This window comes from Palaemon carinicauda, chromosome 21 (genome assembly GCF_036898095.1).
Source record: "Palaemon carinicauda isolate YSFRI2023 chromosome 21, ASM3689809v2, whole genome shotgun sequence".
Taxonomy (NCBI): Eukaryota; Metazoa; Arthropoda; class Malacostraca; order Decapoda; family Palaemonidae; genus Palaemon; species Palaemon carinicauda.
In genome coordinates this window covers 87137688-87281866 of record NC_090745.1, presented here as the reverse complement: position 1 = coordinate 87281866, position 144179 = coordinate 87137688, and the positions used below count along the sequence as shown (strand labels likewise).

Genomic DNA, 144179 nt, shown 5'->3' with positions numbered 1-144179 from the left:
GCCACCCTCGTGAACGGGAGCGTTGACCTCGTGATCTAGATCACGAAGATCTAGAACGCGAGCATCTGGACCTAGGTCTAGGCTTTGCTCGTGATTTTGTAGAACGCAATCGCAAGACTTGTTCTCGTGAAGAGGAATGCCTCCGAGGAGAGCATTGAGACCTGTGGTCTCGTGAGCACAAGGCTCTAGAGCGTGAACGCCTTCTAGAAGAGCGCTCCTATGATCCAAAAGATCTTCCTATCGTCGCGAATGGCAATCAGGGGAAGAAAATCCAGAAAGGTGGTGATGGCAGGAGCACTGGTCCCTGGAAGAGCTACACCCCTGCGGGTTCCTGTGGGGAGAATCAAAGGGTTGAAGGTTAGGGGACAACGAGGTCCCAGGATGGAGAGAGGGTTCGTCATCAGCATGGGGCCATTGGAGAAGTGAACGAAAATGATCACTTCCTCCACGCATGGAAGGCCCAGGAGAAGGCGACAGATGGACATCGCACAATTTCAGAGCGGGATTTGTCGACGCCTCCAGAAAAGGGTCCTTCCTAGCACCATGCTGAAGAAGACGCAGCAGCTCCCCCTTCAAAGGGGGTCCAGAAATCCCTAAGAATGACCACACCTGCAGCAGATCTGAAAGGGAGAATGGCTCACCAGTGGCTGGAGGAGAAGTTGCTCCTCTAGGGGAATCATCCCCGCCCCCAGTACCAAGGAGTTAATCGATCTGCGCTCCTACTCGATCATCCCTCATAAGAGCACGAGCAAGAAGCTTTTGAGAGAGATTTTGGGGTGCAAGAAGATGAACAACTCACTCTGCTTGTCCCTGAGGGAGAACGGTAGCACTTCGTCTTCTTCCTACACTGTCCAAATTTCTACCATTGGGAGGTAGACCACTCCCTACACTCTGCGCAGGGTGAACCCTGCTCACATCGATGCCCTCGGCAAGTAGGACACAGAGTGCGAGTCGGTCTCCAACAACAACATGAAGGTCCCGCACGCGGCACCCTTGTGCCCTGGAGGGGTTCGCATAATGAAGGTGATCGCAAGAGAAGACACGTACACCTGAAAAAAAAAAAAGCAACATTGAAAAAAGTCCAACGACAGTCAAGAGGAGAGCGGAAACGTCCGATCTCAACTGAGCCAAAAGAAAAATTGGCGTCTCTCACTGCTGGGAGAGTATATATAGAGGCAGATGGATACCCCCCAGCCGACCCACTCAAGCGGTTAGACAGGGTTGCCACCTCGTAATTAAAGTCTAATGGGTACCTCCAGCTGTCGCTAAAAGATAATCCACATAAATAACGGAAGGTTGTTAGTACGGGAACAAGTAGTGGTTGATTTGGATCATGGTTACGGTATGAAGACTCACAATCCTGAATGGATTGAATCTGGGATCCGTTGCTGTTGGAATTTTAGGTCTAAAGACACACCTAGGAACGAAGTCGAGTAGTATCTCTCTCCCCATCGCCTTGAATGGGAGACATTGTAGGCAAGACCATAGAGTTTGCCAACTCGTTTGGCCAAAGCCAACGCGAGCAGGAAAACTATCTTCAAAGTCAGGTGATGATCTGATGCTTGGCGTCATGGATTAAAGGGGGCATTCTTCAAGGACCATAGGACGCAAACCACTTTCCATGGAGGAGGGCTAACTTCCGACTGGGGACAGGTAAGTTCAAAACTCCGTATGAGGAGTGACAATACCAAAGAAGAGGAAATGTTAACGCCTTTTTACATAGAGGCAAGGCTCAAGGCCAACAGTAGCCTTTCACCACAGAAACCAAGAGTTTTTCCTCCCAAAAGCAACCAAGGAACTCTGCTATTGCTGGAAAGTAGCATCGAGGGGAGAGATACCCCCATCCACAAAACCCACCACAAAATAAAGAGTCCACTTAGACTGGTAAACAGCACCCTTCTCATCAGGCAGAATGGGGGAAAGACGTAAACGTCAATGTTGTCCCAATTTTGCTGGAATGCATCTGCCAGAGGGCCTGGGGATCCGGGATTGGTAAACAGTAGAGTGGAAGCCTGTTGTTCAGGAACATCGCGAACATGTCCACTGTCGGGAACCCAGCAAAGTTAGGAAATTGCTGGCTACTGGATGATTCAAAGACCACTTGGAGGCCACTATCCGAGTTGCTCTCCTCAGATGTCCGCGAGTACATTCCTTTGGTCCGGAATGAAGCGAGTTGATGGGGGATACAAAGATGTATTCTGCCCATCTTAGCATTTCCATTGCTCGATGGCAAAGGTGCTGCGAAAAGATACCACCTTTAATGTTCTATGTAACCCACCACCGTGGTGTTTTCGCTCATTAACACCACAGAGTGACACATCAGGAACGGAACTGACAAAACTGCTCTAGGGCTAAGAAGGCTGCCCTCTTCTCTAGGAGATTTATGTGACGGAACCCTTCGGATTTTGAAAAGAGCCCGGAGGCCATTTGGTGCAGCATGTGGAACCCCTACCCTTATTTTGATGCATCTGAAAGAAGCATCAATTACAGGGGAGGGACAAGGAGGTCGACCCCTCAGCGGAGATTCTCATCTGTCACCCACCACCATCTCAGGACCGTCTTCTGATCGGGTCTCATGGGGACCAGAGTATTGAGAGTCCTCTTGCTGAACCACCTGGATTTTGACTGCCGCTGAAGAGATTGGTTTCATAGGAGTCTGTTGCAGACTAGAGACCCAGAGTCAAACGGTGGGTGACCTATGAGACGTAACCTTTGTGGGCTTGGAATGCGTCTCGAAGAAAAAGACTTGCCACCTTCTTCCACTTATGGATACCATTGTCTAAGAGAAGACTTTCTGCAGGCTGGTGTCGATGACCATGTCTAGGAATATCAGTCTTCGATAAAGAAGCAGGGATTACTTCTCGAGATTTACCACAAACCTCAGATCGCAGCAAAATTTGAGGAGTTTGTCTCGGCGTTGAAGAAGGGAATCCACAGAGGTTGCTAGGATCAGCCAGTCATCCCGGAGTCTTAGGAGATGGATGTCGATCCTGTAGGCATAGGTTAACTGACACTAAGGTAAAAACTTGTGAAATCCTGAGGTGCTATTAAAAGGCCGAAGCACCGCACCTTGAACTGGTATTACCTATATGATCCTTAGATACCGTAGAAGTTTGGAGATTCTTTGATGAAAAATGTAGTCATGCAATGATGATGTAACACCTGAGACTGGATCTCAGAACAGAAGTTCGGATTCGCGTACATTATAGATATCCACCATCGCACCTCAACAGTTGGATGGTAAGTGATGCTGTGCATGCTCTTTGTAGCCAAACTGCGGATTCTTTGCCCCTGTAGTTGACCTCGGTCATTCGGAGGAGTTTGAGAACGAATCGTGTTCACGCGAGTCCTTGCAATAGAAAACTCTTCATTCAACTTGGATCACCTGTTCATAAGCCACAGACCCATGCAAGTCGATCCTCAATAATCCCGAGGGAGTTTGGCAAGGGGTCCTGTTTGATGCATCAATAGGATTTGCAACAGGGACTGAAGGAGTACTGTTGGTTGGACGAGTCATGTTGGTTGAATAAGAGATGAGTACTTCAAACTTGAAGGAGGGGATTACAGCCACTACAGGCTAAACCTAACTTGCAGACGAGAAAGGTGTTACCCCCATAGATAAAATCCGACCGATGCTTTGGACTTCGCATCCTACCTCTGGCTGAGCGAACTCAGGTTGAAGAAGAGCATCTTCGTCAGAGCCCTGACAAACAAAATGACAAATTCGAAGATAATTTGTATTTTTCCTAACCATACAAACCTTAGCTATTTACAAAGGGTTATTACTTTTAGCGTAGCTGAAATGGCGAGCCATTAGAATTTAACGAGGGTGTATTACCCCCGCGCTAGTTAGCGGGGGGGTAGGGGAGTGGTAGCTAGCTACCCCTCCTCCCCCTCACACACACGTGAATACTCACTTTTACTTAGAGGTAGGACTTGTCTTGGGGGACAGGGCTGGCGGGCAAATATGTGTAAATAGCTAAGGTTTGTATGGTTAGGAAAAATACAAATTATCTTCGAATTTGTCATTTGTTCCGTAACCGAAATACAAACCACGCTATTTACAAAGGGTGACTTATCCCTTAGGAAGGGTGGAAGGTCCCCAGCCATACTGGCTTTGGCTTTACCCGGGGACTCAGAATCCGAGTGAGTCGCACTCGAGAAAAGGAGTCCCTGCACCTCACAAGTTCCTTGCTCCGCAAGGAACCATGTGGCCTACGTAAGCTTGTGTGTGAAGGAAGAAGTGTGACCCGTCCTAGGCAGTTGACCTGGAGTTCCAGAAGGAACTCTGGGTTAGGACGTTCCCAATACCACCTCGTCAGGGTATGGGGGACGCGACAGTATTGACTCAATACTCGGAACACAAGGAAGCATGGTTTACCTGCAGAGGTTCGAGGTCAGCTATGCAGAGACCAGGATGCTGCTTCCCCGTAGAGGGGATGATGAAGAAAGAAGTAAGGGCCAGACATACTTCTTTCGTTCATGCAGACTAAAACCTGATAACAATGCCCTCAACCTTCTGCTAACTGTCCAAAAAGGAGCCTGAGGTTAGACCAGCTGTTGTGTAGCCACCACAGAGCGATAGAAAACGTATCGAGACTCCTGTGGGTCACGCCCTGCAGGAAGCGGGCTGCGAAGGTCATCAGACGCTTCCAGACTCCAGCTTGTAGCACCTGCGTCACAGAGTAGTATTACTCGAAGGCGAGGACGTTGCGATGTATCCAACATCGTGCTGTAGGGCGACGTGACAGGGGAGGGTCTGAAGACAGGTCGAGATGAATGTACTCGAGTCCGGGCTGAAGAGGTATACTGGTGACTCTCCCCCCATGTCCTCCTTGTGTTCCCAAATCGGCTGCAACTGAGGCCAAACTGCAGCTGTTCCCAGCGCTAACCTCTCGATTCCTTACTGGCAAGAAAGAGAAGGTCTTGGGACATCACACACAGAATGGAGACTCGAAATCTTGAATGAATCAGACCGAAGGATCGGGACCCTCAGATTCTGAGTCTAGCCAACAACTCAGGAGCGAGCCTGAATGTTGCCTTCCCCTCTTCCTTAGAAAGGGGGGAGTAGTAAGAGACCAAGAAGATTGCTTACACACTGGCCGTGGCCAGAGTGAGCAGAAGACCCAAGGCGGAATACAATCCGAGGCCTGTCGTAAAAGGGTCTTGAGAAGATCTCTTAAAGGACTAAAAGTCCGAGCCATGCTCCAAGTTGGAGGTCTTCCTCCGACTAGGGCAGGGACGATCGTAGCTTCGCATGAGCGAGGATAGATCCAGCGGGCAGGAAAAAGTTATTCCTTCAAGCCTGAAGGTCAGGGAAAGGCTGAGCGACAGGCTTCATTGCCGAGAGCGGAAAGGAGTTTCCTCCCGCCGAAAGGCAATAAGACCGTTATTGCTGGAGAAGAGGCCTCACGGAAAGAGGTATATCTCCCACGGCACCCACCACCTTAGACTCTTCACTTTGCCTAGGAGACCCCTGTGGATGACTATCGCAGATGACGCGACCTCCGTACCGCGACTGTAGCGGGTTGTCTCTTCTAGAGGAGGAAGCGTAGTGTCTCCAGGCATGAAGCCGAAGCGACGCCCCGGTTCGGGAGAGATATCGCAGTGTGGTTGCTTGAGTAGTCTGCGCCGTGGGAGAAGCTCTCCCGGGAGTTCCGTCAGGGGAAGCAGAGGGTCCAGAAACCGTTCTGCGCATAGTCCCAGTGGAGCTCTCCCATTGAAAGGTTGACAGACAACCTGGTTTTGTTGAGACCCATTGTCCGCAGACAAAAAGGAGGGAAGACGCAGGCGTCGAATTTGTCCCACCATCACCGGAATGCATCTTGCCAGAGTCTCGGGGTCTGAGACTGGGGGGAAGACTAGTGGAAGCTTGAGGTTCCAAGGTGTCGCGATCAGGTCCCCCAGACCAGCACTTGCTGGTTACCCAAGGTCAAAGACCCCTAGGTACACTCTCTCTATGAGGCTCTGCTCGGATAGTCGGAGAGAAACATTCCCCTGCCTGGAATGAGAGAGCCGATGGTGGAATTGAGAGAATCTCAATCATCCCGGTATCTCTACTGCAAGATGTGAAGGTGTGAAAATGCATCCCCTGCTGGTTAGAATGAAGTCGACGCGCAACGGGGCGACTTGGCAGGAGCTGTAGGATCTGAAGAGGGGCCAGACTAAGGCCCTTAAGCCTGCCTGAATGATGGAGAGGTATCCTTCAGGTCTTGACCATAGGCCTGGACCGGAACATGCCCCCCCCCCCCCTTTCCTTTGACGAGTCCGAGAACCGCATCAAGAATGTGGGGAAAGGACGAGAATATCCACTACCATCAAGAGGCTCCTTAGGTCAACACCCATTGCAGGTTTAATAGTTCCGCTGGTCCCATAGGGCCAGGGAGTCCGGTTAAACATTGCCTGAAGCCACCGGAACTTGGATCGCCCCACATGGAACTTATCCTGAGGCGACCGTTCGGACTATAGACGGGTCAATGAGGAAAGAAGAACTAGGAAACGTTCCAAGGTAGGGCTGAAAGCTCTGCTTGACTGAGAACAGGTACTGCGACTCTCCTCAGTCTTGCCACAATCAACCGAAAGGAAGGCTCAGAGGATGCGGTAACAGATTCTGGCGTCCCCAGGTGGTTATCCATCCAAGTACCGACGTTGCTTAACCTCGTTGGACGGACGAGAAGCGGGGTTTCCAATGTGGTAAGGCGGTTGACTCAATATCATGGCCAGATACTCCAGATGTTGAGGCAGAGGAAGAGAAGGCTCCAAGCAAAATACCATGAGCCCACACTCATGGTCAGCATCCGGAAGCTTGTCCCGGCGCTGAAGAAGGTCGAAACCCGAGCCTACCGGAGTTGACCAGCCCTCCAAACAGCAGAGGAGGCGGAAGCCTGCACCTGAGCGGCCAAGAGGAAGGCAGGGAGAGTTCTCTGGGGAAACAAACCTGCTATGCCACGGCGGGATAGCCACACTGCATCATAAGCAGGAATACTTGCAGTCTAGGCTGAATTCGACGAGCACCCTGGAAGATGGATGGAATGGAAACTGAAAGTACCCGTCCTTCCGATCCAGGGTTAAAGGAGTCCTGTCGCCTCGTTACCAGTCTGATCGATTCTGCTGGTCTACGCTGGCCGAAGTTTGTTCGACAAACTTGATCAGGGCTGAGAGGTCGACTATGGACATCCCCTCTCAGATCCTTCCTTACAAGAAAGGATCGACTGAGGGGGCCGGGGGTGAAGCCGTCGATGATCCTAAGGAAGACCTTCGCCTAAGGTATGGATCATTCTGCCCAAACGGGCAACTCTGCTGACGCTATGGCATAGAGGTTCAGAGACACTGAATTCGCTGACAGAGACGGCAGGCGCGATATCCTTGGCTACTCACAGAGATTGTGCGAGAATGGGCATCGGGAAGCTGTCATTCGGATGAGTAACCTTAAGCATCCTCCCAGCGAAAAAAAACCTGCAATCCTAGAGTTCGTGAACTCCTTTTAGGACTATGGCCCCCCCCGGGGGAGTCTCCCGTGCCATCTGTTCCTGACAGGAGGAAACTGCAATTGGACACCTTGTCCCAGTTGTCGTAGCCGATAACTTAGGCCGACGTGGTTGAAAGAAAAGGGCGCTGGAGCCCTGCAGAGTCTGGAAGAAAGCGCCTTGGAGGAGTGAAACCGGAAGTCGATTTACTCCGCACAGCAGCTGTCTAAGTCTCTGTCCTTGGGCACAGACAAAACTCTTCTCAAGGATGGAAGGGTGTCTGAGGTCGTCGACCTCCACAGATGAGACACCCGAAGGAAGCCTTCAGTCAGCGCGTCCAGATGGTACAACATCGAGCTTGTCCGCAAGTAGATACTTAACGACGAAAGGCCAAGGTGTCTGAGCTCGAGAGGAGGAAAGTACCCTTGATCTTCCTGTAGCTTCCTTGAACCAAACCTCGGGCCGTAACCAAGGAGGGAAAGAAACCTGGTAAGCTCCCAGAGGAAGAGGTAAGCAGTCACCCCTTGTCCGATGGAGAAATCTTGAACGGAAAGCCCCCCCGCCAAAAATCCTTCCAGGGCGGGAGAAGGAGAGAGTACTCGTGCAGGAGAGGGGACCCTCGAGACCGACCTCTTGGGAACCAACTTCGCCCTGGGGAAGTCACCACGAAGTCTACTCCTCTCTTTCTCTTCAGCGTAGGAGAGACAGCCGCTGGTTTGTTACCCTGGCTGGCGAGTGCTGGTTTCATAACCCTCATTAACGTCCGTGCCAGCGGACCAAACCATGTCTGCTGCTCCAAGGACACAGAGTCCGAAATCCTCGCTAAGGTGAAAGGGATCGGGCGATCCTTTGGAGTGGACCCGACGGTACCTGCCTGAAAAGAAGGTGGGTAAGAATGCTGTACTGACCTGTCTTCGTCCTGCACTACCAACCTGTGCTTGGATGGAGGTGATCCCGAGTGCCGTCTAGGAGCACGCGTCCCTGCTGCTACCACCGGCTGTGGAATTCGCCGCGAACTATGGTCGCGCGAGGGCGAACGGTCGCGCAAAGGCGAACGGTCGCGCAAGGGCGAATGGTCACGCGGGCGCACGGGCGCGCAGGCGAGCTGTCGCGCGGGCGCGCAGGCGAGCGGTCGCGCGGGCGCGCAGGCGAGCGGTCGCGCGGGCGCGCAGGCGAGCGATCGCGCGGGCGCGCAGGCGAGCGATCGCGCGGGCGCGCAGGCGAGCGATCGCGCGGGCGCGCAGGCGAGCGATCGCGCGGGCGCGCAGGCGAGTGGGCGTGAGGGTGGGCAGGTAAATGAACACGTGTCCGAGGCGACGAACGCAAGCGATGGCGTGACGGCGAGGGATCGTGCTGCCGCGTAGGTGAAGATGATCGCTGGCGATAATGACTGCGTGATGGTAAGCGATGGCGAGCAGCATGTGTAGGTGAATGATCGCGTGATAGGGTGCGATGGTGGTCAGCATCCGCAAGAGGGCGAGCGTTCAGGGTTGTGCGATGAGGAGCAGCATGCGTAAGCGGGCAATCGTGCAGGGTTGTGCGATGGCGAGCAGCATGCGCAGGTGAATGATCGCGTGAAAGGGTGCGATGGTGATCAGCATCCGCAGGAGGGCGATCGTTCAGGGTTGTGCGATGAGGAGCAGCATGCGCAGGTGACTGATCGCGTGAAAGGGTGCGATGGTGATCAGCATCCGCAGGAGGGCGATCGTTCAGGGTTGTGCAATGAGGAGCAGCATGCGTAAGCGGGCGATCGTGCAGGGTTGTGCGATGGCGAGCAGCATGCGCAGGTGAAAGATCGCGTGAAAGGGTGCGATGGTGATCAGCATCCGCAGGAGGGCGATCGTTCAGGGTTGTGCGATGAGGAGCAGCATGCGTAAGCGGGCGATCGTGCAGTGTTGTGCGATGGCGAGCAGCATGCGCAGGTGAAAGATCGCGTGAAAGGGTGCGATGGTGATCAGCATCCGCAGGAGGGCGATCGTTCAGGGTTGTGCGATGAGGAGCAGCATGCGTAAGCGGGTGATCGTGCAGGGTTGTGCGATGGCGAGCAGCATGCGCAGGTGAATGATCGCGTGAAAGGGTGCGATGGTGATCAGCATCCGCAGGAGGGCGATCGTTCAGGGTTGTGCGATGAGGAGCAGCATGCGTAAGCGGGCGATCGTGCAGGGTTGTGCGATGAGGAGCAGCATGCGTAAGCGGGCGATCATGCGCAGTTGAGGGTCGCGCGATGGCGATCAGCATCCGCAGTTGAGGGTCGCGCGATGGCGATCAGCATCCGCAGTTGAGGGTCGCGCGATGGCGATCAGCATCCGCAGTTGAGGGTCGCGCGATGGCGATCAGCATCCGCAGTTGAGGGTCGCGCGATGGCGATCAGCATGCGCAGGTGAGCTAGTAGCTGGCGAACCATGTTCCTTCAGAAGTGTTGGAGAACGTTGGCGTGACAGCTGTAACACACGTGGGCGATCCGGAGATCGCTGGCGAGCAGAAGGCTACGCGTGGAAGCCTGCGCAAAGAAGAAGAGTCCTTGACCCCGACCTGAACCGAAGTTCTAGATCGCGAGGGCGAACGTGGGCGCACAGGGCACGTAACAGGAACCGCAGGGAAGATCATCTTGAAAGCGCTGACGAACAGGAGAGCGCTGATGAGCAGAAGGGCGCGCAGGGAAACCCTGACACGCAAGGGAAGAACCCCTGTGGGGGCAACCCTTTGCCCCGAAGAGATCGTTGTCCGCCGGGAGACTGATGTCCGTCGGAACACCGCTGTCCGTCGGGCAGACCGTTGTCCGTCGGGAAGACCGTTGCCCGTCGGAAGACGAGATCAGACTGCTGTCCATCTGCACCAAGGCGGAAGATCGAGAAAAAAGGAGTTGTAGGCTGCAAACGGAGATCCAAAAGGGCGCCTCAAGCACCCTTATAGGGAGATGAGAGGCCCTTACGACGAGGCGGACGGAGGGCCTTACGGCGAGGGAGGCCAACAGCAACAGCAACAGAAGAAACCTCCGAAGAGGAGTCTCTATGAGTGTACTCTCTCGCGAACGAAAGAGAAACACTTCGAGGAAGAGACTGGTCAGCCAGTGACCTAAAAGGAGCAATCCTCCGAAGAGGAGCTCCTGCAGTTGCCCAGCCCCTTGAGCGAAACTGCAGGTGCGACCGCTCAGCACCAAGAGCATAGTCGCACGAAAAAAAGGCAAGAGAAGAACCCCCCAAAAGGGAAAAACTCAAGCCTGGACAGGAAAAACTTCCCTCGGAAGGAAAGTTATCCGCCCAAGGAGGCAAGCCTCCTGACTGTTCTTAAATGAACTGGAGAGCTGTTCGTCGACACGGGAGTACTACCAGTAGAAGGAGACACGCCCCTGACGAAAATACAAAGGGGGAGGCAGCAAAAGCCGAATCCCCAGGACTCGACCAGACAGCTCACACCGTTGCTATATTACAGAAACGAACTAGATCGGTAACTGTAAAAAAATAAAACAAATAATATTAGTACACATTCATTCCCCCGGGAAGGCTCCGAAGAGGAATCCCGAGGGAAAGGAACAAGAATTACACAACAGGCACGTGCCCTCACAACCACTTACACTCGCGGAAGGAGAGCTGTAACCAAAACAGAATTATAACAATTATAATTATGTAACTATGTAATTATGTAATTTAAAAATGAATGAACACTAAAGAAAGAACGAAAACCCCGAAAGGAATCGTTCTGCAAGCTGAAAAAACAAAAAACAACTACAATTAGATTCATAACTAATTGATACAAACGTACGACGTAGCAACCCCCCACACGGAAAGGAAGCTAGGCTACAAGGGCGTAGTAACACGTAGTAAAAAGGGTGAACGACCTCAAGAGAGAGAGAGAGAGAGAAAGACATAAGTCAAACTCGATCGCCACCCATAAAATACGCCGTGGTGGCCTAACTGCCGAGGCCTCCACGTAGATATCGTACACTACACACACACACATCTGAAAAGGAAACTTACTTATTTCTATACTCAAATATATATACAAACATGAAAACATGTTTACATATATATTGAGTAAAAGAAAAGTAAGCGATTAAGTAAAGACAAAACAGACAATGGCTGCCAAGCGAGGACCAAGACAGAGACGTCTGTCACAGTCCGAGCCAAAAGTTAAAGAGTATTCACGTGTGTGTGAGGGGGAGGAGGGGTAGCTAGCTACCACTCCCCTACCCCCCCGCTAACTAGCGCGGGGGTAATACACCCTCGTTAAATTCTAATGGCTCGCCATTTCAGCTACGCTAAAAGTAATAACCCTTTGTAAATAGCGTGGTTTGTATTTCGGTTATGGAACAAACCAAGGTTAAGCAGTGGATTGACTGTATATAACCTTCTCAGAGGAGAATCTCGAGGATGGAGGGCTGAAGTAGCTTGCGTAACCCCGAAAGAGCCTGGGCCAAAGGTGACAGGATGTTAGAGGAGAGGATTTCTCAAATCTACGTTTGCTATAGTCCATAAAAGTAAGTACAGTATGAGCTGATTTAATCCCGTAGAAAAAGAGAGAAGGAGTGATGAGGAGGTCACAAGGAATCGGAACCCAAAATTGTGATGTAATCTGACATGCTCTTTAACTCATGAAGAGAAGTTGGGGAAAATAATCAAGAAAGATTAATTTTCCTTCGAGTCCCGTTCCAAATCACAGGGAAAGGTGGCAGGAGAGGTGATCAGAAAACTTCTGTTGCGGCAACTGCTGTGTAGAACTATGTTCTACCAGCCAGGTGACGTCTGGTGGTGTACGGATGAGAGGGCATGCGAGACCAACATTGATTCTGTCACCCAATGATGATGTAGACTTGTAAGTTAACCATATACCAAAATAAGTGACCGAAAGTTTAGGAACAGGGAGCAGAGGAGGCGACCTAGTCGCTATGGCACATGGCATGTCAGCCCACTAGTAGTTGTAACCGATGAACGTTCGTAAACACTGACGAGAACCAGTGAGCTGATGAAGAAGTTTGTGCATACACATGCATGGGCCCTTTAAACATCTACATGACCTCTTGAGCCGTGACGATAGCCAAAGCTCATATGAAGAGGTTGCACTGGGAATCCGTTATCACTGAACTTGTATGAAAACAACTAGATCCAAGTGGCGAGTGAGGTATTAAGCACAAATGACACGTGTGCTGTGTTCTTCCCATTGATGGCGAATGCTGGGTTAGGTTCCAAGAAGGAAGTGTGTGCTAAACTCCCTCAACTACATTTCGAGGCAAACACTACCGAAGTAGCGCGACTCGTAGAAACCGTAGGTTGAAGTTCTGTCTGCTACTACCACCGAGAGCATACTGAAGTAACATACACCTCTATGCTATTGCAGACGTGAGACCCAGTGCTGGTGAGGTAGCGCTAGTTCTTGCTCTGGATAAAGTCTATCGTGTGTCACCTAGATGAGGAGACTCGCTAGGAGACTCGAAAAGTGATTGTTTAAGCAGTAGCACTTGAGATCTACTATATTGTAGATGACGAGAAGAGAAGAATACAGTAAGAGTTTCGCTGGGAAGAGCTGTGCGCTTGGTCGCAGTGAAAATCGTAGCCAGTAGTACTCTGCAATCCTCACCAGAGAAGTTCTCTGTCAAACAAAGTCGGTAATTACCACTCTAAGAGTCAAGGCTTCTGAGACTCGCCACTGGCTGTCGGCCGTTCCACACGCAAGCAGGAAGTGGTTTTTCAAAGGCGGAGAGCAACTTTACCTCAGAAGGGTAAGTCGCGAGCTGGGCAGCACAGTGGTTGCCATTCTAGGAGTTGTAACAAGCTGGCCTGCAGTGACATGTTGGAAACTCAGTCACGAGCTTGAGACTGGTCACAGGCACTAACCTGGTCCCAAGCTGGTCTGTGCTGCCTCATCTTTAGTTCTGAAGTGCAGAAGATAACAGGAGGGTGATCACGAGTAAATGAATCGTCACGCACTGGAAGCAGTTGCTGGAAGCCAGAAATCTGGAGCGAGCTGACAGGTGATCGCGAGCTAAAGGGTAATTGCAAGCTGTTGGGCAGCCATGAGTTGACAGGTGATCATGAGCTGACGAGAAATCGTGAGCTGACAGCAGGACTGGGTGAGGTGAGTCTATTAGACGAGATGAGTCAGCGCTAGGCGACACGAGGCAGCTGTGGTAGACGAGACAGATAGAAGAACAGGCTAATGGACGCTGGAAGCGTCAAGATTGCAGGGAGAGAGTAACATCATGCTCCAACGGGGCACACTCCAAGGGGTTAGAGAAAGGCATGAACGAGTCCATAACCCTATCTTACTCCCATGTGGCGAAGAATACTCTGGGGAGGACCAATCCCACTAATGGGAATTTTGTCCACCAAGAGTAATAGGAAAGCTTCAGACTTTGCCCTTCCGCTGCCAGCTGAGCAAGCTCAGAACGAGGGAAAGCACCGTCATCAGCATGATGATCAGGAACTGCCACAGGAGCAGGCGATGACGGTGACAGGGTATGTGCAGCAACTTCTACAGGAACAGGAACATGCTTTGGACCTTACTCTTCCTCCGCTGGCCACCATCGCAGTACAAGGGAGTGCGTCGTTGTCAGCTTTGAAGAAAACTACTCGGGAAAAAACAACACCCACGAACGGGAAAAGTGTCCCCTAAGATGCACAGGAACAGGCTTCTGACTTTGCACTCCTTACACCGGCTGCATTAGCCGAACGATGGAGCGCGGCGTCGTAAGCATCGTGTATAATCAGGGACGTATCTGTAGATAACCATAGATATCTGCAACCCTATTAAGACTTAACCCAGTCTAGGAAACTTGGGGGAAGGATAGGTGAGGAGCCGTTACATATCCTCTCCCCTCATGGTACCACCGTACTTCACTAAGATATAAAGAGAGGTGACGGCATGGAGTAGCTATACCCATGCACCATATGAGCATTCCTTAACAATCCCCAGAACAGAGGCGACGGCAAGGATGTCAGGCTCGGAAATAAATCTGGATTCAATCCGAGGGTTATCCCAACAAGGAAGTCTCTCTGGACAGAGACACACTAGGCCACTGCACCCTGAATCCCAGGAAAGGTTAGAAAGACTAAAAAAATACCACGCCATCAGAGACGGCGTAGCCAGTATAAAATAAATATAGGATGCCGCAGGTCGATCGAGAAATCTCAGAGGCTAGGAGGTAACAGCAGTGCAGGCAAGTTGGCACACCGACATGTTGAGATCACCCTTCGCTAAGGGGAGCTCCAATGGACTGTTCAGTCCTAGCATGGGAGATCACGAGCGAATGCAACATAGCAGACTAACAGATTCGCCGACAAGGGTTAGGCTAAGCTTAAAAGGTCGAAAAAACCTGGTGATCGAAGGCAGGCGGGCATATGGGCTCAGTAAACTAGTATAACTGAGGTAAAAACTCTCTAAGGGTAAAGTGGCCACTGCCAACAAATCCAGTAAGAAAGACCTGATCACCATCAGCTAGCCCATCTCCAACTAAAACTTTACCACACTCTAGGCTAGACTAGCCGGGACTGACATGCACTAAAACTAAAGTACAAAAATGCATGGTAAATGTATTCACAAAACAGAGCCCAAGGAATCGTAATGCTAAAATAAGGCTAGCTAACGTGATACTAGTGAAATAAGACTAAGTGAACATGAAATAAGAGGGCGGTCGGGTATGCCAGATGGCGCCTGATGGCTAGCTGGACTTGGAGCGCCTGGCTCCCTCATCGCCTAAAAAAGTTAAATAACCATTCCCCGAGGGGATCTAAAACAGCGACAGCAAATTTAAACTGTAAAGGAAGAGGGTACTCAACTTAGACGACGAAGAGGAATCCATCATGCGTGGAATTACTCCAAAAAAGCTGAAATAATCGCACTTGAAAAAACTACGTACTAAGTAGGAATGCTGCGAACAAAGGAATGACGTCATCTGTGACGTACGGTGGTACCAGGAAGGGAGAGGATATGCAATGGCTTCTCACCTATCCTTCCCCCTAGTTTCCTAGACTGGGTTAAGTCTATTAGGGGTGCAGATATCTATGGTTATTTACAGATACGTCCCTGATTATACATGATATCTTAGGATAGTCGTTCCGGGGGTTAGAACCCTGTGATACCTGACGGTATTTCTCTTGTCATATTACTCGCAGAAATATTATACAGTAGGAAGCTGTCGGAAGGACCTTCCATCAGGAGGACATGGCTATCTCATCCAAAAATAGATTTTTCCTACGTCAAAATCCGTTTTAATGCCATTGTTTACATTTAGGAGACAGATGGTGAGTTGTTGCACATGCATTACTAGCATTTGCTTTTCCAGGCTGTTGATTTTTGCAAGACATGATCATTACCTGGCTTTTTTAATCAATTACAAGCTTCAAATTATTAATACATGAATCCTCAGATATTGTTCAACAACAACCATTTTTTTCCACCCTCCCCTTCAGTCTCCGCTTCACTAACATCACATAGAGACATCTCCAAGAAAGAAGTACAATCTATTTTGAAATTTAGTGTAATTTTCTTTCAAATTTAGTGTAATTTTATCTACGTCGGCAATTGATTAGGATGAAAAAGTTCTCAGTTCAGTGTACAGTATAGCTATAGTTGCTCAAGTGAAAGTAAAAAAATAGTCACGAAATAATTACCCATGGGGCTTACGAGAGCAGCTCAACATGTACCGCTAGCCAGAACATAGAAGCAAAGATATAAGTAATACCTTGAGATACGAGTGTCCCAAAATACGAGAAATTTGAGATACGAGGAAAGTTTCAAGAAAATTTTTGTCCAGAGACACGAGAAAAAATTTGAGATACGAGGCAATTCCCTATGCGGCCGCCAGGTGACCGAGTGTGCGAGAGGCTTCTCACCAGGACAGCATCGCTTGGTCTTTCCTGTCGGATCTCCGTCGCGTGAAGTTTATCTCCGAGCATCGGCCGTAGTTTGTTTTTTTGGGGGGTTTTTAGCGTTAATCAGTGCAGAATTCAGTGAATAAGCAATTGGTCCAAAGCGAGTGCAAACAAGGGTAGTAAAAAGAAAAAAGTGTATGATGACAATTGAGATAAAGCATGAAATAATCGAAAAACATGAGAGTGGTGTAAGAGTGACTGAGCTGGCTCGCCAATATGAGAGGAGTATGTCGACAATATGTACCATCCTCAAGCAGAAGGATGCTATAAAGAGCACCTAGCCTTCCAAAGGAGTAACCATCCTTTCCAAGCTGCGCAGTGATATTCATGACGAGATGGAGAGGCTTCTTTTAATATGGAGAAAGGAGAAAAAGTTGATGGGTCTAGGGGTTCTGACCTGGGAAGGGGGATCCAGGGGCTTGGGGTTGTGACCTGGGAAGGGGGGGTCAGGGGCTAGGGGTTGCGACCTGGGAAGGGGTTCCAGGGGCTTGGGGTTGTGACCTGGGAAGGGGGTTCCGGGGCTAGGGGTTGTGACCTGGGAAGGGGGGTTCATGGGCTAGGGGTTGTGACCTGGGAAGGGGGGTACAGGGGCTTGGGGTTGTGACCTGGTTAGGGGGGTACAGGGGCTAGGGGTTGGGACCTGGGAAGGGGTGTCCAGGGGATAGTTGTTGTGACCTGGGAATTACTAAGTTAGGTTAGGTGGGTTTGCTAGGCTCTGTATCCTATTAAAAATCTCACATGTTGAATAATCAAGTTTTGTCCTGTTCTCAACCACTTACCTGAACGGTATATTTTTTTTCCAAATGGTTATCTTGTGCTTGTTTTGTGGCAAATCATTCGTTTATGACATTTCCACAACCCTCAAAAGACAGGTTTCCCACGTGTCCCCCGTAAATGTCTATATAAGTGGGTCCAAAATTTCCTCTGTCGCATAGCTAATTTCATTGAAGATTATAATGGGTCAAGTAAATTCGTTTTAGTTAGAAAAGTTATAAACAAATCTCCCTCAACTGTACAGATTCGGCTTTATATTTCCCTGGTCGATTACTAATGTAGGCCTAGGCCTATTTCAATTTAATTCTCAAATTTCCCATCCAGGTTTGTTTTTGTATTTCTACAATGCATGGAACACAAGATAGCGAGTAGGAAACATATATGGTTCATGTATTTGGCTCGAAAGAGTATCATATTTACCAAAGTTACATATAAACTGCTTCGGCAAGAGCACTACGAGGATATGGATACATATAGGCCTAGGCTTATGGTTCTGTATGAAGACGGTGTTTGTGTTAACATTTACCAATAAAAAAAAAAGTATCATACCATTACGGTACAGTTTTTAATTAAGGCTATGGTTAGACTTCGACAGGGAAAAATACAAAGCACTTATTAAAATGTAGGACACGCTGATAAGATTCCCTTACCAAATTGAGACATTGAGGCTACCGAGTCCTACCCAGATAGGAAAGTTATCCTACAATGTAAATTGTTAATAAAAATACATACTGCCCCGTGAGTAGTGATCATTCATACCTAGCCTTCATAACAACTGAAACAAACGACTTACCGTGATAAAAACTATAATAATCGAAAGATATAGCACGACACGCGAAAAACGTACGCACAAGTAATAACACTAACACAAACTGACAAACAACATTTGCGAGAGAAATTAGCGAGCAACTAAAGTTTTTTTTTTTCTAAAGGGCATTAATTTGCTAGATCTATTGCCTATGATTCTGTTTTAACTAAGTATGATTCACTTTTAATCTTTAATAATATGCACTATGTGGAATTTTATCATTAATCTTCATTAGATTAATATAGTTATAATTTTCATTACGAATTTACTAAATTGGCGAGAAAGTTCACGCAGGATATATTACCTTTTAACTTTCTCTGATCACAAATGCTGCCAGCATCACAAAATTATAAAATCATCTATAGCATCATTGTTACTCATATTTGTTTTACATTATACAATACAAATATAAATATTATGTAGGACTTCTATGAATGATACCAAATAACATGATGGCAATGTGTGATATGGAAAGCAAGATGGTATTGAATTGAGGATGATATTTGTAAATGAAGTTAAATTGATATGAATAACATGCAAATAATGAACAGTTGAGAAAAATTAGATTATAAGGAGAGAAAAACAAATATATTGATGAACACCCATGGAAAGACCCTCTTGTGTCGAGGCTAAACTACAACCAACCCCATCAGTTACATAAATGTACATGATCACCTACATATAAGGCAACAAAATATCAATTAATATAATGAAAAGGCATAAGTAGGTCAACTCCAAATCACACCAGACCCTTGAAAATATATAACACTACAGCATCAGATACCATCGTCGAACTGAAAAAAATCACATGAATCGCTTTATAGATTGTGTTGTTATAGCATATTAACAAGTAGTAGCAATGGAAGGATTTGTCACTAAATTGGAAAACTACCCATTGTCAAAGAAATAGAAGTTTTATTCGTGAAATTTGTATCTTATGGTCTAAAACCTGGAATGGTGAGGCCATTTAGCACAAAGATGCAACTGATAAATAAAAATCGTGGCAGTTGTATTAAAAGTAATGGTTAAAAGAGTTTGGAAAGCAAGATGGAAGGAAGAAAGGAATCAGAATGAAGGTAAAGTGGAAGGCTGAAATGTTATCAAAGGCACCAGCCACCCGTAGAGATGCTACCGCAAGAGTCATTGGGTCCTTTAACTGGCCAAACAGTATTTCATTGGACCCATCTCTCTGGTTACGGCTCATTTCATCTTTGCCGACACATACACACAATCCCCTCTTTCCTCACACACTTGACAACACAGAAAGTACCAAACAATTCTTCTCTCAAGGAGTTAACGGTTAACTAACTACTGCACTGTGGCTACTTTACTCTTGGTAGGCCTAGGTCTTCCAACTCTTCTGGTACCTTGTGGAGTCCAGCTGAACGTTTGGTGAACTATTGGGGAGTGCAAAGAGCATGCCCAAACTATCTCCATCTACCCCTCATCATGATCTCACCCAAATAGGGTACTCAAGTAATCTCTTGTGATTTAATTTCTAATCCTGTCCTGCCATTTAACTCCTAACATCCTTCAAGGATGACCTTCGATCAAAGGGATTGACCGGTGATGAAGTGTGGGACAGAGGTAAATGGAGAAAGCTAGTCAGAAACATAAAAGTGGGAAAAGATGCTGACAAAGAAGATCCTTCTGAGGGTTTTGTTGTCAAATCTACTAAATCTATTGGAGATTGTTTCATTGTCATACCATGACTCATGTCCATATAGTAACATCGATCTCACTAAACTGATTTGTAGTCTGATTGTTATATGTAATTTTAGGCAATTTAATTTCTAAATTTTACTCAACCTAGCCATTGTATGATTTAATTTTTTCAATCTTTCACTATACACTAACTCTAAAGACCCTGTATAAGCCATCATAGTTCCTAAATACTTAAATGATTCTACCTCATTAATTCTTTCTCCTTTCAATGACATTTCATCATCCATAGCATACTCCGTTCTCATCATCTGTCTTTCTTCTATCTTAAGCCCAACCTCCTGTGGTGTTCTGCTAACAAGGACAGCATCATCAGCATACTCTAGGTCTGCTAATTTCCTATTACCAATCCAGTCCAATCCTTTTCCACCATCTCTAACTGTTCTACACGTTACAAAATCCATGAGGAGGATAAACAACATAGGTGACAACACATTTCCTTGGAGTACGCCACTGTTCACTGGAAATTCCTTTGATAAGACTCCATTATCATTAACTTTGCACTTTCTATGCACATGCTCACACATTTAAGAAGAATTCCATAATAATGGAGGACTCTCAAAAATACTGGCCAGTGCACACTATCAAAGGCTTTTTCATATTTCACAAATGACATCAAAAGTGGATTTCTATATTCTGCGCATTGCTGTACAACTAACATAAATCCTGTCACCCAATGACGATGGCTTGGGCAAGCTCTTTGCACTCCCCAAGAGAAATTAGTTTACCAAAAATTCAGCTGGGCTCCACAAGGCAATAGAGGATGACTAGCAAAATCTAGCCGAGGCCTTTTGCGTTATAGGCGTAGGAGATGATGATGATGACGATATATTTGTTATGAAACATGTATGTGAGAAGTTTGAGGGTAAAACTTAAAAGTTGTATGTGGTATACAATGGACCTAAAAAAAAGTGTATAATATTACTAGAGCTGAAATGGGTATGGTATTGAAAATATATATGTGGTTTAGATCATAAATAGAAGAACAATTAAAAGTATCCACTGTATAATGGAAGTGAAGTGCATGTTTAAGTATGTAGGCAAAAGAGTGACTGTTTAGGTGTGAAAGAGGGCCCGCAATTGTCTCCATTGCCGTTCAATATTTTTATTGATGGTGTGGTGTGCGAGGTAAAAAAAAATAACAGTAGATTTAAGGGCAAGGTGGTAAAAAAGAAAACTACTTATGAATGGGCGTTCAGTGCTTGATGTTTTTATAAACTGTGGTGACAGGGCATAGTGAAGAGAAACTGTACAAGCAAATAAGAGTTTGAAAATGTGTGTAAGAGAAAAAAATTGAGGGAAACGAGCAACAAAAAAATAAATTTAATAGCGACAATTGGTAATTATGGCAGATTGATATATAGTCCAAAGCAACAAATCTATCCATGACTGGTTGACAGCATCAATGAAAGATGTGAATATTTAACTGCATGAGAAAGAAAAAATTAACTTAAGAGATACTTTCTTTCTTGTTACTCTAAGGAGTAGATGGCGTCCACACCTTAGGAAAAATTGAAAATAAGTGTCAATGTATTTTTATACAACTTTGAACACCTTTCATACACTGGTCTACTTACCTGCCCTTACCTAATATCATAAAAAAAATCCCTAAGTGTATACAATTTAAAATTCTGCATTTTATTTTACAATGTCTATCTAGGTCAAACTGCATGATTTCTGACTTTTGTTTTATTAGGTTTTTTCCTAATTAGCTATGAATTTTATCTTTTTCCAGTTACAGTTTTATCCTATTATTCATAAAGTTTAAGGTCAGTCCTGTTGAGAAAAGACAGTGCGGCACACTTTCAGTTCTTGGTTTAAGTACTATAAAATACAGGGGTGTACTGTAATGATAATGTTGATAATTATGATGATTACACTCTTATCCATTGATACAATTTGCTGCTTTGCACAGCCAAAGAATAAAGAACGAAACTGTAGCACCTGATTCTTAAACAAAAGTTGAGAGTTCATTCACTACTTATCTGCTTTTACTTAACATCTGTTCCCTTGGGTTGTCAAATTCAATAAAAAAATAACTAAGGTACACGGTGAGTATTAAACTGGAACTTGTAGGTGTAGTAAAATTACAATTGAATAACCTCTCCAGTGGTGTTCTTGAAAAGAGCTGTTCATATCTCCATAACATTCTTCAAGATACCTCTCATCCTATCTCTTCAGATTGAGGATTCTATTGTTCAGTGCTGTAATCAGCTTTTACATTTGAATCTTAATTAGGTTTCTGTATAGGGGTGGTATATCTGGATGTTGCAAACAAATCATGTTGGTTTTAATGCTCCCAAGATAAGTTTGCTCTCGCTTTTTTATCTCGTATTACTTTTATATTCAGAATAATGTTTGGAAATTTTGAAACTGGCCTCATCCCATTCATCAATAATTTGGGCTTTAGAATAAATGGGGTAGTAAGATCCAGCAAGAATAACATTTTAAAAACAGCTAAGTCTGCTTCCAAGAACCTGGGTGCGCTTTTCATGTGACATGTACTGCACTACTCTACTGAGAAGCTTCTTCAGTCTTAAGGACTTGTTTGTTCTTGTATGGAATTCTTTTCTTTATTTTTATGTTTAGAACAATTCTTTCCACATTAATATAATATATGAAAGACAGTAAAATATTTCCCATTTAATGAATGATAGTTTGCATTTGAAATTCACTCACTTCAACTTTGTCTTAAGATCACCTTCCTCCGTATTTTCATTTAAAGAAGCTAGATTAATTTAGAAATTGCTCTTCGGACATTCTTGAGTGTATTTTTCCTACACTCCTCTGCCATCCTCATTGAATGTGTCAGGATTCCCAATCAACAGATGCTGTACTGTATTTTAGTCCAAAAATCAGGGGTAACTTTCACAAGGGCAACTTCTCTATCTTCTTTATTATTTCCTGGGTCACCCAATCTGGTAAATAAAGAAAAAGGATTTTTTCTTTCAAGAATTAATAATTACCTATGTCAGTCATCAGGTGGTAGGCAATTTGACAACTGCTAGTGTACCAAGCTAGGGTGATAAGTATTCAGTATCACTAAAGATGAAATCTTAATAAGATTTAGCCTACTATTTCTAAACTTAAGGCTGGTCAAATGTTAATGTCTATCCTAAAATAATAAAAATTTCCCATTTTCTTTCTCTTCAAGCCTTGCCCTCTCTCGTTAAGCATTGAGATCATAATGCGATGCATGGCAACAACAAAGCTCAAGAATGCCTCAACATCCAAAAACTTTTGTCTCGAAATTGAAACATGTCCCACATTCTTAGACGATATGAAGTTCAGATTAGTATATAAATATTAAATTCTGTCATTAACTATATTTCCATGATTCTTACCGTTTCTAATGTTTAATCCAACATTCTTATGGAACTGGGGTAGTGAAGAATAAAACCAGTCAAGTTAATCCTCAGCCTAAATAAGTATGGCAATTTAGCCAAAACTCACCATAAGGAAACATAAGTTTCCTAGTTTCCCTCAATAACTCACAAATCCAGATAGAAATAAAAAAACCTAACTCCCATAAGGTTTAAAAACCAATACCAAATTCAAGTGATTTATTACTTATGAATTCCTTTTCATTACACATCCTCCATAAGCAATCCCAACCCCTTTAGTATATTCATTAAAATACCCAACACCTTTATATTTCTCATAGAAAAACTTTTTAATGCTATAACAAAACTGATTTTATCTGTAGCTATCACAGCCACCCATGCCAAATAATTCTTATGAGCAAACCAGGCTTCTTTAAAATAGTGATTGGCTAAAACTGACTTGATATGCTGCTGAACTGCTGCCCAAACTCTTTTCTCCTTTCCTGGGAAGCATCCATGAAAAGAAACATGTCTGGCATTCTAACTTCCAATAACAACCTGGAGCCAAGCAAAGAGAGTTGTACCTCTATTTCATTAGTTTCAGCTGGTTCTGAATCACTCATATATAGATGGTGTCCAAGTTAGAATTCCTGTTCCAATGACAATCAAGATGTAACTTTGGAATTCCTCATCTTCAGATAACCCATCAAAACAAAAGCCATCGTTCCTGGTAGCCTCATCAACATACAAACTGTTGCTATTATCATTCCAGAATATAGAATCCTTGAAGTTAGAATTAGAAAACCTCTCCACATTGACGAGGACTCTCAAACTTTTTCAACCTGAGCAACCACACCTGCTGAATCTGGATCATTCCTACGCTTGTGTTAGAAAACAGCCAGTCGTCTAGGTAAAACAGATACTGTATCTGATACCCAGACATTTCAAGATTGGAACCATCTTGCTGGTGAATTTTTGAGACGTCCTTACTGCTCCTAGGCCTCTATGAGTTTTCATTGAAAACTTAGTGAGAACAGAAAAACTGAGTGAGGGATGGAAGACTTCCCCTATCACTTACTTTTCTAGAAGTTTTGCAATCTCTAATTTAGAAATCTAGTATTTGGTCAAATTCTTTAACTTGGAAAAGGAAAGGGTTACTTTGTCAGATGTGGGTTGAAGGACTGAGAAATTTGATACCCCTCTCTCATCACCGATGTATCTACTATTTTTGGTGAAAATGTTCTCAAATTTAATAAAAACAGGACAACCTTCCCCCTACTGGGAAACCTGGGTATGGATCTTCACAGAGTTCTATAAGTTCAATGAGTTGTGTTGGAACTTCTACCAGCCCTTGGTTAGTCTAAAATCCAAAAGGCTTACCACTGTTTCAAACAGACTCCCTTGGAGGTGAAGTGGTAAAGTATTGAGGAAGAGTAAGGGATAGAACTGTAGGGGGAAAAGATAGCCGGATACTTACTCTACAATACTATCAATCATATTTTGTTCCAAAATGGGACCTAAGACAGAAGTAATTAGAATGTTTCTGTGTATGAAAAACCATCCTTACCATAGAAGAACATATATATTTTCTATGCTTAAATAACAAATTAGAAAATATTGTCGAACCCTCTATAATGCTATCTGAAATGGTTCTATCTAAATCAGTTAAGCAATTCAAAATTAAATCAAGATCTTGGTCACCAGCAAACTTCTCTTAGAGAAGATTGGAATGAACTCCACTATTTAATCAGCAAATGAGAATTTTCAATGCACTCCCCATACTACAATATTACCCATGCACAGCATCCCTTCAGTCAACATACTAAAAAAAAAATGTATTTAAAGTTTTCCTATTGTTGACATTCACCAAGAACTTTATCAAATTAGTTTGATCTGTGGCAATAATAAAGTTAGCAATTGATTACAGTAGTTTCATAAATTCATGACCGCTTATGATGCATAAAAGAATTTAACGATGAACGGGAAGCAGAATTATTACACTTCCCTTGTACAAAATGTATTCATTTTTTTTTCCACTTTGTAGCAATATTAGAACATTTAAGAATATTAATTTTAGTAGCTGTAGCTGCATTAGACAATGTTTAAAATAACCATTATCAGAACTTACCTGAATTTGCCTGTTTGATACATTTCCGCTACAAGCTTAAGCAATGTCTGAAATGATGCCTCCTCAATGTCTGCCTCGTCTCAATCAACATGTTTCACCTTCTGGGTCCTCTACTGGTACATCCTCCAGACCTGGAAAATCATCCTAGACTTTTTTTTTTTTTTACTAATACTGTACTGGTAACTTTTGTAATTGAATTAGGAAAAGAACTCGTTTCTGCAGATGCACAAGCCCAAACGTTAAGTGAAAAAACGAGATGTGATAATGGCTGAGCCTGCACCAAGCATACGATATTTCCCATTACAGTATTAATAACAGTATACAAAGAATACTTATGAACACTTACTTCAGTAGGGGTAAGTATTTTTTAATGTCATTTATCATCCCCATCTTCTATCTCGGAATCCTGTGGTTACATAGGTTTGACCAGTTCATAGAAATGAGTGTGATTTGGAGTACAAGGGCCTGAAGTAATTTGGGAGACAGAAGTGTAATAACGGTATCAGGTTTATACTGCCCTGTGTACCATCATAATACTTACCAACTGGTACGTTAGATCCACTAGGCAAAACTTGAAGAGTTGGCCTAGAATTTAAATCAGGGAAGGATAGGCTAGTATTCCTGTCCTTTTTCTATGGACACATTAACCTTTTCAGATAGCATGAACAAAGCAAATTTTGTAAAATACTTGAATCACATTACTGTACTGTCAACCACTAATTACACAGTAATAACCTAAGAGTTTATTATCATCCCCACTGCATTATTATTATTATTATTATTATTGTTACTAGCTAAGCTACAACCCTAGTTGGAAAAACAAGATGCTATAAGCCCGAGGGCTCCAACAACAGGGAAAAATAGCCCAGTGAGGAGAGGAAATAAGGAAATAAACAAAGGATACAAGAAGTAATGAACAATTAAAATATTTTAAAAATAATAACAACATTAAAACATATTTCATATATAAAATAAACCATAAAAAAGACTTGTCAGCCTGATCAATATAAAAGCATTTGCTGCAAGTTTGAACTTTTGAAGTTCCACTGATTCATAAGGACACACACATACACACACACACACACACACACACACACACACACACACACACACACACTCACTCTCTCTCTCTCTCTCTCTCTCTCTCTCTCTCTCTCTCTCTCTCTCCACAACTTGGTCACATCTGGAATAAAACTTCTAAAATACTGTGTATTATTGAACCTCATGATGAAGGCCTGACTATTAGAATTAATTGCATGCCTAGTATTATGAACAGGATGGAACTATCCAGGAAGATCTGAAGATAAAGGATGGTCAGAATTATAAAAAATCTTTAGCAACATGCATAATGAACTAATTGAACAACGGTGCCAGAGATTAACATCTACATCAGGAAAAAGAAATTTAATAGACCGTAGGTTCCTGTCCAACAAATTAAGATGAGAATCAGCAGCTGAAGACCAGACAGAACAATACTCAAAACAAGGTAGAATGAAAGAATTAAAACTTTTTCAGAATAAATCGATCACCGAAAATTTTAAATGACTTTCTTAATAAGCCAATATTTGGGCAATTGAAGAAGACCCAGACCTAATGTGTTTATCAAAAGTAAATTTGCTATCGAAAATCACACCTAAACTCTAAAAGAGTCATACAGTTAAAAAAATATTATCAATGCTGAGATCCAGATGTTGAGGAGCCACTGTCCTTAACCTACTTACAATCATACTTTGAGTTTTGTTAGGATTCAACTTCATACCCCATAATTTGGACCATGCAATAATTTTAGCTAGATCTCTATTAAGGGATTCAGCAACCCCAAATGGAATTGATGCAAAGAGAGTAGCATCATCAGTATATGCAACAAGCTTGTTTTCTACGCCAAGACACACATCATGTGTATATAGTATGAAAAGTAATGAACCAAGAACAATACCCTGAGGAACACCAGATATCACATTCCCTTATTCACTATGATGCCAATCAACAACTACTCTTTGCAATATATTACTTAAAAAATCAATAATGATGCTAAGAAATGACCCAACCACTCCCAACTGTTTGAGTTTGAAAACAAGGGCCTCATGATTAACACGGTCAAAGACAGCACTAAAATCAAGGCCAATCATACGAACTTCCTAACCGCAATCAAGGGATTTCTGTACAGCATTGGAGGTTGTAAGAAGGGCATCACATGCTCCAGGGCCTTTACGAAAGCCAAATTGCAAGCTAGGGAACAGATGATTACCTTCAGCAAACCTATTAAGATTTTTTGCCAAAAGGCATTTAAAAACATTAGATAATATAGGAGTTATGGAAATTGGGCGGTAATCAGTTGGACTTGAGCTACCACAAACACATTTACATAGTAGAGTAACATTACCAATTCTCCAACAAGTGCTAAAAGCCTCTCTTCTTGTTAACTTGCGCAAAATAACAGATAACCGAGTCTCCACTTAATTTTCCCTTGAATTAAAGTGAGTTTTTCTTTTGTAGTATGTTTGGAGTCTCTGACTTTTAAACTCAACACATCAATTTTTCATATAATGCTATCCTCTTTATGTGAAACAAAGCAAATACAGATATGTATCAACCAGCCATGAGTCTCTAAAATATTCAATATAAGAGTACTTATCAAAGCCAGTAGAAGACATACCAAATAAATATCAAGTTAATATCTGGATCCTGGATAGAACTAAGCAACTCTTTCCCAGTATAAAAAAGAAGACTGAAATGCTGTTGAAGTATTACATTATCTTTCACTGGGAAATTTTTCGAATTTTAAGATAGACGTCGATATTTAAACAGCTTCAAGAAGGAAACCATATGAAGCTCAGTTATAAGATTGATTGAAATAAAACATTATTAACCTTATGTAGCCCATTTAACACTAAAGTTGTAAGTTTCAACACATAATAAGAGCATAACATATGTTGACACTAGCCTAGTGTAACTAAACTACATTATATGATAACAGTACATTAGTAATAGTTATATTCAATTTTGTAATAACTGTCAATTTTGATCCACATTCATAAGACTAAAGAATTGATCATTGTAAGATCATGAAATATTCAAACAGTTCGCCTACATTTCACGATATAGGAACTCATAAAGTGATTTCATCTATAAACAACATACAATATGCATTATATAATTTGAATAGTACAGAACAAGATATGCTGTAAATTGTCTGATTAACTTTTCTTTTTATTTCATTAGTTGTACTAAAGACAGGAAACCATAAATTAAAAGTACTATTTATCGTAAAAAGAAATTTATTAAGGTTATAGGATCTGTTATAAAAATAAGCTATTATCAAGATGAATTTGAGAGTAATCTGGTACAAGAATCTGATCCCTTTTCTTTAGAATTCTCTAACTTTGCAATTCTTGACCCAAACTGAATGGCTCTCTTTGGTAGTCCAGCAGCTGTTGTTAGTCCTAGGTGTGATGCAGCAACTCGTAGTATAAGTTTCTCCCCTAAACCTCTGGGCATATCAAGGTTTGCTTTCATCCAGATTGGTAGGTTATTCAGATAAGAAACGACATCCTCATCCAAATATGGAAATCTTTAAAAAAATTACTTCAAATTAATTAATGTGAAAAGACATGGATCTAATTTTTCTGTAACATTGTCACCAAGTTATGCTTATTGCTGCATGACTTAAGCCTAGTACACACTATTATTCATGATGCGCTCAGTATCGAGTGGATGCGTTGAACAACTTTTTCAACACGAAACCGCACCACCAACGTGTTGATGGGCCAGCTGGATTTCTGTTGCAGTGCTCAGTGTTGTGTCAGTGTTCAACCGGGAATGATGTACGCTCTGCTCTCCAGCTACAATGACTAACTCGCTGTCTCCCATTGAATGGACAAGGATCAACATTTCATTTTATTTTAGTCATAATAATAGTAATACTTTTAATGATAAAATAATTTTATTGATTTTAATACTAATCTTATCAATAATAATAACAGTAGAGTCTCCTGGTAGAACAATTCATCTGCATACATCCTCCCTCAATGACGGCTCACTACAACTAGGCAACCAGCCCACGAAAACAAGTGAAGTGTTGCATTTAGTTTGGCAGCTAGGCACTTTTTTCAACACCACTACTGCACCACAAGGCTGATACATGAATCATAGTCTGTACTGGACCTTAGAAGTAGCCTAATACCTACATGTTGGCCTTAAAATTACAATGTCACAAGCATTATCTTACAACAATAGACATCTCATTAGTCAATTCCAATTTTGCTTGCTTGATAATATATGGTGTTAGTTATCAGGCAAATAGATATGGTATGGCATTTCCTTACATAGAATTTACTTGGATGAAACCATTCAACAGGGTACAAGTTAGGAGTCTGTGCTACTTATATTAACCCCTTCCTTATAGAGAAGGATGGGGGCTACTCAAGTATCTTCATGCAAGACTACTTCACCAGCCTGGGTATACAACCATTGCGCTCACACATACTGCCAATTTTCCTTTAAATCTCTGAACCTCTAGGATTTTGGTCTGAAGGGTTTTGGAGCAAAGCAAACAGTATTGGAGATACTTGGCAACTCACACCTAAAATTTGAGCACTGTCCATTGTTAGAAGAGATATGATGAAATAAGAAAAAATATAATTTATTGCTAGCTATCTAGATTCAGAAATTTAAATATACACATATGCATACATATTCTCTCTCTCTTTAAATAGATGATGAAAACTTTGTTTTAGGGAACAAGTGTAATCTCTCTAAAATAGATGAAAAAGTAATATGCATTTCTCTACTGAGAAAGTCTGTTTGGTAACAAACAATGATTATACTTCATTAAGCTTCTTGGAAAAGAAGGGGTTAATCTTGAGTCCTCTCAGATGTTTTTCATGTCAGTTACTGTCTCAAGTATACCTTGTAATCATTATTTACTTTATGCATTCATTATTATTGTATTATGATAATAATGAATAAACTGTCCCCTGAATACCTCAGAAGAATATAAAAGAATTTTGAGATGCATATCCTTTGTGACTGCTGAGTAAAACATGGATAATTTGAGTTCATACCAAGCATTTTCTTACAGTGATATAATATCCCATAAAAGGTCAGATTGACATTTATCTAGAACCTTGAACGAATTAATGTCCTTTCACCCATATCCCAACATCTCTACCATCCACCCAAAACACATATGTGTAATCTTAATTAGACATTTGTTTCCAAAACTTCACATTTAAAAACCAAATGAGGGGAGATACAAACATGTCACAACAAACCCTTGCCTTCCTTCCAGCTATTTTTAAGTGGCTTTTATACTACAAAAACTAAAAACTACTCCAGCAATGCATAATACTATATTTTAAGGTTAATTTTCAGTCTTTCTGTTACATTCTCATACAGTATAAATACAATACTTTCTAGTGAATTTAAATGACTTGCAAATTATATAAATAAAATACTCTCTAGTGTATTCAAATGACTTACAAATTATTACAAGTTAATTTTAAGAGTATAGCATTCCAGTTGTACAAACACTAAGTCTTCCCCTGCCCCTAAACTCTTTTCTTATCAACCCTTTATGAACTGAGGAGTAAGGATTTGTCTGTAGTAAAATGCAATCTGGTCTTACTTTTTACTTACTTTAGGGGCTGTTTTTCTAGTCCTATACAGCAGGGGAACCCTACTCTCTACAGGACCTCCACTGTCATTTTATCGTGTTCGTTCTAAAACATTCAACATTTCACACTACATATTGCTCGTTTATTGTTAAATCGTCCCTGTCAAAGCACTCACAGAACAAAAAAGTCTTCAGTTTCCTCTTGAAAGTCTTAATATCTTCAGTCTTTAGGATGTCTATTGTGGGAGCTTATTGTATAATCTCGGGGCCGCATATTTAAAGGCTCTGGAGCCTACAGTAGACATATATCTAGGTTCCAATAATTCAAAACCATCTGTAACTGTTCTCGTGTCAAAACGATTTGTTGGCTGTACAATATGCAGCAATTCTCTTAAATATTTTGACCGTCTGGTTCTAATAACTTATTGAGTTATTGTACATATTTTAAACTCAATTTGTCGCTTTAATAGGCAGCCAATGTAAATCAATTAGTGTAGGAGTGATCCTTTCTCGAGATGGGACACCTTTCATCAGTCTTGCTACTCTGTTTATTATGTTTTGTAATTTCTTAAGCTGTACTTTTGGTAAATTGTAGTAGATAGAGTTGCAATAGTTAATCCTGGTAAAAACAGTTTATCCCAAGTTTCTTAATAGGATGTCCATCCAGCTACTTCTTTATAAAAGCAATGTTTCTGAGACGATAACCAGCAGTTTTTACTTTGTTATCTATTTGGGCATTGAAAGATAGGTTACAGTCAAGAGATACGCCTAGATCACGAACTTTACAAGATATCAGAACAGAGTCATTATTTCATTATGTTTATTTGAATATCACCCAAGTTTCTTACGCTGTTTTTCCTTCCCACCACCATAAACTCAGTTTTATTTTTATTTAATCTTAGGTTTTGATTGTCATTCATTCTTAACACTGGTAAGAATTTGATTTAGAGTTTCAGTAGTGTCATCTATATCATTTATGGAGAAGTAAAATTGTGTATCATCTGCAAATAGTTTGAACTTCACACTGTCTTTGTAGTATTTTCGATAGACCAATGATATAGATACCGAATAAGATTGGGCCCAGTACATTTCCCTGAGGTACCCCTCTATTTAAAGGATCATATGATAAATAAAAAGTTTAAATTTGCACAATAATTTCTGTCAACTAAGAAGTAGTCCTTTAGATATTCGAAAGCCTGATCTTCAATACCTATGGACTGTAAATCATTTAGTAGCAGTTCATGCACACCTGTACCAAAAGCAGCACTAAGATCGAGTAATATCGAAATACCACATTCATTTTTATTCATCATTTCCACCATATTATTTACAACAGAATAGAAAGCTGTCTCTGTAGAGTATAATTTTCTGTAAGCATACTAGTTGTCTGGCAAAGCTTTTATTTCTTTTAAATTACTAATTCGTTGTTCAAGAATTACATATTCTAGCACTTTTGAAACAAATGAGATTTCAGATAGGTCGATACGAGCTAATTCCTGATAATCTAGAGCCCTTTTCAGAGCTGCCGTGACTATAGCCATTTTCTCAGATTTGGGAAACTTACACTTATCAATGCTTGTATTTTCTATTCTCATAATTATAGCAGCTAGACTAGAAAAGTTTCTTTCTCCAGTTACTTCAGATATTGGCATTGGATCAGTCGCACAGTTTGTTTTCTTTGCTCTCTTGATAATCCTGGTGATATAATCTTGTGTTATATTATTGAATCTCGTTAATTTTATGTGTATCTGACGTAGCATTAATCTGATGTTGAATATATGCAAATGACCTAGTTATATTTTTTATTTTGTATTTAAAGAATACTTGAAAATTATTTGCTAGTTCCTGGTCACTACCCCTCTGATAACATTTTTTCATTTACACTTCCCATTAGTGTATACAGTACCATTTATGAGATGATATAACTCATTTATGACTGTTTCTGCTTTGTTGATCTTTCTTATAGTAATCACTTTTTTTCCTTCTTAGTAGGTAATTATATTGGCACATTGCAGTTTTATATTCTACCCATGTAATTTTAGTTCTTAACCGATTCCACTTTTTTTCTTTACGTCTCTTTTCCCTCTTTTGCTCGTCTCCATCAAAACGAGGAGATTGGTCTTTAACAATTATAGTCTTTTCCATCAGTGGACACATGGTATCATATTCACTTTTACTCACCCTATTATACATTGTCATAAGACAGTCAACACACATAGCGCCCAACAAATGTCGGTTATCATGATCGCATGGAATGCTGACAGCATCATTTATTTTCTTTGTAACCTCTTCAATAAATACAGTACAGAAGAGAAGTTTGATTCATGTCTAAAATGACAAATTCGTAGGTAATTTGTATTTTTCCTAACTATACAAACCTTATCTATTTAATATGGGTAATTACTTTCGGCTTAGCTGAAATGACGAGCTATTAGAATTTTAACGAGGGTTTACTACCCCACCGCCAGTTAGCGGAGGGTAGGGAGGGTAGCTTGCTTTCAGCCCCCCCCCCCCTCAAACACCTGTGCTTGAGCTCACTTTGCATAGAGGTAGGACTTCAAGGGGGATAGGGCTGGCGGGCAAGTTTGATTAAATAGCTAAGGTTTGTATAGTTAGGAAAAATACAAATTACCTACAAATTTGTCATTTGTTCCGTAACTGAAATACAAACCACGTTATTTAATATGGGTGAGTCACCCCTTAGGAAGGGAGGTAAGTCCCCCAGCCAGTACTGGCTTTTGGCTTTGCCCGGGGACTCAGTATCTGAGTGTGTCAGCACTCAACAATAAGGAGTCACTGCACCTCGCTAGAACCTTGCAATGCAAGGGCTGCGGTCTACGTAAGCTGTGTGTGAAGGTATGAAATGTGACTCGTCCTAGGAAGTTGACCTGAAGTCCTTTAGATGGAAACTTTAGGCTAGGACTCTCCCAATACCACCTCGGTATGGGGACGTGACAGTATTAACTTAATACTAGGAGCACAAGGAAAAATGGTTTACCTGCAGTGGTTTGAAGTCAGCTGTGCAGAGAACCCAGGATGCTGCTTTCCCCAAGAGAGGGGAGGATGAAGAAAAGAATAAGGGCCAGACAAATCTTTTCATTCACGCAGACTAAGACCAGGTAACAATGCCCTCAACCTTCTGCTACTTGTCCATTAAGGAGCCTGAGGTTTTAAACCAGCTGTTATGCAGCCAACACAGGGCCGATAGAGAATGTATCGAGCCTCCTGTGTGTCACGTCTTGCAGGTAGTGGGCTGTGAAGGTCGCCTGATGCTTCCACACCCACGCTTGTAGAACCTGCGTCACTGAAAAGTTCTTCTTGAAGGCCAGGGACGGAGCTACACCCCTGACATCATGTGCTCTAGGGCGACGTGACGGAGGAGGGTCAGGATTCAGGGACAGATGGATCACCCTACGAATCCATGCCGAGATGGTATTCTTGGTGACCCTCCTCTTTGTTCTCCCAGTGCTCACAAAAAAAGCTTGCACTTGGGGATGAACTGCAGTCATTCTTTTGAGATATAGCCTCAGTATCCTTACTGGACACAGTAGGGGATGGTCTGGGTCATCTGTTACAGAACGAAGACTCGAAATCTGGAAAGAGTCGAACCGAGGTTCCGACCTTCCCGGATTCTGATTCTTAGCAACAAACTCAGGGACGAATCTGAACGTTACCTCCCCCCATCCCCTTGCATGGGCGATGTCATACAAGAGACCATGAAGTTTACTGACTCGCTTGGCCGAGGCCGAAGCTAGTAGGAACACCGTCTTCCAAGTTAGGTGGGGATCTGAAGCCTGGCGTAATGGTTCGTAGGGAGGTCTCTTAAGAGACATGAGAACTAGAACCACATTCCATGGAGGAGGTCTCACTTCCGACTGAGGGCAGTAAGTTCATAACTTCGTATGAGTAGGGAAAGTTCCAGCGAGGAAGAGATGTCCACTCCTTTGAGCCTGAAGGCTAGACTTAAGGCTGAGTGATAGCCTTTCACTGCCGAGACTGAAAGGCGCATTCTTCCCGCTAATACACGAAGAACTCCGCTATTGTTGGAATAGTGGTATCGAGTGGAGAGATACCCCTTCCACGACACCAACCACAGAAAACTCGCCACTTTGCCTGGTAGACCCCTGCGGATGACCTACGCAGGTGTCCAGACATCCTGTTCGCAACTTGTTTCGAAAATCCTCTCTCAGTGAGGAGATGCTGGATAGTCTCCAGGCGTGAAGTCGAAGCGAAGCTACGGCTTTGTGAAAGATGTTGGCGTGTGGTTGTTTGAGTAGCTCGAGTCACGGAGGGAGTTCTCTCGGAAGCTGTTCCAGAAGGTCTGGAAACCATTCCGCGTGATGCCATAGCGGAGCTATAAGGGTCATCGAGAGATTGACCGATATTCTGGTCTTGTTGAGCACCGTCCTCATCAGACAGACCGGGGGAAAGGCGTACACGTCGGTGTTGTCCCACCATTGTTGGAAGGCATCTTGACAGAGTGCCTTGGGATCCGGGACTGGGGAGCAGTACAGCGGGGCTTGAAGTTCAGCGCTGTAGCGAACAGACCCACAGTCGGGGAAACCCACAAAGTCAGGACTTTGTTGGCTACTAGATGATCTAAAGACCACTCGGTACTCACTATCTGAGACGCTCTGCTCAGACTGTCGGCGACCACAATCCTCTTGCCTGGAATGAAGCGAGCCGATAGTGGAATAAAGTGGACTTCGGTCCATCTCAGTATCTCTACTACGAGATGGGATAGCTGCTCTGAAAAGGTATCTCCTTGCTTGATGATGTAAGCCACTACTGTGGTGTTGTCGCTCATCACCACCACAGAGTGACCCGCCAGGTAATGTCGGAACTGTTTAAGGGCCAGGAATACGGCCTTCATTTCTAGCAGATTTATATGGAGGCACTTTTCTGATTCTGACCATAGGCCTGAGGTCATGTGGTACAGAACGTGAACCCCCCCCCCTTTCTTTGAGGCGTCCGAAAACAGTATTAAATCCGGGGAAAGGCCGAGATGATACACTCCTCTTCGTAGGTTCTCGTCTGTCACCTACCACTGGCGGACCGTCTGTTCCGCAGGACCCATAGGGATCCTGACGTCCGGGGAAATCGCAGCCTTGATTCCCCCGGGACCCAAGCCGCCACTGGAGATCTCTTCCTGAGGCAACTGTTGGGAACTAGACGAGCCAAGGATAAAAGGTGACCGAGGAGACGTAACCAGGATTGGGTTGGAAGCTCTTCTCGTCTGAGGACAGGGCTTGCGACCACTCTTAGCCTTGCTATCCTGTGGTCTGATGGGAAGGCTTAGTGGAGATTGGTGTCTATAATCAAGCCTTGGTGAACCAGTCTTTGATAGGGAAGCAGAGAGGACTTCTCGAGATTTACCATGATCCCCAGATCCTGGCAAAGTCCTAGAAGTTTGTTTGGGTGTCGAAGAAGGGATGACTCCGAGTCTGCTAGGATCCGGCAGTCATCCAGTTAAAGGAGGAGACGGATGCCGATCCTGTGTGCCCACGATGATATTAGGGTGAACACTTCTGGTGAAACCCTGTGGTGCTGTGGAGAGACCGAAACACAGCACCTTGAACTGGTACCCCTTGTGGTCTAGGCTGAGCACTAAGTACTTCCTTGAAGACGGACGGACTGGGATCTAGAAGTACCTGTCCTTCAGATCCAGTATACACCTGAAGTCATGCGGCTTCAATGCAAGACTGACCGTGTTTGCGGTCTCCATGCTGAACGGAGTTTGCTTTAATCTGGACCTCTGCCCTAAAGGCCCGCCCCCTTGCTGATCCCATGGCAAGGGAGCTAAATGACACCAGATTCGTCCTCAGGGGAGGTAGAGATGTTGTGAACGGGACACGATATCCCTGAATGATTACGGAAATCGTCCAGGAATCGGCCCCGAGTTGCTGCCACCTGTCTGTGCAACCTTGTAGGCATCCCCCCACTGGCGGACATGCAGGGGGATTGCCAATCCTAGTGTTTGCGGCCTCGGCTGCTCCCTCTGGGATTCTTCCCTGCCCTGGAGGACTTCTTGCCTTACTTGTCCTTGACCGGAAAGGGCTTAGACCCCACTGTCTTCGCTACCGTTGTCTTGGTGGGACGTAGTTGCTGGGGTGCTGGAGGTTTATAGGGCTTAAATGTCAAAGCCCTATATAGGAGGGAGTCTTGGTGACTTCCTCCACCTCTCAGCAGCCTACTTCACGTCCTTAGGCTCGAACAAGTTCGTTCCCATAACGGAAGAATGTCTGAGCCTGTAGATTTCGGTGCTAGGGACCTCCCGGTATTGTCTTGGAGTCCTTCGACTCCCTCCTGGGAGGTATGCAGGACTCCAACAACGGCGGTGGAAGGCTCTTCTCCACCCTTATTCGAGAAGACTTTACCGCGCGAGGTGGGGTTTCCCTCAATGGTGTGATGGGGGAACGTCTCACCACACGTGACTCTCCTGAGGACAGGAAATCTTCGTCCGAAGGGGAGGGAGAAAAGTCTGAGGGGGGAGGGTGCCTGCCTCGAAGACTTAAAAGGAGACAGCTTCGTCCTCGGAGAAGTTACCGCGTCCAAAACTCCTCTTTTCCTCTTCAGGGGAGTGGATACAGCCAAGGATTTGTGGCTCAACTCAGAGAGAACAGGCTTGAAAACATGGGCTACCGCTCTGATCAGAGCCCCAAACCAGGGCTTCCGGCTGACGGCTGCGCTATCAGACACTCCCTCTGGAGGGGAAGCAACCTGTAAGAAGAAAGATGATAAGGAAGAAATGTCCCTGGACCTTTCTGGAACCTTCCCCCCTACCAGCAAGCGCGCTGTTCTGTGCTTGCGGGGGGGAATGCGGTGATGGCGCCCTTACCGCGCGTTGCCCGGCAGCCTCGCGCGTTGCCCGGCAGCCTCGCGCGTTGGAAGATATTGGCGATTGCGTTGGGGAGCGCGCCGGCGCTCGCGCGATGGGGAATACCATGGGCTCGCGCGATGGGGAATACCATGGGCTCGCGTGATGGGGAATACCATGGGCTCGCGCGCGGGCGAGACTTCATAGAGTGCACAGGAATCAGATTGACGTGCAGGATCAGAATGAAGAGCCCGTGCGGGCCAGAATGTTGGTGCACGTGCGCATATGAGTTTGTTGAGGCGCGTGCGCGCGGAAAACCATCGGTGCGCGCGAAAGACTATTGGCGTGCGCGCAGAAGACCATCGGTACCTGCGCGCGGAAAAGATCGTCGGCGCTTGCGCGCGTAAGATCGTCGGCGCTTGCGCGCGTAAGAAGATCGTCGGCGCTTGCGCGCGTAAGAAGATCGTCGGCGCTTGCGCGCGTAAGAAGATCGTCGGCGCTTGCGCGCGTAAGAAGATCGTCGGCGCTTGCTCGCGTAAGAAGATCGTCGGCGCTTGCGCGCGTAAGAAGATCGTCGGCGCTTGCGCGCGTAAGAAGATCGTCGGCGCTTGCGCGCGTAAGAAGATCGTCGGCGCTTGCGCGCGTAAGAAGATCGTCGGCGCTTGCGCGCGTAAGAAGATCGTCGGCGCTTGCGCGCGTTAGAAGATTGGCGAGCGCGCACGCGGGAAACCATCGGTACCCGCCCACGGACGATCGTCGGCGCTTACGAGCGTAAGAAAATCATCGGCGCTTGCGCGCGTAAGAAGATCGTCGGCGCTTGCATGCGTAAGATCAATGGCGCTTGCGCGCGTAAGGAGATCGTCGGCGAGCGCGCGCGGGGATTTGTCCTTAAAAAAGGGCGGGCATCCCCCGATGAGGACCGTAAGCAGGTCTGCTTTAGAGTCCAGGACCAAAGTCCTTCGGTGCAGCGCAAGATTGAGCTGGTAGATCGGTAGGTCAGCTGGCAGGACGATTATCACTGGAAGTTCTGCTTGATCCTCCGAGGTGGGGTCTCTATGAGAGACCTCTCCCGCGAACAAACGAGCGAGGTGCCCTTCGTAGAAAAGACTTGGAGACACTCGTGGAGACGCCCCATACGGCCATTGGATCAGCAAGCTGACCTTATCAGGAACGATCCTCCGAAGAGGAGTCTCTATGAGTGGCCTCTCTCACGAACGAGAGAGGTGACACTTCGTAGGAGAGACCTGTGACGCCCCTTAGGGCCGTTGGATCAGCAAGCTGATCTTATCAGGAACGATCCTCCGAAGAGGAGTCTCCATGAGTGGCCTCTCTCGCAAACGAGAGAGGTGACACTTCGTAGAAGAGACCTGTGACGCCCCTTAGGGCCGTTGGATCAGCAAGCTGACCTTATCAGGAACGATCCTCTGAAGAGGAGTCTCTATGAGTGGCCTCTCTCGCGAACGAGAGAGGTGAACACTTCGTAGAAGAGACTTGGCAAGACTGTGCTCCACCCCTGAAGGAAGAGAAACTCAGCAAGGGGGGAGAAAAGTCTGGGCGATGGGCAGCAACCGTAGTTGAAGACGATAAAATTATTAAGGTATGGGAAGTTCTCCCTCTGAAGGGAGAAAACCTCATACCTGGGGAGGAAACTTCCCTCGGAAGGGAAGATGTCCAACCCCTGGAGGCGAACCTCCTTTAGCGTTCTAAGATGATCTGAAGTGCTGGCACGTTGTCACGGGAGTACTTCTAAGAGAAGGGATAACGCCCATGATGACGTCCTCTGAGGGACGGCAGCGACAGCAGATTCCCCAGTCATGAACAGGACAGCTCGGCAGCGACAGCAGACTCCTCAGTCGTGAACAGGACAGCTCTGCTTCGTTGGCACACTTTAGTCGAACGAAGAAGAACTGCATAGTTAACTGGGAAAATAAAATTAAATAATTATTTTAACAGAAATCCCCCAGGGAGGAACTCCGAAGAGGAACCCCGAGGGAATAACATAAAATAAGAATTAAGTATGCGGCCTCCTTCCCCAGATGGCATCCACGGGAGAAGGGGGGCAGAGTAACTGTAATAAAAACAGAATTATAATCATCTAAATCATCTAAGAATATACACTAATAGTGAGAACCACTGACCCCCGAAGGGAAGTGTTCCCCACGGAGAAGCTGAAAAGTTAAAATACAATTAGATTTCACTAAAAATAATTGAGACAAACAACGAAAAAGCAACCTAACCCGCAACGGGAAAGGAGCTATCGTAACAGTACGTAGTTGTAGTAAGGGTGAATGACCTCGAGTAGAGAGAGACCGTAGTCAATCTAAAAAAAGGCCACCTTCCCTTCGCTGCGAATCCAATTTTCTCGTAGGAAAAGAGGCAAAGCAAAGATAATAGATGAATGAAGAGAGTCCAGGCGATGACGATTCCCCTCCGGCGGCCGAGTTAACGGATATAAGCCGACGGGAAGCCCGATGGACCAGAGGGGGAGAGGTCGTTCCCCACGAAGTGGAACTGTGGTGGCCTTGCACAAGCAAGTGTCGTTGTCGTACATCACACACACAGCACAAACACTGAATAGAAAACTTACCACATTTCTATATACAAATATATACATAAACATTAAGAATGTTTATATCTATATTATAAGTATAAGAAAAAGTAAGTAAAAAGACAAAAAGCATTAATGGCTGTCAAAGAGGCGAGGGTGATAGCGGACACGTCCGACTACCACCCGAGCCGAGAGCAAACTGAGCTAAATCACAGGTGTGTGTGAGGGGGGGGGAGGGTAGCAAGCTACCTAAGTAGCGGTGGGGTAGTAAACCCTCGTTAAAATTCTAATGGCTCGTCATTTCAGCTACGCCGAAAGTAATTACCCATATTAAATAGCGTGGTTTGTATTTCAGTTACGGAACAAGTTTATTTTCTTCACCACTGCGAGTTTCTGTAGAGGTAGTCTAAACGTAATAAGTTTGTGCACTGGAGAGATAGTACATTTCTCTTCTACATTTATATCAGATACAATGTTATTCATTCCATCACTTAAACTAGGTCCAACGTGTGCCCAGTCAAATTAGCAGCAAAATAAACATTATTCACCAATTGATAGGATTCCAATAACTCACTAAATGCTGAAGCATCATCCATCCACATATTGAAGTCTCCACAAACACCTAATGTTAATAATCTCAACGAGTACACTGAATTCTTCAAAGATGATCCTAGTATTTGTTCTTGGAGGTTTGTAACCTGTTACAATGGATATTTTGTTGTTTTTGTGCATAAAGCTTACTTCTATGCATTCAAAGCTTGTTACACTAGTTCTTTTCAATATCTTGAGAGTTGTGTAACCCTTATAAATGAAGAGCCCAACACCCCCACCAGAACTCCCCTCATTCGGAACATGAAAGAAGGCGTGTGTGGGGGGTGTCATTTCAGCAATCTTAGCCTTGTCAAAGTTACTTAACCATGTTCCAGATAATGCTAGCATGTCAAAATATTTCCCATTTATCAATTCTCAGTTATCACCAACAGACTGTATATTTACATAGCCACGGTTTATGACATCCTTGGTATCCATGATCAGTATTTTTTGCTAGTCTTTTCAATTACAAGTCATAAGCTTTGAAATTTCTTGAATTCACTGTGTGGTTATTTGGTGTGTTTAACTTTGTGCAGTTTATACTTTTTAATTGCAGTAAATTACATTCTTGGGTGGAATGCTTTTTTAACATTTCCCTGCAGACTTTATCATCAGTCATAAAATTACAATCGTTTTCAGTGTCCATACCTCTGACAGTGGTAGCAGGTGATGAGGTGGTACCTATCACGTATGTTATAAGTACACAATCGCAACATAACTTTTTCACTATTTTCATGAATGGCCTTCCAATCTTCATCATCACATTTCAACAACTAGTGGGCAGTCGCACCTGCAGTGCTTTTCTTGAATACCAGACTTATCTTCTCTTCTATGTTTTGGATAAGGTTTAGGCAACAATCTTTTCATCAGCAAAGTTTACATCATTTCCATTTGAAATTGACCTCGTATTAAGAATTGGAATGTCTTTATGTGCATGTTCGACCTCATTTTTTCTGTCAATGGTTTTAGTTGATGCATTAGTTGAATTAATTACCAGTAGATTCTTTTCCTTAACTTTGTCAGCATATGTCATTTTCTCTGGCTTTGGGTTCATTAGTGTTTGAAGTGTCAACTTAATTAATTCCATATTCATCGCTAGATTATCAATTTTCTCAGCGAGACCAGTGGTCTGGTCAGAATTTGCTATGTGTGGGCTAAGCTCTGCAATTTGGTTTCCCAATTCAGCTATTTTCTCATCACATTCATCTAGAATTCTAGATAAAGGTCTTTCATTTTCAATTCCTTCTCCAATTTAGGTATAATTGTCTTGCTATTCTGGCCTCATCTACACACACACACACACATATATATGTATACATATATATATCATACACATACCAAGCATTTCCCCCAATTTGGGGGGTAACCGACATCAAACAAATGAAACAGAAAAGGGAACCACTCCTCTCTACGTTCCTCCCAGCCTGACAAGGGGCTGAACTGAGTTCGGCTGGTACTGCTAGGGGTGCCACAGCCCACCCTCCCCCGTTATCCACCACAGATGAAGCTTCATAACGCTGAATCCCCTACTGCTCCTGCCTCTGCGGTCTTCCAAGGCACCGGAGGAACCAGCAGAGCCTACCGCAACTGCGTCATAATCGCTCACCATTCATTTCTATTTCTAGCACTCTCTCTTGCCTCTCTCACATCTATCCTCCTATCACCCAGGGCTTCCTTCACTCCATCCATCCACCCAAACCTTGGCCTTCCTCTTGTACTTCTCCCATCAACTCTTGCATTCATCACCTTCTTTAGCAGACAGCCATTTTCCATTCTCTCAACATGGCCAAACCACCTCAACACATTCATATCCACTCTAATTGCTAACTCATTTCTTACACCCGTTCTCACTCTCACCACTTCGTTCCTAACCCTATCTACTCGAGATACACCAGCCATACTCCTTAGACACTTCCTCTCAAACACATTCAATTTCTGTCTCTCCATCACTTTCATTCCCCACAACTCCAATCCATACATCACAGTTGGTACAATCACTTTCTCAGATAGAACTCTCTTTACATTCATGGCCAACCCTCTATTTTTTACTACTCCCTTAACTGCCCCCAACACTTTGCATCCTTCAATCACTCTCTGACGTACATCTGCTTCCACTCCACCATTTGCTGCAACAACAGACCCCAAGTACTTAAACTGATCTACCGCCTCAAGTAACTCTCCATTCAACATGACATTCAACCTTGCACCACCTTCCCTTTTCGTACATCTCATAACCTTACTCTTACCCACATTAACACTCAACTTCCTTCTCTCACACACCCTTCCAAATTCTATCACTAATCGGTCAACTTCTCTTCTGTGTCTGCAACCAGTACAGTATCATCCGCAAACAACAACAGATTTACCTCCCATTCATGGTCATTCTCGTCTACCAGTTTCAATCCTTTCGAGCATTCACCTCTCTCACCACTCTATCAACATACAAGTTAAACAACCACGGCGACATCACACATCCCCGTCTCAGCCCCTCTCTCTCCAGAAACCAATCGCTCACTTCATTTCCTATCTTAACACATGCTTTACTACCTTTGTAGAAACTTTTCACTGCTTGGAACAACCTTCCACCAACTCCATATAACCTCATCACATTCCACATTGCTTCCCTATCAACTCCATCATAAGCTTTCTTCAGATCCTTTTGCTAAATATTTCTTGCATATCTGCCTAACCGTAAAAATCTGATCCATACATCCTGTGTTGTTACATAACATAATTCAAGAAATGACAAATACAACCATAATCAATCTGTAAAATACCCAAGTAAAGGGTTTTCTACGTGCAGGTACAGTATCATAAAATATGTGCATGTAAATTGTATAATCATTAATTACCTCGGTGCACGACCATGATCTGCTAATATTCTATTGTCACGGCCTAGATTTCTGGTGTGAATCCGAGAAATTTCTAGATCAATTTCCTCTAAAAGAGCAGGCCATCCCCCAGCATTATATCGACCACGATGACGAGCATATCCACCCAATTGTTCATCAGCTCCCATTCCACATAAAAGGACCTTTGGTAGAAAAAAAGTAGTAGTTATATTTTCATCAAACAGAGAACACACAAAAAACAACAGATATTTCAACGGTTCCATTTATGCAGTTGCTGAAAATACTAGAAAACCCAACAGTAATTTACGTGGTCTATGTTGCACAGAATAGAACCTATGGTAACATTAAAAGATTTTACCCTTCAGTAAACACTAACCATTCTAGTTCTTGGGACACAGGACTGTAAAAAGCGACACACACTATGATACCATGTATGGCACAAATAATACTTTGATTTTGAATGCAAGTGAGATGATAGGATTATAAATTGGAAGTACATAGTTGGTTTAGCTAAAAAAGATGATGCGTGGACCAGGTACTTATCATGAAACAGCTGTGTGAAAAGTTTAAGAGCAATGAGGGGATAGAGCTGTTGTTAAAACACATGGAGCTTAATGACATTGGTTGAGATGCAATGTAATGTATAGAATGTTGAAGATATTATCATCATTACTATAATTATCATCATTACATACTAAACTGCAACACTAAATGCTTCAAGCTCAGAGATCAGAGATCAATGGAGTCACCAGATGACAGGTAATAATGTTATTTTTATAATAAAATAAATTTTTGAATATACTTACCCAGTGATTATATAAGCTGCAACTCTGTTGCTCGACAGAAAACTCTACGTAAAAAATCCGCCAGCGATCGCTATGCAGGTAGGGGGTGTACTTCAACAGCGCCATCTGTCGTGCAGGTACTCAGTACTCAATGTAAACACAGAACTCAATTTTCTCCTCGGTCCACTGGGTCTCTATTGGGGAGGAAGGGAGGGTCCTTTAATATATAATCACCGGGTAAGTATATTCAAAAATTTATTTTATTATAAAAATAACATTTTTCAATATTAAACTTAGCCGGTGATTATATAAGCTGAATCACACCCAGGGGGGTGGGTAGAGACCAGCAATAATTGTTTACATTATTATGAGCTAAGGATTTTTTATTTCATTTTAGCAGTTATTCAAAATAACAAACATAAAATAAATAAGTACCTGGTAAGGAAGTCGACTTAAACAATTACTCTGCCTTTTTAAGTACGTCTTCCTTACGGAGCCTCGCGATCCTCTTAGGATGCTGAGCGACCCCTAGGAGCTGAAGTATCAAGGGTTGCAACCCCTACAACAGGACCTCATCAAAACCTCTAATCTAGGCGCTTCTCAAGAAATGACTTTGACCACCCGCCAAATCAAGTAGGATGCGAAAGGCTTCTTAGCCTTCCGGACAACCCAAAAACAATAATAAAACATTTCAAGAGAAAGATTAAAAAGGTTATGGAATTAGGGAATTGTAGTGGTTGAGCCCTCACCCACTACTGCACTCGTTGCTACGAATGGTCCCAGAGTGTAGCAGTTCTCGTAAAGAGACTGGACATTCTTAAGATAAAAAAGACGCGAACACTGACTTGCTTTTCCAATAGGTTGCGTCGATTATACTTTGCAGAGATCTATTTTGTTTAAAGGCCACGAAAGTTGCGACAGCTCTAACTTCGTGTGTCCTTACCTTCAGCAAAGCTTGGTCTTCCTCATTCAGATGGGAATGAGCTTCTCGTATTAACAGTCTGATAAAATAGGATAAAGCATTCTTTGACATAGGCAAAGATGGTTTCTTAACTGAACACCATAAAGCTTCAGACGGGCCTCGTAAAGGTTTAGTTCGTTTTAAATAGAACTTAAGAGCTCTTACAGGTTATAAGACTCTTTCTAGTTCATTTCCAACCATACGATAAGTTTGGAATATCGAACGATATTGGCCAAGGCCGAGAAGGCAGCTCGTTTTTGGCTAGAAAACCAAGTTGTAGAACATGTAGCCGTTTCGGATGAGAATCCGATGTTCTTGCTGAAGGCATGAATCTCACTGACTCTTTTAGCTGTGGCTAAGCATACCAGGAAAAGAGTCTTTAAGGTGAGATCTTTCAGGGAGGCTGATTGTAGCGGTTCGAACCTGTCTGACATAAGGAATCTTAGTACCACGTCTAAATTCCAACCAGGTGTAACCAAACGACGCTCCTTCGTGGTCTCAAAAGACTTAAGGAGGTCCTGTAGATCTTTATTGTTGGAAAGATCTAAGCCTCTGTGACGGAAGACTGATGCCAACATGCTTCTGTAACCCTTGATAGTGGGAGCTGAAAGAGATCGTTCTTTCCTCAGATATAAGAGGAAGTCGGCTATTTGAGTTACAGAGGTACTGGTCGAGGAAACGGATACTGACTTGCACCAGTTTCGGAAGATTTCCCACTTCGATTGGTAGACTCTAAGGGTGGATGTTCTCCTTGCTCTAGCAATCGCTCTGGCTGCCTCCTTCGAAAAGCCTCTAGCTCTCGAGAGTCTTTCGATAGTCTGAAGGCAGTCAGACGAAGAGCGTGGAGGCCTTGGTGTACCTTCTTTACGTGTGGCTGACGTAGAAGGTCCACCCTTAGGGGAAGTGTTCTGGGAACGTCTACTAGCCATCGAAGTACCTCGGTGAACCATTCTCTCGCGGGCCAGAGGGAAGCAACTAGCGTCAACCTTGTCCCTTCGTGAGAGGCGAACTTCTGCAGTACCTTGTTGACAATCTTGAACGGAGGGAATGCATATAGATCTAGATGTGACCAATCTAGGAGAAAGGCATCTATATGAACTGCTACTGGGTCCGGGATTGGTGAGCAAAATATTGGGAGCCTCTTGGTCATCGAGGTTGCGAAGAGATCTATGGTTGGCTGGCCTCAGGTGGCCCAAAGTCTCTTGCATACATCCTTGTGGAGGGTCCATTCTGTTGGAATTATTTGTCCCTTCCGACTGAGACAATCTGCCATGACATTCAAGTTGCCTTGGATGAACCTCGTTACTAGTGATATGTCTAGACCTTTTGACCAGGTGAGGAGGTCCCTTGCGATCTCGTACAACGTCAGAGAGTAGGTCCCTCCTTGCTTGGAGATGTACGCCAAAGCCGTGGTGTTGTCCGAGTTCACCTCCACCACTTTGCCTTGAAGGAGAGACCTGAAGCTTTTCCAGGCCAGACGTACTGCCAGTAGCTCCTTGCAGTTGAAATGCATTGTCCTTTGACTCGAGTTCCATAATCCCGAGCATTCCCGACCGTCTAATGTCGCACACCAGCCTACGTCCGATGCGTCCGAGAAGAGAACGTGGTTGGGAGTCTGAACAGTTAGGGGAAGACCCTCTCTTAGGTTGATATAGTCCTTTCACCAAGTCAGACAAGACTCTATCTTTTCGGAAACCGGGATCGAGACCGCTTCTAGCGTCTTGTCCTTTCCAGTGAAAAGCTAGATGGTATAGAAGAGGACGGAGGTGTAGTCTTCCTAGTGACACAAATTGATCCACGGATGACAGCGTCCCTACCAGACTCATCCACAGCCTGACTGAGCAGCGTTCTTCTTCAGCATCTTCTGGATGGATAGCAGGGCTGGGGGCTGATCGTCTTGTTCAGCAACGTCCTCATCAGAGGGTTCCTCATCCGAAACTGATGAGGAAACGGCAACGGAGTGGGCAACGTCTGACTCGCTGAATCCCGTCGCACTGGTGGATGCGTGACGGAGCCGGACGCAATATCATGGAACTGCTGCACAGTCTGTGAACTGTCAACAACCATGGGTGCGCGAGGAAGTACAGCGTCAACCCGAAACTGTCTAGACCGTCTGGGTTGTGCAGTCAACACCCTACCGGGTTGCTTAGGTTGACGCACTGCGTCACAATAAGTCACCTCTGCTGGTTGTTGAACGTCCTGAACGTCAACAACCACCTCCGAGCGTCGCTTAACGTCAACGTGCGGCTGGCAACCCACACTGGGTCGCATCGGTGGAGGAACCACCTCAACTGGCAGACGCGAGTAGGTTACCTCAGCGTCAACAGGGCGCACAACCGACCGGTTGGAAGGTTGTTGGCCAGAAGGAGGAACCACCTCAACTGGCGGACGCGAGTAGGTACCTCAGCGTCAACAGGGCGCACAACCGACCGGTTGGAAGGTTGTTGGCCAGAAGGTTCTTCTCCGCATTTAAGTTCTCTATCAAGGACGCAAGCTTGGACTGCATGTCTTGCAGCAAAGCCCATTTAGGGTCTACGGGAGCAGGTGTGGCAACAGACGGGGTTAGCGACTGAGGCGGAACCGTTTACCATCCCTGAAAGCCTTGTTATGTGTGACATAATAGTACAGCAAAACTTCAAAGGCTCGACAAAAGCTGAGAAGTTGACCTGTAAACAACTTGGAGCGTCTCCTGGCTAGGCGCCAGGGAGAGTCTACCAGAATTGAGAAGTCTATCTGGGCAGAGGCATGAACTCCCAAGCCGAGAACTTCTCTCGTGTCATATCAGACTCTCGCTCTATAAACCAGTTAAAAAGAAGGGAAATCAAAGGCTGTATCCCCCAAACTCCTCCTGGTGAAAAAACCAGTCGCCTAGCCAACGTAACGCTCTCTAGGAGAGCGAGAGAGCACTAGCTTAAAAACAACGGCTTCGAAGTAGCTAGGCCTAGTGTAAGTTCTGACGTTTAGGCGAACGAGGAGCAGCAGTTACAAGATCCGGACGAAGATCCTTAAAAAAAATCATCATGATTTAATTAAAGTCCATAGGAGGCTAAGCAGCTTAAGGCTCCTCTCCATCTGACAGAGTCCTCAAGGGAATATCAGTAGGAGGGAGAACAGCAACTTCCTCATCTACAGGAACCTTGTCCGATAAAAGCCGAGTCTCTCACTGGTGCATTAGTAGCGGACCAGAACGCAACGTCATGTAACTGCTTGACAGTCTGTGAACTGTCAACAACTGAACTGTCAACCACAACAGGTGCGTGAGGACGTACAGCGTCCACTCGAGACTGCTTTGACTGTCTAGACTGAGCAGTCAAAACAACTCTAGAATGCGGAGGTTGACGCACCGCGTCAAAACAAAACAACTTAGACTGTTGTTGTACCTCGTGAACGTCAACGGAAGGTTCCGTGCGTCGCTGAACGTCAACATGCGGCTGGCAGGGTACACTGGAACGCATGGGTGGCGGGACTCTCTCAGCTGGAGTGCGGCAGAAGGTCGCCTCAGCGTCCACAGGACGCACAACCGTGGTTGGTTGTAGGCTAGAGGTTGGTGCAGTGTCAACCTTCTCCGCACGAAAGTCCTGCATCAATGACGTTAACTGAGACTGCATGGTCTGCAGCAAAGACCACTTAGGGTCTACAGGAGCAGGTGCGGCAACAGAGGGTGTGACTGCCTGATGCGGTACCGCTTTGCCTCTCTTAGGAGGTGAGCAGTCGTCGGAAGACTGCAGCGAGTCCGAACTGACCCAGTGGCTACAACTGGGCTGTTGGACTTGCGCGGAAGGGACCGACTTGCGCTTAATAAGCCGCGAGACCTTGGTCCATGGTTTCTTACGAGAAACCTCTTCCGCAGACGAGGAATAAATGGGCTCTCTCGTCTTTGTGTGGATGGGGCGATCTTGGGTAGATACGCCCGAAACCACGGAGGGAAACGTCTGTTCGTTGATCAAGGCCTCTCGAACCCATAAGTCGTTCGACATTACTTCTCCCCTGGGCTTGGGAGCTTGCAAGAGGTCCCGGACTAGGTGAACGACAGGCACGAACAGACGAACCCTCGGACGCAACACTGTAACACTTTGCGCATATCACTTTATCGATTTTCTGTTTTGCACTTATTTCACTGAAATAGAAACTTTTACTGATTTCTACCTGAAACACGCAATTCTACCCTTCATTAAAAGGTAGTAATTGCGAAATCAGTCGTATAATGCAGCTCATTAATACCAGCAAAAAACAGAAAACATATATTAAGATAAAAAATTCAGTGGCTGGGAAAGAGACTAAACACTAGTTCATATAAACTACGTTTTCAATCTCTCACCGCACATAGCCTGGGGACGAGAATAAAAACCTAAAAACGTTTTACCTTCCTCCCCGTACAGAGACTAGGGACGAGAGTAACACGAGAACAACGTTACCCGCTTGAACGGAACGTTTTCTCTCCTCTCTCTCCCTCCGTCTCTATCTCTCTCTCTCTTTCTCTCTTGATTTCGCACCTAAGAGAAGAGCCCAATTATACTGTATATCGTCAAAAAAAAACATGTTATTTGACTAAAGGAAAAAACTGAAAGGTTTTCCAAATAAAAAGTTCCTTTAAATTAGAATTTAAAACATTTAAGCTAAGAAAGAATGAACAAAACGTCAGAATCGATTTACTCTTACTGCAAAGTGAAACCGTGATACACTCTCTCTCTATCGTAACGATAGAGCGCATGTTGAACGTCCTGAACATCAACAACTGCGTAGCCTAAAAAACTAAACGTTAGTTCATCTTTGAAAACAGTACGAAGACTATCAAAGAAATTCTTTCATAAAACATTACATTTAAAAAGTTTTAAATTCTTTAAAGGCTAAATACGATATAACGGGCTCAACGTTGATTAACTTCGGTTCCAAGTTAGGACCGCCTACTATCAGGAAAGGTCGCATATAAACAAAACATTAAAATTTATTTTTATATGTTTATAATAAATGGAAAGTTAATCGAAGAGGCCTAATAAAGGCGGAGAGATATAAAATATATAGATCTATAACGTGATAAGAAAAATTACTAAAAACCTAAACACACTTCCGTCTAAGGGAAGGGTCGGCCATTTAAAAGTGAAAGAAAGTCCATACTCTCTTTGTCACCATAATTAAATATATCCAAAACGAGTTCAAGTTTTGAGATGAAGATAAAACACCTGCATAGCGAAAGCTCAAAACTAGAATAGTGTACTTCACCAAATAGTTGTGAAAACAAATCCAGTTAGTAACAGCGAATTAGTAGGTCTTGCCGGTAGCCCGACAGAGAGAAAATTGAGTTCTGTGTTTACATTGAGTACTGAGTACCTGCACGACAGATGGCGCTGTTGAAGTACACCCCCTACCTGCATAGCGATCGCTGGCGGATTTTTTACGTAGAGTTTTCTGTCGAGCAACAGAGTTGCAGCTTATATAATCACCGGCTAAGTTTAATATTGAAAAATAATAATAATAATAATAACAATAATAATAATAAAAATATATCATCATCATCATCTGTAGCTAGTCCACCGTAGGACAAAGGCTTCAGATTTGATCTTCCACTCATGTCTTCATGGTCTTTCTATGACAGTCTATACCCGCAGATTTCTTACTTCATACATTGATGAAATTGAAGAAAACCAAATATAAAGAACTTTTCACTACACATTTTTACACAACTAATCATGTAAATCTTACTCACACGTGCAGGAGAAGTGTAAGGAGTTCCTGAAATAGACCCCTGACCTCGTCCACCAAACCATAATGCACAACCAATGCTGTCATCTAAAACAGACATCAATGGAGCCACCAGATGACAAATGTGACTCTCTCTTTCTTTTGCCAACTCATCACTAGTTACATTTATCTGCAAAGAAATACTGTTAATGCAAATTAAAAAGCCAATTAGAAATATCCATATGTACAAGCAAAAACTGTGTAATGCACTGCTATCTTATGTTAAAAAAATATCTAAAAAGTACACCTATACGTATAACCTTAAAATGGAAATTTACTTTACCAATCGGCTGCAAAATTGGAAAAATTACATTACAATTCAACAGTATATCTCAGTATATCTATTCAAGCAAGGAGGTTATTGTTTCATACATTCAAAAAGTTATTGACATCTCATACCTTTGGCTTTCATGTGAAGGGTATGTAACTTAATATATTTTCAATTCCTACACATAAATAAAACAAACTGCCAAAAGGACACTTTTCCCATCATCAAACAGCACTTACCTCTACAAAGTTCCATTTTCTGTTGGGTCTCATTTCTTGCAGCTGTTTCCAACATTCTCTTCCTGTTATTCTATCAGGTACATTATAATCCAGTGGAACATCACTATGAATTCCCAACTTTGAATTTTTGTCTCTTTTCTTCCTTTCCTTTTCATCTTCTGAATGTTTCTTTGCAAATGCAACATTAAGCAGATCTACACTTTCCATTGCATCAACACAGGAATCTAAAATTAGTGCTATCATAGCAGAATCTAGGCCACCAGAAAACAACACTGCAATTTTTGAGTGATTACACTCAACTGATCTTGTACAATTTTGACATTTTTGTGGGCATTTGTTGACTCTTCTTTGTATAGAACAACACAACACATTCAATAAATTATCTATCTCGGTCTTCATTGCTGAATACAATTGTTCTGTATCACCCTTCCCTAAACTACAGGGTAAAGTTCTTAAAAAATCTATAGTCCTCTCATCAACAATGGTAGTGTTTAGAGGGGTCGACACAGGTGACAATATATTACGTTGCTTTACATGAATAAAGGATTCTAGATCATATAAACTTTCTGCAACTCTATGACTCCAAGGAATGAGATTTACGTACATATCAGATAACACTTTTAAAGAATTTAGATCTATATAGTAAATACCTAATGCTGGTATTTCTTCAACATTTTCTTTTCGATGAGAAATTGAGGTAATCATAAATATAGGGCAGACTTCCTGTGGCTTCTGCCAAAGCAGGCTATGCCTACCAAACATATCCCTGCCAAAGTATAATCGTTTTTCTTCTTTTCTAAAGTATACAAATGACCATGGTCCTTTAATTTTGCTGAAGAATAGGATAATATCATCTTCCTCCTTGGAGCCCAAAGCATCTGATATATATTTAGTGTCACTTATTTCTTTGCAAACCTGAAAAAAAAAAAATCTTTAGATGTAAACAATTCCAAACAAGCTTTACATTTCATGCATCCAAACTATCACTTTTAATAACAAAGCTTTTGACTCCTTGCAAGTTATTACAGTCAGGCCCCACTCTTCGTGAGGTTTAGGTAACAGACAGGCTCGAAAAGCATCAATTCGTGTATCTTTGGTGCCCTATGGTGGGATAATTCCTAACCTAACCTAACAACTCACTGCCCATTGCTTAGGCTCGGATAATTAACATTCTGTACTAAGTAGTGCCTAATATTGTCTTTACAAGGGTACAAGTAAGTGTTCGCTGTTTTCGTTCCACCGACTCAACTACTTTGACAACTCACCGCACACGTAGCCTACATTTATATACTGTACATAATTGTAAAGTACAGTACGTAGTTAATAAATTTGAACAGTCTGTAGTGTAACACGTACTATTCAGTACAATATGTATACAATTTAACCCTCTGGTGATCCGATGAAGTACATGTAATGACACATGAAAATATTCATTGTCCTCAGTGACCCGATGACGCGAATTGCTGCGTTGTACGTAACATTTTTTGGGGAAATTTGGCGTGAATATGTGTCAAAGAAACTCCCACCACAAGAGGGCAGATGGTTGAAGGACATGTAGAGCCTAAAAGAAACGGATAATAGCAGAGCATGCGTGGCAGGCCTTTGGTGATTTCCAATGTGATCAATTTTTTCAATTTACACTCTCATATACAATTTTCTAGGTGGGTTTGGCATATGCAAATAACTGCAATAGATGTACCTAAAACATGATTAGAAAGCCCAATCTTTGTAATTTTATATGAATTATAAAACAATATAAAAGTATTAATGCTTCTACTATACATAAAGTGTTATCGTAGAAATATCTACAACAAAATTGGAAAACTTACTCTGGTAAAGTGTTCAATTGTTTCCCAAAAATATATATATTCTTTAAATATTCATTTTATTGGAAATTTAATTGGCTTTACAATGCTGTCTATAATTTTTCCTTATCTTTATGCATTACGGCATAACAATAAAAATCATCAACATAAGTAGGTCAGAAAATCTGAAATTTTTGCTCCGAAAAAAAAGCTATTATTGACTCATTTACACCTCACTTACTAACACATTTATTGAAAAGAGGTTGCATCCACATGAAAGATCTACATTTCTACAAAATTTGCAGATGAGAAAAAATCCTCCAACATAATTATTGTATTTTTCATGAATTTCTAAGAAATACATTTACAATTTTTTTTTTTTAAATTTCACGTTCTACATTTTTGGGCATTCCAGTTAAATTTTTTATCAAATTAGTACAAAGTTCAATCTTTTGTCAATAAAATGCAACAAACCAGAAGCCTTAATCTGTTATAGTTTAAACACACCTATTAAAAAAAAAAAACTTTTATTCGCAAACATCATTTTTCGTCTAAGGCCATATGTGCTGTACCTCACCCTGACTTTTATAAGGGCATAAGCGCCAAAGGGTTAAGATTAACTAAGTGTACATATTTCATACAATGAGCACTAACCATTTTCATACAAAGTTGTATGCAGTAATCTTGAAACATGCCACAATTCCTGAAGCATCATTTCTTGCGCAAAAATCAGACATCTACAATAACTTGGTAATAATATTTATTTCCTCTTCTACTCCAATTGGTTAAAAATTGAAAGATAATGATAAAAATATACTTAGTAACGTTTCAATCATTGTGTAAAAGCATACAGCCACAATAACAACTGAAAAAAAAAAAACACCTGCTTTGTGAAAAACAATCGAATCAGATATCGGGTGTTTTGCTTGTATTTCAATCATTGTATGATAGTACACAAAGTAGTATAAGACTGAAAATTTTACATTATATCCTCAAGAAAACATACTACCAAATATAAACTAACAAGCTGTAAATGAAGGCAAGAAAACAAACAATATTCATAGCTGCTATTCTGTTTGGAATCAAGGAAAGCTGTGTCCAAAACTGGAGGAAACAGACACGAAATATGTAGGAACCTATGAATGTGCAAATCGAATAAGCAATTAAATGTAAATGCCGAATTTATAAGATAACTTTACAGAGTGTCTAGAAACGAATATAGTTTTGTCATACTGTAACACCATATGAATAATGTTCTAAGCTTTATAATCAAGCACCATGCAGCTAAAAACTATAAATCATCGTTCATTGCAACATGAATGAAACTCCAGTTAATTTCTCATGTGATTCAACTCAACAGTAAATAAAATATGAGAGAAGTATTTCAAATAAAACTATTGAAATTAGTATGCTAATTGGAAAATAATAGATTAAGTGATATTTGTTTCTTTTAAGACATGAAATATCCTTCGCTTCGGGTAGCATGCCCTAATGAGCTGATTTGGAAAGTATAAATGTAAAAATGGAAAGTATTATAATTCACTATGTTTTATTTACAAATACAATACTAAAATGTGAATACTATATGCAATATTATTGGATACAGTTAAGTAAAACACCAATTTAATCAAAATTTGGTTATTTCAAATAGGGCTATAACTTTTTACCACAGTAAACGGATATACAGTGTACAGCGAGAGCTCAGATTGATTGATTTATTTGAGGTTTTCTGGCATCCTGACATCTAAGGTCAGCTCGGACAAACTGGGCGAAGAAGGAGGGAAGTGGCGCAAAGCAAGCCCACTGCAAAGGAGCACTGGCTATTTGAAATCATTGTGCCGCAAGATTTTTTATCATGAATATTTTATTCTTTATTTTATAAGTAGTACTGTGGTTCTCTGTGTCTCATATAAGTGAAATTTGCGAAGTATAAACTCGAGTACATAGCAGGCTGACTTTGATATTATCAGACAGTTTAAGCAAACCTCTGACTCAGAATACTGAAGTCTCATGGGGCTGACCAGACATAATTCTTTCCAGTAATAAAATTTATACCTTATTCAATGGATTGCAATTCATCAATGACCTTAGATATCAAAATGCCAGAAACTCCTAATCAACCAATCAGTCATCAATAACTGAAGCTGTGTAAAGCAAAAAATTATTATATTCTGAGTAAGTTTAGATAATTCATTTATTTTCAAAAGTATACACATGCATAATGCTGAGCCATATGCTCTTATGAAGATGGGAATATGAGGGAAAGAAACTAGATATACCTATCTTACAAACTTGTGCTACCCCAAACCCAAGATACAGCACTTAAATTAGCGCATCACCCAGCTACCATTGGACCTAATGGCTAGCAATCTTCATAAGCTAACCACAATTCCTTCAAGGAAAGTTTGGCAATAAATACTGGTATGCCACTGAATAACTAGGTAATGTTAGCTGATAATGTGAATTGTCTAAAGATAAGGACTATCTTTGTCATCCCCACTACAATCAACTAGCGTAGTCTTCCCTGAATTTTTCCCAGAACTAAGAGTAAGTTTCATTTAGTGCTTTGGACTGTTAACTTGATTGGCAGCTATTGAAGCAAACTTCACGAGAAGTAGCGTGAGAGATATATCTGTGTGACTATGCAATCTACAGGAGGGCCTATTTCTGATGTAAAGATGAGAATGTAGAGGCAAGTCAGAGGTGTGAAACAATCTGTTAAATTACATTTGAATTTAGCCCACAGATCTCAGTGGCAGAAGATGGAGAAGAAGACGCAGTCGCAGGACCAGCTGGCAGGGCAGCTGACTAGCTCTCCAAAATAACAACGTCGACAACGTACTGTACAAGGGGTTGACATCCGATGTTGACACTAATAAGATTAGACGAGCGATACCGCAATAAAAAGCGAGGTCAATCGCTACCGCCGAGCGAGAGGCAGGGCGGTGAGTCGACAACTCTTGAGGAGGCGATTCATGAATCGCTGGACGCTTCAGACTAGTGTTAGCCCACAGGGTCACTACCTGGTGGGCCAGAAAGTCAATAGTGTGGGTGAAAGAGAGAAGGAAGGTCTCCTAAGCCATCTTGGTATGACAGTGTGGAAAAATACATAAGAAAAATACAAATTATGTCTAAATTTATTACTTACTCCATTTTTTATTTTTTGTTTTAATTGTAATTTTAATCCTGTTTAATTTGTTTATCTTCAGTCTCTCACTGAAAATTTTTCTTTTTATTACAGAGTGACGATGCCCTGCATCTTTGGTGAAGATGAAGAGCGGCAACGACCATTCACCATCCAAGCCAAAACCAAAGTGAGCTCAACCACATGTGTATGATCATAGTGGGGAGGGTAGTGAACTACCCCTCCCTCCCCCGCTAACTAGCGGGATGGGTAGTTAACCTTCGCTAAAATTTAATGGCTCGTCCTTTCAGCCTCACCGAAAGTAAAACCCCTAATAGCATAGGTTTGTATTCCAGTAACGGAACAGTGTGTCAATTATAATATACAAACGATCCTTTCTCTAAAGACCAAGGATTTCAAGGATACTTTTTATAAGTCATGAATCTTTTTTTGATTTTCTGATTATTTCAATACATTCACAAGACACTTTTCCTAAATGATTTGAGTTTCAGAATAGTTTTGAAATTGTCCTTGTCCTTGGCAGGAAAGATTTGATTTTCAGTAAGCCTACAGATTTTTCTAGTTCTGAAATACAACACACAAAGCTTTCGAGTTCCTTTGAAGCAGCCAATAAGAAGCTTCTGAAAATGTAGTTGCTTAACATAAACATAGTTAATACTAATGATCTTGGTACCCCCAACCAGCTCTAACATTAAAAAAATAGATTACCAAGACACACAAATGCTTTGTGTCATTCGAATAAGACTCATTTTCAAATGCTTAGCCGTAAGAACCCGTGATTACTGAATTGGGATCACTTCAATTAAATATAGTTCCTAGAATTAGGGCACTATTAACCAATTTGAGATACAGCTAATACCAGTAACCGCCCCCCCCCCATTTTTTTTTCTCCTCGGATCTGGACAAGTTGCATGGATGACCAAATTTGCCTAGAAAAAAAAAAACGGAAACCTTGTAAAACCATGATGTCTGGCATCTCTGAAAATGGTTTGTAAATTTTCTTTTTTAGCTAATTTTGAACACCTAACCCCTGATTCTAATATATCAGCTACCTGTTAATATCTTCATTTAAAAAAAAATTCAAGCCTATATACAGTAATTCAAAATTACTTTGTAAGTCTTTCCCTCTTCATCCCTTCTCCAATTACCTAGCTATTTATGCAAACATATAAAACATGTAACATTTCGATGATATTTTTGTAATAAATTTGCTTTTAACATGAGAAAAATTACCTCATATCCAGCAAGAATATCTCCATTCCAAAGCAAGAGATTTCCCTGTGGGTCTTCAAATGGTTGCGGTGATGGCTGTTCTCCCTGAAGCCACAATACTGATCCTTGGAACATCAATCTTATCTGAAATAAAAGGGACAAATTTGGAGATAATTTGCATTTTCCCTAACTAACACAAACCTGGAGCTATTTATTGGATATTACTTCTGGCAATAGACGAGAATGACCATGAATGGGAAGTAAATTAGTTGTTGTTTGCGGATGATACTGTACTGGTTGCAGACGTGGAAGAGAAGCTTGGCCGATTAATGACAGAATTTGGAAGGGTGTGTGAGAGAAGGAAGTTGATAGTTAATGTGGGTAACAGTAAGGTTATGAGATGTACGAGAAGGGAAGGTGGTGCGAGGTTGAATGTCATGTTGAATGGAGAATTACTTGAGGAGGTGGATCAGTTTAAGTACTTGCGGTCTCTTGTTGCAGCAAATAGTGGAGTGGAGTGATGAATGCAAGAGTTGATGGGAGAAGTACAAGAGGAAGGCAAAGGTTTGGGTGGATGGATGGAGTGAAGGAAGCTCTGGGTGATAGGAGGATATATGTGAGAGAGGCAAGAGAGTGTGCTAGAAATAAGAGTGAATGGCGAGCGATTGTGACGCAGTTCCGGTAGGCCCTGCTGCTTCCTCCGGTGCCTTGGATGACCGCGGAGGTAGCAGCAGTAGGGGATTCAGAGTTATGAAGCTTCATCTGTGGTGGATAATGGGGGAGGGTGGGCTGTGGCACCCTAGCAGTACCAGCCGAACTTGGTTGAGCCCCTTGTCAGGCTGGGAGGAACGTAGAGAGGAGAGGTCACCTTTTTGGTTTAATTTGTTTGATGTTGGCTAACCCCCAAAATTGGGGGAAGTGCCTTGGTATATGTATGATGTACTTCTAGCACAGCTGGAAGGCAGCCATTAGATTTTAAGTGCGAGGTGGCAACCCTACCTAACCACTACAGTGGGTAGGTAGGGGGATGGCTGGAGGCTACCCAGCCACCTATATCTACTCACGGTTCAGTGAACCACGTCACTTTTTGCTTGCAGACAAGACTTACTGGGAGACAGTGAAGGTGGGCAAATTTATATAAATAGCTCAAGGTTTGTATTAGTTAGGGAAAAATACAAATTATCTCCGATTTTGTCATTTGTTTCCATATTAACAAACCTTCCGCTATTTATTGGATGACCCACTCATAGGAGGGTGGTAAGTCGACCGACTACTAGCTTAGTCACTGACCCAGGTTTCCATAGTACAGTATTTGACTATAACCAAGGGAAACCTTGCACCTTACATATTAAGACCACAGAGTATGATAGCGGCCAGAGCAACTAAAATAGTTGTGAGAGATATCATAAGAACATCTAGGTAAGAAAACGCTCCTAGTTAAAATAGGAGCCTTACAAACGAAAAGACGTTTCCCAAGGCCTATCTCGCAGGAGGCGTTGGGGACGTGTATGATTATATACAGTATAAACATACTTGGTAACGCAAGGGAAGTGGTTATTATCTGCAGAGGTTGAAGCCAGCTTTGCAAAGGTACCCATGCCGCTGTTCCTCAAAGGAGGAGAAGATGATAAAAATAAAAGAGCCAGGCATACTTTTATTCATCCCAGTCTTACCCTGGGTAGACAATGCCTTCAACTTTCTACTACTTGTCCAATAAGGAGCCTGAGGTATTACTAAACCACTTATTGTGTCACCACCACAGGAGTGATAGAGAAAACGTATCAGGTCTTCTGTGGGTCACGTCTTGTGGGTGGGAGAGGTGAAGATTAGACACGTATCCACCCTACCAATAACACGGTTTGCACTTGAAAACGTCATGGGCGCATTGGCCTTTAAACGTACTGAGCTCTGAGTCATCTCTATGAGGAGACGAGGGATTCTGTGACTGGTATAGGACCTGGGTCCCCGTCACGGACGAGATCCTTACAACCTCCTTTGACCTTCTTAGGATTAGCGAGGCAAGCTGAACCTAAGGAGCAAACTCCATCATCGTTTTCCTGAGGTATGGGCTCAAATTAATCACTGGCGTGAAAGAGAAAACAATGACGAGTGTCTGACCCAGTGTGCTATACCCTTGGGGCTAGGTAACTACCTTCTTCGAGGTATGTCCTCAGGTAATTACCTGTGTTACAGCCTTGATTACCAAGCGGCAGGTTCCCATTTGGAGGGCTTGATTGAACCTGATGTTCAAGCTGCCTGGAACAAAATCGGATGTTACTTGGTTTCTTGCCGTAAGCTAGAGGTTGCGGGAGACCCATAAAGTACTTCTTTCTCTTGGTCGAGTGTCACACTGGGAAAGACCTGTCCTCCAGATCAGGTTAAGATCTGCGGTTTAGAGCTACCCGTCCCGTAGACGGCTGTATTACCCCCTGTGGGTAATCGACTCAAACTCTATGGAGAGCAACGAGTAGAGGAGATGCTCAATGGACAAGCAAAGGTCCTCCGATGCCTAAGTCGAAGAGCATGATTTCCTTAGTTGGCAATTTATGAGTGCATGACAAGAGTAGAACTCTTGAGAAGAGTGAGAAATAGACTTAACTCAACTCTCACCACGTAGTACTGTATACGAAGAACTCCGCAATTGCTAGAATAGTGGCATTAAGTGGAGAGATACCCTTTCCATGACACCAACCGCAGAAGACATTCCACTTCGCTTGGTAGACTGCTGCTGATGACTTTCGCAGATATCCAGACATCCTTTTCGCAACTTGTTGCAAAAAGCCTCTCTGAGATAGGAGATGCTGGATAGTCTCCAGGCATGAAGTTGTAGCAAAGCTACGGCTTTGTGGAAGATGGCGTGTGATTGTCTGAGTAGATCGCGTCGGGGGAGAAGTTCTCTTGAAAGCTCCATCAGGAGTTGCAGAAGGTCTGGAAACCATTCTGCGTGATGCCATAGCTTTTATAAGGGCTATTGGGAGATTGACAGATGTTCTGGTATTGTAGAGCACTCTTCTCATCAGACAGAATGGGGGAAACGCGTAAACGTCAATGTTATCCCACCATTATTGGAATGCATCTTGCCTTTACTGCAGACAAGGATGATGAGGTCTCCTTCCGAGGGGCAGGAAGTTTAGGAATTTTGAATCCCTGCAGGATGCCCTTTTCTGACTTCCCTGGCGAACGTGATGTTCTGTGTTTCCGGGGAGGACACTTGTCCTTCCCCAGAGGAAGAACCGAAGCTCGGAGACAATGGTCTGGTCGGCGGCCTACCTCATGACCTGTGGTGTTCGTCAGAGCGTTGGCAAACAGAGGACTGATGGCGCTGCTGTTGCTCTATAGGAGTACATTCCAATGCTACCCCCTGACGAGGGGTAGGCTGTCGTTCATTCGGCGATCAGCAAGCTTGCGAAAGAATTGGTGAGCGGTAAGCTGGCGAACAGCGTTGGGCAGAAGAAAGGCGTGTTGGAGAACAGCTTCAAGCTGTAGCCTTACTCTCCTCTGAAGGGGAGTGACGAGTCATCGGCTAGTGATGAGAGGGCCGATGAGCAACCAAAGGATGCTGGTGAGCTGGCGAGGGCTGATGTGATGGAAGAATGCCAGCTACCAAGTAGGACCGATGGGCTGTCGATCAGCGAACAGGTTATGCGTGAGAAGGAGACCGATGGGTCAGCGAATGGTGAACCGGTGATCGATGAGCTGGCGAATGGCGGATTGGTGAACGGTGTGTTGGCGAACGGCGATTTGGAGATTGGCGAGCAGCTGAATGAAGATCATTGGATGGACGATCACCTGCAGGGGAGGATCGCGAACGAAACCTCGATGGCAGGTCATGAAGAGGGAAGTCCAGAGAAACAGATGAAGGCTGAGAATCAAACGAACTAGGAAAAGCCTCCAAAGAGGAGCGCTGCGAAGACGAAGCAGACGAGCTAAAGAGTCGTCTCTTCAACGATGGTGAAGGAGCACGACTGAGGCGGAGAGGAAGGCAAGTTCAGCAACCATGACGACGAGCCTCCCCAGGGGAAGGCAGAGCAGCAGGCCTCAGAAGAGAAGTCTCTATGAGTGGTTTCTCTGGCGAACGAGACAGGTGGTCACTCGCAGGAGAGACATACCTTGGACTTTGCTCGCCCCTCGAAGGATCAGGAGGGGAAGCGCAGTCCTCGGCATCGGCTGAAGGAGCAGAGGAGGAGGCAGGAACGATGTCCGCTGGAAGGGCAGCAGAAGAAGCCTTGGAGATGACCATTTCGACCAGGGCCAAAGAGTTCACCTCTGACTTGGATGAACGCTGCAATCACGCACCTCGCTGAAGCAACTGCAACACCTTCTAGGAAGCTTGACCGGGCAATCCCAGGGACGGCCACACCTGAGAAACAGGAGAAAGAGACAAGGTCTCCCTCGAGGGGAGAGGCAGGGCCGCTTCGCTAGGAGAGGCAACATTGTCTCTTGAGGACTGAGTTTCACCAGGAGTTAAGGGGCCTGCACTACTACTCGATGGAACCCTGGGTAGAAGCTTCGGAGGAAAGTCGGGGGCAGAAGAAGAAGCTTTGGGTTTCTTCTGCTTCAAAGGAACCTTCGAAGAAGACTTTTTCTTACGCCGTTGCCCAAACTTGTTCCACTGGGAGGCAGACCAATCTTGACACACAACACACTTACTATCCACGTCACACCACTGCCCCCTACAAGCCAGACACAAACGGTGAAGATCGGTATACTCGGAAGACATGAAAGTACAGCAAGAGTGGCCCTTGGGTCCAGGGCAGGTACGCATGACCGGCAAGCAAGGGCACACACACAAACTGAAAGAAAAAGCACAAAAAGATTAACAATGGCAGTCCAAACGGAGAGGAGGAAGAGCGGTAACAACCGTTCTCCATCCGAGCTAATAGCAAAAGTGAAGCACAGTCACAGGTGAGTGAGTGAAAGAGGTAGGTACTACCCCCATCCCACCCTGCCAACTAGCAGGATGGGTGGTTAACCCTCACTAAATTCTAATGGCTCGTCCTTTCAACTGTATTCCAGTTACGGAAAATTTTAAATTTTAGGATAGACATTGACAATTAGCTAGCTTCTAGTAAGAAACAATATGACCCTCAGATGAACACTGTATAAAAATAATGGTGTTACGCACAACTGGTAATGCTTCTCCCATTCCCCAAGTACAATATTGCACCTGGGATTACGGACCTCACAAGGGATTGGGGATAGGATGGGGAGCATGTTAGGAGATGATACTGAGGCAAACTTCTCAAATTCTTAATTTAATTGATGAAGTTGTACTTCATAAGACAGTTATACTGTACCCCACCATATGTTGGCTCACCATAAATTAGTTCCGACTTTATGTCGTTCATATTAAGTACAGTTCTGTATTACATAAAAAAAAATTAAATCCACATTACATCATTATTCTTGACCTTATATCAATTTTTACATCGTAAAATAATGATTAGGTGATGTACTGTATTTCACATGGAAGCTTATCAATGTAGGTTCTGTATCTGGTTTTTATAAAATGATTGAAAGATGTATCTTATTATGCTTAGTATGTTTACGGAGAGCATAAAGTTCCCATTTAAAGCAAAATTCTGACCTGTCAATAATCACCTTATGTCAGGTCTCTATTAACAACATAGACAGGGTATTAATATAAAGAAAGCACGGTAAATCTCAAACAAGATTCACTGAAATTATAATTTTACCATACTGGGCAAAGCTACATAAAATATCTCACCTCATCAATTTCAATACTTTTGTTGTGACAGCAATCAGGTCCTCTTCGAGATAACAGAGTTTGGTTGCATGATATCTGAAACACATTGTAGAGCACTATTTATTTCAATTATTTTCAAACAATTTTAATGTCTTACAATACAAAATTATGTTTTTTTTTTAAAGTAATTTGCATTTTTTCTATCTATACAAACCTGACACCTTTAATAAAATTTAGTATTACTGTATGACTCCAGCAAAGCTGAAATGGCCATAAAAAAATCTAACAAGGTAGAGTAGTTATTACTGATAGGTGGCGGGGAAGCTCTGCCAACCAGTCAGGTCACTCACTTTTGACCTTAGACCAAGGATTTGCAGGGTGGTTGAGGTGAGTAGTGTAATACAGTCAGGTTTCTATACTAGGGTAAAATACAAACTACAGTACTTTTAGAATTTGTGACTTGTTCCCACTCAAAAACAAAGCATTGTTCTTTAATAGCCTCTGTACCATGGTCTTCCAGTGACTTGGGTTAGAGTTCTCATGCTTGAGGAGATAATCAGGTCCACTATTCTATCTATTTACATATTTCCTTTCCTCACTAAGTTATTTTCCCTGTTGGAGCCCTAATGGGGCTTATAACATCCTGCTTTTACAATTAGAGTTGTAGCTTTGTTAATAATAATAAAAATAATATGATATTTTCATAATAAAATAAATTTTTGAACATACCCGCTGGTTATATAAGAATAGCTTTAGTCCTCTGACGTCTTTAGTCCTCTGACATCCGGCAAAAATTAAAAAAACTCGCGGCAATCGTACATAGAGTTGCCAGGTGTACACTAGCACCCTCACGGGAGATAGGCAGAACCATTCTATACTTCACCAGATCTTCCATGCCCATAGGTCTCTAGAGGGGAGGAGGGTGGGAATAAAAGTTATATAACCAGCGGGTAAGTATGTTCAAAAATTTATTCTATTATGAAAATATCATTTTTAAACATTAAACTTACCTGCTGGTTATATAAGAATAGCTGATTGACACCCTTGGTGGAGGGTTAGAGACAGCAACATTATTGGAATATTACTTAAGAGTTACCTTATGAGATCCAGCGGTCCACCCACGGGGCTGAAGATCTCTAGGAGCTGTAAAACGGGTACATAACCTCTATGCTGACAGGACCTCAACTAGTACCCTTGTTCCGGGCGCTCTCAAGGAACAAAATGATCACCTGACTAAATCGAAGATTGCGGAAGACTGTCGACCAATCTCCACATACAACCATAAAAATATATACAAGTTCCAAGAGAAGAAAGAGGGTACTAGGGATTAGGGGAACATAGAGGTAGATCCTTCACCTACTACTGCACTCGCTGCTACAAATGGTCCCAAAGTGTAGCAGTCCTCATAAAGAGTCTGGACACGTTTCAAGTAATGCGAGGCGAATACAGATTTACTCCTCTAAAAGGATGTATTCATGATGCTTTGCAGAGAACGGTTTTGTTTAAAAGCTACAAAAGTTGCCACAGCTCTAACTTCATGAGTCTTGACTTTTAGCAGCTTAAGGTCTGCCTCACCACAGTGTGAGTGAGCCTCTCTAATTAAAAGTCTTATAAAATATGATAGGGCGTTTTTAGACATCGGTAACGCAGGCTTCCTGACCGCACCAAAGAGCCTCTGAATTGACTCTTAAATCTTTAGTTCTGTCCAGATAGAACTTCAGTGCTCTAACAGGACACAGAACTTTCTCCAACTCTTCACCAACCGTATCAGAGAGGTTAGCAATCTCGAAAAATTTAGGCCATGGATGAGAAGGACGTTCGTTTTTGGCCAGGAATCCAAGCTGCAAGGAGCATATGGCTTTTCCGTTTCTGAAGCCAATATTCTTGCTAAAAGCGTGAACTTCACTGACTCTCTTAGCTGTTGCCAGACTTACTAAGAAAAGAGTTTTCAAAGTCAGATCTTTAAAAGAAGCAGAGTGTAAAGGCTCAAATCTGTCACTCATGAGGAATTTTAAAACAACATCTAAATTCCAGGCTGGTGATTCTTGTTGACACTTCTTAGAAGTTTCAAAAGATCTGAGAAGATCTTGAAGGTCTTTATTATTCGAGAGATCTAAATTCCTGTGTCTAAAGACAGCTGCCAGCATACTCCTCTACCCCTTGATGGTCGAGGAGAAAAAGTTGCGCTTTCTTCTAAGGTCTAAGAAGAAATCGGCAATTTGTGTTACAGAGGTACGGGATGAAGAAACTGATTTAGCTCTACACCACTCTCTAAAAACCTCCCACTTGGACTGATAAACCTTGATGGTAGAGGTCCTCCTTGCTCTAGCGATAGCCTTAGCTGCCTCCTTCGAAAATCCTCTAGCTCTTGTGAGTTTTTCGATAGTCTGAAGGCAGTCAGACGTAGAGCTTGGAGGTTTAGATGGTTTCTTGCCAAGTGAGGTTGTTTGAGAAGATCTATTCTCAATGGCAAGCTTCTTGGAACGTCCACCATCCATTCCAGTACCTCTGTGAACCATCCTCTTGACGGCCAGAAGGGAGCCACTAAAGTCAACCTGGTTCCCTCGTGAGACACGAACTTTTGTAACACCTTGTACAGCACTTTGAATGGTGGGAACGCATGCGTACAAGTCCATGTCACAAGCTGTTTGACCCTCAAGTTCGCATTGTGCTTGATGGTTAACGTCGCGTGTCGATAGACACTCGACGTCACGTCTTGCTAGACGCTCGACGTCACGCCCTGTTCCGCTGGAAGCTTCACGTCCTGTTAGGTGGACGTTCGACATCACGTCTGTTAGCTTAACTCCTTGGGTTAAAAATGGCTAAAATACGACATTTAACTAGGGAGTTGTAAAGACGTTCGTCATCAAGAACATCTCGACTAGTAGCCTCACTACGCTTGGTGTCCAGGTGTGAAATTACCTGACACTCAGGGTCCAGGCCTGCTACTCTCTTGTTGATCGCAGGCCGATAAACTAGTATGAGCGAAGAGAGCTTCTGTTGCATAGCTAGCAGCATAATAAAAATAGGGTCAAACTGTTGGGGTACCGGAGACGTCACGTCTACCACAAACTCTCTTTCTACACCGTTTAACCCTGGATAGGTACGGTGGGTCGTTTGCGACCCCGAGCGTCAAAAAAAAACAGGTTTTTCTCACGTGACTCACCCCTGTGACTGAATTTGTGGGTGATCGACCTGCAGGAGGTGTCTCCCCTACACGCTCTAGTAGTGTCCAGATGTGCATTGCTGTAGCTGTACTCCTTCCCCGATTTCTGAGACGCGTCGGGGTCGTTCGCGTCCGAGTTTACCCTTCTGAGGTAGTTTGCATAATTATCAAAGTTATTACGTATTATGAAATTGTCGTAGAATGGTGCAACTTGTATAGGTTATCAGTTGTGGAAAGTCTTGGTGGATTGTTTGGCTACCATGTGCATGTTTTTTTTTTTAGTTAAAATGTCGTTCATCACCACGAGGACCATTTTACCGCGAGTGCCCCTTTTTCATTTTTTTTCATTTTTTTGCCAAGTCATTTTTCCGTAAGATATTGCCAAATAGTGTCGTAAAACTTTTGCTTGTTTAGTGTTGGAAAGTGTGTCTAGATGATCTGGCTACCCATGCATGACTTTGTTTTTGTCAGATACGACGTAGTTATTGGTATATTGGGTATTTAACTGCGGTTACCAATTTCTGTTTTTTTTTCAATATTTGTAAAAATTACTACGTAGTAAGGAATTGCCGTATATTATTCATTTTTTTTTTCATGTTTATGTGTTAGAAAGTGTGCCTTGATGGTTGGGCTAACACGTGCATGTCTTTTTTTTTATCTGAGATGTCGTATATTAGAATGTCGGGCATTTTACCGCGAGTGTCCCTTTTTTATTTTTTTTTATTTTTTTGCCAAGTCATTTTTCCGTAAGATATTGCGAAATAGTGTCGTAAAACTTTTGCTTTTTTAATGTTGGAAAGTGTGTCTAGATGATCTGGCTACCCATGCGTGATTTTGTTTTTGTCAGATACGACGTAGTTATTGGTATATTGGGTATTTAACTGCGGTTGCCAATTTCTGTTTTTTTTCAATATTTGTAAAAATTTACTACGTAGTAAGGAATTGCCGTATATTATTGATTTTTTTTTCATGTTTATGTGTTAGAAAGTGTGCCTTGATGGTTGGGCTAACACGTGCATGTCTTTTTTTTTTATCTGAGATGCCGTATATTAGAATGTTGGGCATTTTTCCGCGAGTGCCCCTTTTTATTTGTTTTGCATTTTTTTGCTTAGTCATGTTACCGTAAGGAATTGGCAAGTAGTGTCGCAAAACTTATATTTTTATAGTGTTGGAAAGTGTTTCTAGATGATCTGGCTACCCATGCCTATTTTTTTTTTAGCCAGATATGGCGTATATATAAGTATGTGTTCGATTTTCCTGTGATTGCCATTTTTTCGTTTTTTCCCATTTCTTTCAAAATTACTACGTACTAAGGAACTATCACAGAGTAATATTTCATTTATATGTTTATTTGTCGGAAAATATGCCTTGATGGTTTGCCTAGCACGTGGCTGAGTTTTTTTTTTTCTGAAATGCCGTATATTAGAATGGCCATTTTTCCACGAGTGCCCCTTTTTATTTGTTTTGCATTTTTTTGCTTAGTCATGTTACCGTAAGGAATTGGCAAGTAGTGTCGCAAAACTTATATTTTTATAGTTGGAAAGTGTTTCTAGATGATCTGGCTACCCATGCCTATCTTTTTTTTAGCCAGATATGGCGATATATAGGTATGTGTTCGATTTTCCGGTGATTGCCATTTTTTCGTTTTTTCCCAATTCTTTCAAAATTACTACGTACTAAGGAACTATCACAGAGTAATGATTCCTCTAGATGTTTATTTGTCGGAAAATTTTGTTTACTTTTTTTTTGATTGAATATCATCAAATTTTTTTAGCTAAAATATTGTTTTACATTTTTTTTTCGATTTTATTTCCCTTCAAAAAAATTTTTTTGGGTCAGAATTTTAATTTTATAGTCGTAAAATAATCGACAATTATCCAGCAACCCACCATACAATTTTTATGCATATCCAATAATAATTAGATTAGTAAATAACACCTTGAAATTGACATACCCTTCCTACATTTCAAGTGGCAGATTAGGGAGTCTGAGTCAGTGTGGTTGGCGGCCATTTTGTGGACATATCCGAAGCGTAAGCTGCCCTATCTATATATATTCTTGTTCCCTATAGAATTTGTGATATTTTGGTATATTTTTACCTGCATAAATATCATATTATATATTAAATATATGTATTTTTTTACGAAATTTCCAAGTACTCAAAAAATTACCTTTAGATATGGCCCCTGATATAAATGTAATTTACAAAATAATGAAGATTTTTATACATATTTCTATTTTAGGATAACATATGTTTATTCCCTAAAAAAATTAGCCACTTCCTATTTCATTTGGGTACCCAAAAAAATTCATGAAATTTGGACAATTTTTTTTGGCCAAAAAAAGTTACCCTTTTTTTCTCATTTCAGATCTTCACCTCCATGGGTCTGACTTCATCCAAAATACATCAAGATGTGTCCTAAACATTCAAGAATCAATTCCTAAAAGGATTTGTGTATATATGTATAAACTTTTTTTTTATGAATTTTTATGTCAGGTCTTTTTTTTTTTCTACTTAATTTTTTAAAATATTTATAATAAATAGTTTTTCTGCAGATGAGTAGTATTTATCTTTACAGTTGTTTTAAGCATTCATTGAAGTTTTTTTTGGCAAAAGAAAAAAGGAGGTTACTGCAAAAACTGATTTTTCAAGAATTTTTTTTGGCGTCGGGGTCGTTCGCGTCCGAGTATACCCTTAAAGGGGTGTCCGAGGACCGTACCTATCCAGGGTTAAAAAACACGCAGAGCGTCCAGAAGAACGATAATCCAGTTTGACGGTGGAGAAGGAGCATGGACCAATGTCATGCTAGGCTCAGACAACTGTCCTGCAACTGGAGGAGTTGGACGTTATTTGACAGTTGCCGACATCCTAAAAGGATGTTTGGTAGGAGAGTTTTCTTTGGTAGAAAGAAAAAATGCTCAGGACTGCTCCAAAGACTACAACCAGAAGCTTGCAGTGTCATGATAGGACGCTGATTGACCGTGTCCACCTTCCTCTTCAGAGGTCTGGAAGTTGATGCCAGCCTCGTCTGGGCGCTGCATCATCCGAAGATGACGAAAAACCTTTCACCTCACCTTTCCTATTATGAAGGTGAGCGTCCTGGGAAGCGTCAATTGGTATGCTCGAGTAGGCGTCTGCTCGGGAGCTAAAGCCTCTCGTTTCCTTTGTCGTTCGACAGTCCTTCTCCCAGGGAATAGGGAGCTGGAAGAAGTTTTAAAATCGACATTCCTTGGAAGAGGTCTAAGGATAGAAGAACGACAGGTCCTAACAGACGCACCCTCTATTTGAGGGGTGGTGCTTAGACCGAAACAAAGAGCCCAAAACTGGACAACTTCCTCCTATACACGAACCTTCAGGTATTCCTTGAAGATCGGAAGGATGAGGAAGTGGAAGTAAGCATCCTGGAGATCTAACGAGACCATCTAGTAGACCTTTCCTACTGCTGTAAGGACTGATTTCGATGTCTCCATGGAGAACTTTGTCTTCTGAACGAAGGCGTTGAGAGCAGTGACATCCAGGACCGGGCAATAGCCTCCCTCTCCAAAAAGAGAGACATTTGATGTTGCATAGCCTGTCACTTAGGCTCCTCTCTGTATTAGGCAGAGAGGTCTATCGGAGTAACTAATAATGGAGGTTTCACTAGGAAAAAGATTTCGCATCCATCCTTTAGTGAAAGCACGGACCATAGGTCTGCTCCTCTCCTCTCCCAGGCTCGCTAGAAGTAGTTAAGTCTGGCTCCTACTGTTGTCTGTGCGGTTCAGAGAAAAAGTATGCAGAAACTTTCTTGCTGATTTAGACACCAAAACCTGCGTCTTCGAGCAGCACTTGAGGGAGAAAAGAGGAAGAAAAAAAAAAAGGGGGGGTGGTGCAAAGTTATCCTGCTTCATTGATAAGAAAGCTGGCTTCATAGGTTTTAATGCCTCATTGTAAACTGTCTCCCATAATCCTCAAGCACTATTAGATGATCGAAAATTTTACTATGTACAATGACTTCTCTCACAAAGCCGGTTGTACTGCAGCATTGTTGCTCAGGGTTTTGACGGAGGATCAGACTCAAGACCCCAAAGACCTAAGTCCACAAGCACACAGCAAAAAAGGGTACAATGCCTTCTCTCACAAAACACTAATGCACTTCCTGCTGCTCCAGCTGAACGTGTTGCTGTACTAACATCTTCAGTTAGGCTCTTTATGCTGCATTGAGGATGCGCTATTGCACTGCTCTACCAGCATCATCTTAGTAAACAGAGACTCCTTCTACGCCTTCCTTAGCGAAAACTCTGAAGGCGGGACGAGGAGCAGCAGGCACAAAATAAATTGGAAACTCTTCAGAAAAAACTCTCATAAGTTTCTTAAAGTCAACTGAAGGGAGAAGGATCTAAGGAACTTCTCCTAAGAGAATTCCACTAAAAGATAAATAGGGGAAAAGAGATCGTCAATCCCTTCCTCCTACAAGTCTTTAACCGAGGTAGAGATGTCTTGTTTCCTAGGAGACAACTCCTTAAGGTCCTGAATTCTGGCCTCAATGCTTTTAGAGGTTTAATTCTCGCTCTTCAACAGACACCAAGAGTAAGTTCAAGCAGCCTTGGTCTGAGAAAATAATACCTTTCCAGTTAATATTTATTTCTTTATCTTTTAATATAGCGCCTGGCGTAACAATGTTCCAACGCTAGACTCTCATGGACATTACGATAGGAACTAAGACGTTCGCGATCATGACACTAGACGTCAAGTCCAACTGCTGGACTCTTGAAGCCATGCAACTGTTTAACGCTCCGTGTCACCTCCAACTGCTAGACACTAGACGTCAAGTCCAACTGTTGGAAACTAGATGCCATGGAACTGCACGACACTCGGCGTCACGTCTAACTGCCTAACATTCGACGTCAAGTCCAACTTTTGGAAGCCAGACGCCATGCAACTGCTTGGTGTTCAGCGTCACGTAACTCTCGGAACGATGCTGTTCACGATTCAGACGCTCGGAGCTATACTTGACACGCGGCATCACGTCCAACTGCTGGAAGCTTGACCCCATGCAACTGCTTGACGTTCGGCGACATGTGACTTTCAGAACAATGACGCTCGCGATTCAGACGCTCGGAACTATGCCGATCGCGTCTAGAACGGTCGATCATCGAACAAGAGAAACCAAGAAGTTGCACTAAGTTATAAACAAACTCTTACAGCAGCATTAGTAGCTAGCCTTGCTGGACGCTCGATGTCCAAACCACTGGTTCAACTTTCTAGAAAAATGTCAGCGCATCTGGGTCTGTATAGCAGCAAAGGTTTGAGCATGAGGATATCAACGGCATTAGGTTATGCTCATATCATTGGGTTTGAATACATTCTATACATCTTCCCCCTTGTTAGGAGGATGGCAGAGATACTTCTTCACAAACCTTGTATGATAAGAATGGTTGCTCATTTATGAAGCTCACCTGCATCTACCGCCAGTCCAGGTCATAGAGACCATGACTGCAGCACTCCAAAGAGAGAGGTTATTACTTTTAGCAAAGCTGAAAGGATGAGCCATTAAAATTTTAGCGAGAGTTAACTACCCATTCCGCTAGCTAGCGGGGGTAGGGGGGTAGCTTGCTACCGCTCCTACTCACACACCAGCGATTTAGCTCACTTTGCTTAGAGGTAGGACTTTAAGGGGGATAGGGCTGGCAGGTAAGTTTGTATAAATAGCTTAAGTTTTGTATCGTTAGGAAAATAAACAAATTATCTACGAATGTCATTTGTTCCGTAACTGGAATACAAACCTACGGTATTTATTAGGGGTGACTCACCCATTAGGAGGGTGAACATCCCTGCCAAAATGGCTTTTGGCTTTACCCAGGGGTTTCTTATTTTGAATAGGTTTGTACCAAAAATATGGAGTCCCTGCACCTCGCTAAACCTTGCTACGCAAAGTCCGTGGCCTACGCAAACTGTGTGTTGAGATGTTTAGAAGTGTGACTGTCCAGGTAAAAGTTATTCCATGTCTTTGTAGGAAAAAACTGTTGTAACCAGGACTTTCCAAATACCACCTAGCCAGGGTATGGGGACGCAACAGTATTAACTTAATACTAGGTACACAAGGAAGCATGGTTTACCTGTAGTGGTTTGAGGTCAGCTTATGCAAAGGACCCAGGATGCTGCTTTCCCCAGAGGATAAAGAAAAGAATAAGAGCCAGCTAAACCTTTTCATTCACGCAAACTAAAACCAGGTAACAGTGCTCTCAACCTTCTGCTATTTGTCCAATAATTAGCTTGAGGTATACCAGCTGTTGTGCTGCCACCATAGGCCCGGTAGAGAATGTATCGAGCCTCTTGTGGGTCACATCTTGCAGGTAGTGGGCTGTGAATGTATTCTAACGTTTCCACACCCCAGCCTGTAGAACCTTCGTCACAAAAAAGTTTCTCTTGAATGCCAGAGATGTAGCTACGCCCCTGACATCGTGGGCTCTGGGGCAACGTAAAATAGGAGGGTCCAGATTCAGGGCATGGTCTATGACCTTGCGAATCCAGGCTGAGATGGTGTTCTTAGTGACCCTCCTCTTGTTCCTCCCAGTGCTGACAAAAAGTGCAGACACACAGGGACAGGCTGATTCCAATTCTTGGCAACAAACTCATGGACAAAGCCAAACGTTACCTCTCACCATCCCCTTGAATGGGCGATGTCGTATGAGAGACCATGAAGTTCACTAACTTGCTTGGCCAAAGCCAAAGCTAGTAGGAACACAGTCTTCCAAGTCAGGTGATGATCTGTTGCCTGGCATAATGGTTCATAGGGAGGTCTCTTTAGAGACCGGAGAACTCGAACCCCATTCCATGTGGGAGGTCTCACTTCAGAATGACAGATAAATTCATAACTCCGTATGAGTAAGGAAAGTTCTAGCGATGAGAAAATATCCATTTGTTGAGTTTAAGTGCTAGGCTTAAGGCTGAGCGATAGCCTTTAACCGCCGAGACTGAAAGGCTTATTTCCTCATGCAAATACATGAGGAACTCCGCTATTGCTGGAAAAGTGGCATCGAAAGGAAAGATACCCCTTCCACGACACTAACCACAGAAGACCTTCCACTTTGCTTGGTAGACTGCTGCTGATGATTTCCGCAGGTATCCAGACATCCTGTTCACAACTTGTTGCGAAAATCCTCTCTGAGTGCAGAGATGCTGGATAGTTTCCAGGCATGAAGTTGTAGCAAAGCTACGGCTTTGTGCAAGATGTTGGCATGTGGTTGTTTGAGTAGATCATGTAGTAAAGGGAGTTCTCTTGGAGACTCCGTCAGGAGTTGCAGAAGTTCCGGAAACTATTCCACATGGTGCCATAGCGGAGCTATGAGTGTCACTGAGGTTGTCCAATGTTCTGGCCTTGTTGAGTACCCTCCTCATCAGACAGAACGGGGAAAAGGCACAAACATCGATGTTGTCCCACCATTGTTGGAATGCATCTTGCCCGAGAGCCTTGGGGTCTGGGACTGAGGAGCAGTACAACGGGAGCCTGAAGTTTAAGGTCGTTGTGAAGAGATCCACAGTCAGGACTTTGTTGGCTACTAGATGATCCAAAGACCACTCAGTACTCACTTCTGAGATGCTCAGCTCAGGTTGTCGGTGAGCACATTCCTTTTGCCTGGAATGAAGCGTGCCGATAGCGGTATAGAGTGAATCTTGGCCAATCTCAGTATCTCTACTGATACATGGGATAGGGGCTGCAAAAAAGTACCTCCTTGTTTCTTGATGTAAGCCACTACTGTGGTGTCACTCATCATCACCACTGAGTGGCCCGCCAGGAACTGGTGAAACAGTTGAATGGTCAGAAAGATGGTCTTCATCTGTAAGAGATTTGTGTGGAGGTACTCTTCTGACCCTGACCAGAGGCCTGAGGTCATGTGGTGCAGCATGTGGGACCCACACCCTTTTTGTGAAGCGTCTGAGAACAGCATCAAATCTGGGGAGAGGACGAGAAGATCCACTTCCTTTCGTAGGTTCTCGTCTGACACCCACCATTCGAGGTGCGTCTATTCTGCTCATCCCATAGGGATCAAGATGTCCGGGGAGTCAAAAGCCTGATTCCACCGGGACTTGAGAGATCGAATCCTGAGGCGACCGTTGGGAACTAGACGGGCCAGAGATGATGGGTGTCCGAGAAGACGTAACCACATCTGGGGTGGAAATTCTTCCCATCGGAGAAAGGGTCTTGCGACCTTTCCCAGCCTCATTATCCTGTCATCTGAAGGGAAGGCTTTGTGGAGATTGATGTCTACTATCATGCCTAGGTATACCAGTCTCTGCGTAGGATACAGGGAAGACTTCTCGAGTTTTACCATGATCCCAAGATCTTTGCAAAGCCTCAGAAGTTTATTTCAGTCCTCTAGGAATAGCCAGTCGTCCAGATAACGGAGGAGACGGATGTCAATCCTGTGTACCCAAGATGATTCTAGTGTGAACACTGGTGAAGACTTGAGGTGCTGTGGAAAGACCGAAGCACAGCATCTTGATCTGGCATTTCCTGTTGTCTAGGCTGAATCTTAAGTACTTCCTTGAAGACTGATGGATTAGGATCTGGAAGTACGTGTCCTTTAGGTCCAATGTGCACATGAAGTCCCATGGTCTTAGCGCTTGTCTGACTGTGTCTGTCGTCTCCATGCTGAATGGAGTTTGCTTGACAAACTTCTTCAGAGCCGAGAAGTCGATTACGGGTCTCCAGCCTCCAGATGCCCTTTTCACAAGAAAGAGTTGACTGAAGGAGCCTGGGCACTCGTCAAGGACCTCTTGGAGATTACCCTTCTTAAACAGGATCTGGGCTTCTCCCCGGAGGACTAGCCCATTTGCTAATCTCATCGCAAAGGAGTCGATTGACACTGGATTCCTGATCAGGAGGGAGAGATGTTATGAAAAGGACACAATACCCTGAACGAATCACGGAGATTATCTAGGGGCTCGGCCCCCGAGTTGCTTCCACCTGTCCCAGCAACTTTGTAGGAATCCCCCCACTGGTGGACAAGCATTCGCGGCCTTGGTCGCTCACTCTAGGAAATTTTCCTCTCCTGGAGGAATTAGTGCCTTTCCCGTCTTTGGTCGGAAAGGGCTTTTTAGACACCACTGTCTTTGCTGCTGTCTTGTTCGTCATAATCTTTGTTAGATGGGACTGCTGAGGACCTGGTGGTTTATAGGACTTGGATGTCAACGCCCTATGGAGGAGGGAGTCCTCATGGGATTTCCTCCATCTCTCAGCAGCATGTTCCACATCCTATATCAAAGGAGGGTGTGAGTGCTAGGAAGCATGCTCCTAGAATTCAGGTGGCACCCTCGGAAATCTCAATTTCCAAGGTTACCCCTCAACCTGAAAAGGTCATTACACACCCAATGGCTCTTTCAGGATTGGCCAGTGATAACATGTCCTCGACACTGTCCAGAGCTTCTCAAACTGACTCCTCCAGGGAGGAAGCAGGAACTGAGGCTGTATTGAAAACCCTTCATAGGGTTAACCTGGCACAGTTGGCTCCCGTACCACTCATGTTTGTCCCAGTGACCAAGTCTGAGAACCACCTATCATCGAGAGTAGTGCAGGATTACCAGCTGCAGATGGTACCCAACACTATTGGTCTGAAGGGTTTAGGGCAAACAGAACCTAAGACCTTAGGTACTGTACTGTTGACCCATATACTGCATGGAATGACATTCACCCCGATTGTGTTCCATGTAGTGCCTTCAGGGACTATGGCTAAGCACGTAGTGCTTGGTTACCAGTTCTTTACAGCAAATGGGGTGATAGCTGACGGAGCCCGAGATCGGCTGAGCGTTGTCAGTACTCCCCAAGAGCCTCTTTGGGAGTATTATGTCCTGATACATGGAGCCTGCTGTCAGGAAGTGCTTTATGCACTTGAGGTCCACGCAGCCGATTCAATAAGGATTGCCAGTATTGAGCCAGTACTTGTTCATATTACTGTAGACTTTCCTAAGGGACTTGACACCTCTTTTAGGTGCCCTGCTTGTCCGACCAACTGTTAGCTGGAAATGTATTATGATGGCGACATCATAACCCCCCGTCTGTCAAGAAAAGCTACAGCAATCCCTGGCATCCTAGAACTGAAGGATGGAAAAGCCTCAGTTTTAATCAAGGGTTCATTTGAAGAAACTAGCAAGATCAAAAAGGGCGATCTCTTGGGGAAGGTGTTCACCATGGCAATGGTGGATGCTCCTCTATCCTGCCTGATAGCACAGGAGTGCGACCTGACACCTAAACTGAATGTACTGGAAGAGTTAGACAATCTGTCTATCTCCCCACGACACCAACCACAGAAGACTCGCCACTTCGCCTGGTAGACCCCTGCGGATGACTTTCGCAGGTGTCCAGACATCCTGGTCGCAACTTGTTGCAAAAAGCCTCTCTCTGTGAGGAGATGCTGGATAGTCTCCAGGCATGAAGCCGCAGCGAAGCTAAGGCTTTGTGAAAGATGTTGGCGTGTGGTTGTTTGAGTAGCTCGTGTCGTGGAGGAAGTTCTGTCGGGAGTTCCGTCAAGAGCTGCAGAAGGTCCGGAAACCACTCTGCGTGATGCCATAGCGGAGCTATTAAGGTCATTGAAAGGTTGACCAATATTCTGGTCTTGTTGAGTACCCTCCTCATCAGACAGAACGGGGGAGAGGCGTATACTGTACGTCGATGTTGTCCCACCGTTGTTGGAAGGCATCTTGCCAGAGTGCCTTGGGGTCTGGGACTGGGGAGCAGTACAGCGGAAGCTTGAAATTCAGAGCTGTCTCGAACAGATCCACCATCGGGGAGCCCCACAAAGTCAGGACTTTGTTGGCTACTAGACGATCCAAAGACCACTCGGTACTCACTATCTGGGATGCCCTGCTCAGACTGTCAGCGAGCACATTCCTCTTACCTGGAATGAAACGAGCTGATAGTGGAATCGAGTGGACTTCGGTCCATCTCAGTATCTCTACAACAAGATGGGATAGCTGCTCTGAAAAGGTACCTCCCTGCTTGTTGATGTAAGCCACTACCGTGGTGTTGTCGCTCATCACCACCACAGAGTGACCCGCCAGGTACTGTTGGAACTTTTGAAGTGCCAGGAATACGGCCTTCCTTTCTAGCAGATTTATGTGGAGGCACTTGTTCTGATTCTGACCACAGGCCTGAGGTCCTGTGGTTCAGAACGTGGGCCCCCCACCCTTTCTTTGAGGCGTCCGAGAACAGCATCAAATCCGGGGGGAGGACGAGAAGATCCACTCCCTTTCGTAGGTTCTCGTCTGTCACCCACCACTGAAGGTCCGTCCGTCCCGCAGGACCCACAGGGACCAGGACGTCCGGGGAATCGTGTCCTTGATTCCATCGGGACTTGAGTCGCCATTGCAGGGATCTCATCCTGAGGCGACCGTTCGGAACTAGACGGGCCAGGGAAGAAAGGTGACCGAGGAGACGTAACCACAATTGAGCTGGGAGTTTTTCTCGCCTGAGGAAAGGGTCTGCGACCCTCCTCAGCCTTGCTATCCTGTCGTCTGATGGGAAGGCTTTGTGGAGATTGGTGTCCAAGATCATGCCTAGATATACCAGTCGTCGAGTTGGCAGCAGAGAAGACTTCTCGAGATTTACCATGATCCCTAGATCTTGGCAAACTTCCAGAAGCTTGTCTCGGTGTCGAAGAAGGGTCGACTCCGATTCTGCCAGGATCAGCCAGTCGTCCAGATAACGGAGGAGACGGATGCCGATCCTGTGTGCCCACGAGGAAATCAGGGTGAACACTCTAGTAAATACCTGAGGTGCTGTGGAGAGACCGAAACATAGCACCTTGAACTGGTAGATCTTGTTGTCTAGGCTGAATCTTAAGTACTTCCTTGAAGACGGATGGACTGGGATCTGGAAGCACGCGTCCTTCAGGTCCAGTGTACACATGAAGTCTTGTGGTCTCACTGCAAGTCTGACCGTGTCTGCCGTTTCCATGCTGAACGGGGTTTGTTTGACAAACCTGTTCAGAGCTGAGAGGTCGATGACTGGTCTCCAGCCTCCAGACGCCTTCCTTACAAGAAAGATTCGACTGAAGAAGCCTGGGGAACCGTCAACAACCTCCTGGAGAGCGTCTTTCTTCAACATGGTTTCGACTTCTGCCCATAGGGCTTGCCCCTTTGCTGATCCCATAGCAAAGGAGCTCAACGACACTGGATCCGCTGTCAGGGGAGGTAGAGATGTTGTGAACGGGACGCGATATCCCTGACCGATTATGGAAATCGTCCAGGAATCTGCCCCGAGTTGCTGCCACCTTATCGCGCAACTTTGTAGGCATCCCCCTACTGATGGACATGCAGGGGGACTGCCAATCCTAGCGTTTGCAGCCTCGGCCACTCCCTCTAGGATTTCTCCCTCCCCTGGAGGACCTTTTGCCTTTCCTGTCTTTGTCAGGAAAGGGCTTCGACACCGTTGCCTTTGCTGCCACTGCCAGTTTTGTCGTCTTGGACTGGCGAGGTTGTTGAGGTGCTGGAGGTTTATAAGGCTTTGATGTAAGAGCCCTATGAAGGAGAGAGTCCTGGTTGGACTTCCTCCACCTCTCAGCTGCCTGTTCCATGTCTTTAGGCTCAAACAGATTCTTTCCCAAGAGGGAAGAATGTCTGAGCCTGCAGACCTCGACGGCTGGGACCTTCGTGTGGAACCTCTCTGCCACCGCATCACGTCGTTTCAGAATGGAATTGGCCCACAAGTTCGAGACTTGGTGGACCAGAAACTCAATGGTGCGGGTTCCCGAAAGGAGGAAGGTCTCCAGGGCCTTCCTGGAGCTTTCCTTGGACAGGTCCTCGGATCGCAACAGGATGCCAAGAGACCCCAGCCAGACGTCCAGCCACGAAGTAGCCTGCATGGCACACTTCGCAACCTTCTCCTGACTTAAGATCTCTGTCGCCGAGAAAGTCACTTGCCGGCTAGAGAGCCTCTCTAGAGGGACTCCCTTGGCAAGCTCTTCCACAGAGTGGTGCACGGGAAGAGCTAAGCAAGACTCCTCCATGATCTCAAAGTATCTCCTCTGGTGGATACGAGGAGGAGGGAAGAGCTTGTTGCCAGCAGTGGAACAGCTGGAGGAGGCGACCTCGGAGAGCTGGCCCTCAACATTATCCCTGGCACTCTTCACCCCTTGGGACCAGGGCAAAGCCGCACTGGCCTTAGAGGGCTTCTGGGTGCCAAAGACTCGGTCCAGGACCGTGTCCTTGCCCTCTCGAGGAGCAATCTCAGGGTCCGGGAACCCGTTGAGATGCCTCATCAGGGTCAGAACCTGCCAGAAGGCATGCTCTGACTCCTGTCTCCTGTCCCAAAAGGCTCTTCTTGGGGGGACACTTGGATGTTCTCTGCGGGTCTCATTGGCTCTGGTCGAATCCTCGAGGATGACTTGGGGATGGTCTTAGAGTCCTTAGGTTCCCTCCTGGGACGAATACAGGCCTCCAACAACGAAGTCTGGGGGCTCTTCTCCACCCCAACCCTGGAAGATTCTGCGCGAGGTGGGGTTTCTCCCATTGGTGCGATGGGAGAACGCCTCACCTCGGTAGACTCCCCTGAGGACGGAAAATCCTCGTCCACAGGAGAGGGAGAGAAAGTCGGGGGGGGGGGAGCCTGCCTCAAGGATTTCTTGGGAGCCAGCTTGGCCCTGGGAGAAGTTACCACGACTTCTACTCCTCTCTTCCTCTTCAGTGGGGTCGGAGCTGCCATTGATTTGAGGCCCATCTCAGAGAAGGCAGGTTTGACAGCCTGCACGACAGCTCTGATAAGGGACCCGAAACATGGCTGCTTACTGACAGCATCGCTATCAGAGACTCCCTCTGAAGGGAAGGGGATCAGGCGATCCTTCGGAGTAGAAATTATAACTGGACCTGCCTGAAAAGAAAGGGAAGAAGAAGGTTGGTTCCTGGACCTATCTGGAGATTTCCCCTCCTCCTGCGAGCGCGCTGTTCTGCGCTTGCGGGGAGGGGGGGGGGAGGGAACGTGAAGATGACGACCTGGAAGCTCTCGTTCCTGTAGCCTCGAGCAGGGGCTCGCGCTGTGAATCCCGATGGGAATCGCGCGATGGGATTTTCCCTGGTTCGCGCGATGGGATTTTCCCTGGTTCGCGCGATGGGATTTTCCCTGGTTCGCGCGTGGGCGAACGGGCGCGCGGAGATGAGGGCGAGGGCGTGCGGGCGAGCGCTGGCGTGCAGGCGAGCGATGGCGCACATGCGAGCGATGGCGCGCAGGCGAGCAACTGCGCACAGGCGAGGGGGCGTGTGGGCGTGTGGGCGCGCAGGTGATCTATAGTGCGTGGGCGAGTGGACGCGTTGGCGAGCGATGGCGCGCAGGTGAAGGAGCGCGCGGGCTCACAGGTGCGCGATCTGGCGAAGGCAGAGGGTGCGCAGAAGGGTGTGCAAGCGCCAGCGCGCGCGGAGGTGATTGCTCACGGGCACGTGGGCGCGCGGAGGTGATTGCTCACGGGCACGTGGGCGCGCAGGATCTCGATGAGCTCTAGAAGGGCGCACAGCAGGGGCTGGAACAGGTGCGTGCGATGGTGACTGCGCGCGATGGCGCGCAGGTGAACGCTGGCGCGCAGGTGAATGCTCTCGCGCAGGTGAAGAGCGCTGGCGAGCTGGAGATCGTGGGCGCGCGTGGCGCGCAGTTGTGCACTGGCGAGAAGACCGCTGGCGTACAGGAGATCGCTGGCGAGCAGGAGAGCGCTGGCGAGCAGGAGAGCGCTGGCGAGCAGGAGAGCGCTGGCGCGTAGACTCAGCAACAGGAGATCGCTGGCGCGTTGTCCCTGGAACAGGATGTCTCTGAAGGGAAGTCTCAGGAACAGCAGGCGAGCGCTTACGCGAACTTGCGCGCGGACGCGCAGGAGAACTTTGGCGCGCAGGGGATACCTGGCGCTTAAGGGACTTACTCACAATGTGAGAAAGCCCCTTTTGCCGCGAAGGGACCAGTGCCCGTTGGATAACGGGGTGCGTGGGCGCCCACAGCGCGTCAGCAGCCAGAACGGAGACGGCAGGTCCACAGGTCTGGCAGGCGAAGGAGATCGTGAACGATCAGCAGAGAGGTCCAGGGATACAGCTGTAATGGTCGGTGCACGGCGAGGAGAATCCTCTGCAGGGGACTGCGAAGGCGAAGAACCGAAGAGGAGCCTCCTAACTCCCTTGTGGGGAGAAGGAAGGCCTCTACGGAGAAGAGGAGGGCGAGCCTTACGTCTGATACGTCCTCTAGGGGCAGCAGGCAGACCATCATCAGTCCTCCGAAGAGGAGTCTCTGTTAGTGAACTCCCCCGAGGGGGAGAATCACCTGCAGGAGAGACCGTTGGACTTAGCTCCTCCCTCGAAGGATGTTCGGAGGGGGGAACTAAGCCTTCAGCTACATCAGCAACCATAGCAGAGATTTGACCCAACTCGTCGGAAGCCTCTGCCACAACATCATCGACGATAGACAGAGAGTCAACCTCTGCTACCGCCGGCGACTGTTTGACAGCAGCTCCCAACCTGATTATGTCAAACAGGGCTTCCTTGGAGGGCAAACCCTGAAGCCCCAAGGAAGCCCAAAGCTGCAACAAATCATTGTTAGAGACATTGTTATCAGAAATAACCTCCCCCGGAGGAGGAGGAGGAGCTGCCTCGCTATGGGAGGCAACTCCCTCTCCCGAACCCCATGGTTGGTGAACGTAAGTACGGCCTGCGCTACCACTCGACGGCCTCTCGGGAGAGACCGATCGAGTGGGAGCTTCGGAGGAGGTTTGGGCCACAGAAGAAGAGTCCTTGGGATTTTCTTTCTTCAAGGAAACCCTTGAAGGAGAAATATCCCGTTTGGACTTCTTCTTCCGGCTCCGGGAAAACCTCTCCCACTGCGAGGTAGACCACTCCCTACACTCACCACATACTTTATTTCTGTCACAACCTTGACCCCTACAAAAAGGACACAAGGTGTGAGGGTCCGTGTCGACCGCCGACATATAAGTTCCACAAGGGCGGTCAGGTAATCCGTGACACTTCCGCATGGTAAATGCCAACTTCCAAACACGCTGTATAAAAGAAAAAGCAAAACAAAGATCAAAAGCCTGTCAAAGTAAGCAAGGGTGGGAGCAGACACGTCTGATCATCACCCGAGCCAAAAGCAAAGTGAGCTACCCCTCCCTACCCCCTCGCTAACTAGCGAGGGGGTAGTAATACCTCATTAAAATTCTAATGGCTCGTCATTTCAGCTACGCCGAAAGTAATACCCATATTAAATAGCGTGGTTTGTATTTCAGTTACGGAACAAATAAGAGTTTCAGAGAAACAAAATTACCAAACATAATGTCAAGTTTTTCAAGTATGCTTCATCAAAGAGAATTCTGAAATTATATTCAAGCAAAACAGCATTACAGTATTCAAAATACGAGTCACTGAGAGACCACAAGTAAAATTATGGTGTGCAATAACTTATGAGCATATCAACGAAAATCATAAATCACAATTATACTTACCAACTCATCAATTTCCGTTTCATTAAAACTGCAAACAAAACAAATGCCACACATTATTCCATATACTGTACTGATTGTACTGTGACTGGAATTTTCACACTCTAATAGCCACTTTCCTGAAAATTAAAATACACTGTAATAATTTTTTTAAAGTAATATTTATCTTTCCTAACTACAGTATACAAACCTAAGTCCTTTGACCTTTACCTAATACTTGTGGGGTGGATAAGGAGGGAAGTATAACTTAAAGGAAACGGGTTTGTATACAGTGAACCCTCGCTACTTCGCGGTTCAACCATCGCGGATTCACCACTTCGCGGATTTTTTTCATAACCCATATATATATGCATATCGCGGATTTTCCGGAAATTTCGAAAATACCGCGATATCTGAAGACCCCAAATACGATATTTCGTTACCTGTGATTCCATTAATACTGTAATTAGTAATATCTGCTCTTACTGATTGTTCATTGCATTACATATGACATATAATTAAGCACAGAAAGAAATAAAACATGAAAAGAGAATTTGATCATACGATAATTCAGTACTGTATACAGTACGTAGTAAAATTAAATCGAACATGAAACGCAAATCAGATGCAGTCATACCATATTAGAATGGTGTAAGGCTGCTGTTGGCTACTACTGTACTACAAATGTAATGGATGTGCTTCTTTTCCATGAATCTTTTGTATGTATACGTACGTAGTACTGCATCCAATAATATTCTTTGTTGCAAAAATCACATTTCGAATAAGCGTACGAGAGAGAGAGAGAGAGAGAGAGAGAGAGAGAGAGAGAGAGAGAGAGAGAGACACATCCTACAACAAAAGCGTAAAATAGCGTACGTAAAGCTATTATTATTATTGTTATTATTATTATTATTATTGTTGTTGTTATTAAAATTATTATTGTTATTATTATTATTATCATTATTATTATTATTATTATTATTATTACAGTATCATTATTTATTATTATTATTACTGTACAGTATACTGTACGCAGGGTATCTTGTACTTTGAATTGGTAACCTACGTAGCATATAAGACGGGTTGTAATTGGTTCAAGCGCTGATAGATGACGAATCAGAACCCAAGTTTTGTAATCTAGCCTGTGATTGGTGTTTTGACCGCTTCTCCAACCCGCAGCATCTTTCCGCAGTCACTTTGTCTCCCGCCGTATCGCTGTGTAGATGTTGCTAAGTTATTGTGAACTTTAATCTGTGCTGTGCGTGACTGTTTTAAGTTGAACATTTTGTTAAACTTTCTGTTAAACCCTACTGTACAATGCCTCCAAAGCGTTCTGCTTCTACTAAGGCTGGTAGTGAGCCTAAACGCCACCGAAGGATGATGACGATTGCTGAGAAGGTGACGCTTCTCGATATGTTAAAAGACGGTAGAAGTTTTGCGTCCGCAGCCCGTCATTTTAGAATCAATGAATCCACCGTTCGCTATATCAAGAAGGACGAGGCGAACATTAGAAAGACGGCTGCAATCACCTTTAGCAGATCAGCGAAGCGAGTCGTTACCACGCATAATAAAACGATCGTACGCATGGAAGGTGCTTTAGCTGTGTGGATTGCCGACTGCCGGAAGAAGAACATAGCCTTGGATACGAACACCATCCGAACCAAGGCTTTGAGCTTGTATGAGAATTTTGCGGCAAAGGAACCTCAAGACGACGATGGCGACCATGCTGAAGATGATGATGATGTAGATGAACCTCAACCAGGGACATCCACTGATTCCCAGCGTCAGAAACAACGTTTTTCCGCCAGCAAAGGATGGTTCGCGAAGTTTCAGAAACGCTTCGCCCTGAAAAGCGTTTCCCTGCATGGCGAGGCTGCTTCCGCTGACACTGCCGCTGCTGAAACTTACGTGAACCAGACGTTCAAGAATATTATCGCCGAAGGTGGATACAAGCCGGAACAAGTCTTTAATATGGATGAGACCGGCTTGTTTTGGAAGAGAATGCCGTCGCGAACTTTCCTGTTCAAAGAAGAAGCCAAAGCCTCTGGCTTTAAAGCATTCAAGGATCGCGTTACCCTCGTGATGTGTGGCAATGCTGCTGGATTTTTGCTAAAGCCGGGGCTTATTTATAAGTCGAAAAATCCTCGCGCTTTGAAAAATAAAAACAAGAATCTCCTTCCCGTGTACTGGATGCATAATCCAAAAGCATGGATTACGAAGATGCTGACCTCCAACTGGTTCCACCAGTGTTTCATCCCGCAAGTCAGCAAATATCTCGTAGAGAAGGGCTTGCCATTCAAGATCCTTCTCCTTATGGATAACGCTGGTGGACACGCAACTGATCTGTCGCATGAGGGCATTCAGGTTGAGTTCCTGCCACCCAATACCACGTCATTAATTCAACCGATGGACCAGGGGGTTATCAGGGCGTTCAAGGCCCTCTACACAAAGAATACCTTGGCGGACCTCGTTGCGTGTGTGGATGCTGCCCAAGATGATGAGGATGAAGATTTTAACTTGAAGGCGTACTGGCGGCAGTACACCATAGCCACGTGCCTGAAGAATATTCAGAAGGCACTGCAAGAGATGAAACCTGCAACCGTGAATGCGAGCTGGAAGAAGTTGTGGCCCCAAATTGTTTACGACGACGAGGGATTTACACTTGCTGAGATTCAACACTCTGCAATACGGAAATCTGTGCAGTTGGCTGCCATAATTGGAGGTGACTGGTTTGGCGACAAGACGACTGAAGACGTCGTCGAGTTGTTGGACTGCCATTCCCAGCCGCTAACTGACGCAGACCTAGAAACCTGACGAAATCGGCAAGTGAAGAAGAGAGTGAAATGCAGGAAGAGACCCAAGAAAATGTCGTAGAAACGGGCTTAACATTAGAACGGCTTGCCAAGGCCTGCTACCATGTGAAGGAGTTGAAAGAAATGTTGCAAGAGTGGGACGAGGATATGGTTCGGTCTATGCAATTCTCCAACAAGGTCGATGACATCATGACTCCCTACAGGATGCTCTTAGAGCGAAAAAAGAAGCAGCGGCAGCAACTTCCGATCACAATGTTCTTCCAGCCTCGCAAAAAAGAGCCAGTTCCTCCTGCTACTACGCCTTCGGAAGAAATTGAAGAAGTGTCTCAGGAAGAAGTTGAAGAGGTGTCCCAGGAAAAGACACCTCCGTCTGAAGAGACGTAAAATACTACTATCATTGGCTGCACAGTAGAAGACATCATCAGCTTCATCATCATCATTTCTACTGTGCAGCAAATTCATCGCCATCATCATTCAAGTTTTTCTTCAACTTCTTTCGTGGTGAGTACAGTAACAATCTTTATTTTTTACTTTAATATTCTAACATTTTAATATTTATGCCTGTTTTAGTTTAGTACTGTATGCATTAAGTTAAAGGGAAGGTTTTAAAAGTCTGAAGAGTATACATGTTGTAACCTATCATATTTTTTTTGTTTAAAATTTACATTTACGTACGTAAAACAATCTCTCTCTCTCTCTCTCTCTCTCTCTCTCTCTCTCTCTCTCTCTCTCTCTCTCTCTCTCTCTCTCTCTCTCTTTCTCTCGTGAATTGTTTTCCTGCTTTGCTAAGTACAGTATGTACTGTATGATTTTATATAGATACGGTAAATAATATTTGTAATAACATATTTTCTAAAAGCTTTTACTGTAAATATCATTATTTATCACTTTCATCATGCGCGTTAAATGCCTTCTTTGTTCTGAGCGTGGTTGTTTACTGAGCGTACTTTATGACGCCGTCGTTTCAGGCGGCGTCATAAAGAAAAACATTTCATTTTGAAGTCCTAAGAAAAATTAAGTAAAATATTGGTAATAACAAAATCAACATACTGTACTGAATAATCAATATAATCGATGCAAAAATATACATGTTAAATAAATAGGTAAATATGGTGTCACTACTTCGCGGATTTTCACCTATCGCGGCCGGGTCTGGAACCTATCTACCGCGATAAACGAGGGTTCACTGTAATTAGGAAAATTTTTGCAATTTCTTCTTACACAGATATAAACCCTAATCCTTTAATAAGAGACATCCTTAAGAGGGAGAAAGTCCCTATAAACAAAATGGTTGTTTTAAAATCCTAGGATGTCTCGGCCTTCGGACCTTAGGAGGAGCAAGTGTTAACTCTAATCCACTTTCTATTAAGTGAGTTTCAGGATATAGGCTAGGATACTGTCACTTGACAGATGGTTACAGCATATCCTTCCATGATATGATGTTTATAAAAGTATGGCTAAAGTAAAACGACATGTTCATATTACTATCCATACTGCCCCTTGTCAGGAGGATAAGGGAATGAACACTTTTATCTTAATTTCTAATATGATATTTTCATAATAAAATAAATTTTTGAATATACTTACCCGCTGGTTATATAAGAATGGCTAAAGTCTCCTGACGCCCTGGCAGAAACTTCAAAATCTCGCGCCGCTATCGTAGATATGCCAGGTGTACACCAGCGCCCTCGCGGTACCACAGGTAGAACTATACCCACAAGCCTCAGATCTTCCATGCCTCATAGTCTCTAGAGGGGAGGAGGGCAGGTTTTTAACTTATATAACCAGCGGGTAAGTATATTCAAAAATTTATTTTATTATGAAAATATTTTTAAATATAAAACTTACCCGCTGGTTATATAAGAATGGCTGATTGACACCCCCTTGGTGGCGGGTCAGAGACAGCTACATATTTGGAAATTCAATTAAGCATTACATAATAACTTAAGAGGTTCTCACCTGATAAGGAAGCTGACAGCAATGATACTCTGCCTCATTTCGTCCGCTATCCTTAGGAGATCCAGCGATCCACTCGGGGCTGATGATCCCTAGGAGCTGTCAAACGGTACAACCACCTATAACATGACAGGACCTCAACTAATACCCTTGTTCCGGGTGCACTCTAGGAAGAAATTGACCACCTGACTAAACAAAAGATTGCGGAAGACTGACGACCAATCTCCACAAACAACCATAACTTTACGAGTTCCAAGAGATAGAAAAGGGGATATTAGGAAAAGGGAACGTAGTGGTAGATCACTCAACTACTATCGCATTCGCTGCTACGAATGGACCCAACGTATAACAGTCCTCATAAAGAGTCTGAACATGTTTCAAATAATGAGATGCGAATACTGACTTACTCCTCCAAAAGGTCGTATCCATCAAACTTTACAGAGAACGATTCAGTTTGAAAGCCACTGAAGTCGCTACTGCTCTGACTTCATGTATCTTTACTTTAAGAAGCCTCTGGTTCGCCTCATCACACTAGGCGTGAGCTTCTCGAATTAACAGTCTAATGAAAAATGATACGGCATTCTTTGACATGGGCAGTGAGGGTTTTCGGACTGCACACCATAGAGCGTCTGAGCCGACTCTCAGATTCTTCGTTCTGTCCACATATAGCCGTAATGCTCTTACTGGACAGAGCACCTTCTCCAACTCATCTCCCACCACATCATAAAGGTTAGGGATCTCGAAGGATTTGGGCCATGGCCGTATAGGATTCTCATTCTTGGCCAAAAACCCCAGTTGTAAGGAACAAATGGCTTTTCCATCCCGAAAACCAATGTTCCTGCTTAAAGCGTGTACTTCACTTACTCTTTTAGCAGTGGCTAGGCTAACCAGAAACAAAGTTTTCAAGGTTAGATCCTTAAAAGAAGCAGAGTGCAAAGGCTCAAACCTGTCACTCATGAGAAATTTAAGCACCAAATCCAAATTACAGGCAAGAGGCGCTGATTTTCTTTTCTTGGTGGTATCAAAAGACTTAAGCAAGTCCTGCAGATCCTTATTATTGGAGAGGTCTAAGTTCCTATGCCTAAAAACCGTAGCCAACATACTTCTGTAACCTTTAATTGTAGAGGACAAGAAGTTATGTTTATTTCTAAGGTCTAGGATGAAATCCGCTATCTGGGTTAGAGAGGTACTGGATGAAGAAATCGCGTTAGCCCTACACCACTCCCCGAACAACTCCCACTTGGACTGATACACCTTGATGGTGGAAGACCTCCTTGCTCTCGCAATAGCCTTGACTGCCTTCTTCGAAAATCCTCTAGCTCTAACAAGTTTTTCGATAGTCTGAAGGCAGTCAGACGTAGAGCTCGGAGGTTTAGGTGGTTTCGAGCCAAATGAGGTTGTCTGAGAAGATCTGGTCTTAAGGGAAGGCTTCTCGGGAAATCTACCATCCATTCCAGTACCTCTGGAAACCAGCTCCTTGACGGCCAGAACGGAGCTATCAGTGTCATCCTGGTTTCTTCGTGGGATACGAACTTCTGTATCACTTTGTAGAAAATATTGAATGGGGGAAAGCCTAAACCTCCATGTGCGACCAATTCATTAAAAAAGCGTCTATGTGTAAGGCTTCGGGATCCGGTACTGGTGAGCAGTAACACTCCAGTCTCTTTGTCTTTACTGTTGCAAAGCGATCCACGAGAGGACGACCCCATAAACGCCACAGACTTTTGCAGACGTCTCGGTGTAAAATCCATTCTGTGGGGAGAATCTGACCCCTCCTGCTGAGTCTGTCTGCACTCACCTTGTTGACTCCCTGAATGAACCGAGTCAAAAGAGTCACTTTCCTTTCCTCTGCCCATATGAGAAGAGGTCTTGCTATCTCGTACAGAGTCCATGAGTGGGTCCCGCCTTGCTTTGTTATATAGGCCAGAGCTGTAGTGCTGTCCAAATTGATTTGGACTACTTTGCCCCTGATATGCTTTTCGAAGCCTTTGAGGGCCAGATGTATTGCCAAAAGCTCCCTTTGGTTTAAGTGGAGAGCTGTTTGCTCCACTGTCCACGCTCCCGAGAGTTCCTTCTTCCCCAGTGTTGCCCCCCACCCCGAGTTTAAGGCGTCGGAACACAACACGAGGTCTGGGCTCTTCTGATGTAAAGACAAGCCTTCCTTCAGTCTGTGCTTGCTGTTCCATCACTGAAGATGAGACTTGATGGAGTCCGTGATGGAAACGCTTTCCCTGTCGAGACTGTCCCCTTTTTTCCAATGCCGATTGAGATGAAACTGAAGGGGGCGTAAATGCAACCTCCCCAGAGTCACGAACTTCTCTAATGAGAGTGTTCCCAGAAGGCTCATCCATTCCCTTACGGAACTGAGTTCCTTCTTCAGAAAAGTTTGGATTTTTTGGAGAGCTGACTGTATCCTCACAGACGACGGAAAAGCCCGAAAACTCGGACTGTGAATCTCCATCCCCAAATAAAGAATCTCCTGGGATGGAGTCAGGTGCAATTTTTTCAAACTCACCAGGAGGCCCAGTTCCTTGGTTAATTCCAGTGTCATTCTTAGGTCCTTCAAATAGCAATCGGCTGAGGAGGCTCTTATCAGCCAATCGTCCAGGTACAAGGAGGCCCTGATTCCCCTCGAATGCAACATGCCTGCTACATTCAGCATGACCTTGGTGAATAATAGAGGAGCCGTGCTGAGCCTGAAACAAAGGGCTCTGAATTGGAAGACCTTGTTTTCGTCCATGAATCTCAGATAACGTCTGCAGCTGGGATGAATTGGAATATGGAAATACAGTAGGTATCTTGGAGGTCTACAGGTATTGAGACCATCCAATCGCCCCTCCTTACCGCCGCAAGAACCGTCTTCTGAGTCTCCATCGTAAACGTCGTGTTCTGGACGTAACCATTTAGAACACTTACGTCCAGAACCGGTCTCCATTCCCCCGAACTCTTGGGAACTAAGAAAAGTCGGTTATAAAACCCTGGAGATGTTACATCTTGCACTTCCTCTATTGCTCGTTTCTCTAATAATAGAGACATCTGAAGCCGCATGGCTTGCTTCTTCGGTCCCTCCCTGTATTTGGGTGAAAGATCCACCAGATCTGTGACTAATGGAGGAATTGATAGGAATGGGATCTTGTAACCCTCCTTTAACACTTGGACGGACCAGGGGTTCGCTCCATTCCTCTCCCAGGCCTTCCAGAAGTAATTCAGCCTGGCACCTACTGCTGTCTGAAGGATAGGGCAGTCAGACTCTACCTCGGCCGGTCTTGGTTCCTCTGCTCCTAGGTTTTCTCCCGTCTTGTTTGAAAGAACCCCTTCCGGAAGATTTACCACGAAAGGACTGAGAAGGTCATACCCCAGTAGAACTTTCCTTAGGTTTACGAGACGAAAAAAGCAGAAGGTAAAACTTTCATGGCCGTATTGGCCACCAAATCATGAGTGGCCTTCTGGGTGAGAGCAGTGGCAACCTCCCCTACCAACTCTTGTGGAAATAAAGTAGCAGAAAACGGAGCGAATAGTAGCTCCGATTTCTGGTAAGGCGAAACTCCTGCCAAGAGAAAGGAACACATAGTGGCCCTCTTCTTAATTATTCCAGCTATGAACAGGGCAGCTAACTCGTTAGAGCCATCCCTCACACCTTTGTCCATGCAGGACATCAAATTAACAAGGCCACTAGTGTCCGTGCCTTTCATTTCGGAGACCCTCTTGCTTAAGGCTCCCAAAGACCAGTCTAGATAATTTAGCACCTCAAAGGCCCTGAACAAACCCTTAAGTAAATGGTCGAACTCTGCCATTGACCACCATACCTTTGTTTTCCTTAAGGCCAGACGACGAGAAGAATCCACCAAACTCGAGAAATCTCCCTGGGCAGAAGAAGGAAATCCCAAGCCCAGCACTTCACCCGTCTTGTACCAAACACTGGATTTAGAGGCCAATCTTGCGGGAGGAAAAGCAAATGCCGTTTTGCCAATAGTTCTCTTTGAGTCCATCCAGGAACCCATTAACTTCAATGCTCATTTAGAAGAACGTGAAAGTACCATCTTAGTATAAACTGGCACTTTAGATGCTGTCCCTAAGATAAATTCCGATGGAGGAGAATGAGGGGCCACAGGGGTAAAATGTTCAGGAAAAAGGTCTGTGAGAATTAGCATTAATTTCCTAAGATCAACAGCATGTTGATAATGTTTGTCTTCTTCATTCTCAGAAACTGCCTCTAAAGGTTCATCAATGTCAAAATCCTCTTCAAGTTCATCTTCTGGCAGTGCAGCAACTGCTGCAGCCTGAACTGAAGGATCCAAGTCTGAATGAGACCTCTTGCCATGATCAATAACTGTATCCAACTGAAGAGGAGAGGTAGAGGTTGACTGGTGTGTGACGCCATGGATTGGTTGACACCCAACGTCAATGGTTAACTGCCGTGTGTCGTCACGTGGACGCTTAGCGTCCGCTTGCTGTTGAATGAAACGACGCTTGGTGTCAGGAGTCAACTGCCGAATGTCGCCGCGTGGACGCCTAGCGTCCGCTTGCTGTTGACGCCGACGCTCTATGCCGTCATAAGTAGACTGGTAATGGTCGTCCCGTGGACGCCTAGCGTCTACTTGCTGTTGACGCTGACGCTTCATAGCGTCAAGATTTGACTGCTGAGAGTCGTCACGGCGACGCATTGCATCCACTTGCCGACGCCGGCGTTCTTCATCACATTCGGAAGTCGATATTTGTTTGGCAACAACTCTCTGATGTGACTCATCTATATCAACCTACTGTTGAACACTGCGAATGGGAGACCGCCTGTGCGATAACACGTCAGCACTAGAGACCACAGGCCGCCTGTGCGACAACTGGTCTGACGTCTGACGCCCAATCGCACTGCCAACAGCTGGTTGATAAGATTCCATGAACGACGAGAGCTGTTGTTTCATGTCTAAAAGCATAGACCACTTAGGATCGTTAGTCCGCACATTCGACTCCTTTTCTAAAGGGATATCAATATCACTATCACCACGCTTTTCGGGTGACGAAAGCCAGTCTGAAGGAAGTGGAGGAGCATCAAAAGTAACCTCAGCAACAGACACTAACTCTGAATCGGACTGTAATCTATCTACACGAACACCGTGGTCCGAGCGTTTCGCAGTCGTGCAAACATCGGGAGAACGGAAACTCTCTGGCGTATACCACGTACTACAGCTTGGACGTGCAGGCAATTCTGGACGCTGAACAACCGCGTGCGATCTTTTGAGCGGTCTGGACGCGTGACGCCAGATTTCACTACCCGAACCTTCATCGGAGGACGGCGATAACGTACCAACCTCATCTTTCCTACGATGAGGGTGAACGACCTGTGCTACGGCAGCAGGAACGTTCGAGGGGACGTCTGCACGATTGATGAAGCTTCTCGTTCCCTTTTGCCGTCCGGCATTACTTCTCCCATGGGTTCGAGAGCTCGAAAGAGGTCGTAGGCTGGGCGAACGACAAGATCGTGCAGACGCACCCTCCACAACACTGAACACATTCGAAACACTTTCCACATTTCCGTCAGAGTCACGATTTTTCAGTACCTTGATTTCAGAAAATTTTTTATTTCTATCCACCGCTAACGACTCAACTTTTTCACCGAGAGCCAGAATAGCGGTAAACATGTCTTTCAAAGAAGGTTCCTTTGGTTGCTGATCTACCACTACGGAGGAAGGAATAGGATCATTTACATTAGGTAAGGCTAACTCAACAGATCGTGAAGAACTACGCCTAACCCTGTCCCTCTCTAATCTCTTTAACATAACGTTCGTAAGTTACCCATTCATTTTCCGTTAATGAAAAACATTCATTACGTCGATCATCAAAAGAACATGGTTTTCCCCTACATTTAACACAAATATTGTATGGATCTATAGAACCCTTAGGGAGTTGAGTACGACACCCTTCATTAACACACTTACGAATAACAGGGGAGGGGTCGGCCATATTGAAAAGTTAAGAGAAAGACCGACAACAAAAAACAAAGGTTAAATTTATAAATATAACCCCGAACCAAAAGATTTCAAGATTAAATGAAATAGAAAACAATTAAATGATAGCCCAAACTCAAAAAACGTTGTACATCACCAAATAACGTCCAAACAGAGAAAAACAGCGAGAGCGAAATTCCAATATGACAGCCAGCTATGCGGGCAGAAGAAGATCTGCCGCTTGTGGGTATAGTTCTACCTGTGGTACCGCGAGGGCGCTGGTGTACACCTGGCATATCTACGATAGCGGCGCGAGATTTTGAAGTTTCTGCCGGGGCATCAGGAGACTTTAGCCATTCTTATATAACCAGCGGTTATGTTTTATATTTAAAAAAAATAGTTACTCAGTATGGTGACTTATCTGCAGGTAGTAAGTTTGCAAGGGCACCAGCCATCCGTTTGAGATACTACCGCTGGAGAGTTATTGGGTCTTTTGACTGACCAGACAGTACTACATTGGATTCCTTTCTCTGGTTACAGCTTGTTTTGTCTTTGCCTACACATACACTGAATAGTCTGGCCTATTCTTCCCACATGCCTCTCTGTCCTCATATAGCTAACAATACTGAGATTACGGTACCAAAAAATTCTTCTTCGCTCAAGGGGTTAACTGCAATGTAAATGTTCATTGGCTAACTTTCCTCTGGGTAAGGGTAGAAGACTCTTTCTATCTATGGTAAGCAGCTCTTCTAGGAGGACACTAAAAAATCAAACCATTGTTCTCTAGTCTTGGGTAGTGCCATAGCCTCTATACCATGATCTTCCACTGTCTTGGATTAGAGTTCTCTTCGCTTGAGGGTACATTTGGATATGCTGTTATATATCATTTCTCTTCCTCTTGTCTTTTTTTGTTTTAATAGTTTATATATGAAAGATCTAATTTAATATTGTTACTGTAGTATTCTTGAAATATTCTATTTTGATTGTTTATCACTTCTCTTGTATTTATTTATTTCCTAGTTTCCCTTCCTCATTGGGCTATTTTTCCTTGTTGGAGCCCTTGGGCTTATAGCATCTTGCTTTTCCAACAAAGGTTATAGCTTAGCTAGTAATACGGTAATGATGATAATAATAATCAGAGTCCGTTGTAGTGACATACCGGTTTAACCACTGCACCCCAAGAAAGGGGAAGAAGAGAAAAAAGGCTAGACATTCTTACTTTCATCCTAGACTGATTTTGCAACCATTATCTTAAATGAGATGCTTTTTGTACTATGAGGGAGTTAGCTATGTTATAATATCTATTGAACAGCTATCACAGGAGACGAATGCTGTTCCTGTGAGCCTAAGATGACACTAGGTGAACACTCTAAAGACCTGAGAAGCTGTCGCAAGACTGAAGCAGAGAACCTTGAACTGGTATATTTTGTCCTTGTGTATGAACCTTGAAGACGGATGGATTGGGATCTGGAAGTATGCATCCTTTAGATCTAATGGGCACATGAAGTCCCTTGGTCAAACCGCCTCAATGACCGTCTCTGCCATCTCCATACTGAACCAAGTCTGTTGAACAAACTTGTTCAGAGGGGAGACATCGATGACTGATCTCCAACCTCCAGTCGCCTTTTTCACTAGAAAAATTAGATTGTAAAAGCTTGGGGACCCATACGCAACCTCTTCTGCAGCCTGGTCTGGACTTCCGCCCTGAGGGCCAGCTCCTTTGTGGATCCCTTCCCGAGTCAGAGAAGAGAGAGATTGAATGAATGGGACGCGATATGCTAGAGCGATCACTTCGACCATCCAGGGATCTGCCCCGTGGAACTGCCACCTCTGCCAGAGGCGTTGCAGGCATCTTCCCACAGGTGGTAGGGGAAGAGGAATACCATTCCTAGTGGGAGTGATCACCTAGGCCACTGCCCTTCCCTCCCTTCTTTCCTTTGAAGACCTTGTTCCCTTTTTGACCTTTGGACTCAGAGGGCCGCTTAGACATCTTGGTAAGTCCTGAGGACCAATAGGTTGAAGGATGAGAAGAAGATGCTTGCTGACTGCGAGAAGACTGGGAAGGTCTTCCATATTGCCTCGATGTCATAGCCCTATGGAGGAGAGAATCGTTTACGATTTCCTCCATTGTTCAACAGCCTTTTCTATCTCCTCTGGAATGAGTAGAGAACCCTCAAGAGTGAAATTCCTCAACTGGGAGACTTCCACCTTTGGCACCTGCTTGTGGAATTTCCCAACGACAGTATCCCTTCTCTGAGTATAGCCTTAGCCCACAAGTTAACGACGTGGTGTGATAAGAACTCAAGAGTTTGGGTACCTGACAAAGGAAAAACTCCAAAGTCTTCCAGGCTAACTCCTTAGAAAGGTCATGGGAGCATACCATGAAGCCCAAGGATTCTAACAATAGGTCCAGCGATGAAGCCGCCTGCATGGCATACTTTGCGCCTCTCTCTATGTTACAGAGCTCAACTGCCGAGAGGGAGGCCCTCAGAGAGGAGAGCATTTGAGCTGGAAGACCCTTTGTTAGAGATTCTACTGAAGAGTCGAAGGACACGATGGAATGAGGTTCCCTTCGATCTCATAGTACTTCCTTTGAAGGACATACGGAATTGGTAGAGATCGAGAGAAGGAACCTGCCCTCAAAGAACTAGAAGTCCCGACTATCTGAGCGATAGCCTTCCTTTTAGCCAATGTCAAACCTTTAGGCCAGGCAAAGCTACAATAGTTCTAGAAGGCTTCTGGGTCTCGAAAATCTCATCGCGAACCATATCCTTACCCTCCTGGGTGGTGGTACCAGGAGTTGACAGCATATTATGGTCCTCATGCAAGAGAGGACCTGCCAAAAGGCATGTTCCGACTCACGTCTCTCTTGCTCAGAGTGAAAGTTCGGATTAGCTGCCTTTGGAAGATTTACATCATCCATATCCAAAGGATTTTCTACCTCCAGGTTCACATCCAAAGCTTGGGGTAGGTCAGGGTCGTCAACGGTATCGATAGATGGACCCGCCACAGGGGACCTTCTCTGTGCCTCAGCCAAATGAGCTTCCCTTGTCGCAGAGTTCTTTGGTTTCGTCTTGGTATCCTTAGACTCCTTTCGCACAGGATGTTCCTCCGCGGTGTTAGGAGGGGGACCTTGCAAGGGCTTCCAGACACCAGAAGCCGAAGCTTTGACAGTGGGAGCAGAAGGCTCTTCCTCAGGAGGAGGTAAAGAAATCGGACACTTATTCGGAGACACTACCTCAATTTCTTGAGGGTTGAAGGGATGGACAGCTATCTCCCTGGGAGAGCCAATGTTCCTACTCATCTAGGGTGGATGATGTCGGTGTGAGGTGGTGTTACTCCTCTCATCCTTCTCTTCTGCCTCTCAGTCATGGTTTCTTTTGCTTTAACCGGAGTAAAAGGTAGGTTGGCCATGTAAGAGTCAGAAGGAGGAGGACCCTCGGCACGAGATCGAGATGAAAGTTATTTCTGTGCCTTTTCCGACGTTGGTCTCCTTCTAGGGTCCAGACTCCGAAGAGACGAACTCGAAGAGGACTTCAAGGAAATCCTTGGAGTAGCTCGGACTGGTGCAGTCGGAGGCTGTGGTGGTGGAGGAGACACACCCAGAGACTTCTGTAGGGTAGAGAGGAAGGTGCTTACCCATGCAGGTAGCTAAGAACCTCTAGGCAAGCCATGGGCTTCCCTTGAAGGTCCAGGAGGAGAACGTCCCCTAGGGGGAGCTCTAGAGGGAGCCTACGTAGACGTAGGGGAGAGTCTTTGCAGCAGAACATGTTCCTTTGATGGACAAGAAGGACGATCCGTGCTAATAGGGACATTAGCGAACCTATTAGGAGGCTCCTTAAAACCCTCTGGAAAGGGTTTAGGCCTGCCGCTGGAGGTGGTAGAAGCCGGAAGCGGAGGCGAAGGTGTTGGTACCGCACTTGCTCACAGTTCCGAAACCTCTGCTTATTATAGTTTGCGGAAATCGCTGATGTGTGAGAAGCTTCGCAAGATTCAAGCAAAATCTCAAGTTGCGAGCAGAAATGCTCGCAACAGGAGCACTAAGAGCCACACTGGAAGAGGAAGATATAACATATTCCTGCTGCTGCAAAGAACCACCTACTCCCGACAAAGTCGATAGAGAGGACCTTTGAGTAGGGGCAACCCTAAGTGTTGTAGGACGCGCTTCAGAGTGTTGCATAGGCGAACGCTTTGCCAAAACACCCCAGGTAGTAAAAGGCACTGAAGGTTTAGCTGGATGCCTGTCTGGTTCGGTCCGAGGTCGTTTAGAAGAAGGATGGGTTGAGGGACTACGCACTGATGGACTGCGCGAACGCCTACCTCTATCCCTAGACGAGGAACTACTAGACCTCCATTGTGAACGTGAGGTTCGCAATCGTGAACGTACTGTTCATGAACAGGAGTGTCTAGCTCTCATTCGAGAACAGCGTGAGAGTCGTGAATGCCTAGCTTGCAATCATGAGCATCGGCCTCGTAAACCTGAACGTCGTTCTTGTGAATGGCACTCTCGCAAACGTGAACGTCGCTCTCGTCAACGTGAGCTTTGTCCTCACGAGCACGAGGGTCGTCCTTGTGATCTAGATAGTCAAGATATAGAGCGCGAGCGTCTGGACCTATGTCTAGACTGGGATGCTCGTGATCATGCAGAGCACAATCGTGAGACTTCCCCTCGTGAAGAGGAACGCCTCCAAGGTGAGCGTTGAGACCGTGAAGCTCTAAAGCAAGAACGTCTTCCAGATGAAGACCGTTCGGATCGTGATGACCTACGATCTAGATGATGATCCTATCGTCATGAACGACGATCAGGAGAAGGACGAGAAGATGGAGAGGCTCGTCCTTGCGCGCTGCTGGTGGGAGGAGCGCTGGTCTCTGGAAGACCATCATCGACAGCCAAAGGGTTCCTGTGGGAAAAAACAGAAGGCTGGAGGTTAAAGGACAACGAGGTCCCAGGAAGGCGAGTAAGATCGTCGTCAGCAGGAGGCCGTTGGAGGTGCGAACGCGAACAATCGCCTCGTCCGCGCGTGGATGGTCCAGGAGAAGGGGGCGACAGCTGGACTTCGCAAAGCTCCAAAGCATGAGATATTGAAGGCTCTGGAGAAGGGTCCTTCCTGACACCGCACTGAAGGAGATGAACAAGTTCTTCCGTCAAAGGGGGCGCAGAAACCCCTAAGGTCGTTCATACCTGCAACACATCTGCTATGGAAAATGGCTCCACGGCAGGTGGAGGTGAAGTTGCTCCTTTAGGGGAAGCAACTAGCCCCCAAGTACCCAGGGATTGCCAAGGAGTTAGTTGATCTGCGTTCCCGCTCCATCGTCCCTCAGAAGAACGCGAATGAAAAGGAGCTTATGAAAGAGAGCTGGGAGTGCAAGAAGAAGGTGCTTTCCTCACCCCTGAGGGAGAAAGATCACGCTTAGCCTTCTTCATTCTGCGCCACCCAAATTTCTACCATTGGGAGGCAGGCCACTCCCTGCACTCTGCACAGGGCGAACCCTGCTCGCAACGATGCCCTCTACACGAAGGACACAGAGAGTGCGGATCAGTATCCATCGATGACAAGAAGGTACCGCATGCAGCCCCCTCACGCCCAGGACAGGTCCGCATGAAGGTGATCTGAAGAAAGCAAGCACACCTGAAAAGAAAAAGAATTTAAAGATATCCAATGAAAGCCTTAGGAGGAGAGAGACGTATCTCACATCTGTGAGTTTATATAGAGGTGGTTGGGTAACCCCAGCCACCCCAGGCCTACCCACTCAAGCGTTTAGCCAGGGTTGCCACCTCGCACTTTAAATCTAATGGTTACCTTCCAGCTCTTCCGAAAGATAATCCAAATAAATAATGGAAGGCTTGTTAGTAAGAGAACAATACTGTTTTCAACAAATTAAGATTTCACAAATTATTATACTTCCATTCCCAGATGTTTATGCATTTCTCACATTATGTATCATCAGATATGTTCAGTTCAACAATGGCTGTCCTGCATGTAAGAAGTGCCTTTAAAGCTCTTGTATAAGAAATCAAGACCTAAAGATATCCAATGATAATAGACTCTTCTGCCATTAAATAGATTAAATAAATGTTGCAAACTTACATGGAACAATATACTGTGTTAATCTGTACAGTGCTATAAGAAACCATGGGACACCCTCTTTGCTAGGTAGAGTATACTGTGCAAGATTAGATTAGTGTGAATTACTGGGTTTTTATATGGAAATTTAGATTGGGTTGGGGAAGTTCAAAAGGGAAAAGATCCCTGTCTAGTAAGGACCTAGTGTACTAGGTTAATTAGTCTAGAATGCATTCCTGGATTTTCCATGAATTAATGGCACAGTAAGTAGTAGGTTGGCCAAGGCACCAACCATCCGTTGCAATACTACCGCTAGAGTGTTATTGGGTCCTTTGACTGGCCAGACAGTACTAGAGTACATTGGATCCCTCTCTCTGGTTACGGCTCATTTCTCCTTTACCTACACATACACAGAATAGTCTGGCCTATTCTTTCCACATTCTTCTCTTTTCTCATCCACTTGACAATACCGAGAGTACCAAACAATACTTCTTCACTGAAGAAGTTAACTACTGCACTGAAATTGTTCAGTGGTAAGGGCAGAAGAGACTCTTCAGCTAAGCTAAGCAGCTCTTCTAGGAGAACGACACCCCAAAATCAAACCATTGTTCTCTAGTCTTGAGTAGTGCCATAGCCTCTGTACCATGGTCTTTCACTGTCTTGGGTTAAAGTTCTCTTGCTTGAGGGTACACTCAGGCACATTATTCGATCTTATTTCTCTTCTTATTGTTGTTTTGAATTTTTCATATTTATATATTGAAAATCTACAGTATCTTGATGTTATTGTTCTTGAACTTCTCTTGTAGTTTATTTCCTTTCCTCACTGGACTATTTTCCCTGTTGGAGCCCTTGGGCTTATAGCATCTTTCTTTTCCAACTAGGGTTGTAGCTTAGCTACTACAAATAATAATAATATGATATTTTCATATTAAAATAAATTTTTGAATATACTTACCCGGTGGATATATATATAGCTAACGTCTCCAACGGTCCGGCAGCCGATTCAAATCTCGCGGGCGATCGAGGGGTTGGGTTGCTGGGTGTACACTAGCGCCACCACTCGCCAGGATACCATCACTATTCCAAAGCTCTTCAGGTCTTCTCTGCCCGTAGGGTCTCTAGAGGGGCGGAAGGGAGAGCGTTAAATTATATATATCGACCGGGTAAGTATATTCAAAAATTTATTTTAATATGAAAATATCATTTCTAAATATTTAACTTAGCCGGTGGATATATATATAGCTGATTCACACCCTTGGTGGAGGGTAAGAAACCAGCATTAAACATTGTAGGAATATAGCTCAAGAGTTTTGATATAAAACAAACTTAAGGATTAGTACCTGATAAGGAAGCTGACTTTGATGATACTCTGCCTCATTAGTCTGCTATCCTTATGAAGCCCAGCGATCAACTCAGGGGGCTGAAAGACCTCTAGGAGCTGTTATATTTAGGGTGAACACCCCCATGACAGGACCTCAACAATACCATTGATCTGGGCGCTCTCAAGAAACAAGTTTGACCACCCGCCAAATCAAAAGATTGCGGAAGACTGTCTCAGTCTCCACATACAACCCAAAAAACAATAGTTTCAAGAGAAGAAAAAAGGTATTGGGATTAAGGGAATGTAGTGGTAGAACCTTCACCCACTACTGCACTCGCTGCTACGAATGGTCCCAACGTGTAGCAGTCCTCATAAAGAGTCTGGACATTCTTTAAATAATGTGAAGCGAACACAGATTTACTCCTCCAAAACGTTGTGTCCATAATGCTTCTAAGGGATCTATTTTGCTTGAAAGCCACTGACGTTGCCACTGCTCTGACTTCATGAGTCTTAACTTTCAACAATCTAAGGTCAGTCTCACCGCAGTGAGTGTGAGCCTCTTTAATTAAAAATCTGACAAAATATGATAAGGCGTTCTTCGACATTGGTAAGGAGGGCTTCTTGACCGAACACCATAAAGCCTCTGATTTACCTCGTAAAGTTTTGGTTCTGTCCAGATAAAATTTTAGAGCTCTTACGGGGCACAAGACTCTTTCAATTTCATTACCAACTACATCCGACAGGTTGGGAATCTCAAAGGATTTTGGCCATGGATGAGATGGTCGCTCATTTTTGGCCAAGAAACCAAGTTGCAAGGAGCATACTGTACTGCCTTAATAGAGCAGAAGCCGATATTCTTGCTGAAGGCATGCACTTCACTCACTCTCTTTGCGGTAGCAAGACTCACTAAAAAGAAAGTCTTGAGAGTAAGGTCTTTGAGAGAGGCGGAGTGCAGAGGTTCAAATCTCTCAGACATGAGAAACTTAAGGACAACATCCAAGTTCCAAGCTGGAGTAATAATCTGACACTCCTTGGAAGTTTCGAAAGACTTGAGGTCTTGAAGATCTCTATTGTTCGACAGATCCATGTTCCTGTGTCTGAACACTGCAACTAACATGCTCCTGTAGCCTTTAATAGTAGAGGCAGAAATGTTACGGTTATTTCTAAGATGAAGCAGGAAGTCAGCGATCTGTGCTACGGTGGTATCGGATGAGGAAACAGAGGTGGACTTGCACCAATCTCGAAATACCTCCCATTTGGATTGGTAGATCCTGATGGTAGAGGATCTCCTTGCCCTGGCAATAGCTCTAGCTGCCTCCTTCGAAAACCCTCGAGCTCTAGAGAGTCTTTCGATAGTCTGAAGGCAGTTAGACGAAGCGCGGGGAGGCTTTGATGGAATCTTTTTATGTGAGGTTGTCGGAGAAGATCCTACCGCAATGGCAAACTTCCTGGAATGTCCACCAGCCATTGATGTACCTCGGTGAACCATTCCCTTGAGGGCCAGAGGGGAGCAACCAACGTCAACCTGGTCCCTTCGTGAGAGGCGAACTTCTGTAGAACCTTGTGAAGGATCTTGAAGGGAGGAAATGCATAAATTTCCAGGTGAGACCAGTCCAGTAAGAATGCATCTATGTGGACTGCCTCTGGATCTGGGACTGGAGAGTAGTAAGTTGGAAGTCTCTTCTTTAACGAGGTCGCGAACAGGTCTATGGTAGGACGACCCCATATCCTCCATAGTTTTTCACACACCTCCTGATGAAGCGTCCATTCCGTGGAGATGACTTGTCCTCTTCTGCTGAGGCAATCTGCCATCACATTCTTTTCTCCCTGAATGAATCTTGTAAGAAGGGAGATGTTTCTTTCCTTTGACCAAACTAGGAGATCCCTTGCGGTTAAGTAAAGGGACTGCGAGTGGGTCCCGCCTTGCTTTGAGATGTTGGCTAATGCTGTGGTGTTGTCCGCGTTTACCTGCACCACCTTGTTCCGAATCAGACTTTCGAAACTTTTCAAGGCCAGATGAACCGCTAGTAGCTCCTTGTGGTTTATATGAAACTTCACCTGATCTTTGGACCAATGACCCGAGCATTCTAGTTTGCCTAGAGTTGCTCCCCATCCCAAGTCCGAGGCGTCTGAGTACAACACATGGTCTGGGTTCTTGGAGGCAAGCGAGAGACCTTCCCGACGTCTGAGGTTGACGTCCCACCACTTCAGGCAAGTCTTGACTGACTGAGTTCGTGAGTGGAATGGAAATTGCTTCCAAGCCCTTCTCCTTGTTCCAATGTTGGTTGAGATGAAACTGGAGAGGGCGAAGGTTGAGCCTTCCCAGGGAGACAAACTGTTCCAGTGACGATAGAGTTCCCAAGAGGCTCATCCATAATCTTACAGAACAACTGCTCTTCTTCTGATATTGATGAATTTTTAAGAGAGCTTGCTCTAGTCTTGTGGGCGATGGAAAAACCCAAAAAACTTGACTCTGTATCTCCATCCCCAAATAGAGAATAGTCTGGGATGGAGTCAGTTGTGACTTCTCCTTGTTCACTAGGAGACCTAATTCTTTGGCTAGGTCCAACGTCCATATGAGATCCTTCAGACAACGGTTTAATGAAGACGCCCTGATTAACCAGTCATCTAAGTAAAGGGAGGCTCTGACCCCTGACGAATGTAGGAAGCTCGCTACATTCCGCATGAGCCTTGTAACTATTAGAGAAGCAGGGCTGAGGCCGAAGCACAGAGCTCGAAACTGGTACACTTCTTTCCCGTACATGAACCTTAGATAACGTTGGAAGGTTGGATGGATAGGGATATGGAAGTACTGTAAGCGTCCTGGAGATCGAGAGAGACCATCCAGTCGCCTTCCCTTACTGCTGCTAGACCAGATTTGGAGGTTTCCATCGTGAACTTTGTTTTCAATATGAACACATTGAGCGCACTCACATCTAGCACTGGTCTCCAACCTCCTGTGTTCTTTGGAACCAGGAAGAGACGGTTGTAAAAGCCTGGAGATTGATGGTTCAAGACCTTCACCACCGCCCCCTTTTCTAACTAAAGAGATACCTGAAGTTGTAAGGCCTGTCTTTTTGCTTCCTCTCGATACCTGGGAGAGAGGTCTATCGGATTTCGAACAAGAGGTGGTGTTCCTTCTTACAAAAAGAATTTTGTAACCCTCCTTCAATAAGAGGACAGATCATTGGTCTGCTCCCCTTCTCTCCCACGCCTGCCAGAAGTTTGTCAATCTGGCCCCTACTGCTGTCTGAAGCTGTGGGCAGTCAGACTCTGCCACGGCTGGATCTGGCCCCCCTTCTCTTACCTTGTCTTCCGTCAGAACGAGAGGTGCCTCTGTTGGAGGCTCTGCCACGAAAGGGAGGAATGAATCTGGAAGCAGGTGTATCTAACTTGGGTTTGCTGCTTGAAAAAGATGATGGCAAAACTTTGCGAGCTGTTTTAGCAACTAAATCATGAGTATCCTTCAAGGCAAGAGATGATGCTATATCCTTGGCAAGATCTTGGGGAAACAGTGCACGCGATAGAGGAGCAAAAAGGAGCTCCGACTTCTGGCACGGAGTAACTCCCAAAGAAAGGAACGAGCACAATGACTCCCTCTTCTTTAGAACTCCTGCAGTAAAATTGGCCGCAAGTTCGTTAGAACCGTCCCTTATAGCCTTGTCCATACAGGACATAATCTGTATGACAGCATCATTGGTAGAAGGAGACACCTTCTTACTTAAGGCCCCCAATGACCAATCCAAAAAGTTGAATACTTCAAATGCACGAAAGACTCCTTTAAGAAGATGGTCAAGCTCTGAAGACGTCCACAACACCTTGGAGCGTCTCATGGCTAGACGACGAGGAGAGTCTACCGGGCTTGAGAAGTCTCCCTGGGCAGAGGCAGGTACTCCCAAGCCGAGAACTTCTCCCTTGTCATACCAGACACTCGAACGAGAAGCAAGTTTAGATGGAGGGAAAGCAAAGGAAGACTTTCCAAGACTTCTTTTGGTCTCCAACCAGTCTCCCAGCAGACGCATGGCTCTCTTAGAAGATCGAGAGAGCACTAACTTCGTATAAGATGGAGCTGTAGCAGTCACGCCTAAAGTAAATTCTGAAGGAGGTGAACGTGGGGCAGCAGTCACAAAATGAGACGGAAAAACTTCTTTAAAAACATTCATAATTTTCTTAAAATCTAGAGATTGTTGGGCAACTCTAGGCTCTTCTTCTTCAGACAGGATCCCCAACGGTACGTTAGTCGAAAGAGCATCATCAGCTTCCTCTTCAGAGTAAACTTCATCCGACAAAACGATATTCTTGCGAGAAGGCAAATTCAAAGAAGGTCGAGAAGGCAAAGCTTGACAGCCTACATCAACCTGTAGCTGAGTAGCAGTCAAGGCAGGAGGGTCGATGTTACGTCGTGACTGCAGTGACTGACGTTCGACGTCACGTCGTGACTGCCGTGTCTGAAGTTCGACGTCACGTCGTGACTGTGGTGTCTGGCGTTCAACGTCACGTCGTGACTGCAGTGACTGCAGCTCGACGTCACGGTTGGATTGTAAGGACTGACGTTCGTCGTCACGTCGAGATTTACGATCAGCATCTCGCTTGACAGCAAGGTAAACACTAGGGCTCACGTCAGCGTGACGTAAAGCCTCACGCTTAGATGATTGATGAACTGAGTCACGCTTAGTGGAACCGTGACGCTCCGCAAGTAAGGGTTCCTGTCGAACAGGAGCAGGACCGTAGGCCTGCATTAAGGTGGACACCTTAAGACTGCATGTCCTGCAAAACACTAAAGTTAGGATCTTGAACACAAGGATCAGACCGTGACGTTGGGAACGTCAGCACTAATAACGGGAGTAGCAGCACTCAAGTCACGTCTGGAACGACCAGATAAAACAACGGCACCGTGACTCTTTGCAGGGGCCTCTGGAGCCACAAAAATGACAAATTTGAAGATAATTTGTATTTTTCGTAACCATACAAACCTTAGCTATTTACAAAGGGTTTACCTTTTAGCGTAGCTGAAATGGCGAGCCATTAGAATTTAACGAGGGTGTATTACCCCCGCGCTAGTTAGCGGGGGGGGGGGGGAGTGGTAGCTAGCTACCCCTCCCCCCCACACACCGGTGAATGCTTCACTTTCACTTAGAGGTAGGACTTGTCTTGGGGGACAGGGCTGGCGGGCAAATATATGTAAATAGCTAAGGTTTGTATGGTTAGGAAAAATACAAATTATCTTCGAATTTGTCATTTGTTCCGTAACCGAAATACAAACCACGCTATTTACATTGGGTGACTTACCCCTTAGGAAGGGTGGAAAGTCCCCAGCCATACTGGCTTTGGCTATACCCGGGGACTTAGAATCCGAGTGAGTCGCACTCGAGAAAAGGAGTCCCTGCACCTCACAAGTTCCTTGCTCCGCAAGGAACCGTGTGGCCTACATAAGCTTGTGTGTGAAGGAAGAAGTGTGACCCGTCCTAGGCAGTTGACCTGGAGTTCCAGAAGGAACTCTGGGTTAGGACGTTCCCAATACCACCTCGTCAGGGTATGGGGGACGCGACAGTATTGACTCAATACTCGGAACACAAGGAAGCATGGTTTACCTGCAGAGGTTCGAGGTCAGCTATGCAGAGACCAGGATGCTGCTTCCCAGTAGATGGGATGATGAAGAAAGAAGTAAGGGCCAGACACTTCTTTCGTTCATGCAGACTAAAACCTGATAACAATGCCCTCAACCTTCTGCTACCTGTCCAAAAAGGAGCCTGAGGTTAGACCAGCTGTTGTGTAGCCACCACAGAGTGATAGAAACGTATCGAAACTCCTGTGGGTCACGCCCTGCAGGAAGCGGGCTGCGAAGGTCATTAGACGCTTCCAGACTCCAGCTTGTAGCACCTGCGTCACAGAGTAGTATTACTCGAAGGCGAGGGACGTTGCGATGTATCGTGCTGTAGGGCGACGTGACGGGGGAGGGTCTGGATTCAGGTCGAGATGAATGTCCTTGAGTCCGAGCTGAAGAGGTATACTGGTGACTCTCCCCCGTGTCCTTCTTGTGCTCCCAAACCGGCTGCACGTAAGGACAAACTGCAGCTGTTCCCAAAGCTAACCTCTCGATTCCTTTACTGGCAAGAAGGAGAAGGTTTTGGGACATCAGATACAGAATGGTGACTCGAAATCTTGAAGGAATTGGACCGAAGGGCCGGGACCCCAAGATTCTGAGTCTAGCCAACAACTCAGGAGCGAACCTGAATGTTGCCTTCCCCTCTTCCTTAGAAAGGGCGGAGTCGTACGAGACCAAGAAGATTGCTTACACACTGGCCGCAGCCAGAGTGAGCAGGAGCCCCAAGACGGAATACGATCAGAGGTCTGACGTAAAGGGTCTTGAGAAGATCTCTTAAGGGACTAAAAAGTCCGAGCCATGCTCCAAGTTGGAGATCTCACTCCGACTAGGGCAGGGACGTTCGCAGTTTCGCATGAGCGAGGAAAGGTCCAGCGGGAAGGAAAAAGTTATTCCTTTAAGCCTGAAGGTCAGGGAAAGGCTGAGCGACAGGCTTCATTGCCGAGAGCGGAAAGGAGTTTCCTCCCGCCGAAAGGCAATAAGTTCGTTATTGCTGGAGAAGAGGCCTCACGGGAAGAGGTACATCTCCCACGACACCAACCACCGAAGACTCTCCACTTCGCCTGGAAGACCCCTGCGGATGACTATCGCAGATGACGCGACCTCCGTCCCGCGACTATAGCGGGTTGTCTCTTCTTGAGGAGGAGGCGTAGTGTCTCCAGGCATGAAGCCGAAGCGACGCCCCGGCTCGTGAGAGATGTTGCAGTGTGGTTGTTTGAGTAGCCTGTGCCGTGGGAGAAGCTCTCCCAGGAGTTCCGTCAGGGGAAGCAGAAGGTCCAGAAACCGTTCTGCGTATGGTCCCAGTGGAGCTCTCAGGGGGGCCATTGAAAGGTTGACAGACAACCTGGTCTTGTTGAGACCCATTCTCAACAGACAACAAAGGAGGGAAGACGCAGGCATCGATGTTGTCCCACCATAACCGGAATGCATCTTGCCAGTGCCTCGGGGTCTGAGACTGGGGGGAAGAACAGCGGAAGCTTGAGGTTCCAAGCTGTCGCGATCAGGTCCCCCAGACCAGGACTTGCTGGTTACTCAAGGCCAAAGACCCCCAGGTACACTCTCTCTACGAGGCTCTGCTCGGATAGTCGGAGAGAACATTCCTCTGCCCGGAATGAGAGAGCCGATGGTGGTATTGAGAGGATCTCAAATCATCTCAGTATCTCTACTGCAAGATGCAAAGGTATGAAAATGCGTCCCTTGCTGGTTAGAACACGCCAGTACCATGAAGTCGTCGCGCACGGAGCGAATCGGCAGGAGCTGTAGGATCTGTAGAGGGGCCAGACTACGGCCCCTAAGCCTGCCTGAATGATGGAGAGGTATCCTTCAGGTCCTGACCATAGGCCTGGACCGGAACATGCCCCCCCCCCCTTTTCTTTGACGAGTCCGAGAACAGCATCAAAAATGTGTGGAAAGGACGAGAATATCCACTACCATCAAGAGGTTCCATAGGTCAACACCCATTGCAGGTCTAATCGTCCCGCTGGTCCCATAGGGGCCAGAAAGTCCGGTTAGTCGTTGCTTTTAAACCACCGGAACTTGGGCCGCCCCACAGGGAACTTATCCTGAGGCGACCATTCGGAACTTTAGACGGGTCAATGAGGAAAGAGACCTAGGAAACGTTCCAAGGTAGGGCTGAAAGCTCTGCCCGACTGAAAACAGGTACTGCGATTCTCCTCAGCCTTGCCACAGTCAACTGAAGGGAAGGCTCGGAGGAGGCGGCAACAGAATCTGGCGTCCCCAGGCGGTCACCCATCCAAGTACCAACCAGATCCGACGTTGCTTAACCTCGCTGGACGGACGAGAAGCGGGGTTTCCAACGTGGTAATGCCGTTGACTCAATATCATGGCTAGATACTCCAGATGTTGAGGCCGAAGAAGAGAAGGCTCCTAGCAAATTACCATGAACCCCCACTCATGGTAAGGATCCGGAAGTTTGTCCCGGCGTTGAAGAAGGTCGAACCCAAGCCTACCAGAGTTGACCAGACCTCCAAAAGGCGAAGGAGGCGGCAGCCTGCTCCCGAGCGGCCATGAAAAAAGCAGGGAGAGTTCTCTGGGGAAAAACCTGCGATGCCACGGCGGGATCGCCACACTGCATCTTAAGCAGGAATACCTGTAGTCTAGGCTGAATTCCACGAGCTTCCTGGAAGATGGATGGAATAGAAACTGAAAGTACCCGTCCTTCTGATCCACGGCCTAAGGAGTCCTGTCGCCTCGTTACCAGTCTGATTGATTCTGCTGTTCTACGCTGAATGAAGTTTGTTCGACAAACTTGATCAGAGCTGAGAGGTCGACTACGGAATTCCCATCTCAGATACTTTCTTACGAGAAAGGATCGACTGAAGAAACCGGGGGGGTGAAGCCGTCGACGATCCTATGGAGGACCTTCTCCTAAGGCATGGATCATTCTGCCCAAACGGGCAAACTCTTGCCGACCCTATGGCATAGAGGTTCAGAGACACTGAATTCGCTGACAGAGACGGCAGGCGCGATATCCTTGGCTGATCACGGAGATCGTGCAGGAATGGGCATCGGGAAGCTGTCATCCGGATGAGTAACCTTAGGCATCCTCCCAGCGTGAAACCTGCAAGGGGGGGTTGCCAATCCTAGAGTTCGTGAACTCTGCCGCTCCCTCTAGGACTATGCCCCCCCGGGAGAGCCTCCCATGCCACCTGTTCCTGACAGGAGGGGACTGCTATTGGACACCTTGTCTCAGTTGTCGTAGCCGGTCCGATAACTTAGGCCGACGTGGCTGAAAGAAAGAGGCGCTGGAGCCCTGCAGGGTCTGGAAGAAAGCGCCTTGGAGAAGTGAAAATGGAAGTCGACTTCCTCCGCACAACCGCTGTCTATGTCTCTGTCCTTGGGCACAAACAAACTCTTTCCAAGGATGGAAGGGTGTCTGAGGTTGTCGACATCCACAGATGAGACACCCGAAAGGAAGCCCTCGGTCATTGCGTCCAGATGGTCCAACATCGAGCTTGCCCTTAAGGTCGAAACTTGCCAACGAAACGCCAAGGTGCTTGAGCCCGAGAGGAGGAAAGTACCCATGACCTTCCTGGAGCTTCCTTGAATAAAACGTCGGGTCGCAACCGGGGAGGGAAAGGACCTGGTAAGCCCCATTCACGAGATGGAGAAGAGGAAGAGTTAAACCAGTCACCCCTTAGCCGATGGAGAAATCTCGAATGGAAAGCTCCCTGGCAAAACCCTTCCAGGGAATGCCGGGAAGGGCTAACCCAGGTTCTGGAAAGAAGAATGTTGCTCAGACCTCCCTGAATATTCTTCCTGCTCTTGCATGTGCCATGCTCTGCGTTTACGGAGTGAGGCCGTGTTCTGGAAATACGCTCCAGAAGACTCGCCAGGCTAGCCATGCTGCGAAACCCCAACGGGAATCGCGGTCGCAATCGCCCTGGCGCTCGCGCGATGGTAAATCAATGGTTTGCGCGTGGGCGAACGTGGAAGCGCCCATGCGCGGGCACGCAGGAACGCAAACGAAGGTGCGCGAAGGAGCGCAGAAGGAGGGCGAGCGTGGTAGGAAGGTCGAGAGCTGGTGGTCAGCGAGCGATAACCCATAGGCGAGCAATGGATACTGCAAGAATTAAGCCGACGTTCGCGCGACGGAACACCGTCGGTCCGCGCGACGGAACACCGTCGGTCCGCGCGACGGAATACCGTCGGTCCGCGCGACGGAACACCGTCGGTCCGCGCGACGGAACACCGTCGGACCGCGCGACGGAACACCGTGCGTCCGCACGACGGAACACCGTCCGTCCACACGACGGAACACCGTCCGTCCGCGCGATGGAATACCGTTGGTTCGCGCGCGGGCGAACATTGGAGAGCATGTGCGCGGTCGCGCATGAGCGTAGGCGTGCGGTCGCGCGGGCACGTGGGCGTGTGGGCGCGCGGGTGAGCGCAGGCGGTCGGGAGACTGATGACGCGTAGGCGGGCGATGGCGCGTTCTGGCGAGCGATAGCCTGTAGGCGAGTGAAGGCGCATTGGCAAGCGATGGCACGTCGGCAAGCGACGGCGCGTTGGCGAGCGGTGGTGCATTAACAAAACGCTAGCGCGCAGGTGAAGAATCGCGCGGGCACGTAGGCGATTGCCAACGCGAGAGAGACTAGTGATGGTTAGCGCGCATCGCGCTAACAGAAGGCACGCAGGTGCATCAGGAAGGTGAGCGCTGAAGCAAGCTGTTAATCAGGCAATCCTAGACGGTCAGAAAACCGTTGGCGCCCATTGGTGTGTGGCAGAAAAGGGCGCGCAGATGTGCGCTGGCGATTGAAGAAAGCTGGCGCACAAAAGGACAGAAGTAAAGGTGAGCGCTGGCGAACAGGAGGAAGATCTACGGCAAGACTCAGCTACTGGAGATCGTGGTCCACAGCAGGCGAGCGCTAGATCGCTACTGATGGTGTCCAGGGGAACTGACACGCGTGGCAGATCGATGGCGATCGTTGACGCGTAGGAGATCGCTGACGAGCAGGTGAACGTTGACACGTCTATGGTCGCTGGCGAGCTGGTGATCGCTGGCGAGCAGAAGGCAACGCGTGGAAGCCTGTGCGTAGAAGAGTCCTTGTCCAAGACCTGAACCGAAGTTCTAGATTGCGAGGGCGAACGTGGGCGCACAGGGCGCGTAACAGGAACCAACAGGAACAGCAGAGATGATCATCATGAGAGCGCTGACGAAAAGGTGAGCGCTGACGAACACGAGAGCGCTGGCGAACAGGAGAGCGCTAGCGATCAGGAAAGCGCTGATGAGCAGGAGAGCGCCTGTGCGCTAACACTGAGCAGGAGCAGGAGAGCGCCTGTGCGCTAACACTGAGCAGGAGAGAACACAGCAGAAGGGCGCGCAGGGGAATCCTGACACGCAAGGAAGAACCCCCGTGGGAGGCAACCCTTAGCCACCGAAGGGATCGTTGTCCGTCGGGAGACTGATGTCCGTCGGAAGACCGTTGTCTGTCCGTCGGGAGACTGATGTCCGTCGGAAGACCGTTGTCCGTCGGGAAGACCGTTGCCCGTCGGAAGACGAGGTCAGACTGCTGTCCATCTGCACCAGGGGAGGAAGATCAAGAAGAAGGAGTTGTAGGCTGCATACGGAGATTCAAAAAGGCGCCTCTTAGCACCCTTATAGGGAGATGGGAGGCCCTTACGACGAGGCGGACGGTGAGCCTTACGGAGAAGGAGGCCAACAGCAACAACAGCAGAAGAATCCTCCGAAGAGGAGTCTCTATGAGTGTACTCTCGCGAACGAAAGAGAAACACTTCGTAGAAGAGACTGGTCAGCCAGTGACCTAAAAGGAGCAATCCTCCGAAGAGAGGCTCCTGCAGTTGCCCAGCCCCTTGAGTGAAACTGCAGGTGCGACCGCTCAGCACCAAGAGCATAGTCGCACGAAAAAAAGGCAAGAGAAGAACCCCCCAAAAGGGAAAAATCTCAAGCCTGGACATGAAAAACTTCCCTCGGAAGGAAAATTACCCACCCAAGGAGGCGAGCCTCCTGAGAGTTCTAAAATGAACTGGAGAGCTGTCAATCGTCACGGGAGTACTTCCAGAAGAAGGAGACACGCCCCTGACGAAGATCCATAGGGCAGGCAGCAACAGCCGAATCCCCAGGCCTCAACAAGACAGCTCACACCGTTGCCACATTACAGAAACGAACTAGATCGGTATCTGTAAAAAAATAAAACAAAAATCATTAGTACACATTCATTCCCCCGGGAAGGCTCCGAAGAGGAATCCCGAGGGAAAGGAACACAAGAATTACACAACAGGCACGTGCCCTCACAACCACTTACACTCACGGAAGGAGAGCAGTAACCAACACAGAATTATGTTATTTTTATTAGTAAAATAAATTTTTGAATATACTTACCCGATAATCATGTAGCTGTCAACTCCGTTGCCCGACAGAATTCTATGGAGGGATACGCCAGCTATCCCAATACTAGAAGGGGGTGTACTTACCAGCGCCACCTGTGGCCAGGTACTCAAGTACTTCTTGTTGACACCTCCTCAATTATTCCTCGGTCCACTGGTTCTCTCTGGGGAGGAAGGGAGGGTCGATTAAATCATGATTATCGGGTAAGTATATTCAAAAATTTATTTTACTAATAAAAATAACATTTTTCAATATTAAACTTACCCGATAATCATGTAGCTGATTCACACCCAGGGGGGTGGGTGAAAACCAGTGTACAAGATTAAAGGATAGCTAAGTATCCCATATTTCATATAACAGTTATCTCAAATAACAATGAAATAATAAGTACCTGGTAAGGAAGTCGAATTGAACCGTTACTCTGCCTCTTTTTTAAGTTCGTCTTCCTTACTGAGCGCAGCGTTCCTCTTGGAGGCTGAATCAACCCAAAGGTGCCAAAGTATATGGGGTTGCAACCCCTACTAAAGGACCTCTACAAAACCTCTAACCCAGGGGCTTCTCAAGAATGAATAGACCACCCGCCAAATCAAAAGGATGCGGAAGGCTTCTTAGCCTACCGTAACAACCATAAAAACAACAATAAAAGCATTCAAGAGAAAGGTTAAAAAAGGTTATGGGATTAAGGGAATGTAGTGGCTGAGCCCTCACCTACTACTGCACTCGCTGCTACGAATGGTCCCAGGGTGTAGCAGTTCTCGTAAAGAGACTGGACATCTTTCAGATAAAATGATGCAAACACTGACTTGCTCCTCCAATAGGTTGCATCCATTATGCTCTGCAGAGAACGGTTTTTATTAAAGGCCATCGAAGTAGCTACGGCTCTTACTTCGTGGGTCCTTACCTTCAGCAATGCAAGGTCTTCCTCCTTTAAGTGAGAGTGGGCTTCTCTAATCAGAAGCCTTATATAATATGAAACCCCATTCTTGGACATGGGCCTCGAAGGTTTCTTGATGGCACACCATAAGGCTTCTGACTGTCCTCGAAGAGGTTTAGACCTCTTAAGATAAAATTTGAGAGCTCTGACAGGGCAAAGAACTCTCTCTAGTTCGTTACCTACCATGTTGGAGAGGCTAGGTATTTCAAACGATCTAGGCCAAGGACGTGAAGGAAGTTCGTTCTTTGCTAGGAATCCAAGCTGAAAAGAACATGTTGCAGATTCGGTCGTGAAACCAATGTTCTTGCTGAAGGCATGAACCTCACTGACTCTCTTAGCTGTTGCAAGGCAGACGAGAAAGAGAGTCTTGAGGGTAAGGTCCTTGAAGGAAGCTGACTGGAGAGGTTCGAACCTAGGAGACATAAGGAACCTTAAGACTACATCTAGGTTCCAGCCTGGAGTGGATAGACGACGCTCTTTAGACGTCTCAAAAGACTTAAGAATGTCTTGAAGGTCCTTGTTGGAAGAAAGGTCCAAACCTCTGTGGCGGAGAACTGAAGCCAACATACTCCTATATCCTTTAATCGTAGGGGCTGAAAGGGATCTCTCATTCCTAAGATGTAGAAGGAAGTCAGCTATTTGGGTCACAGAGGTATTGGTAGAGGATATTGAATTGGCTCTACACCAGCTTCGGAAGACCTCCCACTTAGACTGGTAGACTCTACGAGTGGAAACCCTTCTCGCTCTGGCAATCGCACTGGCTGCCTCCTTCGAAAAGCCTCTAGCTCTAGCGAATCTTTCGACAGTCTGAAGGCAGTCAGCCGAAGAGCGTGGAGGTTTGGGTGCAACCTGTCTACGTGAGGTTGACGTAGAAGGTCCACTCTTAGAGGTAGAGTCCTGGGGATGTCGACTAGCCATTGAAGTACCTCTGTGAACCATTCTCTTGCAGGCCAAAGGGGAGCAACCAGCGTCAGCCGTGTCCCTTCGTGCGAGAGGAATTTCTGCAGAACTTTGTTTATTATCTTGAACGGTGGGAATGCGTACAGGTCGAGATGGGACCAGTTCAGTAGAAAAGCATCCACATGAACTGCTGCAGGGTCTGGAACAGGGGAACAGTACAGCGGAAGTCTCTTGGTTATGGAGGTGGCAAACAGATCTATGGTAGGTTGACCCCACAAGGTCCAAAGTCTGTTGCACACACTCTTGTGGAGGGTCCATTCCGTGGGAATGACCTGATTCCTTCTGCTTAGGCGATCTGCTGAGACGTTCATATCGCCCTGAATGAACCTCGTGACCAGAGTGAGGTTTAGACCTCTTGACAAAAAGAGGAGGTCCCTTGCGATCTCGTATAGGCTCCTCGAATGGGTCCCTCCTTGCTTGGAGATGTAAGCCAAGGCTGTGGTATTGTCTGAGTTCACCTCCACCACTTTGCCTAGCAGGAGGGACTTGAAGTGCAACAGGGCTAAATGAACTGCTAGTAGCTCCTTGCAGTTGATGTGGAGTAATCCCTGTTCTTCGTTCCACATTCCCGAGCATTCCCGTCCGTTCAAGGTCGCACCCCAGCCCGAGTCCGATGCATCTGAGAAGAGATGAAGATTGGGGGTCTGAAAAGCCAACGATAGACCCTCCCTGAGAAGGAGGTTGTGCTTCCACCACAGGAGAGTGGTCTTCATCTCTTGGGTGATTGGGATAGAGACTGCTTCGAGAGTCGAACCCTTGTCCCAATGAGCTGCAAGATGGAATTGAAGAGGGCGGAGGTGGAGTCTCCCTAGCTCGACGAACAGGGCCAGTGATGAAAGGGTCCCTGTGAGACTCATCCACTGTCTCACCGAGCAACTGCTCCTCTTCAGCATGCTCATGATGCACTCTAGGGCTTGGCTTATCCTGGGGGCCGAAGGAAAAGCCCGAAAATCCTGACTCCGAATCTCCATTCCCAGGTACACAATGGATTGGGAGGGAATGAGTTGAGACTTTTCTATGTTGACTAATAGACCCAGTTCTCTGATTAAGTCTAAAGTCCAATTGAGATTCTCCAGACAGCGACGACTCGAGGAGGCTCTCAACAGCCAGTCGTCCAAGTAGAGGGAGGCTCTGATGTCCGATAAGTGTAGGAATTTTGCTATATTCCTCATCAGATGAGTAAAGACCATAGGAGCTGTGCTTAGGCCAAAACACAGGGCTTGGAATTGGTAGACAACCTTTCCGAAAACGAATCTCAGGAAAGGTTGGGAGTCTGGATGAATAGGAACGTGAAAGTAGGCATCTTTCAAGTCCAACGAGACCATCCAGTCCTCCTGCCTGACCGCTGCTAAGACCGACTTCGTCGTCTCCATCGTGAACGTCTGCTTGGTGACATACGCGTTGAGCGCGCTGACGTCCAGCACCGGTCTCCAACCTCCTGTCTTCTTGGCCACAAGAAAGAGACGGTTGTAGAAGCCCGGGGATTGATGGTCCCGGACTATAACCACTGCCTTCTTCTGCACAAGTAGCGACACCTCCTGGTGCAATGCTAGCCTCTTGTCCTCTTCTTTGTAGTTGGGAGAGAGGTTGATGGGTGATGTGGTCAGAGGTGGTTTGAGGCAGAATGGAATCCTGTAACCGTTCCTCAGCCAACTGACAGACTGGGCGTCTGCACCTCTCTTCTCCCAGGCTCGCCAGAAGATCTTGAGCCTGGCTCCTACTGCTGTCTGGAGATGCGGAGAGTCAGTGTTTACCTTTAGATGTCCTGGAGCCTTTCCTGGACTTGCTCCTGAAAGAGTCTGGACGGGAGCTTCCTCGGCTGGGGGCTCTACCACGAAAGGGCGGTATGAACCTCGTCGCAGGGGTATCAGCCACTGGTGAGCGATAAGTCTTGGGGACTGAGGTAGTAACCTTAGACTTACGAGCCGATGAGGCTACAAGATCGTGTGTGTCCTTTTGTATCAGGGCAGCAGACAAGTCCTTAACCAGCTCTTCAGGGAAGAGGAACTTCGAGAGCGGAGCAAAAAGGAGTTGTGACCTTTGGCAAGGTGTAATGCTGGAGGAAAGGAAGGTACACAGCTGTTCCCTTTTCTTCAAAAACCCCTGATACAAACATCGACGCAAGCTCACCAGATCCATCCCTAATGGCCTTATCCATGCAGGACATTAATAGCATGGCAGAATCCTTGTCCGCAGGAGAGGTCTTCTTGCTGAGGGCCCCCAGGCACCAGTCAAGAAAGTTGAACATCTCAAATGCTCTAAACAGTCCTTTCAGTAAGTGATCAAGGTCTGAGAAGGTCCAGCAAACCTTAGAGCGCCTCATTGCAGTTCTCCGAGGCGAGTCCACCAGACTTGAGAAGTCAGCCTGGGCAGAGGCAGGTACTCCCAAGCCTGGTGCTTCTCCTGTGGCATACCAAACGCTCGCTTTCGAAGTGAGCTTGGTCGGCGGGAACATGAAAGAAGTCTTGCCTAGGTGTTGCTTAGACTGCAGCCACTCCCCTAAGATCCTTAATGCTCTCTTAGAGGACCTTGCTAGGACTAGCTTAGTATAGGAGGACTTAGCTTGTTGTATGCCCAGCGAAAACTCAGATGGCGGAGAGCGGGGAATAGCAGAGACAAAGTGGTCTGGGTAAACCTCCCTAAGCAGAACCAAGACCTTACGAAAGTCAATAGACTGTGGAGAAGGCTTGGATTCATCCAAGTCTGATGAGGGATCCAGGTGTGCCTCCTCATCATCAGACGCCTCATCACCAGAGTGTAGCGAAGGTATAGGGACAAGAATGCTGAACAGCAGAGTCAGAACGAGTAGGAACAATAGTAGTGGTTTCCTCTACAAGTAACTGTTGAGGGAGAACCTGAGGCTCAGACTGCAAAGGCTGAATAGCAGACGAAGCAGAAGGAAGGCGCATGGGTGGAGGAGGCTGACTCCTAGCATGAGCGGTTGAACCCAAGGATTGCGCTTGCTGAGCGGTTGGTGGAAGCGGAGCAGCAAGTTCCTGTTCCTGTGGTGTGAGCGGAGCGTGATGAGGTTGAGGCTGCGCAGAACAAGGTAAATGTCTCGCAAGCTGAGGCTCCTGAGGCGCAAGGCCAAGGTGTAGTGGAGCTTGCCTTGTGGATGGTTGAGCTCGCTGCAGCGAGAGCTGAGGAGACTGACTCATGGACGGGAGAGGTTGTTGTACCTCAGCCAAGAGTTGCCCCACTGGTGGAGCAGCAAAGGGAGGCGGAGGAAGAGAGGTATAATCCTCCTGATCCCATAGCAAAGGTTGCCTTAAAGAAGGCGGAGGCTGAACACCACTGGGAACAGCAAACTCAGACCGTGGCTCAACATCGTACGCCTGGCAGGTGGTACTACGATCAGGCGGAGCAAGCGCAGGCGGAGCGAGCGCAGGCGGAGCGAGCGCAGGCGGAGGGAGTGTAGGCGGAGGCGGAGAAGCAACACTCTCAGCCCGACACTCACGCATCAAGTCCGAAAGCTGTGCTTGCATGGACTGTAGTAGAGTCCACTTAGGGTCGACAGTCGAGCTCTGTTGTGGCAGAACCTTACTCCTCTTGGGCGGAGTGCAGTCGACAGATGACTGCGGCGAGTCAGAGCTGAGCCAATGACTGCAACCTGGTTGAGCACTCGTGGACTGGACTCTGCGTTTAAGTGGTCTCGAGACCTGAGACCAACGTTTCTTCCCTGACAGATGATCAGCGGACGAGAAAAAGATGGGCTCAATCGTCTGCGGGTGGGAGTGACGGTCTTTGGAAGACACGCCCGCAACCACCGAGGAAACTTCTGTGCGCCTAACAAGGCCTGCCGAACCCTTATGCCCTTCGACATTGCTTCTCCCCTGGGCATGGGAGCTTGCAAGAGGTCCCGGACTGGGAGGACGACTGGCTCGCACAGAAGAATCCTCACGCACCACACTGGCACTGACACTAGCACTTGGCACTGCACTGACACTAGCACTCGTCACAGCACTGGCACTAACTCCACCCACTGCACTCTTGACCTTAAGTTCCTTAACTTCGGCCATCAGAGACTTATGGTCAATTACCACTGACTCTACTTTATCGCCTAAGGCCTGAATAGCACGCAAAACAACAGACATATCAGGCGGAGGGCAAACAGTAGGTTCGGGGGTAGCCACTACAGGGGTAGGAAAAGGTAGGGGATCATGAGGTGAGGAAAACATTGAAGAGTGAGAAGAACTCCTCCTAACTCTACCTCTCTCTAACTTAGATGAATATTTTAAAAGACGGACAAATTCCAGTTCCGAAAGTCCGGCGCATTCCTCACATCGATTTTCTAACTGACAGGGCCTGTCCCTACAGTCAGAACAAGCGGTGTGAGGATCTACCGAGGCCTTTGGAATACGCCTATTGCAAGACCTACATCGTCTATGGGAGGGGGCTTGCGAAATGTCAGACATCTTGAATCCAAAGAGTTAGCCAAAGGGGTTTCCAAAATCAAGCAAAAGATCGTTAACCGTTAATCAGGACTATATAAAAGCTATCTAGCTAATATAAGAAGGTTTCCAGTAATGCGACAGCCGAAATCTGAGAGAATACTTCACCAATTAGCCGTGAACAAACTCGAAGATCATAAGCGTATCCCAGAACGTCTTGCCGGAAGCACGACAGAGGAATAATTGAGGAGGTGTCAACAAGAAGTACTTGAGTACCTGGCCACAGGTGGCGCTGGTAAGTACACCCCCTTCTAGTATTGTGATAGCTGGCGTATCCCTCCATAGAATTCTGTCGGGCAACGGAGTTGACAGCTACATGATTATCGGGTAAGTTTAATATTGAAAAATAACAATTATAATTATGTAACTATGTAATTATGTAATTTAAAAATGAATGAACACTAAAGAAAGAACGAAAACCCCGAAAGGAATCGTTCTACAAAGCTGAAAAAACAACAAATACAATTAGATTCATAAACTAATTGAGACAAAACGTACGGCGTAGCAACCCCCCCACACGGGAAGGAAGCTACAAAAGGCGTAGTAACGTAGTAAAAGGGTGAACGACCTCAAGAGAGAGAGAGAGAAAGACCGAAGTCAAACTCGATCGCGACCCATGAAATTACACCATGGTGGCCTAACTGCCGAGGGCTCCACGGAGATATCGTACACTACACACACAAGCACAAACTCTGAAAAGGAAACTTACTGATTTCTATACTCAAATATATACATAAACATGAGAAAATGTTTACATATATATTGAGTAAAAGAAAAGTAAGTGATTAAGTAAAGACAAAACAAACAATGGCTGCCAAGCGAGGACAAAGACAGAGACGTCTATCCATGTCCGAGACAAAAGTGAAAGTGAAGCATTCACCGGTGTGTGAGGGGGGGAGGGGTAGCTAGCTACCACTCGCCTACCCCCCCGCTAACTAGCGCGGGGGTAATACACCCTCGTTAAATTCTAATGGCTCGCCATTTCAGCTACGCTAAAAGGTAAACCCAATGTAAATAGCGTGGTTTGTATTTCGGTTACGGAACAATATGACGTTAAAAAAGAGCGTTTAGCAGGCGAACCTTCCTCTGATGAAGGTATACGTTCCGGGCTGCTCCAGTGACTGCAGCCAGGACGTTGGCTTTGTTCTGAAGGAACCAATTTCCTCTAAAGAGGTCGTGAAACCTGACGCCAGGATTTCTTACTAACATGAACGTCATCGGAGGACGAGGAGAACTTAGTCTCGTCTCTCTTATAATAAGGACGATCGTGAGGAGCAACATCTGCAACTCGTGAGGGAACGTCTGTTCGTGGTTTAATACCTATCACTCCCTTTGGTCTTGTGACATTCCTTCTCCCAGGGGTTGGGAGCTTGAAAGAGGTCTCGGACTGGGTGAGCGGCAAGTACGAACAGACGAACCCTCCACAACACTGAACACATTTTTAACACTTTTCGCACTAACACTTTCACGTTTTAAAAACTTCACATCGGACATAAGCTGGTTTCTATCCGTAGCCAGCGATTCGACCTTTGCACCAAGAGCATGAATAGCCTTCATCATGTCTTTAAGTGAAGGTTCGTTAGTGCTAGTAGGGGGTTCTGAAACTACTACTACATGGGGAGGAAAAGGTTCAGGGACATGGGAAGAGGAAAATTCTTGAGAACGAGAAGAGCTTCTTCTTACCCTATCTCTCTCAAGTTTACAAGTATATTTTTCATACTCTAACCACTCATATTCTGACAAAATGACACATTCATCGCATTGATCCCCTAATTGACAAATTTTACCCCTACAATTAATACAAATAGAGTGGGGATCGATGGAAGCCTTTGGATGGCGCCTGTTACAGTCTTTAGCACATTTTCTATATACAGGGGAAGGGTCAGCCATATTGGAAAGTTCAAAGAGAGATAAAAAACAAAGCAAGGTTCAGAAACAGTCAAATCAAAAAAGGGTTCAAGAACAATCGAAAGAATAACCAACACAGCGAAAGCCATAAACCATAAACAAGTACTTCACCAATTGTAGAAAACTTGAGGTTAGCGCGAGCAAGGAATCAATGTTTACACCAGACTCGGCAGAGAAGAACTTAAGAGCTTTGGAATAGTGATGGTATCCTGGCGAGTGGTGGCGCTAGTGTACACCCAGCAACCCAACCCCTTGATCGCCCGCGAGTTTTGAATCGGCTGCCGGACCGTCGGAGATGTTAGCTATATGTATATCCACCGGCTAAGTTAAATATTTAAAAAATAATAATAATAATAGTTTTGGGTAGTACCATAACCTCTATGCCATGGTCTTTCATCATCTTAGGTCAGAGTTCTCTTGTTTGAGGGTACACTATTCTATCGGTTTCCTTATTTCCTTTTCTCACTGGTCTATTTTACCTGTTGGTGCCCTTGAGATTATAGCAGCCTGCTTTTCCAGCTAGGGTTCTAGCTCAGCTAGTATGGAAAAGAAGAAGAAGAAGAAGAAGAAGAAGAAGAAGAAGAAGAAGAAGAAGAAGAAGAAGAAGGTCAGATTAGGTAAGGCGTTATACAAAGATAAATGCTGCCCCCATGACTTAAATCACCATGTCCTTACTTAACCGGTCGTTAGACAAAGTTGATTTCGAAAAAAAAATTGGACAGAACATATTGCATAAATAAAAATATCAGGTACTGTTTAGGTAGTTGGGTCACTGAATTTTTGTAAGCCAAAAATTCTCACCCACAGTTAATGTACCCCTTGCCTGAGCAGAAAAGACAGATAACATTGGATTGCGAGCAAAGTGAAATCTGTCCAAACAAAGACTAGTCAGTGTTCATGATCTATCGCGGGACCAACATCCGCAAAAATACGCTTAAGTAAGTCCGGGTGACAACAGACACAGTATCATTTTCTATGTGAGTTGTGGCTTGCTTACACACCAATCAACAAAAATACTGAAGTACCTAAGCAGATGTATTAAAAGACGGCAATAGGATACTAATTTATATGTACAGTATCTTATTTTTAGCAATCCCTCATTTATTATTTTATAATTCTAAGTTTAATTTCTGCATGGAGCTGCTTTCCTTATAGGGACCATTGAGGTTGTAGCATTCTTATCTCCTCAGTAACAGCTTGACAAAAAGTAATTATTATTAATAACCACCAAAAGTTATGGAAATTTTTTAAGAATTTGAATTACAAAAAGAATGAGGTGTATGTATGATAGCGGCCGCCTGTATGTATTATTAAGGCTAACTTAGAGTACGATAATGTAAGGGGGGTCGCAGGGGGTATCAACCCCCACCCCCCCCCAGTTAGGTAAGTAGGTAAGGACTCTGCTTGTAAGTTAGGTTAGGGGGGAAAGTTTAGGTTAGTTGTCCATTTTTAATTCACACGGGAGAAACTAGCCGCTGACATACAAAGGCTCCAAAAGAATTAAGTAAAATCCTTCTAACCTAACCTCACCTATCCCACTTTAGCATGGTCTTTCCTAATTACCCCTCTTAGACCACCCTAACCCAACTACTAAATTATATGATATCAATAGACTGCTACAAACTTGGGAAAAATTAATATTTCATGCATGTACGATAGTATTTTTCATAATCAATCGATTACAAAAGCCATAACTAAATTATCTACTTTAAGTCTCAGACGAGCTACGCAGCTTAAAATAGATTAATTTGTTATTGTATGCTTTTGGGCTCAAATTCTACTACCAATAAGCTTTATTTACTGTTGCAAAGTAGCCTAACTATAGTATAAATCGGCAGAATTTAATATAAATATTCATACCCAAAACTGTTAAATGAACTATTTTACAATTCCAATAGTTTAAGTTCCAACAGAATTCGGTCCAGGCCTCCAGACTTCGTTAAGTTGGTTTCCAGGTTCTTTGCTTCCTCGTTGCTCTCTCCATAACATCGTCGTGATTGCGGGTCCAGGTTCCTCGTTGCTCTCTACACGACACTGTGATTGTGGGCACACTACTAGATGAAGAGTAGTGGGTGCAAAGCGCTGTAATCTGCAGAAAATTCATTATCATTAACTTCCTCCTACACAGACAGCACAGCTTGCATACTTTTACTTCTAACTTCTAGGATCTTTCCAATATACCAGACATCTTTGGTTAGCGTTTCTAGATTCCCTATTTCTAAATTTTCTTAACTCGTTACAGTTAAACATATGCCCACCAGTATCCTCTGTTCCTTATCATTCCTGTTTCTATAATTTTCTTTTAATTCTAGCATATTTAACATTGTTTTCATAACCCTTACGGCCTCATTGGTGTCAAGTTCTCCTATGTAATCTCTTCTATCATTACTATTCACAAACGTGTTTGGTCATCTCTGCTTTCTTTTTCTTTTCTTTTAATTTAATTTGCCACTTTACTTTTTATTTCTTTTTTGAGTTCTTTCTTTTTAAAATTTCTTACTTCTTCTATTTTAGTATCATATTTATTGCATATTTCTATGATACTTTTTTCCCCAACATTCCACATATAGTTCTCTTATTTGATCTTCCACTACCTCCTTAACTAGCCGTTTGTCATCTGGTGTTATAATATCATGATATAGCATCATCTTTTCATTTCCAAGTGGCCATATTCCTAATTTAGCTATTAGCCCCAAGTAAGGTGTGGTAGCAACCTATTCAAATATTCCTTTCATAATTTTGTACTCTATACTCTCTAGTTCTTTCATTTAGTTTTCTTTTATTACACCACATGGCTCAATATTTGCAAACATTGTAGGCACTACTACTGCCTCATACTGCCAAATCTCCTACTCTGTTACCGTCTCCATACTTCCTAACTTCTTGTACCATGTATTCTATTTTTGCTTCCCTTTTGTTTATGCTGAGACTATAGTTTTCTTTTTCTAACTACCATTCTCCTAAGTATTTATATTCCTCAACTGTTTCTATCCTTCTATTTCTAACCAAACCAATTACTTTTTTTTTTTTTTTTGTCTAATTACTAACACCGCAGATTTCTTTAGTTCTTCCAAACTGCAGCAGTTGCTTGGCCTTCAATTATCGATAGCCAACATTTACACATTTCTTCTTCTATTTTTTATTAGGAGATCTGGCTCAATTATTGGAGTCAATATACGCACTCTCCTTGTAAATATGATATAAAATTTAACATTGAAACTAATAAATGTAGTTGACAAAATTTAAACGTTAGCCTGTTGTTAGATCCTTCATCGAATAGAATGAATTATATTTTCCCTCCACCACATAAGGATTAAGTTATTTTGCACAAGTTAGCAAGATGTTCTTTTAGTACGTATTGGAGAATTGGTAATGTTACCCTGCTCCATTTTGTAAATGCGTTTGTGGTAGCTCAAGTCCAGCTGATTACTGCCCAATTTCCACAACTCCCATATCATCTAAAGTTTTTGAACGTATTTTATCAAAACGTCTTTTAGGTTTGTTGAAGGTAATCATCTGTTCCCTAGTTTGCAATTTGGTTTTCGTAAAGTCTTTTTAGCATGTGATGCCTTTCTAACAATCTCCAATGCTGTACAGAAATCCCTTGATTATGGTCAGGAAGTTCGTATCATTGGCCTTGATTTTAGTGCTGCTTTTGGCCGTGTTAATCATGATGCCCATATTTTAAATCTTAAACGGTTGATAGTGGGTGGGTCTTTTCTTAGTATCATTGTTGAATTTATAAATAATAGATTGTAAAGAGTTGTTGTTGATGGTGATCATATTGAGTAAAGGAATGTAATATCTTGAATAATGTGGTGTTCCTTGGGGTAGTGTACTTAGCCAATTACTTTTCATACTCTATACCCATGAAATGTGTTTTGGCCTAGACAACAAATTCGTTGCATATGCAGATGATGATGCTACTCACTTTGCATCAGTTCCATCTCTTGAATGTAGATCTGGGGTTGCTGAATCCCTTAATAGATATCTAGCTAAATTAGTGCATGGTGCACATTACGGGGCATGAAGATGAATCCTAACAAAACTCAAAGTATGATTGCAGGTAGGTCGAGGACAGTAGCTCCTCAACATCCGGATCTGAGCATTGATCATTTTTCTTTAACCCTATGACTTTTTTTTTTCTTAATTTTAGGCGTGATTCTTGAAAGCAAGTTTACTTGTGAGAAACACATTTTGGTCGTCTGTCTCTTCTTCAATTGCCCACAAAAATGGCGTATTGAGAAAGTCTTGTAAGATTTTCGGTAATCAATCTATTCTGAAATGTTTTGATTCTTTCATTCTACTTTATTTCAAGTATTGTTCTACTGTCTGGTCTCCAGCTGCCGATTCTCATCTTGAATTGTTGGGCAGGAACTTACGGTCTATAAAATTTCTTATTCCTAATCTAGATTTTAATCTCTGGCCCCGTTGTTCAATTGGTTCTTTATGCGTGTTGCATAAGACTTTTCATAATTCTGACCATCCTTTACATTCAGATCTTCCCGGACAGTACCATCCTGTTCGCAATACTAGGTGTGCAGTTAATTCTAATAGTCATGCCTTCTCTATCATGAGGCTCAATACTGCAAGTATTATAGAAATTTTATTCGAGGTGTAACCAAGTTGTGGAGTGATTCCTAATCGGGTAGTTGAATCGGTATAAACTTCAAAAGTTCAAACTTTCAGCAAATATTTTTATGTTGAACAGGCTGACACGTCTCTTTTTATAGTTTATATATTACAGATGTTTTAATGTTGTTACTGTTAAAATATCTTATTTTAGTTATTCCTTACTTCGCATATAGTTTATTTATTTCCTTATTTCCTTAATTGAGCTTATCGCATCTTACGTTTCCAACTATGGTTGTAGCTCAGTTAATAATAATAATAATAATAATAATAATAATAATAATAATAATAATAATAATAATAATAATAATAATAATAATAATAATAATAATAATAATAATAATAATAATAATACCTTTTACTTAAACAATACTCATTCGGTCCATTCCATTGATATTGGAGATCAGATTTCCTAAATACTTAAATGATTCTACCTCATTAATCCTTTCTCCTTCCAATTAGAGAACCATGACTTACGAACGCCTTGTAGCTCGTCTGTACATTGTTTATATGCCAAATATAAATGGAAATCATTCCCATTTATGTACAAACGATCCGAGGGAGAAGTCATTGTTAAATGACATTATTGTAAGTGATGCGACGAGCTGAGTGATAATGTGGGGACTAGTGCCAGCCGAGGGTAAACAAAACGTGGCCATAACAAAAGTGAACGGAATTGAATCTAATGGAACCGGGAATTGTCAAGAACAGTGTTGCTGTGTATTAAAGTTAAATCTGTTACTAGATCTACCTGATTGTGTGTCCCTACGCGACGATATGAACAAACCCGCAAACCTGTGGAGAATGTGAATACAGCTAAAAGGACTCAAAAGGTCAGTAGTACCCAAATGGTTTACAGTGATTAAATTGATCCACTCTGTCAGTAATTCCCTAGTAGGTAATTCACAGTGATAAGCAGCAAAATGGCTGCACAAAGCATTGGTTGCCCAGTGCCTGGATGCACATATCGTACTGAGGCATCCACAGAGCCCATCATTACCGCAGCGCTCCTGAACGCACACACAACGACTCATGCCCAGGGCCCAGTAGCTCAATACCACCCGCCAAGCACCAAGGTTGAAAAACTCAAGCGCCCAACGATATCAGCGGCCAGCATGAGTGGGGAGTGGGACTATTTCCTAACTCGCTGGGGCGAATACCGCAAGGGAACCGGGCTCGAAGGCGATGATGTTGTGATACAGCTCCTTGAATGTTGTGAGGAGAGCCTACGCAAGGACATCACCAGCGCCGCGGGGAGGAGCCTGGTAGGCGAATTGGAGGATGCGGTGCTCAGTGCGATAAAAGCCCTCGCGGTGCGCAGAGAGAACGCAATGGTGGCGCGGGCCGCTCTCTCAAACATGCGACAGGGCCGCGAGGAACTGATACGGGCATTTCATCCCCGCGTGAAGGCCCAAGCAAACACATACAAATACGTCAGGAGGTGCATATGTGGACCAAGACGTCAAAATGGGAGTTATCGAGCCAGTGCCCGTAGGAGAGCCGGTGACATGGTGCCATAGAATGGTAGTCTGCGCCAAGAAGACGGGCAAGCCTAGAAGGACGGTAGACCTTCAGGCTCTAAATGCTCATGCCACTCGCGAAACACACCACACCCAATCGCCCTTTCATCAGGCCCATTGTGTCTGGAATGGATACCACAGTGTACCACTGCACAAGGATGACCGCCACATGACCACCTTTATCATACCCTGGGGCAGATATCGATACTGTGTCGCCCCACAAGGCTATGCCGCGTCAGGCGATGGCTACTCAAGGCAATATGATGAGATAGTATCCGACGTCCGTGACATGACGAAATGCGTTGATGACACATTACTGTGGGTCGACACTATTGAGGAAAGCTTCTACCAGGCAGCCACCTTGCTCGACTTCTGCGGGAGAAACGGCATCACCCTCAATCCCGACAAATTTTTGTTTGGCTGTCGCGAGGTAGAATTCGCCGGCTTCACCATCTCAATGGACAGTGTGCGCCCTTGTGCGAAATACCTGCAGGCAATATCAGACTTCCCACGCCCGAAGAACATTACCGACGCTCGATCGTGGTTTGGCCTAGTAAACCAAGTGTCTTATGCTTTCAGTATGGCTGAGCGCATGCTCCCATTCCGCGAGCTACTGAAACCCGACAAGGCATTTATGTGGACCAACGATCTTGAAAGCGCATACCAAGCATCTAAAGAGGCCATTGTGGATGAAATTACCAATGGGGTGCGCATCTTTGACAAAACCAAGTCGACATGCCTTGCAACCGATTGGTCTAAAGAAGGTATCGGGTTCTGGCTGTACCAAAAACATTGCCAATGCCCAACAGACAAGCCATTCTGCTGCCGCGACGGTTGGAAGGTGACCCTAGTCGGGAGTCGTTTCACTCACCCAGCCGAATCTAGGTAAGCCGCGATAGAGAGGGAAGCCCTGGCGGTAGCCAATGCCCTTGACAAATCACGCTACTTTGTCCTCGGCTGCTCAAACCTGGTCATTGGGGTAGATCACAAGCCACTATTAAAGGTGTTGGGGAACCGATCCCTGGATGACATCCCGAATCTCCGCCTGCGCAACCTAAAGGAGAAGACACTGCGCTACCGCTTCCGCATCGTATACGTGCCAGGAAGGCGCAACAAAGCAGCTGACGCCATTTCACGTCATCCAAGAGGCGACACCAACCCAGAAAAACTGTATCTCCCTGACGACAATGCATCAGTCTGCGACCACTCCATACCGTCGGTCCACCACGATATCCTTTCTGGCATACGCATGAGGGACTGTGACACATGCACGATTGATTGATTGATTGATTGATTTAAAGTTTTCAGGCATCCTGACTTCTGAGGTCATTGACGCCGCATGCACGATTGAAGAGCCCGCATACCTCACAGCCCTAGATTCCCTTCCAGCGGTCACCTGGGACCATGTACGGGAATCTACAACAAGCGATCCCGCCCTTCACGCGCTCACAGAGCTCATCGAACATGGGTTACCGACGTCAAAAGATGACATGCCACACCGTGCGTACTACCACCTACGGAACGAGCTCACCACCTTCGACGGTGTCACATTGTTCAAAGATCGTGTTATTGTCCCCACGTGCTCGCACCAGGGTGTCCTATCCGCATTACATTCAGCACATCAGGGCATTTTCATGATGACTGCTCGTGCAGAGGCATCAGTGTACTGGCCAGGCATTACCGCAGACATACAGGTGACTAGAGATAACTGTGAGGATTGCCACCGCATGGCCCCCTCCCAACCATCCGCCCCCCCCTACCCCACCCATCTTGCCTGTTTACCCATTCCAGTCGATGTGTGCCGACTACTTCACTCACAAGGGCGCCCACTACCTGGTAATTGTGGACCGATACTCAAACTGGCCACTTATATCAAAGTCTACCAGTGGTGCCAAAGGACTAATTAACAACCTGAGCCATGCATTCGTCACGTACAGAATTCCTGAGGAACTTGCCAGCGATGGTGGGCCAGAATTCATGGCAACCGAAACACGTGGGTTCTAGAGAGACTGGGGTGTCCACCGCCGACTGTCGTCAGTAGCATTTCCACACAGCAATTGCAGAGCGGAAATCGGAGTGAAAACGATGAAGCGCCTGATTACTAACACCACGGGGACAAATGGAGACCTGGACACAAATGCCGTTCAGAAAGCAGTCCTCCAGTACAGGAACACTCCAGACCCAGTCACCAGGATCTCCCCAGCCATGTGCGTCTTCGATCACCCGATCCGTGATCTCATCCCTATCCTTCCTGGGAAGTACAACCCCCACACCACATGGCACGAAACCCTGACATCCAGGGAAGAAGCACTACACAAGCGCCATGTTCGCATGATGGACACTTGGTCACAGCACACTCACCGTCTGCCACCCCTACGGGTTGGTGACTATGTTCGCATCCAAAATCAAACCGGCCCACATCCCACCAAATGGGACAGGACCGGGACAGTCGTCGAAGTAAGGCAGTACGACCAGTACGTGGTAAAGGTTGATGGTTCGGGCCGAGTATCGCTGCGCAACCGGAAATTCCTGAGAAAGTTCCCACCAGTCACGACCCCGACAGAGCCGCAAAACATAACCTGTGGTGGCATACCCCTTCAACCACCCGCAAGCGTGGCCCCGACCAAGCTGAAGGAGACTAACCGACACGTACCAACACTGCCGGACCCGCCTGCTGACCAACCACAACTGCTGGCTGACCGACATTACCCAACATCAGTTGATCAACCTCCCCCACTCACGCCTGTAAAGCCAGCCAACCACACTCACCAGCTTATACACAACGCCGAACGACTAAACTCCACTACCCCCACCAGCAACACCAAGTCGTGTCAGACCTTCAACGCCAGCCGCTCCACCCCGACTAGCAAATCCCATCCCACCAATTGGTCTCGCCGTGGGCCGGCCATCCAGGACTGTCAAAACGCCCAAATGGCATGAAGACTATGATTTTTCATCTCAAGATTAACATGTCTATGTCCAATGTTGTAGAATGCTCGATCGACCGGATATTATATCAGACATTGCATTACTTTTATTAGTGTAATTATTGCTTTGTATAACTTGACTAGTTTGAAGAATATTTGATCAACCTGTTTTTAGATTAGATGTCGTATTACCATCCTCATTACATTCATTTATCAGTATGATTTACAGAACTATCAGACTGTTCAGTGAAGATTTTCTATTTTAAATTCAATGACCCAGTTAGTTACTGATGGAGTACCTGCAATAAGATATGTTTTCCCATGGCGAGCAGGCGCCAAGTGAGTGGCACGGTGCCGGTTGCAGAGAGCAACCGAGTCAGTCTGTATCTGAGGACGCATTAAACTACATGTCTCCACCATCGTGTGTCTCTTGTCCTACCTTGACATCCAATATGGCGCAGTGACCAACAAGGACCAACGTGACCCTCACCATGCCCTTCCAGCGCCGCTCAATGCAGTCCACCCCAAGGGCCGCACGCCCCGTCGTCCCCCGTGGGCTTGTCCCTGCCCTGCAAGAAGCCAGGCAAGCCATGGCGGCACAGCAACATATGATCAACGTTCTCCGTGACCGGCTTACGACACATGCTACCCCTGCACCTCGTGTCCCCACGCCTGCAGCCCCGGAGAAGTGCGAAATTGAGCTGAAGCCCGCCGCATTCAGGTCCTGGAGGAGGTCGATGGAATGCTGGATCGAACTGTGCAGACTACCGCCCCACGAGGTCGTCCACCACATCAGGCTATACTGCACACCCCCTCTGCAACGGGCGCTGGACGCCAGATTCACATCACAGGAATGGAGCAACCTCACCGCTACAGAAGCCATGGACTTTATTCGCGATATTGTGTTGCGTTCTACAAACCGTGCTGTGTTATGGTCAGAGTTTTTTAACGCGGTACAAGGCCCAGGAGAAAGTGTCAGTGATTACTTTTTAAAGTGTTCTCAGAAGGCCACCGATTGCAATTTCCAGTGCCCTTAGTGTCAGTGTAATCTGGCTGAATATATGTTATTACCCAAGTTAATGGTGGGCCTAAGCGATGAGGCTATGCGTCGCCATGTATACCAGTGTAGCAATGACATCAATAGTGTTAGTGCCCTTAGGGCCAAGTGCTGTGCCTACGAGGCGGCCCGCGTCGACGCCGCTGCACGTCAATGCAACTGGAGGGAATCTGCTTGTGCAGCTGGCAGCGAAACACCCGAGACAGATCATCCGAGTGCAACCGTCGCTGGCACAGGCAGGGGTCCCCCACCCCCTCCCTGCGGGAACTGCAGTGGGCGCCATGCCTCTGGTAGAGCTTCATGCCCCGCTAAATCCGTCTTATGCAACGGGTGCTACAAGCAGGGCCACTATTACAGATGCTGCAGGAAGTCACAGGCAAAATCGGCAGGATCCCCGACAGATGTGTCTAGTGCTACGTCTAGCGCTGTGCTTGTTGCAGGCGCCAACCTCGCCCGCCACCCAGTAGTGGAGGTGACAGTCGTTCACAACGATACAGGAGTACGAGTGCCAGTCACCGCCGTGGCGGACACTGGGGCACAGGTATGTGTGGCTGGGCCCTCCTTGCTATCGCACCTCCAAGTCCGCCCAGCAGCTCTTACACCCCGGGCTGGTTTGCGGGATGTGGCAAACCTTCCCCTGAAGTGCCTTGGATCTGCCGTGTGCCACGTCACCCTGCAAGGTCGCACCACGGAGCAGGACGTGTACTTCGTGCAGTCGGCAAAGCACCTCTTCCTGTCGTTGGACGCTTGCAAGGATTTAACGCTGATACCCAAGGAGTTCCCCCATCCCTCCCCCGCGGTGGCACACGTGAGCCTGTTCGATGGCACAGCCAGGCGGGCCGCCCAGGTACCACCCCGACCTGCCGAGGTACCCATGCCGCCCCAGGAGGAACATGTGGCCAGGTTGGAAGCCTGGCTCCTGCAACATTTCGCTACGACAACATTCAACACAGCCAGGAAGCCACTGACAGTGATGCAGGGGAAACCGCACCGTATCCACCTGCTCCCAGGAACTACGCCTTACGCATGCCATACCCCAGCATCAGTGCCGAAACACTGGGAAGAGGAAGTGAAGGCCCAGCTCGAAGAAGATGTTGCCCGTGGCGTTATAGAACCGGTACCCGCTGGGCAGCCAACCAAATGGTGCGCCCGTATGGTGGTCGTCGCCAAGAAATCAGGACAGCCATGCCGTACAGTCGACTATCAGCGCCTCAACGCATCTTGCCTACGGGAGACACATCACACCCCCGCCCCATTCGACATGGTGTCCGGGGTTCCTAAGCACACGTTCAAGACTGTGGCGGACGCGTACTGGGGATACCACCAGGTGGAGTTAGACGAAGAAAGTCGCGATCTAACCACATTCATTACCCCCTGGGGAAGGTTTCGTTACCGTCGTACACCAATGGGGCACTGCTCTGCCGGCGATGCGTATACCAGACGATTTGACGACGCCATCCAGGACATCCAGAGGAAATACAAGTGCGTGGACGACACCTTACTCTACGACGACAACATCGAAGGGGCCTTCTGGCATGCCTACGACTTTCTCGAAACATGCGCAGCCAAGGGTATCACGCTTAAGCCGGAGAAATTCCAATTCGCCAGAAGGGAAGTAGACTTCGTGGGCTTCAACCTGGGCTGGGAGGCCTACAAGCTAACAGAGGAACGTTTGGCGGCCATCAAGAACTTCCCGATGCCACGTCAGCCCTCTATCACCGACATAAGGGCTTGGTACGGATTTGTCAACCAGCTGGCGCCATCCCTCGCAACAGCCCCTATCATGAACCCGTTCAGGGAGCTCCTCAAAAAACCAACTGGGAAGGCAGTGTACTGGGACGAGGCACTCCGCACCAAATTTCATCACGCCCAAGACATGATATGCCAACTAGCGAAGGACGGACTGGCCTACTACGACAGGAGCCGCCCACAGCAGCGATCACCGCCTGGAGTAAAGAAGGCATAGGGTTTGTAATCCTGCAACAGTACTGCTCATGCAGCTCCGCCTATACGCCCTTTTGCTGCACGGGTGGGTGGCGCCTGGCACTATGCGGCAGCCGCCATCTCACCGCCGCTGAAGCTGGCTACGCTGCCGTGGAAGGGGAGGCCCTTGCGGTAGCCTGGTGTCTCCAGAAGGCGAGGCTGTTTTTGCTGGGGTGCCCCAACCTCACCGTTGTGACGGACCACCGCCCGTTAACCAAGTTACTGGGGGATCGTGCCCTTACGGAAATCTCGAAGCCCCGCCTTTTCAGGCTGAAGGAGAGAACTCTGCAGTACCGATTCAGGGTCAAGTACCTGCCAGGGAAGCGTAACAGCGCGGCGGACTTCCTGTCCCGATACCCCGCCTTAAAAGCCGATCCCAGCGCCTACGACATGGACCTCGACGAAGACCTCACCGACACCATGGCGGCCGCCGTCGTGGCAGCAGTGGAGCACGACAGCTGTGTCGTGGACGAGGCGAGAGTTAGGCACGCCGCTGTCATCGACCCCGTGTACCAGCTGCTCATGGCCAGGGTCCTGGCCGGGGACTGGGCCGATAGGAAGTCCCAGGAAATTACGTGCCTTCGGCCCTTCTACAGTGTCAGGGAGAGGCTGGCCGTTATCCAAGACTTGGTGACATATACGTTCGAACAGGGCAACGTTCGCCTAGTTATCCCGGAGCCTCTCCGTCAGCAGGTGGCTGCCAACCTACACGCGGGGCACCAAGGCCTGGACTCGATGCAACGACGAGCGCGCCAGACGGTGTACTGGCCTGGACTCGAGGGGGACCTGCAGTATCACCGATCCTCGTGTGAAGAATGCGATGTACACGCACCATCTCAAGCCGCGGAGGAACTCATTATCACGCCGCCCCCAGAGTATCCCTTCCAGATGACGGTTGCAGATATGTTCCAGCACGACGGACACTCGTACATGGCCTACGCAGACAGGCTCACAGGGTGGCTGGAGCTGGCCCACTTCCCCCACGGAACCTCCTCCTCCCACATCAAGACTCAGCTACGTCGCTACTTCGCCAGATGGGGGGCCCCGGAGCAAATTTCCACGGACGGTGGCACCAATCTGGCAAGTGAGGAAATGGGGGAATTTTTCAAGTTATGGGGCGTGTCTGTGCGTCTATCATCCGCCCAGTACCCGCAGTCCAATGGCAGGGCAGAGGCCGCAGTCAAGATCGGGAAGCGGATAATAATGGCGAACACGGGCAGCAGCGGCACCCTTGACACGGACAAGTCCTCTATGGCTATCCTGCAGTACCTCAACACCCCCCTCCGCGGAATAAACAAGTCACCCGCCCAGATGGCAGCGGGCAGGTAGCTCCGAGATGGCGTACCTACGGCTCGCTGGCACCTCACGGTAGACAAACACTGGGGGGCAACCTTACGGCAGAGAGAACGTCAGATGGCTGACAGTGGTGCCGCCCTCACCAGGACTGGACCGTCCAGAAAGCTTCCAGCCATCAACCCGGGATCCCAAGTACGAGTGCAAAATCAGGCCACTAAGCTGTGGGACCGCACCGGTACTGTGGCGGAAACGCTCCCATATTGACAGTACCTAGTCAGGCTAGACGGCAGCGGGCGCCTCTCCCTCCGTAACAGGAAGCACCTGCGTCTCACATCATCGGGGCCCCAGCCTGGGCAGGCCACACCTGCTACGCATCCAGCCACGCCCACGCCCGAGCAGCTACCAGGCAGTCACCCCACGCCCAGCCCACATGCAGCACGGAAGCCACGCCCATCACGGCGCACTAGAAGGCCTGCGTGGATGGATGACTACATGTGATCGTCATACATTACAGCGGCACCTGCATATATTTTTTTTTCTTTTATTGCCTTTGCTTTTCATATTCTATGAACATGTATTACCCGCACATTGTGTTTTGCATTCCTGACAGCTATGTACCTGTCTTCCTATTCTTGCACATGCACCCAATTTAATCCATGTATATCCATGCATTATTTTTTATCATTGCCTCTCCATGTATACCCATGTATTAATCTCGGGGGGGGGGGGATGATGGAGTACCTGCAATAAGATATGTTTTCCCATGGCGGGCAGGCGCCAAGTGAGTGGCACGGTGCCGGTTGCAGAGAGCAACCGAGTCAGTCTGTATCTGAGGACGCATTAAACTACATGTCTCCACCATCGTGTGTCTCTTGTCCTACCTTGACATCCAATATTTACTGTTCAAACTTAATCAGTCCCTTCCTAGCCGATCAAGACTTGGGAGTTGATAGAGAACCATGACTTACGAACGTCACCTGTGTGTGACACTGTGAGCGTTGTAGAGCACACCCCTCACTTGTAGCTCGTTTGTACATTGTTTATATGCCAAATACAAATGGAAATCATTCCTATTTACAAATGATATTTCATCTTCCATTGGATACTCCGTTCTCACCATCCATGCCTTTCTTCTATTTATCTTCAGCCCAAACTCGTGTGATACTTCATGCATTCTGGTAAGCAAGCATTGCAAATCCTGTGGTGTTCTGCTAACAGGGATAACATCATCAGCATACTCTGGGTCTGCTAAATTCCTTTCACCAACCCAGTCCAAGTCTTCTCCACCATCTCTGACTGTTATACGTATTACAAAATCCACGAGGTGAATAAACAACATAGGTGACAACACATTCCCTTGGCGTACTCTGCTGTTCACCTGAAATTCATTTAACAAGACTCCATTAACATTAACTTTGCACTTGCTATGCTCATAAACAGACTTAATCAAATTTACATATCTAAGAGGAATTCCATAATAACGCAGGTCTCTCCACAAAATTGGCTGTTGCACGTAGTCAAAGGCTTTTTCATAGTTCACAAATGCCATCGAAAGGGGGATTTCTATATTCTACGCATTGTTGTACAACATTGCTTTTTTTATACACAAAGAAATTAGGAAACCTCCTTAACCAAGTAAAGACCTTTACATTTTGGAACATCAATGATGATAGCATATATTATAAAGTACATTTCTCCGATAATTGAGTATGTTACGTTTGGTATCACAATCTTTCAAATCCTCTTACATAGAAAGCTTAAATTTTTTTCTCAGGTTGACTTGTACAGTATTTTGACAAAATAGAAAAAAATAAAACGCACTCTAGTAATTTGTACGAAAATTTACGTAAAATTTGTAGTTTGGTTATGAGTGAACATTTGATAGAATTTTGTTTTTATTATACTTACTGTTTTTCCCGACGATGGCGATACTTATTATTATTATTATTATTATTATTATTATTATTATTATTATTATTATTATTATTATTATTATTATTATTATTATTATTATTATTATTATTATTATTATTATCATTGGGATGAAAAAAAATGATGGATAAAGTGGACTGTATACTTAATGTTGTTACCAAACTATAAAGCCGTCGCAAAAGTCTTTTCGTAACAACTACCACTGCTCCCTTTACGGCTTCTAAGGAATAACGGGAGATTTCTCTCCCCAATAAACCATTAATTAGTATAACCTATATTCAATAGTACTAGTCATATAACTCTCAACAATAGAACAACACTCTAAGTCCTTTCATCTACTGAGCAGTCCCTACTGACATGAACTCAGCTCATAAGTTTCAATAAGATACAAGACAAGTTTTCTCTCTCTCTCTCTCTCTCTCTCTCTCTCTCTCTCTCTCTCTCTCTCTCTCTCTCTCTCTCTCTCTCTCTCTCTCTCTCTCTCTCTCTCTCTCCATGGGTAGATTTCCAACCTGAGGACCGCAGTTTGTAGTCTCGTTTTCTTAGTCACACAAACTTCTTAATATGAACACCTTGATGTTAAATAAGTATCAGATCAATTCTTAATTACCAACCATATATTCAAACAACAATATAATGGAGGATATCGAAACGCACTTGTTAAATTGTAGTCAAACTCACTTTAATAGCTAAAAGTTAAATTTTACATAAATGAGGGATTATTCAAAGACAAACTCAAGGGATTTATAAGTCAATGGCACTTCAACAAAATTACGACAAAGTTAAAAGAATAAGGGTAAATCACCACTTCTAGTCTTGTACACACACACACACACACACACACACAACCATCCACCACCACTACACCCGATAACAGATCGACTCAAAGTTTTGAGCCCCAGGCCCTGGGCAAAAGCTGTCTCCTCCTTCGTGCATTCAGATTTTATACGAGGAAAGGAGACAAGTTATTTTTCTCCTAAAAGAGCTGCTTACTATTGCCAAAGAGTCTCTCCTACCTTTGACAGGAGCAAAGTGGGCAATGAACAATTACAGTGAAGAAGAATTGTTTGGTAATCTGTGTTGTCAAGTGTATGAGGACAGAGGAGAATCTGTAAAGAAGAGGCTAGACCAGGGGTGGGGAACATTTTTTTTGGATGAAGGCCATCTTGCAATTCCTCAATGCTCCTTAAGGTCGCATAGAATTTTGTTGGTTATTTTATCCTCCAAGTAATAATCTAAAGAAAGAGTGACAGGTTTATAAAAATTTTAAGCATCACAATTTGAAATATTTAAATTAAGTACTTTTTATACAAGTAATCAGTAAATAAATTATATTGAAAATTTTATTTTAAAATATTTCATTTTAGTTTGGGTAGTTTTCAAACTACAGTAAGTAAATGAATAATATCGAAAGCATGTAATTTTCAAATTACTTTAGTTAAGCAAGTAGGTTCTTTGTATTGAAGTGATAAATAAAATAATATTAATCTTTTGGAAAAGATAGCTTATAAATATCAATATTGGCAAGTAGGTACTTTTTAAACAATCACATCTCATAAAAATGCAACATCCCAGTAAAAAATTGTATCTGTTTAAACACACTTAGCTGTTTTCATTGAAAAAACCATTTATTTGCTTTCTTAAGATGTTCAATAAATCCCTAGTTTTTAGCCATCATAGCTGGAACACCATCAGTGCATAACTTATGATAATAAGGAAGTAAAATTTAGTCCTCTTTTGTGACATTGCTTATTGAAGTTTTTAAAATGTCTGTTCCTCTTATCCTTGCGTTAAGGTTACCTAAGGGAAGCTGTTTTTCATACAATCAAAACTCATCAGTGAAAGCACAAATAAGATATTTTTATGCCAAACATCTGGAACCTGTTGACTCTTCTAAAACTAAAATAGATCACAGTGGGGAGATGGACAAAACAGGAACTCTTTCGTCCACCATACGTTAAATCACTCACTCACTGTAACTAGCAGTTTTACATTGTCAGCTACATCAGCTGCTGCAGCTGACAATGAAAAACTGCTAGTTGTATTAAGTTAGGATTCATTGAATTCAAGGAAAAATTGCTTTTATTCTCTGGGAGGTACATCACTGAACACAATTTTCTTATTGTCTGTGTGTACATATTGTAGGTGTGTACATACAGTAGAATTATTTCAAACACACAATATTCAGTGTCAAAGCAGAAATATACTACACATACTGTACATATACCAAAGGCCGTAGAAGGCCGCACGTGATGGTCCAGAAGGCCATATGCGGCCTTAAGGCCGCAGGTTCCCCATCCCTGCGCGTAGACTATTCGGTGTGTGTGTGTGTGTGTGTGTGTGTGTGTGTGTGTGTGTGTGTGTGTGTGTGTGTGTGTGTGTGTGTGTGTGTAGGGCAAAAGGAAAATATACCATAACCAGATTACCAGAAAGAAGGATCCGATGTAGTACAGTACTGTCTGGCCAATCGAAGGACCCCTATGACTCTCTAGTGGTAGTACCTCAACGGGTGGCTGGTGCCCTGGCCAACCTACTACCTACATATTCTAGTATTCTCATGTTTACTCGAATGACTTGTTAAAAAAAACTCGAGTAAAACTGATTAAGGACATATTATACGCACAAAAAAACGTGCCTTCTTGTGATCCAAATATATTTTTTTCTGTGAACCATTGCCCGTGTTATAGGGCAAGGGGTTCCCCTGCAGACTGCAGAATAGGACTAGAAAATGCAGCCCTCTAAGATAAAGTGACATGGCACGTCGCATGTCTGCGATGTTTTTTACAAAAATTATTGGCAGAAATTATAAGAGAAAGTTTAAGTTCACACCACTTCCATGTAATCTATCTTATCATAATTATTGTATTACTTTGGAGAAATTGGCGAGATTATCAAATAATTTTCATTATAAATGTTTTTAAACAGCTTAAGTTATTTTGGGAACGTCCAAAACGCGAACAGCTGAATAGGAATATTTTTACTTCTAGCCAAATTCAGATATGATTATGCAAGCTTACAGATAAAAGTTGTTATATAATGCTAGATTTCTCAAACACTGATATCTGTTATCAACTAAAAATCAGTGGAAATTGTTCACCATTTGGTTTCAGAGATAGCAAAATAAAAAGACTCTTTTTTATAGTAACGATCACCTGTTGTGGAACTTGTGTGTTCATTGATATTCTCTCTTATTAGATTAGATAAAAGCTCTAAGTTGTCATTTCCTTATGAGATAACATACTTTATAAATATATCTTTATCTCGTCTATGATCGAGAGATGATGAATGAAAAACTGTTTTCTTTCAGTCTACAGGTCAGCTGAGAGGTAAGTGAACGAGACCAGTCACCAACCTGACTTTATAAACAAATTACTTATGGACTGACCATGGACATCGTACAGCTCACAATGTTGCCAACTTGGCAAAAAGGTAGCTAGATTTGGCGAATTACTTGGAATAGGTATGGACCGTATGGATAATGCTAGCGAAAATACAGGAACACTTGAAAACGAATGGTAAGTGTTATCAATTAACCCCCCCTCTCTCTCTCTCTCTCTCTCTCTCTCTCTCTCTCTCTATATATATATATATATATACTGTTATATATATATATATATATATATGTGTGTGTGTGTGTGTGTGCGTATGTGTATTTATGTATATACTGTACATATATATATATATATATATATGTATGTATGTATGTACATACATACTTACGTACATGAATATACTGTATACTCCATAAACACACACAAACAAATCTAGCTACTTTCCATGGAGTCTGGCGAATTTTTGAGGCCTCCTCCTTCGACGTTCTGGTAAACACATTTGGCACTGGCAGCATTGCAGCTCACTCTCTGTGCACCCTGCACTGCTCACCCACCCAAGAACCTTGAGCTCAGCAGCATTGACAAGTAACAGCTGACTAGAGTTACGGGTATTGATTCTTTACCTTCTTGAGTCCGTTTTAAACTTATTTCACTGCAATGCAGATTTTTAGACAATCGAGAAGGGCGCTTCAACTTCAGCGGCATTTGGTAATTATGAATTATTTACGTGACATTATCTGCAATGGTATATTTTTGGATAGGGAAGAAACAGGATGAGCTTGTTACACCAATTTAGCTTGCTTCACTACATGCCCAGTTGAGAGCTGCGCGTTGCCCGCTACTTCTTTTGAATCAGCAATGCTACAGATATGCTTATTATGTCAATGAATAATAGTATACAACTAATTTATGTATTAAAAATTTGATTTAGCTATGATATAGTCATAGCATAACGCTGGATAACTTGCCCAAATCGCGTTTAATACGGATGAACACAGTGATTATCTAAGTATAGATTACTTTATTTGGGTAAACCACCACATCTAGGACAAGATAAGTATTGGTGTATGCATGGCAAGGGCAAAGTAAATAACTGGACCTTAGTTTTTGTTTTACAGGTACCTTTATTATAGGTTTATTATAGTTTGATTATTTACATGTGCACCTATCCTCATAACTAAGCTTAGGACACTATCATTACTCACCTTGGAGCCTTTGTAGTTCGTTGGGACAGACCGAGCGTGAAATTTCAAAAGTTATAACTGAAAAACCATACGTTATAAGGGAAACTCACAAGAATACCCCATAACCTCTAGGTTCTCCACTTAACCTAAGGTTCGGAGCCTTTGTACATCAGCGGCCTGTTCCTCGTGTGTGGATTAAAAATGGACATGAACTAACCTAAACTTTCCCCCTAACCTAACCTGCAAGCCATGTCCTTACCTAATTACCTAACGGTGGGGGGGGGGCCTAATGCCCCCCTTACACTGCTGTATTCTAAGTTAGCCATAATAATACATACAGGTGGGTGCTATCATACATACAGCCCTAAGGTCCTCCACCTAACAACCTAACTTAACAGTTGCAGGACTAAATGATCTCATAACGATTCAGGCTTTAATACAGGAATCTCATCAAAATTTTCTGGAGGATATAACCAAGCATCCAGTGCTCTATTCCTCTCATAAGTCCTAGCTGGCTTAAGAATGGGCTTAGGCTGAATAATAGCTCTAGTAGGATGGTGGCTTTTCCTATGTCGTCAGGACTTGTTACAATCTCAGGACAAAATGTATGATGAGACTACTGCAGCCACCCCATAGGAGTCACCATCACTACTAAAACCAGAACTCTGAGACTTCAGAGGAAGTCGGACTATCATCCACAAGTCTCTGTTACAGGATCAGGACCCTTCGAATACCAGAGAAAGTGCCTCGCAAGACAAACTGGAGATTCAAACCAGGTCTTTAACTGGATATGGTGAGCTTTTATCAGTTCAGGAGCCTTTGTAGGGTGATGGCCAGATCCCGTAGAAAACGGGAATATTCTGAACTGTGGCCGTCGTTCTAGAAACGATTTTGGCGGGAGAAGCTAACTTAAAAAACCCACCTAACCTATGCTAAAAACCGTATCCTTAGCCAGGGGGGCTTCGCCCCTCCGGACCCCCCCCCCCTTACACAACAGTTTCCTTACCTACGTGTACGACGGGAGAAGCTAACTTAAAAAACCCACCTAACCTATGCAAAAAGCCGTGTCCTTACCCAGGGGGGCTGCGCCCCCCCGGACTCCCCCTTACACAACATATTTAAGGTCCGTAGACCATTTCCAACCGTTTTTATTCTATGCAAGATAACAGGCGGAGCGATAATAAGCAAATTAGGGTGCTTGGCCGTAGCGCTACAAACTACCCTCAGTTCACCATCAGGCATTATTTGCAGCTCATAGGTGACTTTATTCTCGTGTACCTTAGTAACACGGAATACCCCCTCAAACCTAGGGATGAGCTTGTTCGTCAGATGTCCCAACTAGTGCACCTTTTTCAGAACCAGAGAACCCTCCTTAAATGGTTTGTACCAAGGATGTCCTTTAGCCCATGGGTCTCTCGTTTCTGCTGACAGCAATGGGATACTATTCCAGCAATAGCGGAATATCTTGTATATCTTTGTGAAGAAATGCTCCTCTCAGTTTCGGCAGTGAAAGGCCACCACTCAGCCTTGACTCTGGTCTTTAATCTGAAATGAGTAGATATTTCCTTCTTGTTGGAACTTTCTCTCCTCATGCGAACTTATGAGATTACCTGCCCCCAGTCGGAAGTGAGACCTCCTCCTTGAAACGTAATTCACATTCTTCAGTCTCTGAAGGGTGCTCCCTACAAATCATTACGCCAGGCTACAGATTGCTATCTTACTCTGAGGATGATGTTCCTACTCCCGTTGGCTTTGGCCAAAAGATTTAGTGAACTGCATGGTCTTTCTTACGACATCGCCCATTCAAGAGGATTGGAGAGGTAATTCTTAACTTTATCTCTTGAGTTTATTGCTAAAACTCAGAATCCATAAGTAGCAGATCCTAGATTCAGGCCCTTCCAGATTGTGAGTCTTCGTTCAGTAACCGAAGACCTAGACCAACTGGTACTGTGCTCTGTGAGGAGTCTGAGGTGTTATCTAAAAAAAAACAGCAGTACCTCGTCCCCATTTGTCAGTACTCTTTGTCAGCACGGGGAAGGTCAAGAGGAGGGTCACGAAAAACAGCATCTCTGCATAGATCTGCAAGGTCATTGACCTGGCAATCAATCCTGACCCTCCTCCATCACAACAACCAAGAGCTCATGACATGGAGAAATACAACGCTCCTGGCATTCAGAAAGAGCTACTGTACTCTGTGACGTAGGTGCTACAAGCGGGCGTGTGGAAGAGTAAGACGACCTTCACCAGCCAGTACCTGCAAAACGTAACCCACAGGAGCATGGAAACATTTTCCATTGGTCCTGTGGTGGCTGTACAACAAGTGGTCTGAACACCTCCGGCTCCTTGATAGACAAGTAGTAGAGTAGTTTAGTCTGGGGTGAATGGGTAAGAAACTGACTTCCTTTCTTTCATCCACCTTCCCCTCTCTTGGGGATAAAGTACCATAGTCCTCAGCACCTCACCGCCCTACAGGTAAGAACCATTTCCATTGTGTGACTTGGTACATTACAATGAATGGAGGTCAATATTGCTCCTACTCATAAAGGTGTTGCTCATTTTGCTAGAAACTCCAGGGCAGAACTGCTTACTTGCACATTGATTCGCCATTCAGCACAAACAACAATTACACACTGTAAATAGGAAAAGAAATGAAAAGTTAAAGTAGCCAAGTAAGAAATAACAAGAGTATGTGTCTGTACTGCTTGGCAGGTGATGTCAAAGTGGCTTTTCTTTGTACAGGTTATAAATTTCAACAGCTGAATTTCCAGCTTCACTGAAATCATACTCCTATTAAAAGATGAAGGTTTGTATCCATGTAGGAGTAGATACAAATTACTTAAAATTTGGGATTTTGTTCAAGAAATGTTCCTTTTTCACACACTAAATCAACACTGACTCTATACTCAAAAATGAGGCAGATTTGCAGCAACTCGCAGGGATGCCCTTTTAGCTCAGAATATTTTCATGATAGCTGATTGGTAGGAAGTATTTTTGTCTAAATAACATCATTGTTTTCAAACAATTACCAAGTAATGTGA

At 45.1% G+C, this 144179-nt stretch overlaps 2 protein-coding genes, 1 long non-coding RNA gene and 1 pseudogene across 4 annotated transcripts in view; 1 reads left to right on the top strand and 3 right to left on the bottom strand.

The window, feature by feature from the left end:
* The window catches only part of LOC137614703 (uncharacterized), a 342498-nt gene extending 324530 nt beyond the window's left edge, over positions 1 to 17968 (bottom strand). The window contains exon 1 of the long non-coding RNA XR_011039126.1: positions 17901 to 17968. This is a non-coding gene — a long non-coding RNA (uncharacterized lncRNA). The remainder of the gene's footprint in view (positions 1 to 17900) is intronic.
* Positions 17969 to 28340: 10372 nt separating this feature from the next.
* Positions 28341 to 123293, bottom strand: LOC137614701 (asparagine synthetase domain-containing protein 1). 2 transcript variants are annotated; one of them, XM_068344388.1, is made up of 8 exons: positions 123139 to 123293; positions 82981 to 83096; positions 63393 to 63467; positions 57686 to 57808; positions 51503 to 52417; positions 50961 to 51125; positions 43511 to 43692; positions 28341 to 28659 (listed from the first exon to the last, which is right to left on the bottom strand). In XM_068344388.1, exons 2-8 carry the CDS (start codon positions 83032 to 83034, stop codon positions 28407 to 28409), a joined length of 1767 nt encoding a protein of 588 aa, XP_068200489.1. In that variant the 5' UTR covers positions 83035 to 83096; positions 123139 to 123293; the 3' UTR covers positions 28341 to 28406. The 2 variants fall into 2 exon arrangements, with proteins under 2 accessions (XP_068200489.1, XP_068200490.1); XM_068344389.1 differs by having other exon boundaries at positions 123166 to 123269.
* On the bottom strand, positions 108873 to 108991 carry LOC137615565 (5S ribosomal RNA; annotated as a pseudogene).
* Positions 123294 to 140477: 17184 nt separating the features above from the next.
* The window catches only part of Ssadh (succinic semialdehyde dehydrogenase), a 204628-nt gene continuing 200926 nt past the window's right edge, over positions 140478 to 144179 (top strand). Inside the window, exon 1 of the mRNA XM_068345083.1 lies at positions 140478 to 140665. Coding sequence (XP_068201184.1) covers positions 140615 to 140665 — 51 coding nt within the window. The 5' untranslated portion in view covers positions 140478 to 140614. The remainder of the gene's footprint in view (positions 140666 to 144179) is intronic.

Coding starts and splice junctions, on each gene's coding strand:
- LOC137614701 (XM_068344388.1), bottom strand. CDS start 83,034: ATGTGTGGCATTTGTTTTGTTTGCAGTTTTAATGAAACGGAAATTGAT. Junction 63,468..82,980: donor AAACGGAAATTGATGAGTTG/GTAAGTATAATT, acceptor AATGTGTTTCAG/ATATCATGCAACCAAACTCT. Junction 28,660..43,510: donor GATCATGGTCGTGCACCGAG/GTAATTAATGAT, acceptor ATTTTTTTAAAG/ATTTCCATATTTGGATGAGG.